This window comes from Leiobunum rupestre, chromosome 3 (assembly GCF_980474605.1).
Source record: "Leiobunum rupestre chromosome 3, qqLeiRupe1.1.hap1, whole genome shotgun sequence".
Taxonomy (NCBI): domain Eukaryota; kingdom Metazoa; phylum Arthropoda; class Arachnida; order Opiliones; family Sclerosomatidae; genus Leiobunum; species Leiobunum rupestre.
This window is the reverse complement of record NC_143386.1, coordinates 38,155,170-38,299,348: the sequence shown is the minus strand read 5'-3', so window position 1 is coordinate 38,299,348 and position 144,179 is coordinate 38,155,170. Positions and strand designations below refer to the sequence as shown.

Here is a 144,179-nt window from a genome sequence, read left to right as displayed (position 1 = left end):
GCCACACCACTTATCACCAATTAGCTGGACACTTTTGGTGGCCACACCACTTATCACCAATTAGCTGGACACTTTTGATGGCCACACCACTTATCACCATTTAGCTGGACACTTTTGATGGCCACACCACTTATCACCAATTAGCTGGACACTTTTGGTGGCTACACCACTTATCACCAATTAGCTGAACACTTTTGATGGCCACACCACTTATCACCAATTAGCTGGACACTTTTGGTGGCCACACCACTTATCACCAATTAGCTGGACACTTTTGATGGCCACACCACTTATCCCCAATTAGCTGGACACTTTTGGTGGCCACACCACTTATCACCAATTAGCTGGACACTTTTGATGGCCACACCACTTATCACCATTTAGCTGGACACTTTTGATGGCCACACCACTTATCACCAATTAGCTGGACACTTTTGGTGGCTACACCACTTATCACCAATTAGCTGAACACTTTTGATGGCCACACCACTTATCACCAATTAGCTGGACACTTTTGGTGGCCACACCACTTATCACCAATTAGCTGAACACTTTTGATGGCCACACCACTTATCACCAATTAGCTGGACACTTTTGGTGGCCACACCACTTATCACCAATTAGCTGGACACTTTTGATGGCCACACCACTTATCACCATTTAGCTGGACACTTTTGATGGCCACACCACTTATCACCAATTAGCTGGACACTTTTGGTGGCTACACCACTTATCACCAATTAGCTGAACACTTTTGATGGCCACACCACTTATCACCAATTAGCTGGACACTTTTGGTGGCCACACCACTTATCACCAATTAGCTGAACACTTTTGATGGCCACACCACTTATCACCAATTAGCTGGACACTTTTGGTGGCCACACCACTTATCACCAATTAGCTGGACACTTTTGATGGCCACACCACTTATCACCAATTAGCTGGACACTTTTGGTGGCTACACCACTTATCACCAATTAGCTGAACACTTTTGATGGCCACACCACTTATCACCAATTAGCTGGACACTTTTGGTGGCCACACCACTTATCACCAATTAGCTGGACACTTTTGATGGCCACACCACTTATCACCAATTAGCTGGACACCTTTGGTGGCCACACCACTTATCACCAATTAGCTGGACACTTTTGATGGCCACACCACTTATCACCATTTAGCTGGACACTTTTGGTGGCCACACCACTTATCACCAATTAGCTGGACACTTTTGAGGGCCACCCCACTTATCACCAATTAGCTGGACACTTTTGATGGCCACACCACTTATCACCAATTAGCTGGACACTTTTAGTGGCCACACCACTTATCACCAATTAGCTGGACACTTTTGATGGCCACACCACTTATCACCAATTAGCTGGACACTTTTGGTGGCCACTCCACTTATCACCAATTAGCTGGACACTTTTGAGGGCCACCCCACTTATCACCAATTAGCTTAACACTTTTGATGGCCACACCACTTATCACCAATTAGCTGGACACTTTTGATGGCCACACCACTTATCACCAATTAGCTAGATACTTTTGATGGCCACACCACTTATCACCATTTAGCTGGACACTTTTGGTGGCCACACCACTTATCACCAATTAGCTGGACACTTTTGGTGGTCACACCACTTATCACCAATTAGCTGGACACTTTTGGTGGCTACACCACTTATCACCAATTAGCTGAACACTTTTGATGGCCACACCACTTATCACCAATTAGCTGGACACTTTTGGTGGTCACACCACTTATCACCAATTAGCTGGACACTTTTGATGGCCACACCACTTATCACCAATTAGCTAGATACTTTTGATGGCCACACCACTTATCACCATTTAGCTGGACACTTTTGGTGGCCACACCACTTATCACCAATTAGCTGGACACTTTTGATGGCCACACCACTTATCACCATTTAGCTGGACACTTTTGGTGGCCACACCACTTATCACCAATTAGCTGGACACTTTTGATGGCCACACCACTTATCACCAATTAGCTGGACACTTTTGGTGGCTACACCACTTATCACCAATTAGCTGAACACTTTTGATGGCCACACCACTTATCACCAATTAGCTGGACACTTTTGGTGGCCACACCACTTATCACCAATTAGCTGGACACTTTTGATGGCCACACCACTTATCACCAATTAGCTGGACACTTTTGGTGGCCACACCACTTATCACCAATTAGCTGGACACTTTTGATGGCCACACCACTTATCACCATTTAGCTGGACACTTTTGGTGGCCACACCACTTATCACCAATTAGCTGGACACTTTTGAGGGCCACCCCACTTATCACCAATTAGCTGGACACTTTTGATGGCCACACCACTTATCACCAATTAGCTGGACACTTTTGATGGCCACACCACTTATCACCAATTAGCTGGACACTTTTGATGGCCACACCACTTACCACCAATTAGCTGGACACTTTTGATGGCCACACCACTTATCACCAATTAGCTGGACACTTTTAGTGGCCACACCACTTATCACCAATTAGCTGGACACTTTTGATGGCCACACCACTTATCACCATTTAGCTGGACACTTTTGGTGGCCACACCACTTATCACCAATTAGCTGGACACTTTTGAGGGCCACCCCACTTATCACCAATTAGCTGGACACTTTTGATGGCCACACCACTTATCACCAATTAGCTGGACACTTTTGATGGCCACACCACTTATCACCAATTAGCTAGATACTTTTGATGGCCACACCACTTATCACCATTTAGCTGGACACTTTTGGTGGCCACACCACTTATCACCAATTAGCTGGACACTTTTGATGGCCACACCACTTATCACCAATTAGCTAGATACTTTTGATGGCCACACCACTTATCACCATTTAGCTGGACACTTTTGGTGGCCACACCACTTATCACCAATTAGCTGGACACTTTTGATGGCCACACCACTTATCACCAATTAGCTGGACACTTTTGGTGGCCACACCACTTATCACCAATTAGCTGGACACTTTTGATGGCCACACCACTTATCACCATTTAGCTGGACACTTTTGATGGCCACACCACTTATCACCAATTAGCTGGACACTTTTGGTGGCTACACCACTTATCACCAATTAGCTGAACACTTTTGATGGCCACACCACTTATCACCAATTAGCTGGACACTTTTGGTGGCCACACCACTTATCACCAATTAGCTGGACACTTTTGATGGCCACACCACTTATCCCCAATTAGCTGGACACTTTTGGTGGCCACACCACTTATCACCAATTAGCTGGACACTTTTGATGGCCACACCACTTATCACCATTTAGCTGGACACTTTTGATGGCCACACCACTTATCACCAATTAGCTGGACACTTTTGGTGGCTACACCACTTATCACCAATTAGCTGAACACTTTTGATGGCCACACCACTTATCACCAATTAGCTGGACACTTTTGGTGGCCACACCACTTATCACCAATTAGCTGAACACTTTTGATGGCCACACCACTTATCACCAATTAGCTGGACACTTTTGGTGGCCACACCACTTATCACCAATTAGCTGGACACTTTTGATGGCCACACCACTTATCACCAATTAGCTGGACACTTTTGGTCGCTACACCACTTATCACCAATTAGCTGAACACTTTTGATGGCCACACCACTTATCACCAATTAGCTGGACACTTTTGGTGGCCACACCACTTATCACCAATTAGCTGGACACTTTTGATGGCCACACCACTTATCACCAATTAGCTGGACACCTTTGGTGGCCACACCACTTATCACCAATTAGCTGGACACTTTTGATGGCCACACCACTTATCACCATTTAGCTGGACACTTTTGGTGGCCACACCACTTATCACCAATTAGCTGGACACTTTTGAGGGCCACCCCACTTATCACCAATTAGCTGGACACTTTTGATGGCCACACCACTTATCACCAATTAGCTGGACACTTTTGATGGCCACACCACTTATCACCAATTAGCTGGACACTTTTGATGGCCACACCACTTACCACCAATTAGCTGGACACTTTTGATGGCCACACCACATATCACCAATTAGCTGGACACTTTTAGTGGCCACACCACTTATCACCAATTAGCTGGACACTTTTGATGGCCACACCACTTATCACCATTTAGCTGGACACTTTTGGTGGCCACTCCACTTATCACCAATTAGCTGGACACTTTTGAGGGCCACCCCACTTATCACCAATTAGCTGGACACTTTTGATGGCCACACCACTTATCACCAATTAGCTGGACACTTTTGATGGCCACACCACTTATCACCAATTAGCTAGATACTTTTGATGGCCACACCACTTATCACCATTTAGCTGGACACTTTTGGTGGCCACACCACTTATCACCAATTAGCTGGACACTTTTGATGGCCACACCACTTATCACCAATTAGCTGGACACTTTTGGTGGCTACACCACTTATCACCAATTAGCTGAACACTTTTGATGGCCACACCACTTATCACCAATTAGCTGGACACTTTTGGTGGCCACACCACTTATCACCAATTAGCTGGACACTTTTGATGGCCACACCACTTATCACCAATTAGCTGGACACTTTTGGTGGCCACACCACTTATCACCAATTAGCTGGACACTTTTGATGGCCACACCACTTATCACCATTTAGCTGGACACTTTTGGTGGCCACACCACTTATCACCAATTAGCTGGACACTTTTGAGGGCCACCCCACTTATCACCAATTAGCTGGACACTTTTGATGGCCACACCACTTATCACCAATTAGCTGGACACTTTTGATGGCCACACCACTTATCACCAATTAGCTGGACACTTTTGATGGCCACACCACTTACCACCAATTAGCTGGACACTTTTGATGGCCACACTACTTATCACCAATTAGCTGGACACTTTTAGTGGCCACACCACTTATCACCAATTAGCTGGACACTTTTGATGGCCACACCACTTATCACCATTTAGCTGGACACTTTTGGTGGCCACACCACTTATCACCAATTAGCTGGACACTTTTGAGGGCCACCCCACTTATCACCAATTAGCTGGACACTTTTGATGGCCACACCACTTATCACCAATTAGCTGGACACTTTTGATGGCCACACCACTTATCACCAATTAGCTGGACACTTTTGATGGCCACACCACTTACCACCAATTAGCTGGACACTTTTGATGGCCACACCACTTATCACTAATTAGCTGGACACTTTTGATGGCCACACCACTTATCACCAATTAGCTGGACACTTTTGATGGCCACACCACTTATCACCAATTAGCTGGACACTTTTGATGGCCACACCACTTATCCCCAATTAGCTGGACACTTTTGGTGGCCACACCACTTATCACCAATTAGCTGGACACTTTTGATGGCCACACCACTTATCACTAATTAGCTGGACACTTTTGATGGCCACACCACTTATCACCAATTAGCTAGATACTTTTGATGGCCACACCACTTATCACCATTTAGCTGGACACTTTTGGTGGCCACACCACTTATCACCAATTAGCTGGACACTTTTGGTGGCCACACCACTTATCACCAATTAGCTGGACACTTTTGATGGCCACACCACTTATCACCAATTAGCTGGACACTTTTGGTGGCTACACCACTTATCACCAATTATCTGGACACTTTTGATGGCCACACCACTTATCACCAATTAGCTGGACACTTTTGGTGGCCACACCACTTATCACCAATTAGCTGGACACTTTTGAGGGCCACCCCACTTATCACCAATTAGCTGGACACTTTTGATGGCCACACCACTTATCACCAATTAGCTGGACACTTTTGATGGCCACACCACTTATCACCAATTAGCTGGACACCTTTGATGGCCACACCACTTACCACCAATTAGCTGGACACTTTTGATGGCCACACCACTTATCACTAATTAGCTGGACACTTTTGATGGCCACACCACTTATCACCAATTAGCTGGACACTTTTGATGGCCACACCACTTATCACCAATTAGCTGGACACTTTTGATGGCCACACCACTTATCCCCAATTAGCTGGACACTTTTGGTGGCCACACCACTTATCCCCAATTAGCTGGACACTTTTGATGGCCACCCCACTTATCACCAATTAGCTGGACACTTTTGATGGCCACACCACTTATCACCAATTAGCTGGACACTTTTGATGGCCACACCACTTATCACCAATTAGCTGGACACTTTTGATGGCCACACCACTTATCCCCAATTAGCTGGACACTTTTGGTGGCCACACCACTTATCACCAATTAGCTGGACACTTTTGGTGGCCACACCACTTATCACCAATTAGCTGGACACTTTGATGGGCACACCACTTAGAACCAATTAGTTGGACACTTGGTGGCCAGAGGCGTAGTGAGGTTATTTAGCGCCCAGGGCCCAACTTCAAAATTGGCGCCCCCCCCCCCCCCACTTACGCCGGCCCTAATTTCCGCCATAAAATTCCTTTTTTTTAAACGAAACCTAATCATTATCAATAACAAAATAAATATTAATTTAATTGATATATTAAAAAAATTAAAGTTTCCAATATCCGCTTTAATACTTTAGGCGCCTCTTTGGCACCCCCCTGACCGTCGGCGCCCGGGGCGTATGCCCTCCCTCACTACGCCTCTGTTGGTGGCCACACTACTTATAACCAATTAAGTCCTTTTCACACGAGCCAACTTTTCTAATCAAAATGCTGAGTCAGCAAAAATGGATCAGTGATCCATTTTTTTCTCACGTACATTTTAGGTGGATCAACTCTTCGAACTTTTATTCACACGAACCAACTAGTTGACTAAACTCAAGTTGACTCATCTAGTTGGATCAAAAAGTTGGCTCGTGTGAAAAGGCCTTAAGTTGTACACTTTTGGTGGCCGCACTAATTAACTTTTAATTTTTTTTTAAATTACAGATAAATAGTTGCAAGATCTGATTTAGTATTACCAGTATATTTCTTACGACAAAAGTGTCCATCTAGGCCAATATAATTAACCTGCATGTTAGCAGGCTAGACGCCGAATTAGCAACCAAACCGCTGCGCTGATGTGTAACGTTATGTAGCGCCATCTTCAGCATAGTCGGAGTTTAAAAATCTTCCTCCTAAAAACTTTATAGTTAAAGGTTTTAATATTATTTTAGAGTAACTGCTTTTATAGCTCATTGAAATGGTTTTCCAACACTGTTCGCCGATAGTTTTCGACTATTTCTATCGGTTATCAACTTTATTTTGAATGTTATACCCCCTTTAAGCAATTTTGACAACCGTTTGCTTTTCATGTAAAAATAATTTTATCTTATTTTTTTCTCTCCCAATTTTCTCCCTATATTTCACCGATACATTTCCTATAAGTCCTTAAAAGGATTTTAAAATCTTCTGTGTTCACCCTGACTTATAAATGATTAAAAATAGACGTGTGAACCAAATTTTTTTAAAATTGTTTCAGTATTTTGTTTAAAATAGTAATTTTATTCCTAGTTTTACGATAAACTTGGTTTAAAAATAATTTTTTGACAAAATATTTGTTGCACAATAATTAACTTAAATATATCGATATTTTCTATACAATGGAACTTACGATAATGCACAATAAATTTAGCGAAAAGTATAATTTAACTGGATGAAAGTGTTACTAAAATTTATTATTTATCATAAATAGAACTTCGGTCAAGTTTAAAATTAATCGGACCAAATTCAAATTTTACGCTAATGTTTACGCGCACGATAATTTAATTTTAAATCGATATCTTAATTTTTAAGATCTGGCAACGATGCTACTAACGACTGGGATTTTTTTAAGGGCAAAGAAATATCTATTTGTTTTACAAGAAAGCAGAAACGAGGGCAAAGCTTGTATAATATTATAAATGATTAATTGTTCTTGATTGAACTGTAATGTTTCCAAAATGCTTTGATCTCTAGATAACTTTTCGTAATATTTGGTCAACCATTTTAGAATAGCTTTAAACCATTAATTTATAACTTTCAGATAGATTTTTTAATCGTAGGTTTCGTAGTACCGGTTTTTTTACCTTGAACTCCGCACGCTTTTATGAAACCCGATTTTAAGATGTCGTAATTTCAAAATACAATATAATAAAAATTCCTCGAGGTATTTTCACTATTTAATTTTTCCTCCCGTTTTGTTAGATATGACCGCTAAAGGTCCTACGATAAACCGTTAAAATGTAAGATACGATATCGATTATAAAACAACCTATCGATTAACCGATTTGTTTTTATTTTAAACGCAATAGATCGTTAATTGGATTTTTTTTTTAATTATTTCCTTTTTGAAGGTGTTAAATTTAAGTGTTGTTAAACAGCTCGGTAATACTCTTTACAGACGAGGCTTATAAACCCGGGTTTAGATCCAGTTTTTGAAACCAGAGCTTATTTAGCTATACTGAAATGTGCTATAAAAATTTAACTTTGGTTTACTGAACCCAGTTTTATTAGCCTCGTCTGAATAGGGTATTACGGGTGATAACCGATATCGCAATGGTATCGGTTAATCGATTTGTTTTATTTTAAACCCAATAGATCGTTAATTGCATATTATTTTTTTATAATTTCCTTTTCGAAGCTGTTAAATTTTAGGAGTGTAGTTCATCGGCTCGGTTATGGGTAATAAACGGTATCGTATCGCAATCGGTTAATCGATTGGTTTTTATTTTAAACGCAATAGATCATTAATTAGATATTATTTTGTTTATTATTATAAGAATGTATTTATTTATACTTATCGAGCATGACTTTGTTGAAACACAGGTATATTTATTGTTTAAACGCAATCTTTTTTTAGTTATTTATTAATTATATAAAAATACAGACTGCTGAATTTCAATATCAGTGGAGCAGGTTGTCTTCGTGGTCAGCCTATTTGCTCTTCGTTTTGGGCTTTGGTCTTCTCCTGATGGCGCTGTTGTTGTCCACCGCGAAGATTCCCGGGTAACATTTCTGGCTCTTACAGACGATTCCAACCCGATACTTCTTGCCATTGCTCGCCGTGATGATGTCGCCCACTTTGTACATGGACACGTGATCGACTTTTAGCCCTAACACTAGAACTAGGCTTAGCGTTAACGCCAGGCACACGAAATCGCGTCTAAGCGCCAACATCTTCGGCTCAAAATAAAATAATCAGCTAGGCTAATACCCTAGGCAGCACCTTAGTTATCAAGCGACTTTTAAAGCCATTAATAATAAATATTTTCGACGATGGGAAATTTTATCTTAAATTTGAGGAAAAAACGTAATATATAAAGGTAGTTTTGGTACTAAATGTGATTTTATTATATGAATTATTTTAATTTCTTAAAAGATAGCAAATTTGAATTCGTTCCCACAAGGGACTTTAGTAAAGTACTTTTTAGTGTTGACGCTTTCAACAGAGCGCATCCACTTTTAATAATTTTATTAAAATATTTAAAAACGCATCAGTGTAGTATAGTTTGAAAGCCGTTCTAATTAGCTCCACAAAACTCTTTAACAAAATTAAAGTGCTTTTTCAGGTAGCTTTAAAATCAATTAATTTAAGTATAATTATATTAATTATTTGAACATTTCATGTCTCTTTTTCTTTGGCAAAATAATTTTTAAAATGTATCGTATTGATCGGTATATTACAGGGTTGCCACACGTCAGGAAAAACAGGAAAAAGTCAGGGAATTTTAATAATTTGTAAAAAGTCAGGGAATTAAATTTTATCTTGACACTTTTTGAAGGTAATTTTACTCTAGATTTATGACAAATAGTATGATTATAATTTATTTCCTTGAAAGTTTGACTAATTTTTTCAACATTGCAATAACCTTTTTACTGAAATATAAGTCCATTAAAATTGATTAACTTCTGATAAAAGTAAAGTATAAAATGAAAATTTTGGGTTTAAAAAGTCAGGGAAAACAGGGAATAGTTGGGGAATTTTAATCTAAAAATTTTGTGGCAACCCTGTATTAAAATAAATCGGTTGTTATTCTGCGCTGTTACTCTTAAATTAAAATGAAATGAGCTGATTTTCTAGAAAGTTCCATCAGTACCTTCTTATTATATATACATGACTTGCCTTATTTCTTCAAGGATATGTAGCTCTAGATCCTATATGCTAGCAGGTGTTGAATCGCTGCCAATTTTGCGAAGAGACATTGAAAACGAAAATAACATTCTTAACCCACATTAACCTCCTTTAGATGCCAACCAACGTTCAAGCCTTGATATTGTTTCTTATCGTAAATGTTTTTCAATTGTTACAATTGCCGAAATCAATTGGTAGTTTTCTTTAGCTATCTGTCATTGAATTTTGAATATATTCAGTTAAAATTATTATTATCCCAGCCTATGCGACAAAATGGCGCATTTAGCTTACTTTCGCTCTCTACTTCGGGAGAATTACTTTTAATTATCTCATTGGTTCCCTGAAACTGACGTCTACGACACGATTGAAGCGCGCGCCTGTGACGGTTTTCCGTGCCGCCTATCGTGCATAAGTTGGCAACACTTTTAGTCTCCAGGTCTCCACTGAAAGGTTGGGTCTCCACTGAAAGGTTGGGCCTCCAGTCTCCGGACCTCCAGTTTCCAATGGCAGGTTGGGCCCCCAGTCTCCACCGCAACTAGAGGCCTCCGGTCTCTAGGTTTCCATCGTGACTAGAGGCCTCCAATCTCCAGTCTCCAGTCTCCAGTCTCCATCGTGACTAGAGGCCTCCAGTCTCCAGTCTCCATCGTTACTATAGGTCACCAGGTCTCCACTGAAAAGTTGGGCTTCCAGTCTGCGGACCTCCAGGTTTCCATCGTGACTAGAGGCATCCAGTCTCCAGTCTCCATCGTGACTAAAGGTCACCAGGTCTTTAGTTTCTCTATTGAAAAGTTGGGCTTCCAGTCTCCGGGCTTCCAGTCTCCGGACCTCCAGTTTCCAATGGAAGGTTGGCCTCCCAGTCTCCATCGTGACTAAATGACTATAGTCTCCAGGTCTCCATCGTGACTAGAGGCCTCCGGTCTCTAGGTTTCCATCGTGACTAGAGGCCTCCAATCTCCAGTCTCTAGTCTCCAGTCTCCATCGTGACTAGAAGCATCCAGTATCCAGTCTCCATCGTGTCTAGAGGTCACCAAGTCTCCACTGAAAAGTTGGCCTCCAGTCTCCGGACCTCCAGGTTACCATCGTGACTAGAGGCATCCAGTCTCCATCGTGACTAGAGGTCACCAGGTCTCTAGTTTCTCTATTGAAAAGTTGGGCTTCCAGTCTCCGGACCTCCAGTTTCCAATGGAAGGTTGGCCTCCCAGTCTCCATCGTGACTAAATGACTATAGTCTCCAGGTCTCCATCGTGACTAGAGGACTATAGTCTCCAGGTCTCCATCGTGACTAGAGGACTATAGTCTCCAGGTCTCCATCGTGACTAGAGGACTATAGTCTCCAGGTCTCCATCGTGACTAGAGGACTATAGTCTCCAGGTCTCCATCGTGACTAGAGGACTATAGTCTCCATGTCCCCATCGTGACTAGAGGACTATAGTCTCCATGTCTCCATCGTGACTAGAGGACTATAGTCTCCAGGTCTCCATCGTGACTAGAGGACTATAGTCTCCAGGTCTCCATCCCGACTAGAGGCCTCCGGTCTCCAATCTCCATCCCGATTAGAGGTCTCCAGTCTCCCATCTCCATCTCGACTAGAGGCCTCCGGTCTCCAGTCTCCAATCTCCATCCCGACTAGAGGCCTCCGGTCTCCAGTCTCCAATCTCCATCCCGACTAGAGGCCTCCGGTCTCCAGTCTCCAATCTCCATACCGACTAGAGGCCTCCGGTCTCCAGTCTCCAATCTCCATCCCGACTAGAGGCCTCCGGTCTCCAATCTCCATCCCGACTAGAGGCCTCCGGTCTCCAATCTCCATCTCGACTAGAGGCCTCTGGTCTCCAATCTCCATCCCGACTAGAGGCCTCCGGTCTCCAGTCTCCAATCTCCATCCCGACTAGAGGCCTCCGGTCTCCAATCTCCATCCCGACTAGAGGCCTCCGGTCTCCAGTCTCCAATCTCCATCCCGACTAGAGGCCTCCGGTCTCCAGTCTCCAATCTCCATCCCGACTAGAGGCCTCCGGTCTCCAATCTCCATCCCGACTAGAGGCCTCCGGTCTCCAATCTCCATCCCGACTAGAGGCCTCCGGTCTCCAGTCTCCAATCTCCATCCCGACTAGAGGCCTCCGGTCTCCAGTCTCCAATCTCCATCCCGACTAGAGGCCTCCGGTCTCCAGTCTCCAATCTCCATCCCGACTAGAGGCCTCCGGTCTCCAATCTCCATCCCGACTAGAGGCCTCCGGTCTCCAATCTCCATCCCGACTAGAGGCCTCCGGTTCGGAACGTATTGTGAATAGGGCCATCATGCCATGTTCTTCAAATGACCCTGTGAACCTGTTGGTAATACTTTCTACGAGTTATTAATTCACCGCAGCGCCAAAATGGCTTCCTGCAATGAATTTGCAGTTTTTCTGGTCACGCTAAGCCTTGTCATTCTAAGCCGGTACCTCGGATGAGAGAGTCGAGAGACAGCACGCAGAAATTAGGATCATTAACGAAATAAAGGTAAAATCATAGCTGGGAATTTTCGCCGTCGACTAAACCAGTACCAAACGCAAAAGGCCGAAGACACACAAACCCATAGAGACGAAATCGAAACAAAATTAATTGAACGAGATGGGTTCGAAAATAAACAGCTACAAAGTCCACCGAAATTTAGTTTTTATGTACCAAAAATTAATAGTCGGGACGTGACTGAATTTTTAAAGAGTTTGTTAAGCATTCAAAGTTTACATTTTTATTGAGAAATAACCAAATATATTATTACAGAGAAGAGGCTACTTTGACTGTCACGTTTTTAGGAAACACAAAACATTCGGCATGCCAATTTAATAAAGTTGTACTTTGCGGTAATTTCAGTAATCATAGTTTGAAAAATAGACATCTTTCGCTCATAGAAAATATAGAAGAGGAATCAAACTTGGTCGACTAATCTTTTCGGGCTACGTTAGGCACGGCGACGGCGTTAGGTATGTTGTTAAGAGTCAAGGTTCATCTACTGACAGGGTTACCACAATAAATTCCGATTAAATTTCCATGACGTTTCAACGACAATTTTGAAATATTTATTCCTGACTTTTTAAAGGCGAAAATTAATAAATTTTTAACATTATTAATTAGTATATTCACGTTATTTTTAACTAAAAAGCTAATTGGAAAGCTTACAAACCCTAAGTTTTTGTAGATCACTTTCATAAAAATTTCAGGAAAATTTAAATTCCCCGATTTTAAACATTTTCCGAAAATTCACCAACTTTATACCAATTCTGAAAATTCACCGATTTAATAGTATTAAGTCGGTGAATTTTCAGAATTGGTATAAAGTCTGGGAATTTTCAGAATTCGTATAAAGTCGGGGAATTTTCCGAAAATGTATTAAGTCTTGGAATTTTCAGATTTGGTATAAAGTTAATACCATATGTAACATAATTACTCATAAGTATGCCACTAGCTCTATTTCTTCACTAACAGTTTGTATCACAGATATTGCGTCATCCGTACTCTACGTAATATTTGACGTCATCGAATCTCAAATGCTGATTATGCCGTCGCTCAATTAGCTCTACTTCTGATAATCCGACGGACATTATTTTAGTAAACAAACCGGTTTGAACAACCAAGGCTTAGGAGCTAAAATGAACTACAATATACTGTCAAGTGCTGTTAATGCAATTAATGAAGTTTTCGTAGACTCACGTTCTAAAATTAATTTTCATTGTCAAATAAAAGAAGCAGGTTTATTGAAAAAATAGTTGAAATTCAGGTTGAGCTTTTGTGGGGCATCTACAAGGTTGGAGTCTTTGCAGATTCTTTTGAGCCTAGGCCTAACTCTTCTAGGCTTGGTATGGGTTTTAATAACGCTGGTGGAATATCCCACTTCGACTACTTTTGTTTCATTTTCGGAAAGCGATCTCTCAACCGAACCGTGTGGGTCATTTTCCCCAACGTTTTCTTTTTTAAACTACTCATTATTGATCTTCATCCGCACAAACCGAGCGAGTTTATGAATTTCAATATAGCTACATTGGGCTGACTAAAATTTCGACGCAATTCCTTCTCAATTTAAAGGTTTTCCATTGGCTTTACTGTGACTCAAAACATTACTAGGGTGAATAAAAAGGTTAAAATCTAACGTAGTCCACCTTTTTACTGGTTCGTGGTGAAACAAACCGTTAGTGAAGATTTTTGAATGGAATAAAGGCACAGTGGCATACTTATGAGTAATTATGTTACAAATGTTAATACCAAATCTGAAAATTCCCCAACTTTATTCCAATTCTGAAAATTCCCCGACTTTATTCCAAATCTGAAAATTCCCCGACTTTATTCCAAATCTGAAAATTCCCCGACTTTATTCCAAAACTGAAAATTCCCCTACTTTATTCCAAATCTGAAAATTCCCCGACTTTATTCCAAATCTGAAAATTCCCCGACTTTATTCCAAATCTGAAAATTCCCCGACTTTATTCCAAAACTGAAAATTCCCCTACTTTATTCCAAAACTGAAAATTCCCCGACTTTATTCCAAATCTGAAAATTCCCCGATATTATTCCAATTCTGAAAATTCCCCGCTATTATAAAGGCCCGTGCACGAGATATGTCTTCAATTCATAAATTTCCGTAATTTTAGTTTGACAATTCTGGCCACTTGGTTCACTCGTATAACTGGATCTCGTTGCCTAGGCAACGGCAAGGTTTCAACAGTACTATCAAGAGTCAAGACCTACCAAAAATATGACGTTGCATTATAACCAATTGAGGTGTAATTTACTTTTTTAGCTTCTTTAAAGAAGTTTAATTTCCAGAATTAAGGGAAAGAAAGGTGAGGACATATAGTGTATTAATTTGAATGCTTTTAATACACAATATTGTTTGGTCTCAAAGAAAATTGTTAATTTCCCGCAAGCAGCTCATTTTGGAATATGAGGATTAGAATTGAGCCAGCAGACGACATTTTAACAGGGTTTCGACCAGCCTTGGAAATAATGATTTTTTTTAAACTGGTCCTTATGACCAGTGACCCCCTAGCATATGAATTATTAAACTGGTCCTTATGACCAGTGACCCCCTAGCTTATGAATTATTAAACTGGTCTTATATAAAATGTTCCAATGTCATTTATAAGCCTAAAAAAACCTATACTAAATGTTTAGAAGTTAGATTATGTTGGTAACATTAACTTTACACGTATTCAAAATAGTTAACTTTATTTTATGAGTACCACATGAATAGTACAATATAGTACTATCTCACCTAAGACTACTACCATAGCCTAGAAGACCCTCGTAATTTACCGTATAGAGTGTTGTCGTCTGAAACCCTGCGACGTCACCGTTGTAATTTGCCTATTGATAAAAAACGGTAACTGTCATGGCGGCCACCATTAACACTACAGCTGTGACGTTACAAGTTTTCAAAATCGTATAAGACGACAACACTCTATTATCTCTCTTTCTCTAGGCCCCGTAACTCCAGAGTCCCCGGTCCGTTACCGCGTAGCCAGGTAGCCTAGCGTACTCGGGGGAAAGTGAGACTAGAGGATTGAGGCGTTTAATTTAGAGTCCATGATTGAGGGTTTGAGGCCAGAGGGGGGTTAGACAGTTCAACTCGTTCGAGGGATGCGAGCGAATGGACTCTACATAAAACCTCGACGTGTGGCCGCGGCGGTAGTAAGCGGAGTCGCTGTACATAGAAATTGATATAAACCTTGGATTAATAGGTCATCTCCCATTATTTGGAATTATTAAACTGGTCACCTTCTGTTTTTTTTGTTATTATTTCGAATTAATTAACTGGACACGGTGACCAGTGACCCCCCAAATTTTGAATAAATAAACTGGTCTGAGCAATTAATTAACTGGTCTTTGACCACCTGACCACCGTTATTTCCAAGGCTGGTTTCGACGCACTTATCTTTCTTTTACTTCAAAAGATGCTTGCAGCTTGTCAAAACTGTTCTTCAATGACTGGAAAACAGGATTGCCGTAAGTAATTGAGCAAAAAATGCATGGATACCCTGGTAAAATATCTTCTACTTCCCCTATTCTATTTATCAGCTTCCAAAATCCCCCCCTTGGAGGAAATAGGAATAACGTCTACTAGGTCGAGATCAGAGAGCCATCTTCCGTGAATCACAAGCAAAGAAACAAGCCTGCACGGGTCTTTAAAATAACGTAGGCAACGCTTGTGACAAACCCGATTTAAATATATAATAGTACCCCACGTTAAAAAGTTAACATTTTAAAGGCTTGTCAAAGCTACAGTTGGCATTCCGATAATTATATTGATATCTAATTAAAAATTACAAGTTTAATCGTTTCACGTGTCAAGACGACGTCTCCCGTCACATCGACTCGTGTCCAGACGATGTCTCACGTTGGCGTGTCTCCATTGTTTGCCGGAAATTATAACAGAATCAAACATAAAATAAAGCCTGCATCAATTTGACTTGTAGTCAACTTTTCGGGATTAACTATAAAATACATTTTCTTGTTGATTTCTGGTATTTTAGGCTGATTTCGAGATTTTGGGACTGAACATCCGATTTTCGACCAGATTTCGGGATTTTCAAGTTGATTCCAAGATTTATCGTGATAAAAAATAGGCGAAATCTGCACTGAAGACGACAGCCACGACCAGAAATGTAAGCCAGGTACCTTGGACGACAATGACTCCATCAGCGGAATACCTTGGAGTCACAAAATGACACCAAAAAGATCCCGTACCTTAAAGGGAATATAACCTCAGGTATTTGGTGTGGAACACCAACGTTTGTAGCTCTGGCCGCTCTTGCCTTTGGCTTTAGAAATGTTTGGCGCCACTGTACGGGAAATTTGAAAAATTGAAGGGGTCTTCCATAAAGATTGCTTTGCAGGTTATATTCCCTTTAAGAACTTCACGGGTCTGTATTTCAAAATATTTGGAACCAGTGGTTCAAGGTCATCCTATTTTGCAAAGTTCGAATTTCCTCACTAAAACTAGTTTGTCATGAAAATTTTGATGCCTTAGAACTAGTATTCGATTTATTAGGGTTATCATTCCCTTCTTGTGTTTGGTATAAAATTTATCAGGTTCCGAACTTCGGTTTTCATCCATTTCAAAATAAGTTGTGATGAGGAACACTTTTTTAATTGGAACCAAGTCTCTATCTTTAATGGATCTAAAAAAAACAATAAATAAATCTAAGATCAAGTTCTCATTACTTCCAAGGTCCATACTATCGATTTCGTTACTTAGTCTGTACTTCGATGGCATTAAATCTCTTGATATGGAAGTTTTACCTTTAAAATATTCCGCCTCCATAGTAATAAAAACTCCATCTTCAACAAGCAACAATATGTGGAGAGCACCTAAGAAGGCATAAAATATATAATAAAATCTGCTTTTATTGACGAAAATCCAGCATTTTATGAGTTTTGGGAAAATATAAATGAATCTAAAAGTCAGGGGAAAATAGGGAATTTAAAAATTAGTCTAAAAGTCAAGAGAAAAAATAGGGAATTTAAAAAGTAAGTCTAAAAGTCAGAGAAAAAATAGGGAATTTAAAAATTAAGTCTAAAAGTCAGAGAAAAAATAGAGAATTTAAAAATTAGTCTAAAAGTCAGAGAAAAAATAGGGAATTTAAAAATTAAATATAAAAGCCAGGGAAAAAATAGGGAATTCCAAGAACTAGCAAAATTGTCAAAAGATAAATGTGGATATTAAATTTTGGTTGTAAACGATAAATGTTTACTCAAATAATAAGTAAAAAATTGACAAATTTGGATTATACATAAGTCAGGTAAAACCTGAAGAGTCAGGAAATTTAAATGTGAAAAAGCGTGTCAACCCCGCCCTGAATAATTTCCAGAAAAAGTAACACAATACCCTAAATATGACAATTATCAAAACCATCGCCGAAGTTACGAACTGATTTTCACACATTCAAGGTTTATATCAGCCACGGCCAAATTTGATCTCGCGCTATAGCGTCCAACCCATTCGTTGAAGTTTCTATGTTAACCTACGAGGAAAAGATATCTGTAGGAGTTGAGCGCCCCTGGCGAAGTAATGTTTTTAGAATAGTTTTTGCATTGAAGCCAGTATAAAAAAACTGTATGAATTCAGGGCCAAGCTCAAGCTCGTTATATAGCGAAAAAATCCTTGCTCGCGAAATTTCGGCGAATGGGTTGGCCGTTTTAGCGAGAGATCAAAGTTGACCGTGTAGTTAAAAGTTTCGACATAAATTTCCAACTAAGCCTTGGCAATGAAAACTAAGCAAGTTTCTAAACGTTGCCCTTCGAATCACTTTTTGAGTGGCGGCGCGTGCACAAGGTCATAGTAACAAAACCGTTCCGAATGAGGGCAAACTGCGTTGTTGTTCAAAATAAAAATATTCATACTACCATAAGTAACATAATTACCTTAAGTATGTCAATTAGCAAAAATTACTCCGAACTGATATTCAGAGCTATTGGGCACTCAAGGTCAAGTTCAGCACAAGGCCCCCTAGAGATTAAATATGCCCAAGGCGAAATATACCCATGATGATAATATGCGAGTCCAACTTGGAGCTGTTCGAAAGTGTCAGTGTCTACAAAAATAAATAATATTATTTAAAATTCCTTAAAATTTCTTTCAAAAGTTCGATCGAAACAAGTATTTCGTCCATTTTAGGTTTACCCGCTTATATTAAATTATTTTGAAACAAAATGCTCTAGGGGTTATCAATTATTTGCAAATTTCGAATTTCCCCACTAAAACTAGTTTGTCATGAAAATGTTGATGCCTTAGAACTAGTAGTTTTCGATTTATTAGCCCTTAAAGGGAGTATAACCCCTCTTGTTTGGTAGGGTGCGCTTAGACTACACTGACTATCTTCCACAAGCCTTCCTACTTCTTCCTTGCTCCCCCCCCGCTAGGAAGGCTTGTGGAAGCTAGTCGGTGTAGTCTAAGAGCACCCTACCAAACAAGACGGGTCATGTGTCACCTATTGATAATTATTCTCCTTACGACTTTCTTGTTTCTATGTCTAATGGTTCTCGCGATACATTTTGAATGACATTGAAGACACGGTTCAAGGTCATTGAAATTTTCATGGTTGAATGACCCTCAACACGTTTTAAAATTTCAAATTCGTACCTAAAACACATTTGGGATATTAGCTCTGTACCGTTTTTTAGTTAACACACTGTATAGGAAGTATCATACTTATAGTTATTATGTTACTTATGTTTCCAGCTTTAGTTGAATCAGTTTTTAATTGATAATGAAAACAGGTGAATGTTTTGGTTACTTAGAAACGTACGTCCTTGTAGTTTTAATTCGTGTTTAGTGGTCTGTCAAATTGGCCAGATAACTGACACTTTCTTCGTTGGAAATTTACGATTTTCAATTCCGAAGAATGTAGTGGCTTTTCTCAAGGTTGATTTCCGAATTAATAAATGCCATTTTCATTGAACTGTTTTCGATATCGCTCTGTTTTTTTAATGCATTTCCTTATCTTTTACCCAATTTTAAATGATGTAGATAGTTATTTTCTAGATTATCCGTTTAATGGGAAACCTTTCGAACTTGACTTAAATCAGGCCCGTAACCAGCCGCCAAATCTCGGGGGCGCTCAAATTTTGTAGGGGGGGGGGTGTCAATGCCTTGATGCTAAAAATCGTAATTTTTAACTCCCACTTCTGAAATTAGTAAATAAACCGAAATTGGTTTTTTTTTGTTATTTTTTAAATTATGAATTTCGACTTCGTTGAAAAACGGATATTTTATTAAAAATACAGGTAACCGATTTTATATTATATTAGTTGGTAGTTGAGCAATTGATTTTTTTAGGGTTGGTCGGGTTGGGGATGCTCAAGTATTCATTTGGGGGCCCCCATATACGGGCCTGTCTTAAATAATTAAATTTCTAATAATTTAAATTATTTTAATAAGCGAGTTTCGATAACCCCACCGCCATCTATCAGCTTTAAAAATAACTATCTGGATGGTACTTTTCACCACAAAAGGAACCTCAATCTGACGTCATACGTCACGGAAGTCTAACTGTCCGGGCTAGTGGCGAAGTCCTGTAATCCCACGCGTCAGACCACCAATCCCCCAACGGGTGGTTGTTATACTTCCGCCACGGGTGTCTCGTCCCTGTCCACAAGTACCCCTCGTTGGCGTGGCCTCGACACAGATCTCACCCCTGATTCCTGATTAATGAGATGGACGAGCGTACTGAATAGGCGAAACTATAAAGTAAATTTGGTCTTAACCAGCTTGTTAAAATGGGAAAACAAAATCACGTGGCTACCATATCACAGCCAACTTCGATTCGGTAACTCGTGTTCATAGTTGGCCGTGCGATGGTAAATAAAAATATATTCCTTCCAGATACTGCAAACAGTATATTAACTGACACCTTTCTATTACAAAATGTTTCAATGAATAATAATAATTAGATAATTTATATGAATCGATCGAAATTTAAACCGCCATTAGCAAAATTAAATAAATAATAGTTCTTATTTCTTAGGATAGATGGCGCTGCAGTCCTCCACAAAGTCACGTGCCTACCATCTTTTCAGTCCCGCCGGAATCTATAGTTTCGCCTATTGTTCCACAGGCTCTAATCTTTAAAAATAAAACGGTCTAGCTCTCAGATAGTATTGAAACTCGCTCATTAAAATTTCACGTATAAACGCCCATATTAAAAAGTCGATACAAATGTCGAAATTTGAACCGGAAATTCGTGTATCTTTCCGCCAAATTCGGGGATAAATTTCCAACACCTAGCTTACAAAAAAAATCTAATTTCGCAATATTTGGAGCTAATATTTGTCGAAATTGGGCTTAGATCAAACAGAAAATTTAATCAATCAATCAATGAATGGGGGTAGGTACATTTGTTCGAATTTCAATCGTCCGAACGGTGGAACAAATGTTCGAATTTCATTCGTCCGAACCGCCGAAATAACAAATGTTTCATTTGTTCAAATTGGTCAACTTGTTTGTTTCATTCGTCCAAATCGGTAGCATCACTTGTCCGAATTCTGTCGCTAAATTAGTATTTCTTATTGCTGTTTTTTTGGTCCGGATTTATTTTTAGTGCAAGAATTAAAAATAAAAACTACATTGTAAATATCGTTGTTTGTTCAAGTTGTTTTTTCTTAATTGCTGCTAAATCTATATATTGTATATTTTACTTCATATTCGTGTTAACTTTAAATTTGTGGGAATTGCGTTGAATGTTGTGGATATATTAGGTTAGGTTAGGTTCACGTTAATGTTACTATTTTCTTATATTAACAATATTAGAAAAAAAAACAACCAATTCCTAATGTTCGAAAAAACGGACAAACGATTATTCGAACATATGAAATTCGCCAGTAAAGTTAACATAAATTGAACGACTAAATCACCAACAAAAGTTGTGATAAATTTTTCGGGCAAATGAAATACGTTTTCGGACATACGATCCTGTTTTCTGGCATTCGGACAAATGTACCCAAATCAATGAATGAAGCCTTCCACTATAAAAAAAAATCGTGCCAAATTCGTACGTATTGACGTCATGGATAACGTAATTATCCCCATGACAACCCATTTAGGACTGTTGATTTTCCAAATTCCGTTAAAACTGCCCAGATGAATACTTTCGCAAATAAAGCCCCAAATAGAAAATACACAATCTTTTGCACTGCAACTCCGGTACGTTTATTTTTAACCACTTCTAAACACGCTATTTACTTCGACGTTATGGATTTTAACGTAACGTCTAGACGTGGGGATATTGAAGAGGCGAAAAGGTGCGCTTTTACGAGTCGAGTGTGTTGCTTCAAGGCAAGACCCTCAAGGCTGGCTTCAAATAAACAATGAGACGCAGTTGATGCATTTGTGATCATAAATTTAACCCCTTTAAGGTTGTCTGGCTTTAGGCTTAATAGAAACGGCGAATTTGATGACACTCGTAAACGGGTCGAAAATTATTTTTTCAATGATATTGGAGTCGACGAGAAGCCAGGCTATTTAATTTTACTTTTGAGATTGAAAGTGTTAGCTTTACCATATTTGGCTGGCTAGAGTTGATTGCGGGATTTAGATTTCATTGTGTTGGAAATTATTCATTCGCTGATATTATATACAATAATATTATATTATATTATATTATTATAGTATATTATCAGGAAACTATATTGGTATATACTTGGAATGTCTAAGGAAGATTTTTACGGCCGTGATGAAACGGGCGTGTCTTAAAGCGGGAAAACTCACGAGAAAACCTCTCGCGCCTCGCTACCCTAATTCGACGAAAACTCGTCATTAAGCCTAGTCATGGTTATTATATTATTAGCTTACCTGATTATCTCTTTTATAACCATAAAAATACCTGAAATTATGTATCACAGACTACACTTCTTTCGCGAAGAACATTATAATTACTTCAAAATATTAAGTACGATAACAAATTGAGGTTTTTAAATCCATTGTTTTATAAGCCTTTTTTGCGCGGGAAGATCGCCTATTTGTTACCATGACGACGCATTCTTTTCGCGTCAAACCTCGAGCCAATGAATTTGAAATGTCGCGTTACGTCTTACAATTGACGTAGTTAAGCCCCGCCTTTTTCTCGACGCGCTTTCGTATCACCGTCCCAATGGAACCTTAGACATTCCAAGTGTATACCTCTATAGTTTCCTGATATTATATATCATCCGAAATATATAATGTTATCTCTTACGAGATGAGCGTCCATTTCCCTATCCTGCTAATGTTATTCGCTTGAAACATTTCGCAGGTTTCCGCAGATTTTTCAAAATATACGTTTGGAAAGAGAAAATTGTGTTTCGAAAATTTTTACATCCTAAAAATGTGGTTCATAAATTTAATTTTTACATTTTACGTGCGGCTTAAATTTAAATCACTTTTGTACACGCATTATTTTGCGTGTTTCCATACGTTCACGATAACACCACCAGCAGAAAAATATTTAATCGTTAAGAACACTTCTGTCTTAGTCATAACGTTGTGTTTACCCTCTTCACGGGGAACCTAAGTTTCCCTCTTAACCTCCCTCCCTCCCGTTGCCACGCCTTCGCTGACGTCATAGTCTCGCCGTACACATTAGCCTACTTTCGAGGAGCCTCTACTCCGTGAGTTCGCAGTTTGAAATTCGTAAAAATAAACAACCCGTTGGAAGTGCGGGCAACAGAGTTGTCGCGAATTCGGTGACGCCTTTGTCGCCGGCAAACTCGGGTGCTCTTGCACGTGCCCTTTGGTCACGCCAGCAGCTATTTAATAATCGAATCGATAATGTATTATTATACGAGATTGATTTATCTGAATTGGTTATCGGCTGATTTTTTAGCCGCTTGTGTACTGTCACTCCAAAATATTTCGTCTTGATAAGCCTTTGCCTATAAGTTTTTTTAGTGACGTAATCTTCTTTACTTTCCATTGACTGAAATAGGGAAAATCAATATGGTCGCGGAAATAAAATCAATTATTTTCTGGTAGCACTGCATTAGGCAAGAAACCTGACGCGATAAAATGGGCCTTTGTTTTAACGAACGCCTCTCGGTAATTCTATGGTATTAGTATTCCATTATATGATGATTGGGGGACCTTGAAAACTTCTACTTTACGTTCGGTGATGATTGGGTTTTGCCTGTCACGGTTACCTAGGAAACCATTGACATACACAAATAAGTATTTAGAGAAGTATTAACTCAGGGTTTTTTTTATTATTTTCCCCGAGTACACTACACACTCTTTTGTTCAGTTGGCCGTAAATATAGTTAATTAATTAGTTATTTTGAAATTTAGGATTATGTAATTTGGTTTCCTTTTACAAATGGTTCTAAACTTTTCTTTATCGTGTCCATTGTTATGTGAAGTTAAGTTTTTATGCTATTTTATTTTGAAATTCATAATCCGAGAACAATAATATCGTAATTCTAACTTTATCTTTACTCTAGTTTTAAGAAATATCATCATATGTAACATAATCACTCATAAGTATGAAATAAAAGCATTTTCGTAAATGAAACCTTGTTCACGGGATATGACGTAAATTACCTCACTTACAACTCCGTGACGAAATACTCGTCATCAACTTTATTGATGGGAAAAGGAAGTTAGTGAGAATTCCTCACGCTTTGCCCATGTCAAGTTTAGCTCGTGCCTCGCGATCACATGATTTCATTTCCATGGTAATTCAATAGCGCAAGGATTATAAGCATTTTTGCATTTTTGGGTCCGCTCAATGTATGTTCCGCGTGAAACAAGGTCTCATTGAATTTTTTTCTATTTAAATATTATACAGAGGCATACTTATGAGTAATTATGTTACATATGATATCATGAAGGAAGTAATGGTAATATAACACAATAGAATTTGCTAACACGTGCTACGATTTGTTTTTCCACCTAACTAGCGCCAATATCAGAATTGTTAAATTAGGTGATCAACTATAAATATGAATCCATACTTCTTAGGTTGCAACTGAGTATAATAATTATAATAATAATCAAATTAACCAGGAAAAACCAGTTTTGATATCGTTTAACTTCAAAATAAATGACTAAAATTTAGTCCTAGAATAGTCCCCACCTTTGGTTCCAATATTGTCCGCTGCCTCCCACGGCTTATCACACCTGCGGCGCTGATAATCGCTGATTGTGAAGGGAATAAAGGCAATTGATGGGGTCTTCCATAAAGAACGCGCTGGAGGTTTTATTCCCTTTAAACTAATGCAAATTTGGATGCAGGGTCACTTTTTGGTGGCCTCGTAAATACCTAAACCAAATTCAAATTGCATCCTCGAGAAGTATATTTGTTTTCTACAATATCAACTATTTCGACTTTGTAATGATTCAAAACTTAATTTAAAACCGGATTTTCTAACCTCGAAAACCCTGACAATATTTAACACTTCAATTTATTTAATTAATTAATACAGTTAAAATTGTGGGATATATTGTTTTGAAATTTAAGATTTTGGGCGTTATTTTTGAAATTGAATACTTTTGTGGGGATTATTTTTAAATGGATGATTTTTGTGGGGATTATTTGTAAATTGTTGGTTTTTGTGGGGGTTATTTTTCAAATTGAATACTTTGGTGTTGGTTATTTTTAAATTCATGATTTTTGTTGAAGTTATTTTTTTAAATCTAAGATTTTCTTGGGGATTATTTTTAAATTGTTTATTTTTATGGGAGATATTTTTTAAATTGAATACTTTGGTGGGGATTATTTATAAATTGAATATTTTTGTGGGGGTATTTTTTAAATTTAATTCGTTGGTGGGGACTGTTTAGAAATGAAATATTTTTTGTGTTTTTTAAATTTAATATTTTTGTGGTTTTTGTTAAATTGAAACATTTTGTGGGGGTTATTTTTTGAAATGGAAGATTTTGGTGCGGAATATTTTTGAAATTAAAGTTTTTTGTGGGGAATATTTTTTTAAATAAAGATTTTGTGTGCATTATTTTTTAATTGAATACTTTTGTGGGGGTTATATTTGAGAAAGAAACTGTTGCTGCTATTTTATGGAATAATTTGAAAAAAAAAATTTCCGGTAAAATTTGAACTAGCTATACCGATTGAAACATATATATCCGTGTTGATAATTGAGATAAGCAATAGAATAATAATCTTAAAATAAATCCGTTTCACTTTCAAAACAGAAATATAAATGACCTGCAATTAAAATATTATTTATATCTCGTAATATTTTATTATATCAATAAATCAATATCTGTATTATCTTTATCTTTCCAAAACCCCTTTTTACAACGACATGCTTATCATTGCGATAACAAGATGGGCGCTTGAAAATTATCGAAACGTAGAACGTGATTCAAACAGCCGTATTTGTGGTACTTTTTTCAGCTTATGTCCTTGGCCCTTGGATAAAAAATAGACAGACTAGAATCCCATCAGCGATTTTAAAGGACATTATATCGCTTCTCCACTTGCGTCATAAATTTAAACCCATCGCTATCAAATTCTCGTTTGGTCCTAGTATACTGTTAAAGGATGTTGAAATACCTTTAAAGTGAGTGATTACGACCTTCGAAACAAATTACTGCGCCTTTTTTCTTGCCAGTCTTCAATCAACTGTCAGCCTGTTAGAAGTTCCTCTACCTGGTTTTATCAATTTCATAATCTGGTTTTCGGTTGATTTTTAACGCCGTTAATTTAAAAATGAGTATTATACACCTTATCTTTTAATTTGGTTCTGTGTTTTAAATTTAAATTTTTATTAAAGTTTCACAGGAATAACACCATTACAGGCCGATTTTGAACAGATGGCGGCCGTAGTCTAAAATGTAGTTTAAAATTATCTAAATAGCATTAAGATTGTAATTGTTTTTGGCGTTCTTTTCTGGAGCCATTTTCTCGTGTTGAACCGGAATGTTTGCCGCTAGCTGTTTTCTAATTGTACCATTGGGTAATAAGGAACCGGAATGTTTGCCGCTAGCTGTTTTCTAATTGTACCATTGGGTAATAAGGAAAAGTTCGTTTTGTACTTTTACTGTAAAAAACAGGGCGCCATCTATTTCTGTATATTTTTAGTATGAACAAGTTTCAATAGATGGCGCTTAAGTTTATTTTATCGCAGAATTGTTTCACTTTTAAAATTGAAATATGGAACAAACATAATTTGGTAACATTGAGCTTATGAGTTATGAGTCTCTAACGCAAAAAATTTCAAATTATTGGAAATCTAGCCTGGTCAGGAGCGAGGGGCTGATCACTCCCCGTAATCGGTGTACAGGCCTGTAGCTTTGACTGCACTAAAATGATTACGTAAGTGAGTACAGATTTAGCACTACCAAAGGCTGTACTCATTTTCATATTTATGTAATCGGTGTACAGAGAGTGGTTAGCCCCTCGGTCAGGAGCTTCTCACAAGTCGTTTTTTTTTCACAATTTTATGGTTTTGGAAGAACCACCAAAAAGAAAACTTCCCAAATCTTAAAATCATACCAAAATGTCTACAATAAAACCAAAAATATACTTTTGTTCCTAGAATTTGAGATTGTAACGAAAAAAGTACAATCGTACCAATTATGGCAACGGTATTGTTTATAGTTTTTCCGGCCTAAAAGGTGAAATTGACGCCATCTAGTATAAACATGGACAGTAAATTAAGAGGACAGGTTTTCGATACCCTTCCACAGTGCATTTTATTTCTCCCCGCTTATCAATCAGCTCGAGAGACTCCGAGGGAGTCTTGCAAGGTCGTTTGTACCACGTGATCTTAAAATTTCAAAATGGCAATCTAACGCGGTTGATATTGTTACGTAATTTTTGCGCTTTATATTTTAGTAATTTTTAATTTTGGTTTTTTAATTCAATAAAAACTATCAACTGATATTTAGTATATCATATTTAATCTATAAAAACATGAAAAAATACCTTTTGGCGTAAAAATGTACTTCGTGTTTATCTTTTTTCTTTTTTCGAACAGTATCGTCCACTCTTAGCGATACTTGTTTTTTTTTTTTCAAATAACCTTGGACGACTCCCTTAGTGTGATTGGTTTACGGGGGTTAAAAACCAGGCTTTTTACCGATCCTCTAAAATCTACTATCCATGGTATAAATAAGGGATGCACTCTAAATCCATTAGCATTTCGGAATCTAAAACCAATTATTTAGTCTAAATTTGATTGCCGCTTTGAGGGCGTAATTGTTTAGGAGATAAAGATGACATTTCATACTGAAATAATGACGTAAATTAAGATAATTCATTTACTAATCTCTAAAATGTTAGTTTGAGTCGTACCCTTCATGGGTCTATAAATGTTTAGCTCAGTAGGAACATAATCAAAACTGTTATTACTCTTTCTCGCAGTGTTGCCAATGTTTGACGAGCGAAAATCCCACAATCCAGTTCCAAAATTTCAAGCCAAACCCCGTACACGTTTTTAGCCACGCCCCCTCCCAAAACTCAGCGGAAAACATGCCAAATATTTTCAAAATTACTAATAATTTTTATAAAAAAAATCTATAGGAAATGTTTTGTTAAGTCATTTTACCATCTTCTTTGGTTGAAACGTACGCTTAAATGAGCAGTATTTTTAAAATTGCAAGAGATTTAATATTATGGTTATTGTGATTAAATAAGTCTGATATTTTCGGTTTATGAATTTCTGGAAATAGTGCTTTTTCAAAAATTCAGGCCAAAAATCCCACCAAATCAATGATTTTCGCTTAAAAATCCCTTTATCCCACACAGCCCAAAAATCGCCAAAAATACCACAATGTGGGATTTATCCCACACATTGGCAACACTGTTTTCTCGTCGTACCATAAAGAATCTTTGTTCCTACAAAACGTCCGTTTCTGATTTGTTTTGGGCGGTAGAGAGACCGTCGCCATCTGTCGTTGTATTTGTAATTTATAATTTTATTATTAATGTTTTATTACATTTCAATTAATTACTTCCAAAATGTTTTTCACTATTAATTGACTTAAAAACGTTTTGATTTAAAAGTGATCATTAAGCATAATTTATTTTTATCTTTCATCTACGCCACTTCATAGGTGGCGACACTTTCGGTAAATTTCTATTATAGAAAGCCAAGCGAGGTCAAAAATATTTTGATTTATCCTCCAATAAATTTAATTATAAAATAAAATTAAAAAAAGTTTAAATATAAAAGCGTGGTTGCGATTACGTCACAAGAAAGATCTTAATTAGTATAGTCTTCGCACGCGCTCGTAGAATCGTAGAATTGTAAACGTAAGATACAGTGACGTAAGAGCTAACATTGAAACAAGTGGGCCATGTTAAAACGAAATGGCCAAACTTTAACTAGTAGCATAACGATAACTAAATTTTATGTCAAAATTGTTTATTTAGTGCTTGTTGAAATAATGGAAACTTTTCACTTGTACGGTATAGGCTTCGATCAGCTTAGAAAAGATAGCGCCATCTACATTAATACCTGTCAACTTAATGTGTGAAGAAATGGCAGACGACTTTTGATTATGAATGTTCTTTAACTGAAACGTTCAGTTTTTTTATCGAGATAATTTTGAATGAGCAGACATCTTTCACACATTTGATTACAAACTCAGTCGGTAGGCGGCGATACTTCTGACCAAAGTTTAAACTACGCACGAAGCTTATACAACAATTATTTCCTTTTTACCAGGTAGCTGTTTTTGACATATTAAGGCTTAGATAAAACACGACATTCTATTTGCAGGTGAAAACCTTCCTTTATTTCCACAAGCACAATGGCCGCGTTCAGTGACGCTCAACGGAGGGGAAATTGTGAATTAACCGTTGAACTCCGTTTGCAATGGTGACGCCACGTCTGTTGAACGCTTTTTTACGATTGTAGTAAATTTTATAAAATATCGTCTGTCGTGTCGTCCGCAACTAGCCTTCCCGCGTGCTGTGACGTCAAGATTGCGTTTATCAACAAAATAACCGGCTCTTTCAGCCGCTTATTTCGTTGACTCTCCGTTTGCAAACGTGACGTCAATCCCGGAAGTGAAAAAAGTCGTACAGTAGCGAATGCGCATTCAACGGTCCAACGGTTTGCTGTTACTGAACGCGGCCTATATAAACAGATATTTGCCAGTCCTGGCTCTCGAAAATATTTCTTCTTGGAAATATTCTTGAAGATGTTTTATTGAAGCGCCTATTACGTTTCACAACAGATTTCAGCATATTTTCTACGCTAAGGCTGTTAATTTCGTCATCTAAAGGAACCCTACGGCTCCACAGCTAACCCTTTGCTTTCTGCGAGAGATGAACTCCAGAGGAATCACATAAAAGAACTTCAGTGGCCTTAGGGATATATACTCAGGCCCGTACACGCAGGGGCGCCAGGGGATGCTCAGCGCCCCCAAATGAGTACTTGAGCATCCCCAATCCGACTGAACCAAAAAAAATCGATTGCTCAATTACCGAAAGATATGATCTAAAATATTTGTATATTAATCAAAAAGGAAAATTACTTTTACTAGAGAGCTAGTATCAGTCAATATTTGAAACCATTTTACAAAAGTTTTTGAAAATTGCTTTCGCGCGTCTCACTGCACCAGAAAAACTTTTCATTTGTAGAAATATTGAACCAGCTTATCAAAAATGTTTTGACGGATATTTTAGGGCTACAACCGGATTATTATATTTACTAATTTCATAGGTGGGGAGATAAAAATTACTCAAGGTATTGGCACCCCCAAAAAGAATTTGAGCGCCCCCTAGTTTTGGCGGCTGTGTACGGGCCTGTATATACTGTCTATGATGTCATCCCCCTCATCATGTGAAGGCCGACTTCCTCAACGTCACAACATCGTCTACTCTGCTACTCTCCTCAGTAGCGTAGCGAGGAATTTGGTTCGGGGTGGAGGGGGAAAGGCACGTAATTGAAAAAACTATTGTACAGACGGAATTTTCGATTTAGTCCATACTCTCTTTAAGGAAAGACGACAGATTAGACGACGTTATGATGTAAGGGAAGTGGTTCTTCACAAGAAATGGCGAAATAAATATTCATCCACTGGATTTCGGAAATCGGAATCGACCTATTCCGTAACTTAATCGAGAGGGCCTTCCGACCGCCCAATGGCTGTTGGTCACATGATTGATACGTCATTGATGGCCCTCTGTGACATCACAGCGAAAACCTCACCAGGTAAGTAGCATGTTTTTGTGAATAATTGACCTGCTTTCTAAGTTCTATTCTTGTGGAAAAATCCACGTCCTTTTCTGGAAGACGCGAAAATGTCGGTTTAATTTTTACATTGGGAAATCCTACACGTTAATTCGGCAGTACACTACGCGGGGGCGCCACCTACTCTAGCTCGGCGACAATGCGTCTGCGAGCCGTGGCCGCGAGTGGTACTTTTCTTTTGCAACTTTTCCTGGCGTAACATCTCCAGCTCGGGGGGATATCCTGCTCTCGTTCACCATATCACCACGCAGCCATAAAAAGGAATGGTTTCCCCGTTATTCGCGTTACAGACTGGCGTTCGACCCTTTTTTCCCATTAAAATACGTGCGCCAGGACCCGTGACCAAATATTCACAACTTTTCCTCCGAATTTAAACACTTATATTAGACGAATTCCCGCGCAAGTCGCGCGGCGTAAACGGTCAATCATTTGTCCTAGCGCGACGCAAAAATTCGTCGGCAAAATAATCGAACGCGACTTTCAAAACGAAAGTGGATACCAAAATAACGAAATGCAATATTTCGATAGATAACTTGAATTTTGGTGCGCGTTTGCTTTAAAATGGATAATTCCTGATACTTATTGTATTCTGTTACTTTTATAAATTCCAACCTTTGGTAAGTTATTATTTCTTTATTACTTATTTACGTTTCTTAGTAGTTTGCCAGTCTTCTTTTTAAACGGTAAATTTATAGAAGGTAAAATTTATGTGCCTAAAGGGGTATAAGTCAAATCGTGAATTTTAATTGTTAAAAAAAGATTTTCTTAAAAAGGGGGGAGGGCGTTTATGAGGGGGGAGGGCGAATGGTTTCCCAAATTTAGGTCTCGGGAACATCTTCACCACGAAAATGTACGCGACGCTGATATAGGTTGGAGATTATATCGGGCTTAAAGAGCTCTTTATTTTTTGAAGAATTGATTTGGCGAAGAAGACCCACGGTTTTTTTTTGATTGAAAATGGGAACAGCGGTTTTTGTGATCTACTTTTTTAGGGAAAGGGTTCAAACTGAGGTTCAATTGAATTGTTTCCAATTCTCTACACTCGGGAATGTTAACTATTCTATAATTTAACACAGGATTTTGTTTTGAAATATATTCCGAAATTTTGAACTATTTTCCATCTCGGTCTTTAGATTTCGCACTGTTTTCATTATGTATCTCTATTTTAGATCTGCACCGACATTTTTTTAATACTATTTTCAATCTCCACTATGATATTGTGAAGTATTTTTTTATCGCAAAGCAAGATTTTTGAACTAATATTAATAATGGAAGAGATTTTGAACTAAGTTTTATATTTGGACGAGATTTTGAACTGATTTTAATAATGGACAACGGGACTGAACTAATTTGAATAATGGACAACGGGACTGAACTAATTTGAATAATGGACAATGAGATTGAACTAATTTGAATAATGGACAATGAGATTGAACTAATTTTAATAATAGGCAGAGAGATTTTGAACTAATTTTAACAATAGACAGTGGGAATTTGAACTAATTTTAATAACAGACAGTGAGATTTTGAACCAATTTTAATAGAAGGCAGAGAGATTTTGAACTAATTTTAATATTAGGCAGTGAGATTTTGAACCAATTTTTATAGACAGTGAGATTTTGAACTAATTTTTATAATAAACAGTGAGTGTGTGTAGTCTGCGTCGGAACGCGTTAGTGGGTATAGTCTGCGTCGGAATGTGTTAGTGCGTATAGTCTTCGTCGGAATATGTTATTCTGTGTAGTCTGCGTCAGAATGTAATAGTGCGTATAGTATTCGTTGGAATGTGTTGGTGCGCTTAGTCTGCGTCGGAATGCGTTAGTGCGAATAGTCTGCGTTGGAATATGTTATTCTGTGTAGTCTGCGTCGGAATGTGATAGTGCGAATAGTCTGCGTTGGAATGTGTTAGTGCGTATAGTCTGCGTTGGAATGTGTTAGTGAGAATAGTCTGCGTCGGAATGTGTTAGTGCGAATAGTCAGCGTCGGAATGTGTTGTGCATATAGTATGCGTTGGAATGTGTTGGTGCGATTAGTCTTCGTCGGAATGTGTTGATGCGCTTAGTCTGCGTCGGAATGTGTTAGTGCGTATAGTATGCATTTGAATGTGTTAGTGAGAATAGTCTGCGTCGGAATGTGTTAGTGCGAATAGTCTGCGTTGGAATGTGTTAGTGCGTATAGTCTGCGTTGGAATGTGTTAGTGAGAATAGTCTGCGTCGGAATGTGTTAGTGCGAATAGTCAGCGTCGGAATGTGTTTGTGCGAATAGTCAGCGTCGGAATGTGTTTGTGCATATAGTATGCGTTGGAATGTGTTGGTGCGATTAGTCTGCGTCGGAATGTGTTAGTGCGAATAGTCTGCGTTGGAATGTGTTGGTGCGATTAGTCTGCGTCGGAATGCGTTTGTTGGTGAGATATTGGGCGCCCCTGATGAGCAGTCAGCGGGAACGCGGAAGATAAATAATCATTGTTAATTCCGACGTTCGTAACCCTAAAACGGATTCGACGAAGCAGGCGCGCGCTTTGAATATAGAATTGATCGCCGAGGCCATTGGCAGACGCGTTACTCGCCCGTCGAATTCAGTAACTATTCTCGGATTACAAAAGACATGGAGGAAAAGTAGGACACTTGAGTACGATTAATTTTATCCAAAGATGTATGTTGCTTTTGTATCGAATTCAACGTTAGGTTTGCAACGATGTTTTATTTTAAGGTATCAGTAAACAAGGATGTTGGATTTCAAACCATTTGAATTACGTCGTGATTGAAATTAAATGATTTTTAAACTTATTGATTTAAATCGTGATTTAAAACATGATATTTTAAACTTATTGATTTAAATCGTGATTTTAAACATGATTTTTAAAAATAATTGATTTAAATGAAAGGATATTTCAATATTATTAATGTAAATAAAGTATATTTCAATATTATTAATTTAAATAAAGTATATTTAAATATTATTAATTTAAATAAAGTATATTTAAATATTATTAATGTAAATAAAGTATATTTCAATATTATTCATTTAAATAAAGTATATTTAAATATTGATTTAAATGAAAGTATATTTAAAAATATTGATTTAAATGAAAGTATATTTAAAAATATTGATTTAAATGAAAGTATATTTAAAAATATTGATTTAAATGAAAGTATATTTAAATATTATTGATTTAAATGAAAGTATATTTCAATATTATTAATTTAAATGAAAGTATATTTAAATATTGATTTAAATGAAAGTATATTTAAATATTGATTTAAATGAAAGTATATTTAAATATTGATTTAAATGAAAGTATATTTAAATATTATTGATTTAAATGAAAGTATATTTAAATATTATTGATTTAAATGAAAGTATATTTAAATAGTATTGATTTAAATGAAAGTATATTTAAATATTATTGATTTAAATGAAAGTTTTTTTAAAAATGATTGATTTAAATGAAAGGTTTTTTAAATATTATTGATTTAAATGAAAGGTTTTTTTAAATATTATTGATTTAAATGAAAGGTTTTTTTAAATATTATTGATTTAAATGAAAGGTTTTTTTTAAATATTATTGATTTAAATGAAAGATTTTTTAAAAATATTATTGATTTAAATGAAAGGTTTTTTTAAAATATTATTGATTTAAATGAAAGGTTTTTTTTAAATATTATTGATTTAAATGAAAGGTTTTTTTTAAATATTATTGATTTAAATGAAAGGTTTTTTTAAATATTATTGATTTAAATGAAAGGTTTTTTTTTAAATATTATTGATTTAAATGAAAGTTTTTTTTAATATGGATTTAAATCAAATGTTTTTAAATATGGATTTAAAGCAAATGTTTTTTAAATATTCATTTTAATCAAATGATGTTTTAAAATTTAAATAAATTATTAAAATCGGCAATTTGACTTCAATTTATTTATGAAAATGCACAAACTTTGTAAGCAAACTCAATTGCTAATAGTCATTAATTTAAATTTTATTTTATATTACTGATGCATGTAAATTATATTCAGTTTGTTAAGGAAAAGAGGCACAAATTGTTTAAAAATCAAGAAATCAATTAAAATCAAAACCTTTTTATTTTTATAAAATTAAGTCTTGTAGGTGAATAGTTTCGAAATGAAGGCCAATACAAGGTGTTTTTGTAAATAAAAATATTTCATTTCATTCGTTTTTAAGATAAATTTATTAATAGGATTGTTTTGAATTGGTTTTTTGGATAATTATAAAAATTCCATACTCCCTTAATAATAAATTAAATATAAAATTAATGAAATTAGTTACGTAAAAATAGTTTTAAAAAACTTTTAATTTATAAGATTTATAATATTTTTATGTATTTAATTGATAAAAGTTAGTTTTAATTGAGTTTTTGTTTAGGTATAAATAAACTTTAATTAAACTGCCAAATAGATATACAATAGAAATATTTTCCTTTTAATATAATTCTATAATAATTTAACGAAATTAATAAGAAAAAATGTTTTATGGACGTCATCAAAACAACATATTTCCGGGCTCAGTTCTTTATGATGAGAGAAGATCCAGTTTAAAATTAGCATGAACCGGAAAACTGCGCGTAAAACAATATAATAGCCCTTTGAATTAACTTTTGTTCCTATTTACAAATTCGGCCCGTTTAAGACCAGTTTGGCGATAATTCTTTTTTGAAAAGGGTCAAACGAAGATGGTACCATCACCCTCCGAAGCCAATTAGCTTCGAAAATACCCAATTTCCTTTTGATAATTTACCCCCTTTTCTGCATTCAAATAAAACTTGGCTGATATTAAAATGATACGCGTCGAGATGTGAACCCGGCTTTAAAGCAAGAATGCATTCGGGTTAGCAGAGAATGTTTATAAGCAACTATATCAGGAAGATATTCTCCGCCTACATTGAGAGAAAGCCTGTAGGTAGGCGTGGATTTTCATCCGGGAATCAAGAGACGGGCACATTCTCTGTCCCCCCGAGTACATTCTTGGTGTGGTCTGCTTTCAGGTAATAAACAAGAATATTTAGCCTTATACACGGTACTTTAAGTACTGGTAACTTGAAAGTGCTGTCGACGCTGTCCCTAAAGGGGCGTTCGCACTTTACAACTTTCGTTAGTCAACTTTTCGTTAGTTAATTTTTCGTTGGTCATGTTTCGTAAGTTGGTCAATATTTCGAAAACCTTTCGTCGATCAATATTTTGTTGGTCAACTTTTCATTCGTCAATTTTTCGTTACATATAAATAATTTTTCGTTGGTCAATATTTCTTAAGCTGGTCAACATTTCAAATTTTTATTTTTGTCAACTTTTCGTCGGTCAATATTTCGTTGGTTAACTTTTCGTTCACCAATTTTTCGTTACGTTTAAATAATTTTTCGTGGGTCAATATTTCTTAAGCTGGTCAACATTTAAAATTTTTCGGTGCTTAACTTTTCGTTCATCAATTTTTCGTTAGATAATTTTTCAATAATTAATTTTTCCCTGGTCAATATTACGTAAGTTGGTCAATACTTCGTAAGTTGGTCAATACTTCGTAAGTTGGTCAATATTTCGTAAGTTGGTCAATACTTCGTAAGTTGGTCAATACTTCGTAAGTTGGTCAATACTTCGTAAGTTGGTCAATACTTCGTAAGTTGATCAATACTTCGTAAGTTGGTCAATACTTCGTAAGTTGGTCAATGTTTCGTAAGTTGGTCAATGTTTCGTAAGTTGGTCAATACTTCGTAAGTTGGTCAATACTTCGTAAGTTGGTCAATACTTCGTAAGTTGGTCAATATTACGTAAGTTGGTCAATACTTCGTAAGTTGGTCAATATTTCGTAAGTTGATCAATACTTCGTAAGTTGGTCAATATTTCGTAAGTTGGTCAATACTTCGTAAGTTGGTCAATACTTCGTAAGTTGGTCAATACTTCGTAAGTTGGTCAATACTTCGTAAGTTGGTCAATACTTCGTAAGTTGATCAATACTTCGTAAGTTGGTCAATACTTCGTAAGTTGGTCAATATTTCGTAAGTTGGTCAATACTTCGTAAGTTGGTCAATACTTCGTAAGTTGGTCAATACTTCGTAAGTTGGTCAATACTTCGTAAGTTGGTCAATACTTCGTAAGTTGATCAATACTTCGTAAGTTGGTCAATACTTCGTAAGTTGGTCAATATTTCGTAAGTTGGTCAATACTTCGTAAGTTGGTCAATACTTCGTAAGTTGGTCAATACTTCGTAAGTTGGTCAACCTTTCATCAATCAACTTTTCGTTGATCAACTGTTCACGACCTTAAATTGCCTATTCAACTAACAATTGTTCGAACACAAATATTTCAGTTATAGCAACAAACGTTATTCAATACACTGTGCGATTAGTTGGTCGGATAAAAGTAGTTAAAGAAGCTGGCCAACAAAAATTGTTTAATGCGAACGAAGCCCCACGCTATAAAATTTCTCAATTAAATTCGCGACGTACTTGTTTTTTTTTAAAGAAGTGATTAGGTAAAGGTCGGAGGTCAGCGGGGTTGGTAGTTCATAACATTATTGATTCGTCGTTATTTGGGTCGCTAGAAACGTGGCTGATACTGTGATTTACCCTACTTTTGAGGAGAACCGACCGAAGGTTTTATTGCGGAGGTTAATCCAAGTACCGTAATACCATAAGTCAATAATTATTTTCCATAAGTGTGCCAGTTATTGAAAATAATTACGGCTAGCTATGCGACATAGAATTGACGACGAAAATATAGAGCGACTTAAATACAAATATTTCAGACTCTGGTCTTACGTGTAGGTCATGTAATCACTTAAGTAGCGTTGTTCATTTTCCGGAAAAATGAAATGCGGAAAAATTTTCTGAAAATTTTCCGGAAAAATAAAAATTTAAACATTATTAATTTTTAAGGGTTTTAAATGTTTTTAACTATTTATCGATATAAAATGTCTAATAACAGTAAACATACTACAATTGCATAAATAGTGTTACATTGTTAATAAGTTTAAACTAGTCTAGAGGTTCGAAACCATTAGGCGAAAATTCCACTTTATTTAAATTTGCAAACAATATATTAGACTAATCATGGAATGAAAACTTTTTTTATATTTTTCAGAAAAATACGGAAAATTTTCCGGAAAAAAGGCCTCGGTCATTTTCCGGAAACTTTTCCGACTTACAACGCTACTGTGACTTAAGCCTCTTCTATATTTAACCGGATGTATCTCGTTACCTTTAGAACCTCGAGATACATTTTAAAACCTTGTTGCAGGCTGCAATCTATCGCATGTAGTTGCTATTTCTCGGTACGTATCTCTTACGTAACGGAAATCCATACCTCTACTTGGAATGCTCATCCTGCCCTACAGCGTATGGTAAGATCACTCTGACGGCTTTGGCCCCGCCTACGAGAGAATAAATCCCCTCTGCGCGCGTTCCCCTCTCACGTTGTGGTTTGTTAAGTTGACATAGTGACGTCAAAAAAACCGTCAGCCACATCGAGACGAAAATCTGCCGCGATAAGCTATCCAAGTAGAGGTATGTACGTAATCACTGTGAAAACTAGGCAAAGAGATCGTATTAGGCCTAAGGATTTGGTCTGAAGTCCACCAAAAATGTGAGGTCATAGGGAATTGACACACTTATGTGAAACGTGATAACAAACTTTCGATAAAAAGTTTCGAAATTTTCGAAATAATTCACATGGTTTTAATATGAAATTTATTTATTTAGTTAGGTAGGTAAAGACGATTTTTAGCGTTGCTTCCAAATCTACTCATGGTTTAACAGTAAACTCCGCCCCCTTAAACATTTTTGGTTGGGTCATTTTATATAGTAAACAGCCTAGTATAGGGAAATTTGATTTGCTGCACGATTTTTATCACAAAAAATTTCCCCTTTTTTAAAATAATTGCCTAATAAACAACCCATTTGATTTAAATTGCTATTTAAATCCAACGATTTTTTATAAATAATAAATATTTATAAAAAAAATGTGAAAATTCAGTATTAATTAAATTTAATTGAAATTCATTATATTTTGATATTTAGTAATGCATGCAATTTATCAATAAATTTACCAAGGGAAAGGGGGCTAAATATATTTAAATGTCAATTCATATTAATAGAAGTCCATTCAAATTTAAAATATTTTTTAAATACAAATAATACAGATCTGTAGATTTTTGAAATAAAAATAAAAATCAAGAAGAATAATAATTTTAATATTTTTTCTTTGAAATCTTAGCTTAAAGGAAACGTGAAGAATATTTTAAAATATTTTTTAAATATTAATAATGCAATTTGTTTGGTATTTAAAATAAAAATAAAAATTCTAGAAGAATAATAATTTTAATATTTTTTCTGGGAAATCTTAGCTTAAAAGGAACATGAACCATATTTTTCAATATTTTTAAATATAAGTAATGCAAATTTTTGATTATTAAAATAAAATAAAAAATCAAGAATAATAATAATTTTAATATTATTTCTTTGAAAGCTTAGCTTAAAGGGAATATGAATCATATTTTTAATGGATCGAAGAATTTAAAATTTCTTCCATCAGGTGTAACAGAGGTTAGTTACGTTAAATATAAGTCGTAAAGACGATTTATCTATTCAGATCTTACTCTCTTTATGAAAATGGCTGTCTGTCATATTTAGGTTTGAGCATAGATAAATACCATAAATATTTGTTATTTGTTATAATTGAATATTTGGCCCAACAGAAGACTTGGACATTGTTTCGGAAGTTGGTATAAAAGATTACAGGCTGAAGAAACGTCGCGAAATGTTTTGCGCAACTCGAATTGAGACGGCACGGTCGGCCAGCGAAGCATTGCATTTCCGCTAATTGGCGACCCCACTTTCGCTTTCCCGACAGAATTCCCGACCCCGTTTCTGCCCAAATAGTAGACGACCAAAACAAAGCGCGTTCGCATTGACTCCCCCTTTCGGTTATTACGCTTGGTTGCGGCCGCGTGAACGACGCGGCTGAAAGGGAGAAATTACGGCGTTTTTACTTTAAAGGTTTTTTCATTCATTTAATTTTAATTAAAATAAACGTTGAAAACCAACGCAAACCAGTTTTATGATTTTCAAATATTTCAAATATTTGCATTTTTACATCTCCACGATATTTCTCAACATTTACTGATAAGTCTTTCGATATCTCACAATGCTTTCCAATACGTCTAAAAATATTCCGATATTTCTAAACATTAAATGATAATTTTTCCGATAGTTCTCAATATTTTCCCGAAATTCTTCCTAGATCTATCAATATTTCTCAAAATAACTAAATGTTTTCAATATGTTTGATAATTCTAGGATCTTATTTCTCGGGATTTTCAATATTTGTTCGCATTTTCTCTAGATTTCTAGTTTATTTTCGGATTTCCCCCAGATATCTAATATTTCTTCACATTTCCCCTAGATCTCTAATATTTTTAGGATATCCCTAGATTTCTAATCGTTCTTCGAATTTCCATAGATTTCGAAACTTTCTTTGCATTTCCCCTAGATTTAAAATATATCTTCGGATTTCCTTAGATTTTTAATATATCTTCGGATTTCTCTAGATTTAAAATACATGTTCGGATTTCTCTAGATTTAAAATATATCTTCGGATTCCCCTAGATTTAAAATATATCTTCGGATTTCTCTAGATTTCTTATATATCTTTAAATTTATCTAGATTTCTTATATATCTTTAAATTTCCCTAGATTTCTTATATATCTTCGAATTTCCCTAGATGTCTTATATATCTTGGAGTTTCCCTAGATTTCTTATATATCTTTAAATTTCCCTAGATTTCTTATATATCTTCGAGTTTCCCTAGATTTCTTATATATCTTTAAATTTCCCTAGATTTCTTATATATCTTAGAGTTTCCCTAGATTTCTTATATATCTTTGAGTTTCCCAGATTTCTTATATATCTTCGAGTTTCCCTAGATTTCTTATATATCTTCGAGTTTCCCTAGATTTCTTATATATCTTCGGATTTCCCTAGATTTCGCACATTTTTATGAATTTCCCTAGATTTCGGACATTTTTATGAATTTCCCTAGATTTCTAATATATCTTTGAATTTCTCAAATTTCCTATATTTCTTGTGGATTTCTACTTGTACACCAAATTTCTGAAGTTCTCTCACAAATATTAGAGAAGACATCACTATAGCCAACACTTTAAAATATTGAAATCAATATAATTTGAAAATACTGTCTAAAAAGTTACTTGGTTCTTGCAGGCGGTGGCGACCTCCAACGGCGTCATTTGAAACAGTCTCACTTGTTTCATTTCAAGCGAGGGCGGTTAGATGATTCTGGGGCTCTTCGTTGTTGAAAAGTTGTCCGTTTCGTTCAAGAGACAGCGCCCTATCACGATTTCAAAACGCTATTTTACATTTATATAAATTGCACTATAACCAGAAGTACATAATGTACCGCTTAATCGAGATGTATTCATGTGGACCCTATAAATGTAATATGATAGAATAATTAATCCGGACGTGAAATATATCATTATCCTTATTGAAAATTACAATAGCCACGGTCACACTAGAGCTTAAAATCCAGTTTAGGTTAATAATACTTGGTTCACACGCGCGAAATCGTTTCAGCCCGGCTCGCTTATAGCCAAGGCTTAACGTCATTTCAAATTCTGACCAGAATATTGAAAATACTAAAATGTATCCCAAAAACAATTAATTAATCATGTTTACTATACATACAGTAATATTATTTGACATAATTTAGAATTTTCTTCCCATTATTTTGGAAAATACGAGCAAATTTACTTCCCCGACTTGTCGTTTTGAAGGCGGAGTGGTTAGCACTTTCGCCTCGCAGCAAGAGGAGCCGGGTTCGATCCCAACTTGTGGCACTGGGTGAAAACTCGGAACAACTCCCCAAGTTCTCTCTCTTGTAGAGGTTAACGGTAATAGTTAGTGTAGGGAGCGGTTGGCTCGCGTGGCACGCAGGGCTTGCCACCACCCACCTACGCATTGTAACCCGGCCACCTGAATTAATGGCTTTAAAAGTCGCTTGTTGACTTAGGCCTATGGTGGTGCCTTGGGTATTAGCATAGCTGATTATTATTATTATTATTATTATTATTAAAGCGATTCTAAGCGAACCGACTTGGACGAGTTGCTTCCCGAACCAACACGTTGGTTTTGAAAACTAGTTATCTAAAACGAAGCGATTTTAGGGGTGTGTGTGAACCTGGCTTTAGTTGAGACGATAGGGGGTTCATGTTAGCACTATACAAATATATATACTTCTTTAATAAAATTTTTATATACTTCTGGTAAAACGTAGTTGCCACGTTCAAACATAGGCGTTAAACATTTAATTAAAAGTGTAACGCTGTCCATTATAAAGTTAATACGAAACTAGTCTGTCACGTCAAGATGCAAATTCTAATTTAAAAGAATTTTAAATTGAAAAGACTCTTTTAACGTAATCGTTACGAAAAACATAATAATATTTTCTGTTTAAATTTTTTAATTTGTTTATAATATAAGCCTTAAAGTTTAATAATAATTTACTTGGGACAACCTCACTGGACACAACACCTGCCGCTTTGAAGCGCCTCAAGAATTCTGTTCAACTATCACTACGCGATAAAGTTAGGTTAGGCTTAGTTCATTAAATTCTTTAGGTTTGGAAGCGAAATGTAATCCAGTGAATTTGATCTAAAAACCTCAGCCATACGCGGCTTACTGGTTATTTTTACTTAACACAATGGTTAAATACCATTACATAAACTTTTAAAGGCCCAACTTCAAAAATAAAAGGTCTAAAACTTACTAAGCCTAATCATTTAACCGACAACAACGGCGCCATTTTATCAAAATTGAACGTGAACGCTCCAGCTTCTCTACGAAACTACGTCCGAAATCGACTTCAGCGACGCCAAGTTTGTCCACATTGAACTAAAATTACCCGTGATTTTCCTATTCCCAGTATTCACGCGGTCTTTTTAAGCCTGGACAGCGAGTCCCCTTAGATCCTTGGTCCATGAAGGAACCAATGAAGTGGCAGGCTGATTTGATTTTGTTGAGGGGGAGGAGCTTCCTGTCCGAACCTGACCATGGACCAAGAATCTAAGGGGACTCACTGTTCAGGCTTTCAAAAGCTAGGCTAGGCTAATACCCAAGGCACCAAATTAGGCCTAAGTCCTCACGCGTTAATACTGGGTTTAAGTCATTACAAGTCGCTCGATGACTTGGGCCTAAGGTGGTGACTTGGGTATTAGCCTAGCTGATTATTATTATTCTAGTTAACACCCGAAGTAAATAAATTAGAGAAGTATTTCCTCCCCTTTTGTACGCCTTGGAACAGGGAAGACGAAGTTTGCTATCGTAAACACGGCCTTTTTGAATTGTACTAATCTCGGTAATACGAACAAAAAATTCAGATTTCTGAAAACAATTACAAATGCAACTGGTCAATTGTATAATATTTTTATTATATTGAAACGAATACAAAATGAAATGTCGAACTGGCACGGTGGGTGCAGGCACAGGGGATATCGATTCATATTGTTCGTTCACAAATTGATTTAGGAACTTTTCTTTGTCCTAGAGATAGTATGTTTTGCACTATAGCAACAATTTATAGAATTTGTTTTCGTAAATCGTGTTAAAATCGCTATACGCTTCTCTGTTTTATATCAACTTAAAAGTAATTTGAATGATTTACAAGTACAGTAATCGGTGCATTTTTTTTAAGAACTGGGGAGACGAATTACTTTTAGTTAATTTAGATTTGTCGATTATGGCAGTTTCCCTTACTCTGGATTGGTTTGGTCGTCGACACCCTCTGCTTGATAGGTCGTGTCGTAATCATTAGATTGGTCATCGAAGTGCTCTTCTTGATTGGATTGGTCAAAGTCACGATCTTCCGCATTGCTGTCATCATGGACGCCATCTTCTGATTGATAGTTTTGATCATAATCACAATCTGCCGGGTAGATTTGATCATAGTCACAATCTTCCGAATTACTGTCGTCATCGATCTCCTCTTCTAGATTAGTTTCATCACGGACGCCTTCTCGCGATTGATAGGTTTGATCGTAGTCACAGTCTTCCGGATAGGTTTGGTCGTCGCACTCAACTTTAGTTTCTCGATTTGCCAGATCAAGTTCCTGGTCAGTTGTTTCGTAGAAAGTACCTCCATTTTTGCACAGTTTCCTAATTTTAATAACGCAAGGCTGGAAGTTGGATCTTTCGCGGGTGTCTTTCGAGTTTCGACTGGATCTTCTCAAAGTGACGCCAGGTGGCGTTTCGCCGCTTTCAGAATCGTCCCGAGAGCTTTGGCTTCTGGCTCTTTTCTTCGCCGTGGTGGGTTCGACGAGCGTGTCCTGAGAAACGGGATCCGATTCTTCCTCGCTTTCCAAAGGTTCTTTCTTAATGTTCCGCGAATTCTTCAATTTCCGAGGTCGTCCCCGTTTCTTGGCGGCACTGGCGCAATCTGACAGTTCCGCCGGGTCGTCTATTCTCGCTGTGATTTCCTCTTCCGATTCCGGATCGAAAGGCTCGACTTTAATCGTGATTTCTTCCGGTTGCGGCGTCTGTTTCTTCTTAGCAGGACGACCACGACGCTTACCCGTGTCAGCGGACATTTGATTTTCAGGTTGTACTGGGTCAAACTCGGGGTCGCGTTGGGCCAGCAGATCGGCTCGCGTAGTTCTCCATTTATTGCGTTGTCCTCGTCCGTATTCGGAAGGTACGACGTCGAACGATTGGCGTCGCCTTCTACGAGGGTCGTCACTGGTCCCGTCGAAATCGTCGACGAGCAACCGTACCTCGCCTTCCTCCAACGGTTCGTCGATCGATTTCGACAAGCGTCCTACGCGTTTCGGCGTCGTGACGATGGCCTCAACCGGAACGTATTCCGGCTCCAAGGACTGAGGCGACGCCTCTTGGGGGAATTCGTATATTATTTCCGGTTCCAATACCATCTCGACGGCCTTTGGAGGCCTACCTCGCCGTTTGGGTATTAACTTTTCAGCCAACTGCGGGGCGTGCACCAGGACGTGGGAGGTGGGGCTCTCCAGCACCATGGCTTTCTTAGGACGCCCTCTCTTTTTCACCTCCCTCTTCTTGACGTTGAAACGGCCCCGGGCGTAAGTGGGTACTACCGGAGTGATTTCGATTTCCGGGTTCTCTAGCATCCTGCATTCCGGGGGTGGACTGACACCCGACGCCTCCGCCAGGTCCACCTCGTGTTCCCACTCGTGCAGACCCATTTCGTACTCGGAGTCGCAGACTTTGCGACAAGTGCGACACGTTATCTGCTTTTCCAAATGTTTGTAGATGTGGACGTTCAAGAACATTTCTTTCGTGAATTCGGCCGAGCACCAGTGGCAGGCGAAGGGCGTCTCGCCTTCGTGTTGCAAGGACACGTGCAATTGGTACGGTTTGGGGAAACTGAACGAACAACCGCAGTTGTCACAATGATATCGTTTGACCATTTTCGTTTGTAGTAATTCCTTGTGATAACTACTTAGTATGGCTTCTAGACTCGGCGTTTCCGGTTCCGCGTAGGATTTTGGCGTTTTGGTGGTCTCTCTTCGCGGACGCGACGGGCCGGCGGCGTTGGGACTGGGTTGCGGAGACGCTTTCTCCTTATCCTTGGTATAGACCACGGTTATGCTTAATTCTTCGTTAGCTAAGATGGGTAGAGAGACTTCGGGAGGTTCGGCTTGAGTCACTTCGGTTATGGTAATGTCACCGTTGTTGAACGTGCTGGGGACTGTAGGTTGCACCGTCGTGTTGAGTTTGTCCAACACCACGTGGTGCCATTCGTGCAGACCCATTTCGTATTCGGACGCGCACACCGTGTTGCACTTGGTGCAGGTAGTTTGCTTCGCGACGTGTTTGTAAAGGTGGACGTTGAGGAATTTCTCTTGGGTGAAAGTGGCCTTGCAGTAGCGACAACCGTAAGGGGCCACGCCTTCGTGTTGCAACGTCTTGTGTAGTAGGAACGGGTTGGGAGTCGGGAAGGAACAACCGCAGTTGGAGCAATGGTAGCGGAGTTGCTCCACAACTTCGTGGCATTCGTGAATACCCAGTTCGTATTCGGAGCTGCAGCTGATTTTGCACCGGGGACAAGTGACCTTCTTCTCCAGGTGTTTATAAATGTGCACTTTTAGGAAATTTTCTTCGGTGAAGGCCGCCGAGCACCAATGACATTCGAACGGGGTTTCGCCCTCGTGCTGCAACTTTTTATGCAGTTGCAGAGGCTTTAGCAGGTTGAACAAGCAGCCGCAATGTTCGCAGTTGTATCGTTTCTGCTCGGCCGCTTTGTACGGTTCAGGGTCCGTGGTTGGGACGCTGGAAGAGCTCTCGTTTCCGTCTTTCTGGTAGACGTCACCGTCAGCCGATCGGGACTCGTCGGCGTTTTCGCTGTGACCAGCGACGCCATTTTCCATGGCCGCCGCTACGGCTTCGCGTTGGTCGACGACGTGCTGCCATTCGTGGACCCCCATTTCGTACTCTGACTTGCAATAGGTTTTGCATCGGTCACAGAATATCTTCTTCTCGACGTGTTTCAACGTGTGCACCGTTAAGTACATGTCCTGCGTGAACGCCGCGGTGCAGAATTGGCATTGATAGGGAGTTTCGCCCTCGTGTTGCAAAGATTTGTGCAGTTGGTACGGATTGTTGGTGCTGAAGGAACAGCCGCATTGGTAGCAGTGGTATTTCTTCTCTTCTAAGTTGTTTGGGGCGTGGGAAGCTTTCGGAGTGGAAGGGGATCGTTCCGGATGAATCTTGACGTGAGCGTGAAGCTGTTTCGAGGTGGGAAAGTTCTCTTCGCAAATATGGCAAACGAAGGATTTTGATTTGTCTCTGCTGTGCAAACGAATATGGCCTACCAAAGCTCTTTTCTCTTTGAAAATAGCACCGCACTGATTGCAAGTAAAACGGTCTGTAGTATGAGTTTTCTTATGCTTAGTTAGGTACGCTAGTTTCTTAAAATCTGACCCGCATATGTCGCAGTGGAATGGCTTCTCTTCGGTATGTGTGGAACGATGCACTTTCATGTCGTAAGAGCGCTTGAAGGCCGAGTGGCAAATGTCACAAACATACGGACGATCATCAGTGTGAGATTTCATATGACTCATTAAATGGGTCTTCTGTTCGTATCGGTAACCGCATTTTTCACACACGAATGGACGGTCAGCGTTATGTTTACGCGTGTGCACATCCAAATGTTCTTGCAGTCGAAAGCGACTAGGGCAGTCTTTACATTTGAACGGTTTTAACTCTTCGGAATGACTTAAAACGTGTCTATTTAGCTGTCTTTCGAGGGCAAAACGCGTCCCGCATTCTTGGCATTGGTAACCCAATGTTAATTTTTCTTCCGTATGCATTTCTTGGTGTATTAGTAGCTCCCAACTGTTCGGATAGCTGCTACCGCAAATACTACAGTTGAAGTCTTCAGAATTTTCTGAAGAATTTTGATTATTCTCCATTGTACTTGCCATTTCATTCATAATCATTTAATAAAAATTTGTTGATCACGTAACGATTCGAAAAACCAGAGATGATTTACTAGTTTTGACTTCATACTACGGTCTCCGACGATGTTTATTTACGTTGCTGGCGCTAAGCCTAAGACATTGCTGGCGTCTGGTGGGTAGAAAAAAGAACTTAGAACGGTTTGAAACCCTCAAAAATATGTCGAAATTAAAGTGTAAGGACTCTGGAAACTAATTACCTTGTATTTACCGGTTTAAAATTAAGTTAATTATCATTTTTATACTTATTTAGACGAGAGTAGCGAAACGACAGAGATTTTAGCCTAGCAGACGAACTAACGCCGTGGGGAGACCGCAGCGCCAAAACGGCCGTCATATATATTTCGAGATATTAGTATAATTTTGATTTCATAGATAGCAGCAGCTGCTCCATAAGTAGGTCGCTATTATCGGAAAAGTGATAAGGCGGTAGATTCGAACTCGGCGAGTTTGTCAAGTTCTTTATTTTATCTTTTTTTATTTAAAATCAAATGCTATCGATAAGTAAAATTTTGGGAAAGTTTATAAGAAATATTTCAAAGTGATATATAATAATATATTTTTACTACCGTTATAAATATATTGTTATTGCTGTAAATTTATAAAATTGGTTAAAAATATTTACTAAATAAAATCAATGCTTCAAACATTAATTAAAGATTATAAAAAAAAACATATTTATAGTGTATTCAATAATTTCACGCTTCAACCACCAGGTTTATCAATCACTGGCGATAGTTACGTTGTGTTTCCAATCTTTTATTTGTGCATTAATTTTAGTTTTATTTCATTTATAACGACTTTTCTAGCACTTAATAAACTAAATTTAAAATCAAAAGTAGTAATATACAAAATACTGCCTTTAAATATATAAATATATAAACATCTCTATATCAGTTCTGCCACCAGGTGAGATATGGGGTAACTGGCGCTAGTAACCTTAAAATTTTTCAAATTTAGAAAAATCTCAATAAAATACATAAAAATCTCATCGAAATACACAAAAATCTCATTGAAATACACAAAAATCTCATTAAAATTTATGAAAACATCGATAAAATATATAAAAATATCGTTAAAATATATAAAAATCTCATATACGTTAAAATGTTTTGTTACCATGGTTGAATTTTCAATTATAAGGAGTATTAAAAGCACGACTGATCCTTCAAGGTATTTTTATTAAAATCTTTAAAAATTTAAAATTTTTACAATTTATACATATTACCGGAGCTTTCGGGTTCGAGACCCCTCGTCAAGCGGTGTTCTTCTTGTATGATTTAAACAAACTTTTTTCAGTCAGTTTGTTTAAATCATACAAGAAGAACACCGCTTGACGAGGGGTCTCGAAACCGAAAGCTCCGGTAATATGTAAAAATTGTAAAAATTTTAAATTTTTAAAGATTTTAATAAAAATACCTTGAAGGATCAGTCGTGCTTTTAATACTCCTTATAATTGAAAATTCAACCATGGTCGTGCTTTTAATACTCATTATAATTATATATAAAAATATCATTGAAATATATAAAAATATCATTGAAATATATAAAAATATCATTGAAATATATAAAAATATCATTGAAATATATAAAAATATCATTGAATTATATAAAAATATCATTTAAATATGTAAAAATCTCATTGAATTATATTAAAATCTCATTGAATTATATAAATATATCATTTAAATATATAAAAACCTCATTGAAATATATAAAAATCTCATTGAAATATATAAAAATATCATTGAAATATATAAAAATCTCATTGAAATATATAAAAATCTCATTGAAATATATAAAAATATCATTGGAATATATAAAAATCTTATTGAAATATATAAAAATCTCATTGAATTATATAAAAATCTCATTGAATTATATAAAAATATCATTTAAATAATAAAAAATTATCATTGAAATATATAAATATATCATTTAAATAATTAAAAAATTATCATTGAAATATATAAAAATGTCATTGAAATATATAAAAATCTCATTGAAATATATAAAAACCTCATTGAAATATATAAAAACCTCATTGAAATATATAAAAACCTCATTAAACTATATAAAAATAACATACAAATATAAAAAAATCTCTATAAGGAATTTATCAGCTGTTAAAGTATTGTTTCATTTCTGGTAATATTCTAATGAGATGAAATTCCATAAGTAGGCTAGGTTGGAAAACGGGTTAAGATTTCCTTTCCTTATCGCGGCAAAAAAATCATCATTTTGTTTACGGAAGTGTGCCAGCATAATCAACTAACTGGTTCCCGATAAAAAGCGATAGCCGTTCGTCAGCAGGAATGCTTTATCACGGTACTTTGAAAAAGGTTTTTTTTTACAGTCAAGCAAAATCTTCCGTTAGCCGCTGGCGAAATGCTACCTTCCTATGTAGAACAAGGTCGTCTTAGACTTGACCCTTTTGTTGTTATGGTCAATTTAGCGCGCCGTTGAGCTCATTCTCAGTACGCTATCACTTTGTGTAATTTGGATTTAGTTTTAAAACATTCGCTAACTTTCTCCGCGAAATTTCTCCGCCGAATTAGCGTTCAATGAAACGTGAAAAACACGCTTTTTAAAAAGTGACTTAAAAATACAGTGGTTTTTGGTAGAGGTTTTGTTTAAAGGGAGTATAAAGTAGGACGTTCCAATGGTGGTTCAACGAATTTAAAATTTTTGACACTAGGAGCGTTGTTGATTGACAATTAATACCACCCTTATGCGTTGAAATAACATTTTGCTAAAAAACTCACTGTTTAAACTTGGGTGGAGTTGTTATAGTAATATAAAGGTATTCAGACATTTTTCTAAATGGGCGGGGAAATATTCATACTTTTATTAGTCCTCCCCTAATTTAATTTATTACGTTAATTTAAAGGCAATATAACCTCAGGTATTTGTTGTGGAACACCAACGTTTGCAGCTACTGTCTTTGACTTTAGAAATGTTTGGCGTCACTGTACAGGGAAATTTGAAAAATTTAAGGGGTCTTCCATAAAGAATGCTTTGCAGGTTATATTCCCTATAATTTAATTTAATTTAATTTAATTTACTTTACTTTACTTAACGTTATTCTACTTTCATTTAATTTACTATAATTTACTTTACTTTAATTTATTTAACTTTAATTTAATTTACTTTACTCTACTTTACTTGACTTTTTGTAATTTACTTTACTTTAATTTAATTGAATTTACTTTAAGAACATTACTTTAACTCTAATTAACTTTAATTTAATTTACTTTAATTTAATTTACATTAATTTACATTACTTTACTTTACTTTAATTAACTTTAATTTCATTTACTTTACTTTACATTACTTTACTTTACTTTACTTTAATTTAATTTACTTTAATTTACAATACTTTACTCTAATTAACTTTAATTTAATTTCTAAAGCCAATTAGCCAAACACTTCGTTTGGAAACTTTAAGCTGGTTTAAATTCAAGTAACGTTAAGATTTGACGAGAACTTTGTTTAATAAGATGGCGACCGTGATGTAGGGGGGATAGGGCGATGACGTAACGTGCAAAGTACTTGTGGAAGGAGAGGGGTGGTTTGGGATAATGAATGGTTGCCAAGCAAAGGTGGTTTGGTTGACATGATAACTCACGGGGGAGGGAGACGTCGAATTTGGTTGGAATGCGGCGCCCCACTTTCAAATGTCCATATGGCTCCTGCCGGTTCCTTGGCTAATAAATTATACGCTTGCGACGCCAAATGATTACCAGATAGGTACAGAGTGCTTGTTTTTGATGCTACGCTTTTTTTACTCTAGACAGGGTTGTAGAGAGATGGTTCGATCACTGAGCAATTCTACCATAGGAGAGTTTGACTAAATAAAAAGTGGCAAATAGATGGCGCGCCCGACACTGTGTAGCCCCTTCAGATACTTATGGGCATTCCCCCAATGCATAGAAGTACTGAGGTGCAGCCTAATTTATAGGAGGCAGCGGGAAATTTAAATATAACAAGCTAACTGGGATCGCTTTAATTTCCGTTTCGTTTTTACACGTGTGAATTTTAAGGAAATTTATTTTTTTAATATTTATAATTAGTGAACATTAAATTTCAGTTTCTCAGATATTTATTTGAACTGAAATACAAATTTTGTACTAGAATTAAATAAGGAATAACACTGACCGTAGTTTTTCCCTTTTGGCTCTTAATTCGCTTCGGTTTGCTTAGATTGTTCGCAATTTCAAAAATTAAATTGTTAATGAATTTATAACAAAGCGAAAATAAACTAATTTAGAGATCGTAAAGAACCAAGCTAGATCGACACGAAAACTTGGTAGTGTTCCCTTTCCATAGGTACTCCAGTGCATGAGGTAAAACCCAAAAAATATCTGTAGGGGCAACTTAGCGTCACTAGCGCCATCCGTGGTAGAAAAATATTTCGCCAAATAAAAAATCTAAGTGATCGAACCATCTCTCTATAACCCTGCTCTAGATTAAATAATAATTTCAATTATTCATACAAATTTCGGATAACTGTTTATTTATGGATATTATTCGCGGCAGGAACCCATACCTCTACTTGGAATGCTTATCGCCGCAGATTTTCGTCTCGATGTGGCTGACGGTATTTTTGACGTCACTATGTTAACTGGAGCGCGAGCAAAGGCGATTTTTTATCTCGTAGGCTGGGCCAAAGCCGTCAGAGTGATCTTACCAAACGCGATACGGCAGGATAAGCATTCCAAGTAGAGGTATGGATTCCTGTTCGCGGTAATAAAACGAATTATTATATAAAAAAATAAGTTTTTATCCGGATAATTTTCGGCTTTGGATAAAAACAATTAAATTTGATATTTCTTATCCAAACGCCGAGCTCTAGGATTAAATAACGTCCTTAAGAAGATACATAAACGTAGTTTTTCTAGATAATTTAAATAATTAAATATAACAATAAACGGGTTAAGCCAGTCCTCGAAAACGTGAACGTGTCGATTGCGCGCGATGAAACCATTGAGTTGGGAATATTAATCTAGAGATCCAATCCAATCTGCTCCCCACGAAACAAGTTTTTGGAAATTACAAATGTGTCGTCTCTTCTAAAATGACGAGAAAACGTTATCATATGACCTGTGGCGCCATCCATTATGTTTGAAAAAAAATCTTTTTGCTGGAAAACGCGTCTTATTTGAACGAACCATTGAGAGATAGACGGCGCCACGGGTAGAATGTTAAAGTTTTCTCGTCATTTGGGAGCAGACGGCAGTATTCTTATTTTTTAAAAACTTGTTTCGCGAAATACTGAAATCCGACGTTTTGATTGGATCTCTAGATTAATATTCCAAACTCAATGGATGAAACTACGGATACACTCAGCTACAAGTTTCACCTTCAAGTTTTTTAGGGGTGGCTAAAACCTCTCCACTGTTTTTCTTCATGATAATACTCTAAAATAGCATTTGAAATGATCGGTCTGATAATGATATTTTGTATCCCTCCACCAGCATTAGCGTTCACTACGTATTCACACTACACCCAACGTCTACCATTTTTCTGAAAATTAGCATGCGCATCCCTTCAAAATGATTCTACCTAAAATAAAACGTGAGGTCAAACTTCACGAAGAAGCAAAGAATCAGTGGCTCGATCGAGTGGGTGCGATTCTAATTCATATCCTCCATGATTCGAATTTGATAACCTGTAAGATTCCATGATTAAAATTTGATACCCTGTAAGGTTCCATGATTCGAATTTGATACCCTTTAGGGTTCCATGATTCGAATTTGATTCCCTATAAGGTTCCATGATTCGAATTTCATACCCTGTAGGGTTCCATGATTCGAATTTGATACCCTGTAAGGTTCCATGATTCGAATTTGATACCCTTTAGGGTTCCATGATTCGAATTTGATTCCCTGTAAGGTTCCATGATTCGAATTTAATACCCTGTAGGGTTCCATAATTCGAATTTGATACCCTGTAAGATTCCATGATTCGAATTTGATACCCTGTAAGGTTCCGTGATTCGAATTTGATACCCTTTAGGGTTCCATGATTCGAATTTGATTCCCTGTAAGGTTCCATGATTCGAATTTCATACCCTGTAGGGTTCCATGATTCGAATTTGATACCCTGTAAGATTCCATGATTCAAATTTGATACCCTGTAAGGTTCCATGATTCCAATTTGATACCCTGTAAGGTTCCATGATTTGAATTTGATACCCTTTAGGGTTCCATGATTCGAATTTGATACCCTGTAAGATTCCATGATTCGAATTTGATACCCTGTAAGATTCCATGATTTGAATTTGATACCCTGTAAGGTTCCATGATTCAAATTTGATACCCTGTAAGATTCCATGATTTGAATTTGATACCCTGTAAGGTTCCATGATTCAAATTTGATACCCTGTAAGGTTCCATGATTCGAATTTGATACCCTTTAGGGTTCCATGATTCGAATTTGATTCCCTGTAAGGTTCCATGATTCAAATTTCATACCCTGTAGGGTTCCATGATTCGAATTTGATACCCTGTAAGATTCCATGATTCGAATTTGATACCCTGTAAGATTCCATGATTCAAATTTGATACCCTGTAAGGTTCCATGATTCGAATTTGATACCCTTTAGGGTTCCATGATTCGAATTTGATTCCCTGTAAGGTTCCATGATTCGAATTTCATACCCTGTAGGGTTCCATGATTCGAATTTGATACCCTGTAAGATTCCATGATTCGAATTTGATACCCTGTAAGATTCCATGATTAAAATTTGATACCCTGTAAGGTTCCATGATTCGAATTTGATACCCTTTAGGGTTCCATGATTTGAATTTGATTCCCTGTAAGGTTCCATGATTCGAATTTCATACCCTGTAGGGTTCCATGATTCGAATTTGATACCCTGTAAGATTCCATGATTTGAATTTGATACCCTGTAAGGTTCCATGATTCAAATTTGATACCCTGTAAGGTTCCATGATTCGAATTTGATACCCTGTAAGGTTCCATGATTCGAATTTGTTACCCTGTAAGGTGCCATGATTTGAATTTGATACCCTGTAAGGTTCCATGATTCGAATTTGATTCCCTGTAAGGTTCCATGATTCGAATTTCATACCCTGTAGGGTTCCATGATTCGAATTTGATACCCTGTAAGATTCCATGATTCGAATTTGATACCCTGTAAGATTCCATGATTAAAATTTGATACCCTGTAAGGTTCCATGATTCGAATTTGATACCCTTTAGGGTTCCATGATTCGAATTTGATTCCCTGTAAGGTTCCATGATTCGAATTTCATACCCTGTAGGGTTCCATGATTCGAATTTGATACCCTGTAAGATTCCATGATTCGAATTTGATACCCTGTAAGATTCCATGATTAAAATTTGATACCCTGTAAGGTTCCATGATTCGAATTTGATACCCTTTAGGGTTCCATGATTCGAATTTGATTCCCTGTAAGGTTCCATGATTCGAATTTCATACCCTGTAGGGTTCCATGATTCGAATTTGATACCCTGTAAGATTCCATGATTCGAATTTGATACCCTGTAAGATTCCATGATTTGAATTTGATACCCTGTAAGGTTCCATGATTCAAATTTGATACCCTGTAAGGTTCCATGATTCGAATTTGATACCCTTTAGGGTTCCATGATTCGAATTTGATACCCTGTAAGATTCCATGATTCGAATTTGATACCCTGTAAGATTCCATGATTTGAATTTGATACCCTGTAAGGTTCCATGATTCAAATTTGATACCCTGTAAGATTCCATGATTTGAATTTGATACCCTGTAAGGTTCCATGATTCAAATTTGATACCCTGTAAGGTTCCATGATTCGAATTTGATACCCTTTAGGGTTCCATGATTCGAATTTGATTCCCTGTAAGGTTCCATGATTCGAATTTCATACCCTGTAGGGTTCCATGATTCGAATTTGATACCCTGTAAGATTCCATGATTCGAATTTGATACCCTGTAAGATTCCATGATTCAAATTTGATACCCTGTAAGGTTCCATGATTCGAATTTGATACCCTTTAGGGTTCCATGATTCGAATTTGATTCCCTGTAAGGTTCCATGATTCGAATTTCATACCCTGTAGGGTTCCATGATTCGAATTTGATACCCTGTAAGATTCCATGATTCGAATTTGATACCCTGTAAGATTCCATGATTAAAATTTGATACCCTGTAAGGTTCCATGATTCGAATTTGATTCCCTGTAAGGTTCCATGATTCGAATTTCATACCCTGTAGGGTTCCATGATTCGAATTTGATACCCTGTAAGATTCCATGATTTGAATTTGATACCCTGTAAGGTTCCATGATTCAAATTTGATACCCTGTAAGGTTCCATGATTCGAATTAGATACCCTGTAAGGTTCCATGATTCGAATTTGTTACCCTGTAAGGTGCCATGATTTGAATTTGATACCCTGTAAGGTTCCATGATTCGAATTTGATACCCTGTAAGATGCCATTAATCGAATTTGATACCCTGTAAGGTTCCGTGATTCGAATTTGATACCCTGTAAGGTTCCATGATTCGAATTTGATACCCTGTAAGGTTCCATGATTCGAATTTGATACCCTGTAAGGTTCCATGATTCGAATTTGATACCCTGTAAGGTTCCATGATTCGAATTTGATACCCTGTAAGGTTCCATGATTCGAATTTGATACCCTGTAAGGTTCCATGATTCGAATTTGATACCCTGTAAGGTTCCAGGATTCGAATTTGATACCCTGTAAGGTTCCATGATTCGAATTTGATACCCTGTAAGATTCCATGATTAAAATTTGATACCCTGTAAGGTTCCATGATTCGAATTTGATACCCTTTAGGGTTCCATGATTCGAATTTGATTCCCTGTAAGGTTCCATGATTCGAATTTCATACCCTGTAGGGTTCCATGATTCGAATTTGATACCCTGTAAGATTCCATGATTCGAATTTGATACCCTGTAAGATTCCATGATTAAAATTTGATACCCTGTAAGGTTCCATGATTCGAATTTGATACCCTTTAGGGTTCCATGATTCGAATTTGATTCCCTGTAAGGTTCCATGATTCGAATTTCATACCCTGTAGGGTTCCATGATTCGAATTTGATACCCTGTAAGATTCCATGATTCGAATTTGATACCCTGTAAGATTCCATGATTCAAATTTGATACCCTGTAAGGTTCCATGATTCGAATTTGATACCCTGTAAGGTTCCATGATTCGAATTTGATACCCTGTAAGGTTCCATGATTCGAATTTGTTACCCTGTAAGGTGCCATGATTTGAATTTGATACCCTGTAAGGTTCCATGATTCGAATTTGATTCCCTGTAAGGTTCCATGATTCGAATTTCATACCCTGTAGGGTTCCATGATTCGAATTTGATACCCTGTAAGATTCCATGATTCGAATTTGATACCCTGTAAGATTCCATGATTAAAATTTGATACCCTGTAAGGTTCCATGATTCGAATTTGATACCCTGTAAGATTCCATGATTCAAATTTGATACCCTGTAAGGTTCCATGATTCAAATTTGATACCCTGTAAGGTTCCATGATTCGAATTTGATACCCTTTAGGGTTCCATGATTCGAATTTGATACCCTGTAAGATTCCATGATTCGAATTTGATACCCTGTAAGATTCCATGATTTGAATTTGATACCCTGTAAGGTTCCATGATTCAAATTTGATACCCTGTAAGATTCCATGATTTGAATTTGATACCCTGTAAGGTTCCATGATTCAAATTTGATACCCTGTAAGGTTCCATGATTCGAATTTGATACCCTTTAGGGTTCCATGATTCGAATTTGATTCCCTGTAAGGTTCCATGATTCGAATTTCATACCCTGTAGGGTTCCATGATTCGAATTTGATACCCTGTAAGATTTCATGATTCGAATTTGATACCCTGTAAGATTCCATGATTCAAATTTGATACCCTGTAAGGTTCCATGATTCGAATTTGATACCCTTTAGGGTTCCATGATTCGAATTTGATTCCCTGTAAGGTTCCATGATTCGAATTTCATACCCTGTAGGGTTCCATGATTCGAATTTGATACCCTGTAAGATTCCATGATTCGAATTTGATACCCTGTAAGATTCCATGATTAAAATTTGATACCCTGTAAGGTTCCATGATTCGAATTTGATACCCTTTAGGGTTCCATGATTCGAATTTGATTCCCTGTAAGGTTCCATGATTCGAATTTCATACCCTGTAGGGTTCCATGATTCGAATTTGATACCCTGTAAGATTCCATGATTTGAATTTGATACCCTGTAAGGTTCCATGATTCAAATTTGATACCCTGTAAGGTTCCATGATTCGAATTTGATACCCTGTAAGGTTCCATGATTCGAATTTGTTACCCTGTAAGGTGCCATTATTTGAATTTGATACCCTGTAAGGTTCCATGATTCGAATTTGATTCCCTGTAAGGTTCCATGATTCGAATTTCATACCCTGTAGGGTTCCATGATTCGAATTTGATACCCTGTAAGATTCCATGATTCGAATTTGATACCCTGTAAGATTCCATGATTAAAATTTGATACCCTGTAAGGTTCCATGATTCGAATTTGATACCCTTTAGGGTTCCATGATTCGAATTTGATTCCCTGTAAGGTTCCATGATTCGAATTTCATACCCTGTTGGGTTCCATGATTCGAATTTGGTACCCTGTAAGATTCCATGATTCGAATTTGATACCCTGTAAGATTCCATGATTAAAATTTGATACCCTGTAAGGTTCCATGATTCGAATTTGATACCCTTTAGGGTTCCATGATTCGAATTTGATTCCCTGTAAGGTTCCATGATTCGAATTTCATACCCTGTAGGGTTCCATGATTCGAATTTGATACCCTGTAAGATTCCATGATTCGAATTTGATACCCTGTAAGATTCCATGATTAAAATTTGATACCCTGTAAGGTTCCATGATTCGAATTTGATACCCTTTAGGGTTCCATGATTTGAATTTGATTCCCTGTAAGGTTCCATGATTCGAATTTCATACCCTGTAGGGTTCCATGATTCGAATTTGATACCCTGTAAGATTCCATGATTTGAATTTGATACCCTGTAAGGTTCCATGATTCAAATTTGATACCCTGTAAGGTTCCATGATTCGAATTTGATACCCTGTAAGGTTCCATGATTCGAATTTGTTACCCTGTAAGGTGCCATGATTTGAATTTGATACCCTGTAAGGTTCCATGATTCGAATTTGATTCCCTGTAAGGTTCCATGATTCGAATTTCATACCCTGTAGGGTTCCATGATTCGAATTTGATACCCTGTAAGATTCCATGATTCGAATTTGATACCCTGTAAGATTCCATGATTAAAATTTGATACCCTGTAAGGTTCCATGATTCGAATTTGATACCCTTTAGGGTTCCATGATTCGAATTTGATTCCCTGTAAGGTTCCATGATTCGAATTTCATACCCTGTAGGGTTCCATGATTCGAATTTGATACCCTGTAAGATTCCATGATTCGAATTTGATACCCTGTAAGATTCCATGATTAAAATTTGATACCCTGTAAGGTTCCATGATTCGAATTTGATACCCTTTAGGGTTCCATGATTCGATTTTGATTCCCTGTAAGGTTCCATGATTCGAATTTCATACCCTGTAGGGTTCCATGATTCGAATTTGATACCCTGTAAGATTCCATGATTTGAATTTGATACCCTGTAAGGTTCCATGATTCAAATTTGATACCCTGTAAGGTTCCATGATTCGAATTTGATACCCTGTAAGGTTCCATGATTCGAATTTGTTACCCTGTAAGGTGCCATGATTTGAATTTGATACCCTGTAAGGTTCCATGATTCGAATTTGATACCCTGTAAGATGCCATTATTCGAATTTGATACCCTGTAAGGTTCCGTGATTTGAATTTGATACCCTGTAAGGTTCCATGATTCGAATTTGATACCCTGTAAGGTTCCATGATTCGAATTTGATACCCTGTAAGGTTCCATGATTCGAATTTGATACCCTGTAAGGTTCCATGATTCGAATTTGATACCCTGTAAGGTTCCAGGATTCGAATTTGATACCCTGTAAGGTTCCATGATTCGAATTTGATACCCTGTAAGATTCCATGATTCGAATTTGATACCCTGTAAGATTCCATGATTCGAATTTGATACCCTGTAAGGTCCCATGATTCGAATTTGATACCCTGTAAGATTCCATGATTCGAATTTGATACCCTGTAAGATTCCATGATTCGAATTTGATACCCTGTAAGATTCCATGATTCGAATTTGATACCCTGTAAGATTCCATGATTCGAATTTGATACCCTGTAAGATTCCATGATTCGAATTTGATACCCTGTAAGATTCCATGATTCGAATTTGATACCCTGTAAGGTTCCATGATTCGAATTTGATACCCTGTAAAGTTCCATGATTCGAATTTGATACCCTGTAAGGTTCCATGATTCGAATTTGATACCCTGTAAGGTTCCATGATTCGAATTTGATACCCTGTAAGGTTCCATGATTCGAATTTGATACCCTGTAAGATTCCATGATTCGAATTTGATACCCTGTAAGATTCCATGATTCGAATTTGATACCCTGTAAGGTTCCGTGATTCGAATTTGATACCCTGTAAGGTTCCATGATTCGAATTTGATACCCTGTAAGGTTCCATGATTCGAATTTGATACCCTGTAAGGTTCCATGATTCGAATTTGATACCCTGTAAGGTTCCATGATTCGAATTTGATACCCTGTAAGGTTCCATGATTCGAATTTGATACCCTGTAAGGTTCCATGATTCGAATTTGATACCCTGTAAGGTTCCATGATTCGAATTTGATACCCTGTAAGATTCCATGATTCGAATTTGATACCCTGTAAGATTCCATGATTCGAATTTGATACCCTGTAAGGTTCCGTGATTCGAATTTGATACCCTGTAAGGTTCCATGATTCGAATTTGATACCCTGTAAGGTTCCATGATTCGAATTTGATACCCTGTAAGGTTCCATGATTCGAATTTGATACCCTGTAAGGTTCCATGATTCGAATTTGATACCCTGTAAGGTTCCGTGATTCGAATTTGATACCCTGTAAGGTTCCATGATTCGAATTTGATACCCTGTAAGATTCCATGATTCGAATTTGATACCCTGTAAGATTCCATGATTCGAATTTGATACCCTGTAAGATTCCATGATTCGAATTTGATACCCTGTAAGGTCCCATGATTCGAATTTGATACCCTGTAAGATTCCATGATTCGAATTTGATACCCTGTAAGATTCCATGATTCGAATTTGATACCCTGTAAGATTCCATGATTCGAATTTGTTACCCTGTAAGATTCCATGATTCGAATTTGATACCCTGTAAGATTCCATGATTCGAATTTGATACCCTGTAAGGTTCCATGATTCGAATTTGATACCCTGTAAGGTTCCATGATTCGAATTTGATACCCTGTAAAGTTCCATGATTCGAATTTGATACCCTGTAAGGTTCCATGATTTGAATTTGATACCCTGTAAGGTTCCATGATTCGAATTTGATACCCTGTAAGGTTCCATGATTCGAATTTGATACCCTGTAAGGTTCCATGATTCGAATTTGATACCCTGTAAGATTCCATGATTCGAATTTGATACCCTGTAAGATTCCATGATTCGAATTTGATACCCTGTAAGGTTCCATGATTCAAATTTGATACCCTGTAAGGTTCCATGATTCAAATTTGATACCCTGTAAGGTTCCATGATTCGAATTTGATACCCTGTAAGGTTCCATGATTCGAATTTGATACCCTGTAAGGTTCCATGATTTGAATTTGATACCCTGTAAGGTTCCGTGATTCGAATTTGATACCCTGTAAGGTTCCATGATTCGAATTTGATACCCTGTAAGGTTCCATGATTCGAATTTGATACCCTGTAAGGTTCCATGATTCGAATTTGATACCCTGTAAGATTCCATGATTCGAATTTGATACCCTGTAAGATTCCATGATTCGAATTTGATACCCTGTAAGGTTCCATGATTCAAATTTGATACCCTGTAAGGTTCCATGATTCGAATTTGATACCCTGTAAGGTTCCATGATTCGAATTTGATACCCTGTAAGGTGCCATGATTTGAATTTGATACCCTGTAAGGTTCCGTGATTCGAATTTGATACCCTGTAGGGTTCCATGATTCGAATTTGATACCCTGTAGGGTTCCATGATTCGAATTTGATACCCTGTAGGGTTCCATGATTCGAATTTGATACCCTGTAGGGTTCCATGATTCGAATTTGATACCCTGTAGGGTTCCATGATTCGAATTTGATACCCTGTAGGGTTCCATGATTCGAATTTGATACCCTGTAGGGTTCCATGATTCGAATTTGATACCCTGTAGGGTTCCATGATTCGGATTTGATACCCTGTAAGAAGATGATTCTTTGGTTCCGGAAAAATTTAAGATTATTCCTTGAAGTATCAGTCCCTCGTAAAATTGCGGATCTATAATATTTCCTATATCTATGGCTCTCCCGCTTATATTTATACCAAAGTATTGTGTTCAGCGTAATAATATATTACCTTCACAAATACCTTTTATTTTAGTTTTATTCCCAATCAGAAGTTTTCCTTTGTTATAATATACCAATAAAAATACAAGGAATATAAGTGTTTGAACCTTTGTATGTTTCGTGTTGAACAGGATCCTGAGTGTTTACGTTACATATCTCTTAAGTACAAGTACATTTCGTGCAGTTATTATTATTTCTAATTCCTTGTTTCCACTGCAGGAGCGGGGCTCCCGGTATCCGACAGGGTGGCGTTCGGGAAGGGGTGAGACAGGCCTACGTTTGGTTTCACTTAAGAGCCCACATAAATCTTTGCAAAATTTAATTTTTTAACTCACAATTGAGGAACAGGGGCCCATATCTGAGGAACAGGGGTCCGCAATTGAGGAACAGGGGCCCATATTTGAGGAACAGGGGTCCGCAATTGAGGAACAGGGACCATATCTGAGGAACAGGGGTCCGCAATTGAGGAACAGGGGCCCATATTTGAGGAACAGGGGCCGCAATTGAAGAACAGGGGCCCATATTTGAGGAACAGGGGTCCGCAATTGAGGAACAGGGGCCCATATTTAAGGAACAGGGGTCCGCAATTGAGGAACAGGGGCCCATATTTGAGGAACAGGGGTCCGCAATTGAGGAACAGGGGCCCATATTTGAGGGACAGGGGTCCGCAATTGAGGAACAGGGGCCCATATTTGAGGAACAGGGGCCCATATTTAAGGAACAGGGGTCCGCAATTGAGGAACAGGGGCCCATATTTGAGGAACAGGGGTCCGCAATTGAGGAACAGGGGCCCATATTTGAGGAACAGGGGTCCGCAATTGAGGAACAGGGGCCCATATTTGAGGAACAGGGGTCCGCAATTGAGGAACAGGGGCCCATATTTGAGGAACAGGGGTCCGCAATTGAGGAACAGGGGCCCATATTTGAGGAACAGGGGTCCGCAATTGAGGAACTGGGGGCCCGAAATTGAGGTACAAGGGGCCCCGCATTTGAGGAACCTGGGGCCCACAATTGAGGTACAAGGGGCCCGCATTTGAGAAACAGGTGCTCACAATTGAGGAACAGGGGGCCCTAATTGAGATAAATCTCCTGGCGCCGCCCCCGGAACCCGGTTCCTTTCCAGAACGCATAGAATTACAAATAATTAATTACATTCCCCTTTAGTCATACTTACAGTTAATTATATTACTTACGCTGCTATCATTGTCGATTTCAGTATGTCTAAATACCTGAAATCGTTTTGTTCGAGATTTTCGGTTAAATATGAACCGGTCAAATCCAGAGCGTTGATCCGAATCTCGAAAAAAAAAATTCCGTCAAACAATATCGATTTTTTTCTGGTTTCGTAAAAATCTTTAATTGTAATGTATTCGTGATAGATGAAAGATCAACATATTAATGACAGCATTTTCCAACTTTTTTTAAAGAGGTGTTTGTTCATTCAAACAGGAAAGTATTTATTTATATTCAGAGAGAATGATTAGATTTTGAGGCGATACGTGGCCATCGTGGTCGAATTTTCCCCCTTGGAACTAGTTAAGTTCTTGGTAAGAGGGGAGAAAATGTATTGAACCAAAATCAGATAACAGCGAAAGGGGATAAAAATGAGGAAAGGTAAGGTGGCGCCGCCTCTCGCCGTTTGTTTGCACTAGAAGCGTCGGTGTTGAAAAGGCATTATAGTCCACAAAGAAGATTTTATTGATAAATAGCCGCCAAAGAATCACGATTTCACGCCCTGCCAGATACCCGCAATCCGCAATCTGCTCGATAAAATATATTACTCCCAAAAAAAAATACCCGTTTTCGTAACCAACCCCTATCCGATTAAAATCTTCCATTTTTAAAGTTTAAATTTGATAAAATCTAAGGAATATTTTAGATTTAGGGTTTTTGCAACAGTTAGCGATGAGTTTCGATGAATTTAGCTCTACTCAGTTTACAAATTTAAGAAGAATTATTAAGAATGTTATTGAAATAAAATTATAACAAATTAAAATTGAAATAAAATTATAACAAATTAAAATTGAAATAAAATTATAACAAATTAAAATTGAAATAAAATTATAACAAATTAAAATTGAAATAAAATTATAACAAATTAAAATTGAAATAAAATTATAACAAATTAAAATTGAAATAAAATTATAACAAATTAAAATTGAAATAAAATTATAACAAATTAAAATTGAAATAAAATTATAACAAATTAAAATTGAAATAAAATTATAACAAATTAAAATTGAAATAAATTTGTAAAATATCAAAATTGAAATAATTTTTGTAAAATATCAAAATTGAAATAAATTTGTAAAATATCAAAATTGAAATAAATTTGTAAAATATCAAAATTGAAATAATTTTTGTAAAATATCAAAATTGAAATAAATTTGTAAAATATCAAAATTGAAATAAATTTGTAAAATATCAAAACTGAAATACATTTATAACATTAAAATGGAAATAAATTTATAATATATTAAAATTAAAGTAAATTTAAAACATTAAAATTAAAATTAATTTATAAGATACTAAAATTGAAGTAAACTAATAAGATACTAAAATTGAAGTAAATTTATGTCATTAAAATTGAAATAAATTTGTCATATTAAAATTGAAATAAATTTGTCATATTAAAATTGAAATAAATTTATGTCATATTAAAATTGAAATAAATTTATGTCATATTAAAATGGAAATAAATTTATAAGATATTAAATTTGAAATAAATTTATAACATATTAAAATGGAAATAAATTTATAAGATATTAATATTGAAGTAAATTTATAACATATTAAAATGGAAATAAATTTATAAGATATTAATATTGAAGTAAATTTATAACATATTAAAATTTAAGTAAGTTTTTAACTATGGATAATTCATGATATATTTGCAGTTATTTAAAAAAAATATAAATGCGCATTTTAAATGTTTTAAAATAAATGAAAATATACCAAGATTATTTTTGATTATTAGATTGAATTTTTAATTTTGGAACTGAAAAATATACTTCTAAGTTAATATTATGAGGAATGAAAAGTTGTCGATATATATACACCAAAATCTATCTATCCCGAACATAGCATCGACACGTTACACTAAAGGAAGCTGGCATTCGAAACCGGAAACGTCAAACCGGAAAGGGTTCCTCCCTGTTTTCCCGCCAAATGTCTCTCAGGACGCATGCCGAATAGGGGCGGAGATATTTGCCTCGGACAAATTCTATTTTTTGTCTAAGATCTGACCCCATTTCATCACTTTCGTTATTGTTAAGTTGGAAAAATATATCTTTTCACATAGTGGAATGTCGTCCAGCACGCTCTGAGAACAGCTGATAAGTCCTTCTGAATGATTAATGCCGTTTGGAGAGGTCCCTGACTTCGGATGGACTCCACCCATACCAGCCAAACATAGTCCCATCTCTACCACGCTCCCTGAACCCTATGGCCCCGGGATCTCGACCCTTAAATTGAGGTTATTTAACCGTAGTGATAAGGGTTAATTCTGAAACAGATTGCAATAACCATTTAAAAAAGTATTTTTTGAAGCTTCTCATTCGCGTTAAAAGGAGCTTCCAATTTAGCTTTGGTTCGCGTGTCGGCCGCCGATCGATATTTCTGAGAATATTTATACACTCCTTGGTCAAGTGCTATTGAGATTAGAATACGTCACAGTTTTGACGTCATTTCGTACGTGCTCTTCTGGATAAAATATCATTTTGTCAGGTATTAACATAAGTTTATAATTATGTGTCGCGTAAGTGTGTATGTTTAGAATTCTATCCTCGTGGGATTGAAAATCATTTCTTGGGGTGGCGGAGTGGTTAGCACTTTCGCCCCGTAGTAAGAGGAGCCCGGATCGAACCCAGCTTGTGGCATTGGGTGAAAACTCGGAACATCTTCCGCGTAGAGTTTACAAGTTCTCTCCCCACTGGTTTAAGGGGTTTTCCCGCGAGATTTCGGTTTATTCTTTCCATAAAAACTTGTAGAGGTTAACGGTAATAGTGAGTGTAGGGAGCTGTTGGCTCGCGTGGCATGAAGGGCTTGCTACCACCCTCCTACGCATTATAACCCGGCCATCTGTTTAAAGGCATTAAAAGTCACTCGATGACTTGGGCCTAAGGTGGTGCCTTCTGTATTAGCCTAGCTGATTATTATTATTATTATGATCAGGCCAGACTTACAAGTTGTTAGTCTTTACTCTTCGTCCTCGTAGTGAGAATTTACCAAGACACAAAATAATTGGTTTTTAAGTTATTTTAGAACATATTGGTATCGGTAATTATTTCGTCTAACTGACACACTTACGGAATTTATTTAAAACTTATGGTAAGACGATATTTGGTTTCTCCGTTATTCTACGTCTTCCAATCAGTGAATTAATTCTAATTTATTAAAAAAGTAGATAATAACATTGATTATAATTGTTACTTTGAAAAGTCCAATGATTTTGGTCAAACTTTACAATCAGTGTTATCAGAAGTATATAATATACTTATGGCCGCCGAGACCGGGCCCGGGCCCCGATAAAATATTAATATTTTGCCCCAAGTGAGTCGTGATTAACAAAGATAGCTACAATTTTTAGGAAAGGTATACCTCAAAGCCGGGCCCCTAGGCTGCAAGGGCTCCGCTAATTTGTACCGGCTTCTCCTCTCTAGACGGGTCTGAATATACTTATCGGCGGAACAGATAAATTAACCGCCAAAATTTGATTATTCATAAACATTTCGGTTAACTGTATATGGATATTATTCGCTGTTATAAAACGATTTAATATGCAAAAAATAACTTTTAATTCGGATAATTTTCGGTTATGGATAAAAACTAATAAAACGGTTATTTCTTATCCGAACCCCGAGCTCTAGCTGTATCCATCCATAGGTGATTTTTTTTCGCCTGTTCTCGGACTAAAAGTGTTCTCTTTTTACCCTAAAAAGTTTTATTCGTCTGTTCCGGGGATGATAATTACTCCGCCCCATAAACTATTCGCTGAGGGCTACTCTTTTTACTCCTTCTGGAAAGGTGTAAAGGAGTAAATCGGATTTGGTCGTCTGCTAGCCAGAATTTATCTGCTAAAAAGGCCCCAGGCAGCCATTTTGGAAAAACGTTTTTACTCCGACTCGAACTATTCGCCACCGCAGAATCGGAGTAAAATGACGTCATAGCCTTACTCTTCTTACCCTACTCCGAATTCGCGAACATGCGAAAAGAAACCCCCTTTGACGTAAAAAAGAAGGATCGAAATTATTTATAAACCATTTTTTCGATGAAATAGTTTTAGAAAATTACAATAATAATGAATTCCTTACGCGCTATATTTTCTTCCAAAATGTTTTTTTTTTCAAAATTCAGCGGGATCGAAGGTACATATTTTTAGCGTGTAATGTTAGCGGTACAGGACTTCTGATACTTCTTTCTAAGATAGATATTATATACTTCGGATGTTACGTATTACCAGAAGTTCAAATTTTTCAAATCTGCGTCAAGAATGTTTAATTGTTATGACCTCTGGTGTTTTCTGTAAGGTTAGGGATATCACCATTATACAGGTCGATTTTTGAATCCCCGAAATCTTACCAGATGACAGTCTGAATAGTAGAAATTTAAAATTATGAAAAATATTCGGTTTTTGTTCCTGTGTTGATCTTTCTTTTATAATCTTTGTTTAAACAACAGAAGTTACTTTTGGTAATGAATAACACAATGCATTGTACCAGCTACGGCCCAAGTCATCTAGCCACTTTTAATGCCAGTAATTCAAATGGCCCTTCAAGCCACGTGAGCCAACAACTCCCTACACTCAGTATTAATTAATTAATTAATTAACTTCCCTAAAAAACTGGAAATTGGCGCCATCTAGTAAAAATAACAGCATTAAAACCAAACCCCTGAATTTATGAATCGGTCTATTTATTAACTTCCTGTTAAAAGGTTTAAATTGGCGCCATCTAGTAGAAATAAAAGCATTAATACCCAAAAAACTGAATTTGTGAATCGGTCTATTTATTTATATTGGCGCCATCTAGTAGAAATAACAGCATTATTACCCAAAAAAACTGAATTTGTGAATCGGTCTATTTATTTATATTGGCGCCATCTAGTAGAAATAACAGCATTATTACCCAAAAAAACTGAATTTGTGAATCGGTCTATTTATTTATATTGGCGCCATCTATTAGAAATAAAAGCAATAAAATCGAACCTCGAATGGCGCCGCTCTAAATGTGTGTTTGCGTGTAAGCAATTCGTGAATTCGCTTCCGGTTCAAAAGTCGTTTAATTAAGTGTCAATAAAATCGTTAAAATCAAACCTCTAATGGCGCCGCGTGTTTCCGCGTAAGCAATTGGCTTAAGGTACTAGGCATACTTTTTGCGGCATAACATTTTTTCTTTGGAACTTTTATCGAGTGGCTGCGCTTATGGAAGAAGGCGTAATGTTGACCCACCCACTTTCTCCAGAGAAACAATTCTCGAGGGACCTACAGTCCATTTCCATACGGCCATAATCGATATTAAAAGCGCGCTGTACGGACGAATAAGGTACGGTTCCGAGCCAAAATGGAGCGAGGCTAACCACGTGTCCACCCTTTACATCGCGGGCAAACATTTTCCAATGTTGACGCTTTGATTTTTGGTCCATTTTATTTAGGGGACGGCTCGCCCTTGATCCGCCTAAATCAGCTGGCGTCGGAATTCCCGACCACTTTCAATAACACTATACGTCTTGTAAAACACTTTATTTATAACTGTGGCCTAGTTAGAAATACAGTTTTTAACTAAACCAAGGTTGTAACAGTACTTTCAATAAATACCACTGTTCTTATGTTGAAAAGTGGGAAATATTTTAACAGACTTCAAACGTCAAACTACGCTTCATTCATTTAGTCTATTTTCATAAATTTATTTTTAAACTTTTTTGGAATTTTTAAAATAAATTAAATAATTTTTTCAAATAAATTAAAATAATAATTTTAATTAATTTTTTAAATAAATTAATATAATTAATTATTTTATATTATATTATATTAAATTAAATTAATGAATATATTAACCAAATAAATTAATAAATAAATAGATGATAGAAATACAATTAATAAATGAAAAAATTCAATTAATAAATGAAAGAGATGCAATTAATAGATGATAGAAATGCGATTTATAAATATATAAATGCAATTTATAAATATATAAATGCAATTTATAAATATATAAATGCAATTTATAAATATATAAATGCAATTTATAAATATATAAATGCAATTTATAAATATATAAATGCAATTTATAAATATATAAATGCAATTTATAAATATATAAATGCAATTTATAAATATATAAATGCAATTTATAAATATATAAATGCAATTTATAAATATATAAATGCAATTTATAAATATATAAATGCAATTTATAAATGCAATTTATAAATATATAAATGCAATTTATAAATATATAAATGCAATTTATAAATATATAAATGCAATTTATAAATATATAAATGCAATTTATAAATATATAAATGCAATTTATAAATATATAAATGCAATTTATAAATATATAAATGCAATTTATAAATATATAAATGCAATTTATAAATATATAAATGCAATTTATAAATATATAAATGCAATTTATAAATATATAAATGCAATTTATAAATATATAAATGCAATTTATAAATATATAAATGCAATTTATAAATATATAAATGCAATTTATAAATATATAAATGCAATTTATAAATATATAAATGCAATTTATAAATATATAAATGCAATTTATAAATGCTATTAATAAATAAAGTAATGAATGCGAAAAAGGTTTAAAATCGTTGGCCCTTTTTCTGTTTTGATGAGAAACCCAATCGATTTTAAAACAGCCCGGGCCGGATAAACATTCTGTATCGAACCTAACTGATCAGTGTTAAAGGTTTACACCGAGATTAACTACGATCGAGGCTGTTTACGAAGATGAACCGATTATTTCGAAGGAGAAGAACTGCCTTTTCGTTGTAACTTCCCCCCGTAAAAGATAACTTCTCAGATAGCGAAACTAAACTAACCCCGGAAATTGTACCCCATGCATTCTCGATCGATTTCTGAAAAAGACGAAAACAAAATATAGTCCCATGAATTTATTAAAATGGGGAACTGTGTGAAGTTCATACATTGTGTATGAAGAAATAATTTAATTCCAAAGTTTGTAATCCTCGCCTTTAGTGCAATTGTTTATTAGGTCATTTTTGTATGATTAGATCATGATTAATCCATGATTAAAATTAAATCTGTAGCTTTGACTTTATAAAGACTTTATAATGATTAAATCATTCCGAAATTTAAATTAGTTGTATCATCATAAGTGTGTAATTACGTTTAACATAAGTGTGCCTGTTCTCTATCATTGTTTTTTTACATTTTGACCGATAGCCATTTGTGGAATGACCACATATTTGTTATGACACTTTAGACTAATAACTTGTAAGTAATTACGCATCGTCGTCGAGGCCTTTTTAATTCTGTTGGCTCGCGTGGCATGGAGGTCTTGCCACCACCCTCCTACGCATTGTAACCCGACCACCTGAATTAATCTGCCTGTCACCCTTTAAATCTACTTTCCTTCCAAACAAATACCCTGGTGGTAGGCCAACGTGTTCTGCTGTTGGCCTACCACCATGGTATCTGTTTGGCGGGAAGTAAACTTAAATTGTGACAGGCAGAAGAAAACCTAGGCCTTTAAAAGTCGCTTGATGACCTGGGCCTTACGTGGTGCCTTGGGTTTAAGCTTATCTGATTATTACACCGCAAATGCTGGTGAAATATAAAAATTGCACGAAATTTAAACTTTTAAGCCATATTTTCCTCTTTAATGGTTTAAAAAAGTTAGCCTTGCTGATTAGTATTATTATTTGGACTCACTAATATACTATAAATAATATTAATCTAATGGTATCACCGAAAACCTGATATTGAAGCTAATAAAATGGTTTTTAATCTATATGTTTTGTATTAAATAGTGAATGTTTATGATTATGGTAATTTTCTATGAAAGCTGCGTTTGAGTTAGGACTTCCATTTTGAACAAACCTTTTTTACATAAATATTAAAATGTTTATTGCCCATTGAACCCCAATTTTATGGCCAATAAATATCGATTGGAAGATTTTGTATATCTTCGTTATTAATCTTGGATACGTCTTAGGACACTATTGAGTATTATAGGTAGCTTTTGCGTGACGTCATTATAACGTCACGTCCCTTTGAGTCCATCGCGAGTGCACAAATCCATCAATACTAGATAAAGAAGGTGAACAGAAATGTCTTTTTTGTTCTGGGCCATTGTATTCTTTCATTCTGGCGTGGGCCCATTACGCAGTTTTCCGTCTTTGTTATTTTGGAGTCCCCGTTGGGAGAGTTCCCACTGTTTCCGACCTTGGCAGAGAACGTCAATCGATGGCTGAAATGACGGGTCCTCAATTGGAATTAAAACGGTTTGTTAACACAAAAATAGTTTATTTATTTCGTTCAGTCAAAACGCCAAAATATTAAGTTATTTAGTTTAAAACTTACAGAAAATATATGCCGAGTATCAATGCTTCAGGTTTCCCTACCATGTATTTTAATACTTTATATTTTATATTATTATATTTATATTACATTGCATTGCATTGCATTACATTGCATTGCATTACATTACATTACATTATATTGCATTGCATTGCATTACATTGCATTGCATTGCATTACATTGCATTGCATTGCGTTGTATTGCATTACATTATATTGCATTGCATCGCATTATGTGTGGGGTGGCGGAGTGGTTAGCACATTCGTCTTATAGCAAGAAGAGACGGGTTCGATCCAAGTTTGTGTCACTGGGTGAAAATTCGGAACAACTTCTTCTGCGTTGAGTTTGCAAGTTCCACCTGAATTAATGGCTTTAAAAGTCGCTTTATAACAAGGTGGTGCCCTGGGCATCAGCCTAGCTGATTGAATTACATTGCATCGCATTATTATATAATTTATTATACTTTAAATTAAAAATCAGTAAAACAAAATAATAATTTTTTAAAATCAAAATTCTAGATTTTATATGACAAATCCGTAAAAAAGGAATAATTTTTAAATCAAAATCTTAGCCTTTAAATGGCCGATCTTTAAAAGATAATATCTTGTTTAAATTAGAAATCTAATAGAGTTTTCCATTTGATTGCTCGACATTCGCTCGTAATCTGTCTCTGACGCCATAGATCTCGCCCCAATCGACTTGAGCAAAATCGCAAATGGAACAGCCATTAGCATATTCCCGGGCTTTGTTGTTTTTCGTCTGCTAGTAACTTGAATTTTCGCGTCTTGGTCTGCCATTTAGCGAGAAAATTTAAAAGGAACGCTCAAATATTTACTACGATCTCGATCCGTTGATCTGTCGAAATCGGTTTTGGAACACGCGAAACTTGATGGGAGCAGATCCGAGCACGCAAATGGAAATTAAAATGTTGATCAGAGCGATCTAGAGCGCTCGAGAGCAGTCAAATGGAAAACTACTATATTTTCCGTCCAATAAACTTTATAAGACCAATCAGTAAAATAAAATATATTTATTTAAACTCAAAATTCAAGATTTACCCTCCCATAGACTTTATATGACAAGTACTTAAAAATCATAGCTTTTGGTTAAAATCCTATATTTTCCTTTCCTATTAACTTTATAAGACAAAATCTGGAAATGCAGTATTTTTAATATCCAAGATTTTCCCTTTCAGGAAGACAGTACATGAAAATCTTTAAAAGAAAATATATTTCTAAGATATACAAATAGTAGATTTTCGACGCCAAAGAAACAAATCCTGAAACAATGCAGGATTTTTATAAAAATTTAAAAGTGTCTCTAGGGTTTTACCGAAATAAACAAAATAATAATAATTGTAAGACTATATATTTTTTTTAAATGGACAAGCAACTCTTATCTTTAAGATTTTGTTTTATTACGAGAACATTTTCAAATTTTCTAAAACAATAGCCTTTTGATACGTACACTGAAAGCTCAGATAATTAGATACAATCCTTCTTTCATTCGTTTTACGAGAAAATGCAAAACTGTTTCGAGGCTAATTTTCGTCCTAAATTCCAAACTGGCCCTTCTTTCGTGTTTACTTTCTTTCTCATTTTGCCTCGCAGCGGGAGGTTCAATTCCGATATGGCCACTTTGCCAAAACGGCCATTGTTGCTCGGAATAATAGCGTGTTTGTGTACGAAAAATCAAAAGAATTCTTCACACTTTTATAGAGAGTTTGAGCCACAAGTTTTCTGGTTTTTAACGTAACTTGCCTTACCAGAGATTTTCTAAAGAAAATTTTGTACATTACACGGTGTCCAGGACATATTACTTAAAAATCTATTCATTTGCAATTATCAGAAGTTCATAAAATATCTCTTACGAGAGAAGTATTTATCTATGTCGTTAAAATCAAAATAAATGATTGGAGTTACGATATTTTGGTGGTTTAATCACCGACCACCTAACCCGAGAAGGTCTCGCATTAACCTAATAAAAAAGTTTCTCAAAAGTGATGCGGTTTTTTTACGGCAAACCAAAAGTAGCACGTGAAAATGTTTTATTATACAAAATAAAAATTAAAAAGTTTTACCTTCAAAAGTGCCTCTACTAGCCGTGAGATGGCGCGCTCTTAAAAAAGCCGCATTGCATTCGAGATATAAAAAAATTTATATTACAACCAGGGATACATGTCCCCCTTGGGGTAGGTGGTTTGGTATGTTCCCATTTATTCCAATTTTACCTTCTCCCAAAGTTATCAGTTCTCCCAAAAACATGGTGTCCCATTTGTCCCAATTCCATTTCTCCGAACCGGAGTTCATTTAACCCAAAAATATGTATTCCCATTTTTCTCAACGATCAAGTTTCCCAAAAAATTGATTCCCATTTCTCCCAACGATCAATATTCCCAAAAATATGGATTCCCCTTTCTCCCAATCATTATTTTCCAAATATATGGTAATTGCGCGGTTTAAGATCTAATAATAATTATAATAATAATAATAATAATAATCAGCTAGGCTAATACCCAAGGCACCACCTTAGGCCTAAGTCATCAAGCGACTTTTGAAGCCATTAATTCAGGGGGCCGGGTACGAGTCGATATGTCGAAAAAAATACAGCGTAACATTTTGACGGCATTATATTTTTTTACGACATTGTCTAATATAATAGGAAGGGACCCATATGTGAATTGACATGGCGTTAGTTTAGGTTAGGTTAGGTTAGGTTAGGTTTACCGTATTCATATGGGCAAAATTCGATGTACTTGCATATTAAAATAAAACTTAGATTCATGTTTATACCAAGTGTAATTTTGGGTAAATTGGGATTTGGGATAACTATTTTGGGACAAATGGGATTTGGGATAACTATTTTGGGACAAATGGGATTTGGGATAACTATTTTGGGACAAATGGGATTGGTACGAATAGGATTGGGGTAAATGGGAATTGGGAGAAATGGGATTGGGATAAATTGGAATTGGGAGAACTATTTTGGGCGAAATGGGGGTAAACCGGTGGTTTAATTATTTAATATCATTAAATTGTAAATTTGAGGGAAAATTTTGAAGTATAATATATGCATGATTTTAGTTTTTTGACGGTAAGAAGGTTGATTTACTCAGAAATATTGCTTTCAACATCAACTGACCACGTATTTCAGATATGTGATAAGTAATCAGTTAGTTAGATCAGGTTAGTCTTTTAGCAATCTGATCTCAAATCGAATCTGATTTATTTTCTAAAATAATCGATCTGATCTGATCTACTATAATTAATCTCATCAGATTCAACTAACTGAACAGTTATCTGTCGTCTACATTTATTATTTATATAATCTTCTGGAAAACCAATAAAAATAAACCGGTATAATAAAATAAAATAAAAATGTATTATATAAATGAAAACCAAATATTGAAAATTCAACAATGTGAAAATGCTTAAGTTACTAATTTTCCATCATAATTTTAGCTTTAAATTATTATTAATAGTTATAACTAATAATTAATTATTATTAATAGTTATAACTAATAATCAATTATTATAAATAGTTATAACTAATAATTAATTATTATTAATAGTTATAACTAATAATCAATTATTATAAATAGTTATAACTTTTAATTAATTATTATAAATAGTTATAACTAAGAATTAATTATTATAAATAGTTATAACTAATAATTAATTATTATAAATAGTTATAACTAAGAATTAATTATTATAAATAGTTATAACTAATAATTAATTATTATAAATAGTTATAACTAAGAATTAATTATTATAAATAGTTATAACTAATAATTAATTATTATAAATAGTTTTAACTAAGAATTAATTATTATTAATAGCTTTAACTAAGAATTAATTATTATAAATAGTTATAACTAATAATTAATTATTATTAATAGTTTTAACTAATAATTAATTATTATTAATAGTTATAACTAATAATTAATTATTATTAATAGTTATAACTAATAATTAATTATTATAAATAGTTATAACTAATAATTAATTATTATAAATAGTTATAACTAATAATTAATTATTATTAATAGTTATAACTAATAATTAATTATTATAAATAGTTATAACTAATAATTAATTATTATAAATAGTTATAACTAAGAATTAATTATTATAAATAGTTAGAACTAATAATTAATTATTATAAATAGTTAGAACTAATAATTAATTATTATAAATAGTTTTAACTAATAATTAATTATTATTAATAGTTATAACTAAGAATTAATTATTATTAATAGTTTTAACTAATAATTAATTATTATTAATAGTTATAACTAATAATTAATTATTATTAATAGTTATAACTAATAATTATTTATTATAAATAGTTATAACTAATAATGAATTATTATTAATAGTTATAACTAATAATTAATTATTATTAATAGTTATAACTAATAATTATGTATTATTAATAGTTATAACTAATAATTATTTATTATTAATAGTTATAACTAATAATTAATTATTATGAATAGTTATAACTAATTATTAATTATTATTAATAGTTATAACTAATAAATAATTATTATTTATAGTTATAAATAATAATTAATTATTATAAATAGTTATAACTAATAATTAATTATTATAAATAGTTATAACTAATAATGAATTATTATTAATAGTTATAACTAATAATTAATTATTATTAATAGTTATAACTAATAATTAATTATTATTAATAGTTATAACTAATAATTAATTATTATTAATAGTTATAACTAATAATTAATTATTATAAATAGTTATAACTAATAATTAATTATTATAAATAGTTATAACTAATAATTAATTATTATAAATAGTTATAACTAATAATTAATTATTATAAATAGTTATAACTAATAATTAATTATTATAAATAGTTATAACTAATAATTAATTATTATTAATAGTTATAACTAATAATTAATTATTATTAATAGTTATAACTAATAATTAATTATTATTAATAGTTATAACTAATAATTAATTATTATAAATAGTTATAACTAATAATTAATTATTATTAATAGTTATAACTAATAATTAATTATTATTAATAGTTATAACTAATAATTAAGTATTATTAATAGTTATAACTAATAATTAATTATTATTAATAGTTATAACTAATAATCAATTATTATTAATAGTTTTAACTAATACTTAATAATTATTAATAGTTATAACTAATAATTAATTATTATTAATAGTAATAACTAATAATTAATAATTATTAATAGTAATAACTAATAATTAATAATTATTAATAGTTATTACTAATAATTAATTATTATTAATAGTTATAACTAATAATTAATAATTATTAATAGTTATAGATAATAATTAATTATTATTAATAGTTATAACTAATAATTAATAATTATTAATAGTTATAGATAATAATTAATAATTATTAATAGTTATAGATAATAATTAATTATTATTAATAGTTATAACTAATAATTAATTATTATTAATAGTTATAACTAATAATTAATTATTATTAATAGTTATAACTAATAATTAATTATTATTAATAGTTATAACTGATAATTAATTATTATTAATAGTTATAACTAATAATTAATAATTATTAATAGTTATAGATAATAATTAATAATTATTAATAGTTATAGATAATAATTAATTATTATTAATAGTTATAACTAATAATTAATTATTATTAATAGTTATAACTAATAATTAATTATTATTAATAGTTATAACTAATAATTAATTATTATAAATAGTTATAACTAATAATTAATTATTATTAATAGTTATAACTAATAATTAATTATTATGAATAGTTATAACTAATAATTAATTTTTATTAATAGTTATAACTAATAAATAATTATTATTAATAGTTATAACTAATAATTAATTATTATAAATAGTTTTTACTTATAATTAATTATTATTAATAGTTATAACTAATAAATAATTATTATTAATAGTTATAACTTATAATTAATTATTATTAATAGTTATAACTAATAAATAATTATTATTAATAGTTATAACTAATAATTAATTATTATTAATAGTTATAACTAATAATTAATTATTATTAATAGTTATAACTTATAATTAATTATTATTAATAGTTATAACTAATAATTAATTATTATTAATAGTTATAACTAATAATTAATTATTATTAATAGTTATAACTAATAATTAATTATTATTAAATTCAATTCAATTGTCTTTTTATTTCCTGAAAAATAACGTGCTTAGAGAAGCATTTTTTACAATTTTACAGGGTTTTATATTACTTTATTATTAATAGCTATAACTAATAATTAATTATTATTAATAATCCACCTCACACTCTACTAGTACGCCCTAACTCTTAGCAGTTAATCAGATAGTTTAGATAGTTTAAACTTAGTCATTGTCCCTTCATATAAATAAATACATTGGTGCAAATAGCGACGGTCTGTTGAAAATCGCCAGCTTTTTTCAAACGCCTTGAAAACCTGGCTTAAGAAAAGTAATTTTTGAATCGAAGTGCCTATTGCATGGACGTCGTATTAGCGTGGGGTTTTGGCTAATCATTAGAGTATTAAGATAAAGATCGTTAGTTGTATGTCCATTTCTTTACGCGTCGTAAATTTTTGACAAGAGTATAATCGTATCTGACCGTTGATTAAAGCGCTTGTCTTTCTTTCTCGTTTACGAGTAAGTCCGTGAAGTTGTCCGCCCAATCGATTAAATCAAAGACCACCTACCCTAAGAAGGACTCGCATCAACATAGAAAAAAAGGTGTCTCAAAAGTGACGCTGTTTTGTTTTTACAGCAATCAGAAAATCGCCCTCGAAATTTTTTTATTTTACGAAATAAAAATAGAAAAGTCGTGCAATACATTTTTTATAATAATAATAATAATAATAATAATAATAATAATAATAATAATAATAATAATAATAATAATAATAATAATAATAACCACCCAATTCATCTAGCGGCGTATAATGCCTTTAAACAGGTGGCCGGGTTACAATGCGTAGGAGGGTGGTGGCAAGCGTTCTCGTCTATGCACCTTCAAAACTGCCTCTACTTGCCGCGAGATGGCGCACTTTTAAAAAAGGCGCATCGTATTCGAGATTTAAAAGATTATCATTTCTACCAGCGATACATGTCCCTCTTGGGGTAGATGGTCTGCGCTGAAATGAAGCCTCCCCACCAAAGCTGGATCATTTCAACTATCCGGTAACCTTGGAATATTTTGTACAGGTAGCTACCTGGTTCGCGTTGGGATTACCGGATAGTGGGGCTTGTAGGGTTGAACTAAGAATGTAATCAGGTGAGAGGAGAATATGTTTGAATAATTTTTTCCCGGCAGAGAAACCACGCCCCTACGCCTTTTTTGGGTGTAATATACCTCCATTCTGCGTCTAGGGCAGTGGTTGATATAGGAATTCCCGACCACTTTCAATAACACTATACGTCTTGTTAAACACTTTATTTATAACTGTGTCCTAGTTTGAAATACAGTTTTTAACTAAACCAAGGTTGTAACCGTACTTTCAATAAATACCATTATACTTACGATAAAGTTAATAAAAACCACCAATAGAGTGCATTCGTTTGATACGATTTTGAAAACTTGTAACGTCACAGCTGTAGTGTTAATAGTGGCCGCCACGACAGTTACCGTTTTTTATCAATAGGCAAATTACATTGGTGACGTCATTAATTTCGAATTGAAAGCACTCTCTAGTCCATAGGTAGTTTTTATTATCTTACATAAGTCTACAATATTGTTCTATAAGTTTGTCATTTTGGGGAATATTTTACGGAGTGACGTCATCACAAGAAGAAAATCTCCCCCTAGCGAGGGGCTGTCAAAGGCTACGTGTGACCAGGGAGCACTAAACCCCTGGAGAAGTCCTGTTGGGTAGAAGCTACCGGCCGGGATAGTTCTATAATTTCCCCTAAATTCTTTTCCCCCTCCTTGTTTTCAGGGACGTAGGTGGAAACTGCGCATGTGCCGCAGAATATTAAAGACGAGCGAGGTTTAAAAATGGTTTTTCATAGAAAATGCTGTTTTAAGGAATGTGATTCTAGATACGTTTCATGAGTGGTATTAAATTTGTGCCTTTTCCTAATCCGAAAAGATATCAAGAAACGTGTCAAAAATGGATTAACCCTTTACCCTTTTAACGGAACTACAATGACGACGTTACAAGCATGCGCATTTAGGATTTCCGTCCCTATACCAGGAAAATGGGGGAAGAGAATTTGGGGATGCAAGAGGTAACTTCCTATCGCCGGCTTCACAGCAATTCTACCCAACAGGACCTCTCCAGGGGTTTAGTGCTCCCTGGTGTGACGCGGAAGCGAGCGGACGCAAAACGGTGACGAAGCCCGTAATGAAATCTGTCTTGTGAATAGCTTTTGCATGTGAAGAATTGGAAATGTCAAACTTATGTAACAATATTATACACTTATGCTTTAACTTATCTTACATTTCATTCTCCACCAAAAAATTTACAGTCCGTGCACCAATATCCCACTTTTTGGCTTTCCGTTGCTACTCAACGCGTTTTGAAATTTTTAATGTTTAGGGTTAGCTTCGTAAGTTTTATCATTACTATAAATATGTTAGTGTTTACCTTTTTCCCCTTTTTTATTATGGACTTTTCTACCTTTTCGCGTAGTTTATCTACTTACGTTTATCCATGGGAAATATTTCAACAATCTTCACGTCAAACTACACTTCAATAATTTGGTCTTTTTTTTAAAGTGAGCATGGTAACATGAACACAAGTAATAGTTTGGGCTACATGTATATTCTCAGTTAACAGCCAGAGTTTTTCTGTTAATCTTTACTGACAATTGGAATTATTTTTCTTTTCGCGTTGACCCCAAAAAATCGTGAAATTCTTTAAATTCAGTCGGGCCTCTTTTGGCACCCTTTTAATAACTGCAAAACAAACTTACTATCGATAACCCCTGTTACGCACCGATTCCAAAATTCATTTTGCTCGTGAAAATGTACAATTAACTTTACTATTTCAGCTCTACATTTAAAAAAATTGGGGTGTAGTTTAACACCGGCTTAAGAACTTTTTTAGGTCCAAATTTCTTCCCTTAGGTTCCATTGAGTGTATTTTCCTATTACAATATTACAACATTAGCACAATAAATATTAATTAGGCTACTTGAAATGTAATCTTAAACACCTTTTTCACCTTTATCTCACTGGAACCGAAAATAACACTGTTTAACACATTTTAAGGTATAGGAACCGTAGAGTTAAATACTTCATGGTTTTTTAAAAATTAAATTTTACTAAAATCTTTATTTAACATATATGATTGGAAAGGTGTTTTTACACCTTTTGTTTTTTAAATTTATAATTCTGCACTCCCAAAGGCGTAAAACAAGAGCGATGTTACAACTTCAAAGGTGTAAAACAATACTTTCCGTTACCTTTAAAGGTGTACACCTTTCTTTTTGATTTAATGTTGTAAATTTAAAGTAAAAGTTAAAAAAAATATCTTATAAATATAGTCGATTCCATTTTTGATTACGTAAAATTTAAATATTTTACAACCTGTAGATATTTATTTAGTTATAATTATATTTCAATCTTTAATAGTCCTAGAAAGCTAGGAGTAACAAACACAGCACCCCACAACAAGGAGAACGCAACCCGTCAAAAGTCGCGCATTTTCTTGCGTACAGTTTTCATTGGTTAGACGCTTTAGCGCCTGCTGCGGTCGGAAGGGGAAAATTCTCAAATTGTCTTCCCCCTTTCCTTAAAACGTTCAGCGAAAAGGCTTGTCCAATGAAATTTGTACACAACCGTGCGCTAGCGTGTTTAAAGGCTAGCTGCGTTCTCCTTGGGTTTGTTGCTCCTAGTAGAAAGTTATATGATATTTTATTACAATTAAAATTATTTCTTCTTCACTGCGTGTAATAAATGTTTTAATATAATGGTTTTCTAGTATTGCATTTAACATTTTATTACCATGCAATTGTCTTTTAAGACTAAACTTTTGATATTAGGTTTCCTTATTTAAAATGAAATTGAACTATCTAAAAATTAAACAAAAAAACTAAAATGACATACAGCGAAATAAATTGTAAATTGACCTTAATAACTAGATGCTTAATCAACCGTGAACAATATCCCCACGTGACCAATCGAACCTTCTACTCACGCCTCGCAACAAAGAACCTTTTCGTCACTGTCGTGTGACGCCGAAATCCTTCTCTCAAAGGGGGGTAGCTGTGTGAAGCCATAAGTAACGTAACCACATTAAGTGTGACACTGACCGATTCAAAGGTAAAGCGTTATTTGGCCCAAATGAACGTTATTTTTACTATTGTAAAGCGTATTAATTATCAATAAGCCATGACTGTCTCTTTAAATAGGCTGTTGGTGTTGATTTCTAAATTCTAGGGCACCATTACCCGACAATCCCCAAGACTAGCAACCGCTCGGGGAGAGTGTTTAGTCCTTAGACCCGTATTTATTGTTGTGACTAACGGTAATAGTAAGTGTTGGGAGCTGTTGGATCGCGTGGCTTGAAGAGCTTGCCACCACCCTCCTACGCATTGCAACCCGGCCACCTAAATTAATGGCTTTAAAAGTCGCTTGATGACTAGGGCCTAAGGTGGTGCCAAGGGTATTAGCTTAGCCGATTATTATTATTATGGTCATTGGCATAACAGAGTATCATTAAAAATATAGCAGGGCCCCAGAGGTCCTATAATTCCTATAAAATCCTATATTTTCAAAAATGTCCTATAACAGCCTATATTTTTAGCAAAATACCCCAAAAGTCCTATAAAATCCTATAATTTTGATATTTTGCCCATTTCAAACCCAGACACTCAGTTAAATTGCTAGATTTAGCTAGAGGATAAATTCCTATACCAAGTCATTCTAGTCTATAAAAATAGTCCTATAAAGTTATATATTTTTAAAAAATAATTATATTTTTCCTATTAAAAAATTGAAGATTTGAGTGTGGGCCCTGATATAGAGATAACAGAAAATAATAAACTCAACGGCCTGTAAGTTTAAAGTATTTTCTTCAAATCACCAATCATTGTCCCTTTAAAGGTCACGAACCATAAATTTATCAAAATAAGATAATTTTTACCTTTCGAATACACGTTTTATAATTGACTAAACAGACTATCGTTAAAAAAATTAGCATCGGGAAAATGGTAAGTGTCGTACTTATTTTTGTGAAATGACTTATGGTGAAGCTTATATCTCTTTCGCGGTTCGAAATCCGGCCTGAGGTGCGAAGAATCAGCCTTTCGCCAATGAAATGAATCTTCTCGGGTCGCTGTCGGGGATTGAAAGGATATATTCGAATGTCATGTCTCGCGGATAATTAATCAGGCAACGACCTACATTTGCCGATTCGACTTTCTTCAAATTATACTTATTTCATTTTTAAAGGCGCCTACGTGAACGATAGAGGCGAAATGGAGCTCTGCTTCGGCCCTCCCTCCCCCTTTTAACGCGATTTCTCGAGCTGGGGTGGTCCAAGGAGCTTCTACCTAAGAGGAGCCGAAACACTCAAAAAGAAAATTCACCCGTTTCTTAAGCTTTTAAAATTAGAAAATACGACTATTTATCGTCTACGCTTTACAAAATTATTGAAGTAGAATTTATTTAAAATGTGATTGGAATTCTATAGAATTGGGATTAGAATTCTATAGAAGTGTCATTAAAGTTCTATAGAATTGGGATTGGAATTCTATAGAATTGGAATTGGGATTCTATAGAATTGGAATTTTAATTCTATAGAATTGGGATTGGAATTCTATAGAATTGGGATTGGAATGTTATAGAATTGGGATTGGAATTCTATAGAATTGGAATTGGAATTCTATAGAATTGGGATTGGAATAGGAATTCTATAGAATTGGGATTAGAATTCTATAGAAGTGTGATTAAAGTTCTATAGAATTGGGATCGGAATTCTATAGAATTGGGATTGGAATTCTATAGAATTGGAATTGGGATTCTATAGAATTGGAATTTGAATTCTATAGAATTGGGATTGGAATTTTATAGAATTGGGATTGGAATTCTATAGAATTGGAATTGGAATTCTATAGAATTGGGATTGGAATTCTATAGAATTGTTATTGCAATTCTATAGAATTCTTATTGCAATTCTTTAAAATTTTGTTAATTTTTTTAAGAACTGGAAAACGCGACTATGTGTTTTATATCCTATACAAATATTTTTTATAGTAATTACCACGAATTATATTTAAACAATAGAAATTTGGTCGAGGTTTCTCAAACTATAAAACGCAACTATTTGTTTTCTTCCCTTTACAAAGATTTTTTATAGAAATTTTATAGAATTGTTAACTTGACCACGATTTCTAAATTTATAGAATTATAAAACGCGACTATTTGTTTTCTATAACTTACAAAGATTTTTGTAGAAATTCTTTAGAAAAATGAGCCATATTTCTATAGAATCTATAGATATTTTGTTTAACTTTCTATAGTCATTGAAAAAAACCTAGAAATGTAAACGTTTTTTTCAACAGAAATTTTTTATAGATATAATATTAATAGATATAGAAAGCCTAGACTTTCTATAGACTTAGAAAACCTTAAAATTTCTATAAACTTCACTAATATTTTAACTATTTAACGATAATAGTTAGAGTAGGAAGCTGTCGGCTCGGCCGCGTGACATGCAGGGCTTGCCACCACCCTCCTACGCATTGTAACCCGGCCACCTGAACTAATGGCTTCAAAAGTCGCTTGTTGACTTAGGCCTAAGGTGGTGCCAAGGGTATTAGCCTAGCTGATTATTATTATTATTATTATTGTTATTATTATTATTATTATTAGAAAACACACCTTCCTCTCTTCATTTCAAAATTACTGGGAGGCTATTAAAATATTAGTGTCATAATTACTCTAAAATAATGTTAGCTACATCAATACAAATAAAAAAATAAAAATAACTTTTATTTGCCATTTCTTCGTATAATAATCACTCAACATGGTCCTTTAAAGGTTACGAACCGCGTAATCCTCAAAATAAGATAAATACGAAAAATTCCCAAGAAGGGCTAGTAGAGTATTCAATCTGGAAAACACGTTTTTTGTAACGAACGTGTTTTGCCGAGATTCCGAGATCGCAAAGAAATCATAGTGTTTTTAATTTGAATAAGTTGAATTCCATCGTCCCGGGTTTTCCCCGGCGCGTCAGTGACGTCTCGCTTCGTAACGCGCGACCAAGAATCACTACCATTCTCGACTTCTCGTCAAAGGTCATCGCTAATGGCGCTGGGATAAACCGGCAAAATTCCCCAATTGTTTCTTCCACTTGAACTTGAACAGAGGCTGGCTCGAGGGGGAAGTTACGAGTTTGCTTTTCATTAGATACGCGTGAGTGTATTTAATAAGCCTTAATACAAGTATTACCCAAATTATATTTCTTACGAAGTAAGAATTCATCTTCCCATATTGGTAATGTTATTCGCTCGAAACGAATTTTCAGGCCCTCTCAATATTTTCATTATTGCTTCTGAAATATTACAGACAGTAATAATAATAATAATCAGCTAGGATAACACCCAAGACACCACCATAGGCCTAAGTCATCGAGCGACTTTTAAAGCCATTAGTTCAGGTGGCCGGGTTACAATGCGTAGGAGTGTGGTGGCAAGCCCTGCAAGACACGTGAGCCAACAGCTCCCTATACACTCACTATTTTCGTTAACCTCAACAAGATTTTATGGAAGGGGAAACGTAAGAGCTCGGGGAAAAACCCCTTAAACCAGTGGGGAGAGAACTTGCAAACTCAACGCGGAAGGATTGGTTCCGAGTTTTCTAAGATCTAATGCCCGAGAAACTCTTGCGAAGGTTTTAGTTATATTATTAGAGTTTAGTATTCGTGGCTCTTCAATATTCCGTAAATGATGACTTAGGCCTAAGGTGGTGCCTTGATGGGTATTAGCCTAGCTGATTATTATTTTTTTATTTATTTATACTTCTGTCATGATAGGTATAATATATACTTCTGGTATTAGGCATCTCACCAAGAATTTTGGTGAATATTTTATTCAAGGAAGAGGTGACGTAATTTGAGATGAGATTATTAGTATAGAGATCGTAGCATTTTAGGGGAGAGCCAACCAGTAGATTAATTTGCTTCTGGTGCGTCATCATATCCGTTCATTACAATTCTGTAAAAAGCACTTAGCGGGAAAACCCTAAACAGAATCTAACATTTTAGAAAATTAATTTTTACTCATAGTTTTATTCCGATAAAGTTCGTTTGCTATTTAATGGTGTGTGTGGGCCATAGAAATCTCATAGGTAACTAGAATGCTGCCGTGTAACTGGCAAATGGGCCAAACGCCGTGGCAGACGATAGCCAGATCTCAGCCAATCAGAGCTCAAAGAGTGGTTCTGCCAAGAATTTAATGTCACCAGAGAGAATGACGTCACCTATCTCCCGCTATAGTAGCGGATCCAAGGAGGATTATTATCCTCCTTGGCGGAACCACTCTACGGCCTCTCATTGGCTGAAGGTTCAAGGCGAACTGGCATCAAGCTCGGCCGTAGACGGCAGCATTCTAGTTACCTATGAGATTTCTATGGTGTGGGGTCCTAATTGGATTGCAATTTACATTTTTATCACATAAATAAATCCAACGGTTACAGGAGTGATTTCATTGTTATAAATAGATTATTGACTATTCATCATGATCTTTTATTTGCCATTCTTATAGTTAGGGCTTTATTAAAACTTACCTTATGAATTTTTTTAACTTTCGACTATTCCCAAATATTTAAACTTTCAACTATTAATACCAATTTATACTTTTAACTATCCCTAAACATTTTTACTTTCAACTATTCCTAAAAATTAAAACATTCAACTATTCCTTAAGATTTAAACTTTTAACTATTCCTAAGAATTTATATTTTCAACTATTCCTAAAAATTTATACTTTCAGCTATTCCTAAAGATTTAAACTTTCAACTATTCCTAAGAATTTATACTTTCAGCTATTCCTAAAGATTTAAACTTTCAACTATTCCTAAGAATTTAAACTTTCAACTATTGCCAAAGATTTAAACTTTCAACTATTCCTAAAAAATTTATACTTTTAACTATTCCTAAAGTCTTAAGGTTTCAACTATTCCTAAATGTTTTAACTTTCAACTATTTCTAAAGATTTAAACCAAAAGTTTGTCTGTATGTTTCTTGAACAGTTCTAAAATGAATACTAAACTGAATGTTTTCCAAATTAAAAAATTGGGTTTTTAATTTAATATAGGCACTGAATTTTAGTTATTTTTTAAATCAAATTAAGTTTTTTGGTTTATAGCGAAATACAGCTAAAGGAAATTAACAGAATCGGCCAATTATTTTAAATTAGTATTTGAAATAAAATCAGGTTTAAATTAAAAACCTGCAAAAATTCCTGAAGAATTAAACAACTCCTTAAGATTTTAACCTACAAACATTGTTAAAGATTGAAACCTACAAACATTATTGAAGATTGAAACCTACAAACATTATTGAAGATTGAAACATACAAATATTATTAAAGATATTATTAAAGATTGAAAACTACAAACATTATTAAAAATTTAAACCTACAAAAATTATTAAAGATTGAAACCTAAAAACATTATTAATGATTGAAACCTACAAACATTAATAAAGATTGAAACCTTCAAACATGATTAAAGATTGAAACCTACAAACATTATTAAAGATTTATCTTTAGACCAACGATAGTTCACTGGTTCTCGTTTTCTTGCATTATTAAAGATTTAAACCTACAAAGATTCCTTAAGATTCAAACCTACAAAGATTCCTTAAGATTTAAATCAACAAGCATTCCTAAAGAATGAAACCTACTGCACTTTCCTCGACAAAACGCGGATCATTAAACTCTCTTTATTCGTGAACAGATTCGACCCTGGACCCCGGAGTTCAACGTAACTAGCGCTGCCAGGAGCGGATATCCGGTCATTTGCGTCCAAAGCGGAGCCCAATCAGCCACCAAATCCCCGGAGTAGCTGACTTTTAATAAGCCCAAGACTATCCCGGTTCAACTACGGACGCAAAATAATTAAAAAAAATCCAGGTAAGGATCGTTCTTACTATTTTCGCTTTAACTTCTATCAAATTATTTTTCCTCGAAAAGCGGCGAGAGTAAAACTGAGTGGCCTAAAATTTACCCAACTTCGGGGGTTGGGGGGGGGGGGGATTTCTTTACCCGGTGAAATATTCTTTTCGCGTTTCCATGGAAACGGATCCTGGCGTCGCTCAGGTGTCTCTCTCGTGTGTAACTTCGAACCGCGCCTGCGCCGGATTTGCGAAGGGGTTTTTCGGACGTTACTTCTTTGGTCGGCGCTTCCCATCGGACGCTTTTGCGAAGATTCTCTCGTGTTGATCCAATCTTCGGGATTGTAACCGCGTTGCCGATCGCCGCTTTTAACGTGTTCGCCGAGTTTCATTTTAAGTTGTTAGCGAATTTTCAAAGTTTTCTGAAAAACCGATGACATTTTGGTGGTAACGTTGTGAGTCTTATTTTCACGGATTGTGCTTGGAACGCTGATTTTGTAAGTTGGAAACTTTTTGTTATTTTTTCGGGGGCTGTTGGTTTTAAAGTTGTTATTGTTTTTCTGTTTCTGGAGCCGTTGGTTGTAATGTTGTTATTGTTTTTCTGTTTTTGGGACCCGGTTGTTGTTATGTTGTTATTGTTTTTCTGTTTTGGGACCCGGTTGCTTTAAGGTTGTAATTGGATTTATCCTCTTGGTGCCGATGGTTGTAAGCTTGCAATTGGTTTTCTGTATTTGGGGCTAGTGTTTGGAAGGTTGTAAATGGTTTTCTGTATTTGGGGCTAGTGTTAGTAAGGTTGTAAATGTTTTTCGGTTTTTGGGGCCGATGGTTGTAAGGTGGGTTTGTAATGTTGTATTTCACCATTCTGTCGATCGCCAGGTTTAACAGACGCTTGGGTTGCTTGGCGCTAGTTAGGTTTAAATCAAGTCGTGCACCTTAATTGTTAGCAGCCGATTTTTCAATTTCGAATAATTTTCCTTCTAATAGCAGTGGCGTAGCCAGGATTTTATTTCGGGGGGGGGGGGGGGGCACGCAATTGAAAAAAAAAAGTAAAAAAAATAAAAATATTTGTACGTACGACCATACGTTTCGGGGGGGGGGCATGTGCCCCCTGGGCCCCCCTGGCTACGCCACTGTCTAATAGACTAGTGTTAAAACTTAGCTCCATCAAAGGCATGGCAAATATTTAAGCCATTAATAGCGTGGTTATATTAGCATAAGCTAATGACAGTGGGCTTTGTCAATTTCATTCGTCAACTGAAAGCCACTTAATTAGTGAACCTGAAAGGCTACCATGGATTATAAGTTCTAATGCCAATCAATTTAAATTTAACGTATGTAAAAGATTACCAGCTGGCTAAAAAATAACAGTGTCCCCAGAAACACTTTTTTGTTTTGGTTTTCCCTTCACATGTGGAAGCAGGAAACAAATATTTTGGGACTTATACATCGACTATTAATGATAGCGTAATATTTTAACTACTTGACAAAAGTTTGATTTCTTCATAGAAACGCATTCTGTTATTTCAAATTTAAAGTAACACACACACTTAACAATGTCGACCACCGTCCTTCATAATTGTTTGGATTGTTAAGGTCATCATCAAGGAATCAAAACTATAGTAGGACTAATTTTGATAATTTTATTTTATTTTTATTTTAAAAATCATTTGTTTTATATTTTTAAAATGACTTTTAATGTGCCACAATGTAGTTAATGTTAAATGTTTTTAGTATTCACGAATAACATTTCTTAGAGTATAGTCTGAATAAATTTAATATTCCTTCTTACGAAATCAACTGTACTTCATATTTCCTTTCAACGCGTACTGAATAGAGAGCCTTTTAGCGAACATGTACTTTCGTGAATAGTGCAGCGGGAACGGCGACGAGGTATTTGCGTTATTGAACAATTGAACATAACTCTACACTCGCAAATTCGTGCGGGACCTTTTTTAATCGTAACCGCGCGTTTGGGGCGGCAGCAGTTGGCCTACGTGTCTTTGTGGACCCGCGTCCTTGCGTTTCTTAGCATGCGAGCCAAGACTTTCAATCGACTTTTTTTAACCCCTACTTTCGTAAACAGACGCTTTCATGCTACGTTCATTTGGAGTGCGACTATATAAAGGATAATTGAAATTCTGGCGGGGTTGTATTAATAGGCGCTTTTAATTAATACCTTAACTATTTCTAGATCCAAACTTTCAGCTATTTCCATTTTTGAGAAGAAAAATATTAAGATTTTTTTAAAATGGTCTATTTTCGAATATAAGTCTTTTGATGAGTTGTAGCATTAGTAGGGTTGTTTAAAATGCTTTTTTTTTTCAAAATTCTAAATTCAAAAAACCTTTTCCATAACTTAAAATGCAAAATGTAAAATGCAAAATCCTTCTCCATAACTCAAAATGCAAAATGTAAAATGCAAAAAACCTTCTCCATAACTCAAAATGCAAAATGTAAAATGCAAAAAAACCTTCTCCATAACTCAAAATGTAAAATACATTCTCCATAACTTGAAATGCAAAATACATTCTCCATAACTCAAAATGCAAAATACATTCTCCATAACTCAAAATGCAAAATACATTCTCCATAACTCAAAATGCAAAATGCAAAATACTTTGTCCATAATTCAATATGCAAAACGTAAAATTCTAAATACTTTTTCTAACTACAAATGCAAAACACTTTTTCTAACTCCAAATGCAAAATACTTTTTCTAACTCAAAATGCAAAATGTAAAATACAAAATACTTTTTCTAACTCCAAATGCAAAATGTAAAATGCAAAATACTTTTTCTAACTAAAAATGCATTTTGAACAAGCCTGATCATTAGTGTCATAAGTGTGATAGTTAGTTGAAATAATAACGGATAGTTAAATGTGGAGTGGAGTAGAATTAACGACATACCCAAAACGATAAATGCCTCTAGCGAGAAAATAAGCAACTTAAAAAAAAACAAATTAATTGATACGACTCCCTTCACGCGCACTAGTTAAGGACTTAGCCTGAAGTTAAACAAAAATGTGTGGTCCTTGTACAAAAGGCTCTCGGTAAATATTAAACACGTCAAAAAAAATGGCGCACTTACAGTAAATATACACTTATGATAATACTACAAAAAGATAAAGCAAAGAGTGCGTTAAGAAAATTAAGTTGGGGTTGGCAAGTTTTAAACAAAATGTTTAAAACAAGTGTTTAAAACACGTTTAAAACAAATATTTTAAACAAACACCAATTTGTTTTAAACGTTTTAAACTATTTTAAACATGTTTTTTATAAGGTAAATTTTCATTGTTTTTTTTTGTAAGATTTTGGTTATTCAATAGAAAAAACCATTCCAAGGCTCTAAGAAAGGTAAATTGTATTGATAACGGGTAGTTTGATTTTAAGATTCTCTGAAAAGAGCGACTGAAAGGGCTCGATATGATTTCATAAATTTCCTACCAGTGCAAAAATCCTACGAACACATTGAATTTTGTCTTTTTGTTTCAATAGAATGTATATAGCTGCCAATATACATTTATTTGGGATCCTTCCTAAAAGTAGGGTTGCCGTTTAGTCGGGCTGTGCCGGTACAAGAAACACGGCCGGTCTGGACAGATCGGGTTAAAACCGACTAGGCGGCACTCCTAGATAATAATTAAGGGATTTCGGTCGATTTTTTTGAAATTTTATTATGTGATTGAAGTTTTAAAATTATAGAGGTATCTAAGTTCTTATTTTTTATAACATTGTTTATTTGTGATGATTTATGACTGCAGACGTGCACATTTTAATAAACCAAAACTAAAAACATTGTGTGGATAACTAGCTATTTTCCCTTTTCTTAGTACTATGCGACCGAAAATTCCAGGATTATAGCTATTAAAAACCCTACTACAGGTTAGGTAGTATTTGCATGGGGCACCAAAAACCCTAAGGCCGTCAATGGTTGGTCAACAACGCTTAGCGAAATTCGTGGCTCGTTTAAATAAGCGTGTACTCTTTGGTTCTTCTCCCTGTGAGTTTATTTATAATACCATAAGTGGCATAATTACCCTAAGTGTGCCAATTTGAGCCTTTCCCACAGAAAATCTTCAATTACAGCTTGTTCTAAACAGACCAAAGAAACGTAGGACTCGCGAATTCCGTTCAAGTACACTATATGGTATTTTTAATGCTCGCGCCGCAGACGCCGCTTCGCAAACACATGACGTAAATTTCGTCACTGGAAAAAATGACGTCATTTACGTCACTTTCGTTAAACAAGGTATCATTGAAAAATTCATCTTATTGACAAACTTAGGGTAATTATGCCTCTTATGATGATACGTTTAATGATACGTAATATTTCTTTAAATGAGTTTACTCGTGAGTCTGATTCATAAGTATAATGAATAGTTTAAAACGTGTTTTAAACATAGTTTTTTATTGTTTATTATGTGTTTTTTATTCTTTGATTTAAAAACAGTTAAAAACAATGAATCTTGTTTAAAACAATAAAAAACATTGATTTTGTCAACCCTGAAATTAACGTTATGTAAACTAAGCTTTAGGTCTAATACAATTTTGTTTGCATCAACGGTGTTTTTTTCCCTAGCTAATAGCCTTGTGTTTGAAGTACACCAAAAACGTGTACTCATTCTAGAAATTACTCACAGCGAAATTTTAACACGTGCAAGATATTGAACCGTCGCACTTATATGAAAGTATAATTATAAACTTGTGGTTGCAGTTTTTAAGAAAAATCATTTTCTGAGGTCAGCCTATTTTTGGACAACGATAGCTGATATGTTTATCTGACTAGACAATGGCGACTTTATATTCCTTTAGTAAATACAGAGTACGCGCTTGAACAATCCTCCGTCGTCAAAGTAACTTGCCAGTTCCGCCGTTGAAGCATTCTAAAGTCTGGAAGGTTGCGCTGAGCCTCTCGAAAGGGCCCTTAAATCCGCGCCGGCTTTTGCGAATCTGGTTCTGGCGATTATAATCCCACGACGGGCCATTGTTCGCGGAATTCTTATACGACTTGAACTTGATAAAAATTCGAGATAGGGAGAAAATAAAAAATGAAATGAAAACTCAACACTCTTTTTTCGCGTGGCCAAAACATGGAAAGTGGGTGCCCCGAAGAATTCAGTTCGTATTCCGTTTTCAACCTTATTAGGTTTTATCTGAAAAAGCCATTTATTTCTTTCGAAATATTCAAATATTTTTATTTTCGAAAGATACTTTTTTAAATAAAATGAATGAAGTGGAAACTAAGCCAATAGTTGAGCCACCTTAAACCAGACGTTCTAAATCTCCAAATGGTATCGCTTTTACCAAACAATGAAAAATCGACCGGTAATTAACGATACGAAAAGTTATTTAAAAATTAGTTAACGAAAAGTTATTTAAAAATTAGTTAACGAAAAGTTATTTAAAAATTAGTTAACGAAAAGTTATTTAAAAATTAGTTAACGAAAAGTTATTTAAAAATTAGTTAACGAAAAGTTATTTAAAAATTAGTTAGCGAAAAGTTATTTAAAAATTAGTTAGCGAAAAGTTATTTAAAAATTAGTTAGCGAAAAGTTATTTAAAAATTAGTTAGCGAAAATTTACTTAAAATTTAGATAGCAAAATTTTTTATTTAGTAAAAATTTAATTATCAAAAATATAGTTTAAAGAAAATTTATTTAACGAAAATTCAGTTTTAAAGTAAAAATTTGTTTTAAAATGAAAATTTAGTTATTTAGTGAAAAGTTTGTTATTAAGCCTAAATTTTGTTATTAAGTAAAATTTTTGATATTTAACGAAAACATTGCTATTTAGTGAAAATTTAGTAATTTAGCGAAAATTTTGATATTTCGTCGCTAAAATTAACCTTTTTAATGCACACAGATTGACCATAACTCATTAAGTGCTGAATTTTCGACTGTTAAGCAGACAATAGGTTTTTATAAAACAAAATTTATTCAAGTATGGAAAAGACTGATACTGCCACAGTATCAAATATTTGCAAGCAAACTATTTGTCCACGTTTTTCAAAACTTGAAGACTCTCGCAAAAGTTAGATAAATTGCTAAATAAATTTTAAACCCATCTTTGGTCACTTAGTTTTGGCACTGCCTTGGCTATAATGACGCAAATTATTTAAAAATAATTAAATTGTGTGAACTTAAAGTGTCTCTAAAACTATCTATAAAAACTTGCAGAGGCTTTAACGGTCATGGAATTTTACCAATGATTATCTGGACCTTTAAAGTTAAACCTAGCTGTATCGCTCTTAAATCTGAACGAAAAAATTTAAATGAGCGCCATCTAGTATAAATAAAAACGTTAAAATCAAAACTGTGATGGCTTCGTTTAAAATTTTAGTTTTACTGTAAGCTAATTGTTAAGCGGTTTACTATAACAATACCCTAATTTATTCTTTAAAATATGTGCATTTATTTATCAAAAAAGCTTCATAAATGTTTTCAATAGTCAAGATTCAATTATGGCTTTGTTCTAAATTTTAGTTTAACTTTATTCTCAAAAATATGTGTATTTTCTTATCCAAACACTTGTGTTTGCAGTAGTCAAATTTCAATTTGATTCCGTCTTATTATTTGAGGCTATTTCCACGTTAGCTAGAAAGGTCGTTTAATTCTGGTTGCGGTTGGATTTGTCCAAAATTGACTTATAGCGAGCGAGCTTAAGGGGTTTTGAAGCACCCTTTGGAACCTTAAATCTTTGAAGGCTTCGACGTCGGAGTCGAGCCCCGCCCAGGACACACCTTGTGTGTCACATATTTCTGCCCCTCTACTTTCATTTTTTCCTCAGCCATATTTCTTATACGCGCCGAGAAGGTAATTCCAAAGGTTAAAGGTCACGGTGTTTTTAAGCCGTAATTATTTGATAAATTATGTATCATCCATCACGTTGGCACGTCTTCGCTATTTTTGGGACGTTTTTGAATATTTTTTGGCCCATTTATTGAGAAATTAGAATATAGTCTTATTGGAATTGTTAACAACATTTAATCGCCCCATATAGCATTTACTACTAATCCTGGTAGTTGACTTTACATTGTACTCCGGTGTAGTCCGAATGGAACCCCTCTACAGGCGTTTCGTTTGTTTTCAAGTTGATGTGGCTTTTAAATACGTAATAAAATTATTAAATTATTAAAGTTGATGTGGCTTTTAAATACGTAACAAAATTATTAAATTATTAAAGTTGATGTGGCTTTTAAATACGTAACAAAATTATTAAATTACTTTAAATTGAATGCCTTATTTTTAAAATTGAACTTATCTGTTATAGACTTATTAATTAACTTTATAAATTTAAACGAGATTCAACTTCATCCTGTAAATAAAATTAAATGAAATATAATATAATATTTCTATTGATTTTCTATAAATTCTAATAGAGGTCTAAAAATAGTCTAGGAGTTTCGATATCATATAGTGCTATATAAATATTTCTTTAGAAAATACGTATAAAATCCGAGGTTTTTTTCAATAGCTATAGATAACTGAACAAAATTTCTTTAGATTCTGTAGAATGTAGGTAATATTTCTATAGGATTACGATCAGTATTCCATATAATTTCTATAGAATTGTTTGGTTAGAGAATGCATTTTCGTTCGAAATTTTGGTAAAAAATGTGGTAAATCATAAAATAATTTCTACACAATCGAAAATTAAACCAATCAAAAACAAAATAATATTTTCATTATTTTAATATCAACCGTAATAAAAAAGAACCGATTAAAGTTACTACTATACACCAACTAAATCGAATTTACAATGCCCCCAATTCCCGATTTTAATACGCACCTAACACGAAAATATCCAAAAACGCAGGTGCAAATGAATGTCGTTAATTTGTGAAAAGAAAAACAAGTGAAAATTTTCTCTGGAGAACAGAGTTAATTTTGTAGTTGGGCGTGCCGTCAACGAATGGATGAAAAATACAATTAATTAGAAAGCATCCGAGCATGGTGGCGCGGACATCCTGGCTGATAAATAGGACTGCGGACGAGATCACCTTTGCCTTTGGTCGGGGTCGCTTAAATCTAATTCAACTAATGGGGTGTCGTACGTCTTTACGAGCCCAGCGTCTCTTTTAGTACCGGACTTTTTTTTGGTCAGTCCCAGGGGTCCCCTAACAGTTGATTTCCCGTGTTTCGTATATCCACTAACCCAGTGGTCATTTTCGCCTAGTTGCATCGAGAGGACGACGCCCTAGCTAGCTCTCTCCCGTCGTGAAGCGAATCTCTTCATTACTCTTTCCCGGGCTGCTAATTTATGACTCTCGGATTGCATTTAGTTAGGGACTGACTGAGTTACGGAGTGATTGTTTTACTTCTTGGCTAGTCTCGCTGATCGCGACGGACGAAATGACTCGTACATAAGGTCAACAGCGCAAAGTTTTTTTGTAGGGCTCCCATTTTCTATATCTTATTTTCTATATTTCCATTTACTATATTTTCCTATAATTCGGAAATGTTATAATGTATAATTCTATAATTAAATTTTTATCCTATATTTTACTATAATTCTGAAATTGGTATATTGTATAATTCCATAATAGATTTTTACCGTATGTTTTCCTATAATTCTGAAATTGTGTAATATATTATTCTATAATTATATTTTTATCCTAAATTTATATAATTCTACAAATAATTTTTTATCCTGTATTTTCCAATAATTCTGAAAAGGTATATTGTAGAATTCTAAAATTGCATTTTATCCTAAATTTTCCTATAATTCTGAAAAGGTATATTGTAGAATTCTAAAATTGCATTTTATCCTAAATTTTCCAATAATTCTGAAAAGGTATAATGTAGAATTCTAAAATGGCACTTTTATTCTATGTTTTCTATATCTTAGGTTAAATCCATCCCTAGTCAATATATTTATTTAGTAAGCGTGGTTATTTACAGAATTTTGACCATGGCGTTCCAAATTTTTTGCCACAAACGCGGACGATTTTAAGTTCCCCAAATAGATCCCAGAAAATTCGTATATTTTGATAATTTAACCCAAAAAAATAATATTAGACCTTCAATTTTAGCTCTATATATATATATATATATATATATATATATATATATATATATATATATATATATATATATATATATATATATATATATCGACTGGTAGCCCTGTAGACAGTGGCGTAGCTAGGGTCGGAGGTAGATGGGTTTTTTCCAACGGTAACCTATGAACTCGCATGTTTATGGTGTTTCAACCAAGTTAACATTTATGGCACTAGGTAGTTACGCGGAAAACCAGTTGTACCCTGTGTTTCGATTTAGTTTAACCCCCTTTAAGATTAGTCGAAAACAGTCGAAAATCGCAGGTACTCGAGTTCGTAATACAGACGGGGCTATTTTTTCAATCCTATTTGAAATTACATTTAATTTAACTATTTAATATTGAAACTCTTTCGCTTTTGAAAGACATTTTCAAATAATGTGTTTAACTCTCGGGAACAGAGTTCACAAACTCAGAAGTAAACTACACTTGATTTATTAAACGGACGCTTTTCCAAAATCAACTAATCTAAATTTCTGCGAACGAAGAAAATATTCCTTACAAGATTTTTCTCTAGACTGTTTATAAAATCTTATTGAAGTCTATAGATTATCTAAAGTTTTCTATATCCCATAGAGCTCCCTATAACTATTTATTTAGAAAAAACCGTGAAATTTCTGCAAATAATGTCAATGTCTTTTGACCAAATATCTAAAGAAATGTGGGTAATTATAGTTTTTCGATGAAAGATCTGTAGAATGTATATATAAATTTGTTTGGTATGACTGAAATTTCTGTTATAGAAAACAACTCGATAACTTCAAATTTCTAGGTTACCCAATGGGTTTAGAAAACCTACCGAAATTTGTATAGATTCTTTAGAAATGTGGATAATTAGTCTATAGAATTTGGATAGCATTTCTATTACATGCATTTAGAAAAATTTAGGGGATGACTAAAATTCCTTTTATAGAAAATAACTAATTTCTAGGTTATAAAATGGCTGCAGAAAAATTTCCGAAATTTGCATAGAAATATTTTCTATAGAATTCTGATTAAATATCTCTAAAATTTATATAGAAAAGATTTGTTGAAATTAATCAAATAGAAAACCTTCGAAATTTTCAGGTTATCCAATGTTTTTAAAACCACCTAAATGTCTATAGATTCTGTAGAAATGTGGGTAATGTTTCTATAGAAATGTGTTAATTTTTCAATAGAAATGTGTTAATTTTTCAATAGAAATGTGTTAATTTTTCAATAGAAATGTGTTAATTTTTCAATAGAAATGTGGGAAATTTTCATATAGAAATGTGGGTAATGTTTCTATAGAAATGTGTTAATTTTTCAATAGAAATGTGGGAAATTTTCATATAGAAATGTGGGTAATGTTTCTATAGAAATGTTTGTAATTTCCATATATAAATGTAGGTAATTTTCAATAGAAATGTTTGTAATTTCCATATGTAAATGAGGGTAATTTTTCTATAGAAATGTGGGATAATTTTCATATAGAAATGTAGGTTATTTTTCGTATAGAAATGTGGGTAATATTTCTTTAAGCTTCGAACAATTTAATTGTTTTTCTTCCAATACACCTTTTGTAATATTTCATGTTTATCGAACACGGCAAATTCATTTTAGATTGTTTCATTGGCACGATGATATCGGGGTTTAGGAAAATTGATACCTATGGAACTCGATAAATAACGTTTCTATATGAGTTCTATCGATTGGCATGTCTTTCTGACATTTACCCGAAATATCTAATACAAGATAGAGGTATAATGTACTCCCGCTAAAAACGAAAGACTTTATTCATCGCCTTGGCGCTGTACGCTCGTTCTCAAAAAACCGATAATTTCAGAACTATAATCAGGATTGGATTCGGTTTAACAGATCTGGACGCAAAAATAGCATCTGTTTTCAAGAGATTAGCATATTCTTGTTATAGACTAACTCTAGGTAATAAACAGGAACATCTAGCCTTACACGGTACTTTAAGTACTGGTAACTTGACAGTGCTGTCGAAGCTGTCTCTAAAGGGGCGTTCAGACTTTACAACTTTCTTTGGTCAACTTTACCCAACCTTAAACTGCCCCTTGAACTAATATCCTAGTTTAAAAACAAATATTTGTGTTGCAGCAACAAACGTTGGTCAATACAATGTGCAATTAGTTGGTCGGATAAAAGTATAGTTAAACAAATTGACAAACAAAAGTTTTATAATGTGAACAGAGCCCCATACAAGGCTGCCTTAGATGTTCTCAGCTCGCTTGAATACGTTCTTGGTATAATTTAAAAGGATATAATTTCGAGGGCTACCTCGATACAGAAAAAGTTAAATAGCGTACTTTTAGACCCGTTTGGTGATGGTTATCTTTTCTAAGAATTGTTTGGCTCAAGCGCAGCGACTGACGCGCCACCTACTATCAGAAAAGAGAAATGCTTATAATGTAATTTCTTTTACTCAACTTTCTACAAAACTGCCGTACATGGCGCCAAATAAATACGTCACTTGAAATGACAATAGTTTTGCCCCGACTTTGCTTCTACCTTTTTATTTTCAGTATAATACCTCGTTATTGAATAAAACCATCAATTTATTATTTAAAGGGAATATAACCTCAGGTATTTGGTGTTGGACACCCGAGGGGCAGAACACTTCCTTGATTAACGACGCACCCCTCGAAAGATTAAATCCGATTGAATTATTTTTATTAAATTCAATTTAATCACGATTATGTTGATTAAATCACGTTTAATCATGATTAGAATGTTTAAATCTGATTTAATCATGATTAAATTATAAAATCTGATTAAAATGATTAAAACCTGATTGAAACGATTAAATCGTGGTTAGTATGATTAAATCACGGTTAGAAATTAGAACGAGAATCAAACACAATTGCGATAGAACCATCATTATTAATAATTAATATTAAATCATCGTACTTTAGTTTGGATTTTAATTATGAAATCTCAATTTGACCGATTATATTGATTAAATCTGATTAAAGTGATTAAATCTGATTAAAGTGGTTAAATCTGATTAAAATGATTAAATCTGATTAAAGTGATTAAATCTGATTAAAGTGATTAAATCTGATTAAAGTGATTAAATCTGATTAAAGCGATTAAATCTGATTAAAGCGATTAAATCTGATTAAAGTGATTAAATCTGATTAAAGTGATTAAATCTGATTAAAGTGATTAAATCTGATTAAAGTGATTAAATCTGATTAAAATGATTAGATCATGATTAAAATGATTAGATCATGATTAGAATGATAAAAAATCGTTTAAATCGTGATTAGATTGATTAAATCGTGATTAGATTGATTAAATCGTGATTAGATTGATTAAATCGTGATTAGATTGATTAAATTGTGATTAGATTGATTAAATCGTGATTATATTGATTAAATCGTGATTAGATTGATAAAATCGTGATTAGATTGATTAAATCGTGATTAGATTGATTAAAATATTGCTCTTTCGCGTTATTTGGTTTTAAAAAAGGCACAAGAAGCCATGGTTCGAAAGGATACCCGCTATCACCAAAAATTCGGGCATTTTTGTCAATCTCACCAGTTTGTAGACCGTTTCTAACACCACAATTACGCCACACTGTTAAAAATAAAGGTCTTATTTTAGACCTTTAAAGTGCTTAAAACATTTTCCAATATTTAAGACCATTGAGGGTTTTATCATAGAACATATTTAAACCTTCTGCTCCCCAAATTCAGTCCTTTTGTGGAGTGTTTAAGTACTTATTTTACACTCTTTTATCCATTTTACTTCATAAACAGTAAGAAGTTAATCCTTTTTAACTTTATTTTCAGTCCTTTATAGGCCCTTATTTAATACTTTTTATTATTATTATTCAATACGACTCAATAGATTAACCATTCACATGGCCAGATTAAGCTGGTTTCCGCTAGGGGGAAATAGTCGTTGAACGAAGGGAGTTGATCACGTTAAGTATCATTTATTACTTTCAGTTTTTGATATACACGTAACACGAATTCTGTGGTTTCGATATTTGGGTTATAATAGTTTGACGCCATAATCAATATCCCCTATATTTAAATCTGTTATAAATTTTTTAAAAACTTAACCTTCGTTAAATATTCCAGGTGATTGGAATTTCTTCGCATTAAGTTATTTTAAAGAAAATATTAAAAAAATAAATAACGTAGTATTCAAATACTAGTCTCGAAATTGGTCCATATCATTTTTTTCTTCGTTTAAGGGAATTAAATGGGTATTCAAAAGGACTAAATGTTAGAACATAACATTTTTATACCTTTACCACCAGGACTGGAAAAGGTTTATTCTTAGGGCTCGTTCCTTTTCAATACCCCAAAAGGTATTGCATTCAACATGAAAGAGTAAAATCGGTCTAAAATAATTGATTAGACCATTTTCAGTAACCAAATGGTTTGAAATAAAATAAAAGTCCAATTTTGGTCGTTTTATAAACCTTTATTTTTAACAGTGTACTACTGAACTTCCTTGACTTTTGGAAATACCATATTTTTTCTAAAATTCCTGTTTATTTTTCTAATTGTTTAACCAATGAAATTGGACAAAAATACTAGATTTTTCAGACCGAATGAAAATATTTTTATTTATATATTATCAGAAGTAAATGAACCGAAGTTATCGAAATAGGGTTTAGAATCGGAGGGCGTTTTCCTTATGCAAATGATGAGAAAAAAAGCTAATTTCCATCCCCGTCTTTTGACGCGATAAATTGCACTCGGAGATTGTGGGTATAGCTATTTCTATGTATAAAAAATGGTTTCATAAAAACAAAACCGTTTTATTTTCGGCCTAGGAGCGCGCAAAAGTTCAAATTCGAGGTCAAAATGTAACTTCATAAAGAAAACGCCTCCAAAATGGGGAGTATAGCAGTCTGATAACTTCGGTTCATTTACTTTTGATATTATCTTAAACCATTTAAAAATTTCAATTCGAATTTCAGCAAGTTCCCTTTCTTTGCCCCTTGATAGCAGATGCGACCATGAAAACTTTTTCATGTTTTCAGGCCCTTTTAAATTTTCCCGTTTTTGTGTCAATTAGTTTTTGAGAATTCACAAAATTCGGAGAAATAGCTCGTTGAATTTCAAATCAAATAAAGTTTCACTGATGCCAAGTTTATGTAAAAAAAAGTGTGTAAAGTTTCAGTTCTAATGATAATAATTCAAATTGTTTTCTGATATTTTTTCAAAGAATTCTTAAAATTGAGTGCTCTGAATTTGGCGGGAAAACGTGTTGGAATAGTACTAAGAAGCGAATCCGGCTTTTGTTCAACATTTTGGGGGAGATCGTAACATCACGCACAGCCCCGCTGAGGGTCAGCCAACCACCTATTTTCTCAAATTATATTCAGCAGGCCTTCTTTTCGTATGTTTACCCTACGCCACTGCATAAGAACACGAGAGATAAATAATTCGCAAATCGTGATTCTCAAAGTCCACTAAATCGTATCATAAGTTACACAATAAACATAAGTATGACACTCAACTGCGTAATCGGAAGATTAGGAGCAGGAAATTTAGACCCCGACGCCGCGAAATTTTGACCGGCGGCGGCGATCCGGTGTTTTTCTATCGGCGGCGTGACCGGCATGCGCCGAAGTTTTGTCGGCAGCGGCTTTGAACGAAAATTTAAAGGCGGCGGCGGCGTGGCGCGGCGTTTATATGCAATTTCGTTTTAATTGTAGGACGTTTTAGCAATCCCTTTAAATAAAGTGGCATTTTCGCCTCATTTTTTCGAATCTGAAAGTAAAACTAAACCTCTAGCCTAGTTTAAACTGATTAACAATGTAACACTATTAATGTTTTGTAGTATGTTTACTGTTATTAGACATTTTTTATCGATAAAAAGTTAAAAAAAAATTTCCGGAAAATTAACAACTCTATGATAAAGAAAGAATTACATTTTTGTTAAAGCTGAAAAGAGAGAGATATCAACGGAAAATCTGGTAGCCCTGTTAAAAACGCGTTTAGGGCTGAAAATCTAAAATAACAAACTACAGAAATCGAAGCGAGCGTTTAAAAGGTCGATTTTATGATTCTAGTCAATATTTTTTCATTATTTTGTCAAAATAAAAGTTATTTTTACTGTTGAAAGTTTTTTTACTTTAAATAAGTCTTAGCTGCCCCTATAAGTAGGCAGTCGACGGCTAATTCTCTGACCCTTCCAAAAACTAGTAGGTGCTAGTCCTTAGACACGTAATGTTTTATACGTTCATTGGCGAAAAAGACAATTAGTAAATATATTAACGTCATACTTATGTTATTTATGTTACTCATGGTCGTAGGTGAAAATAAAAGGATAAATAAAATTCGTTCGTCCACGCTTGGTAATTCTTAATCTAGATCGTTAAGTCCATTACGAATTACGGGGTAACTTTTTTCTTTCCAGACGAGTATTTTTGCGTCATGTTGGCGCTTTCCAACAGATATAAAATAATCTAACCAATTTGTGACGCTGTTTGCTGGGAGGAACTCGAAATTCCTCAGATTGAAATCCCATTTTTTGTTAAGTGCAATGAAAATTAAAGTTTAAGATCATTTCGTGCAAAAATGTGCAAATAATTAAATCTTCTGAGAACGGGCGAGGATTTAGTGATCATTGTTGACAGAACTAAGAAATTTACTTGATAGTAATAATAATAATAGTAATAATCAGTTATGTTAATACCCGAGGCACCACCTTAGGTCCAAGTCATCTAGCGACTTTTAATGCCTTAAACAGGTGGCCTGGTTACAATGCGTAGGACGGTAATTACCGTCAGAATAAAATAAATTAGAATCCAAAAGCTCAAAGGTCTGCAATTAGCAGTTACCAGAATCTCATAAACTGCTGAATTTTCGTCTGCTAAGCAGACGTATTGTCCTGTGTAATAGTAAATCGTCTGCTTATAGTGGACGAAAATTCAGCAGTTTATGAGATTCTGGCGTTGGCCACTACGGGACGCTATGTCAAATGAAAAGGCTAATTAACAAGTGTTTATAGTAAATAATTTTTAACTTATGATGAGCTCCAACTACTGTGAAACCAGTCTACCGCTGGAAATTCTGGCAATTTTATTTCCATTTTAAATAGTTTTTGACTCGAAGATTTATTTGGTCCGAGTTTCGCGTTTTAATTTTATTCTCGAAGACCTATTGGTCCGAGTATTTCGAAAGTTTTTTCATTATTTTAAATTTGTTAGTGTTTAACTTTTTTGGCCCCTTTTTATTATGGACTTTTCTACCTTTTCGGTCATTTTATTGCTTTATAGTCCATTGGTGGTTTTTATTAACTATTAATTTTAATAAGATAACTCGTTTACTAAAATAACCATTAATTTACACGATGAAAATTGAATTAGGAGTGCCGTTTTTGCGCGCAACACTTCCAGTACATGTCTTGGGCAAACATCCTCATTTGCCTGCCTTTTCTGTTCATAAATTTTCAGAGTCGTTAATATATGTATCGGTAAAAGAATTTTTAATAAAAAAATAAATTTTCAAAGTTTTTACGCCACAAAAGGCCCAACTTTGTTAAGATTTGTTTCACGTGTTAACTGGCAAAGAAATTTACTAATAATTCTTAAAAAAGTAAATTTATTTTAATAAAAATATTTACTATTAATAATATTGCTTTGCTTCTTAGTTTTTCGTAATTAAAGGGAATATAGCCTCAAGTCGTTTTTTATGTTTTATATGCTTTTTTATGTAAACAATTTTGGCGGGAAGTCACTAAACAGCTCCAAAAATATCTAAAGTCATAGGAGGAAGCGGGAAATGGTCGAAGTTTGGTGTTCCATACCTAAAACCTGAGGTTATATTCCCTTTAAAACGATGTGTAGGAAAATTATTCGATTTAAAGATTTAGCGCTAAGCCTCGGTTATTGGAGCTAAGCCTTGGCCAGAAAAACCGACCGTTTTTCAAAACTTGAGCATCAAAATCGTTTGCGAACATATTTTATCCATTCACGCGAAGCCATTTGGGTTGCGTTTAGTAACGCTCGAAGGACACATTGTTTGGTAAAATTTGAGTGTGGATTCGTACTGCACATTTTTTCGCGTTTCCGGTTTTGACGTCATGTTGCCCGTCTGTTGATCAACGGTATTTTACTAAATTTACAACCAGCGTAAAAAGCGTTCAACAAGATCCTACATCACGCTAAGCAACGGCCTCAACCAAAATAATTTTTTAGATATTTCGTTGAGCGTTACCGAACGCAGCCTACTAACAATGTTTTGTAAAAATATCTGCTCGTGTAAAAAAGGTTTAATGAGACAGTGACATAGGAGCTACCTTAAATCAAAAGTCTTTTAAAAGCGCAGATTGAGACCATTAGAGACCACAGCGTGTCTCAATTTGGACACTCTATTATTATCAAGTAGATAATTCAAAATGCGCAGTCGAGGTTAATAAGAAACGTACAACAAAATTATAGGTTACTTGTTATAAAAAAAATCAGGAAAGTTAGGACTACGTTTGCATAAATTAAGTCGTTAATGCGATTTTGCCATCTGGATATTCGCAGGGCCACTCGCGTGTTTACGATTCTAGTTCTTGTTTAATATGTAAAGAAAAAGTAACGCTTGTTTATCGATTCAGAAGAAGACTGCATTAGACGAATGAACATATTGCCATTAGAAGCGTCCATTTCCATTCGCTACCAACGAACAAGCAACATCGAAATTTAACGTTTAATCGTTAACGCGTATCGGGAAGCCTCTGTTACTTTTTTTTCCCGCATTTTATAGATTTCACATTACAACCGAGTCCTAATCTAACTTGTAATTTCCAATTTAATGGATTATGGGATGTTTTACGGGCCCTGGTGAATATCACTAACTAATGTCGATTTTGGGCATGGTATACGAAGTTGAATTGAAACTCAATGTTATTTAAAGGGAATATAACCTCAGGTTTTAGGTGTGATGGAACACCAAACTTCGACCATTTCCCGTTCCCTCCTAAGACTTTAGATATTTTGGGCGCTGTTTAGTTACTTCCCGCCAAAATTGTTTACATAAAAAAGGATAAAAAATATTTTAGTTTTTTGCACCTCCACCAAGCGGCGGTTTTCGGAAGCTAGTAAGTGTACAATGGTAAAGCAGACGCTATTTTAGTTTATAATTTATTTAGCATCGAAGTAGCATGACAACCCTGTTTTCTAGTCGTTGGAAAACAGTGTTGGCATCCATTTTCGAGGTGAAATAGATGAATTAGAACGATAAACGCTGGGCAACCCTGTTTTAAAGTCGTTGCAATGTAGAAAAAATTAGCCAAACTTTCAAGGAAATAAATGATAATCATAGAATTTGTCATAGACCTAGAGTGAAATTACCATCAAAAAGTGTCCAGATAAAATTGAATTCCCTGACTTTTCCCTCAATTTTTACAAAATCTTAAAATGCTCTGACCTTTCCCTGAGTTTCCCCTGATTTCCCTGAAGTGTGGCAACCTTCGTTAGTATCATAAGTAACATAATAACAATAAGTATGATATTGCCTATGGTTTTAATGCTAATTTATTGACCATTTTTTTGACACTGACGTTCTCACCAAGCTCCGACTCAGACTTCAAATTCAAATTCAAATTCAACTGAGTAGCGAGTTATCATCCTTGCTAGCAGTAGATTTCACCTTAAGTAGGCATATTTAGACACTAGGGGGCTCTGTGCGGAAAGCTAAATCTTAATTGCCCAATAGCTCTGAAAATCATTTCGGTTATAAATTTTGATAATTGACATACTTATGAGAGTATGAATGTTTTCCTTTCAACAAGTTTCATTGCCAAGGCTTAGTTGCGAAATTTATTTCGTAACTTCTAACACGCATCTTTTCAATTTGAAAGAAAAGCGGTAAAAATATTAACAGTAAGTAAGATTATCAAGAGTTCTTTCTATAAAGCTAGGAGCAACAAACACAAGGAGAACGCAGCTAGCCTTTAAACACGCTAACGCGGTGTTGTGTACAAATTTCAATGGACGAGCCTTTACGCTGAGCGTTTTACGGAAAGGGGGAAGACAATCTCAGAATTTTCCCCTTCTGACGGCAGCAGGCGCTAAAGCGTCTAAAGCTGGTTTCACACTCGACGGAAAATATGCCGGAAAGACGATAATAAACGTCGAGCTGAAAATTGATTCCCATTCGATATACCGCTAACGTTCAACTTTACGCTGCTAATTTTCCGTCGAGTGGGAAACCAGCTTTAGGGTTGGTTTTCACTAGCGCAAAACCGTCGTGACGGCGGGCGTGAACGCAAACATTTTCTATTAGGCCTAACGAGGATTTCAAAAGTTAGCTCCCGCCGTCACGGCGGTTTTGCCTTAGGGTAAACCAGCCTTAACCCATGAAAACTGTACGCAAGAAAATCCACGACTTTTGACGGGTTGCGTTCTCTTTGTGTGGGCAGTGCTGTGTTTGTTGCTACTAGCTATAAAGTAACGTGGCCTTCTTGTTTAAATGTTGCTCTTACGTCACAGTCTTTTACTTTTTCCAGTTTACGAGCGCGCGCTACAGCGGCTACAGTCACGAAGAGAATAGCTTTTTCAAGCAAGCGTGCAAATCACTCGTGCGAAGAATTAACTAATAAAGCTGTGTCTTGTGACGTAAGAGCAACATTTTAACAAGCTGGGCAAGATCAGTTTTTATTTTATAAAATCAACTATTGATCTTGAAGAAGTATTTTTCTAAGAACTAAGAGTTCTTGGGTGGTTAAAACGCTCAATGCCGGAAACGTTTAGTGGCTCGAGTTCCCTAGAAATGCTTGAGTCTCATGATTGGTTCAAATGATTACGTTAATAGCAGAAAGGTTCCACTCATCCTAGAACAAAATGGTAAAAGGGGAAATGATTTAATTCGATATTCGTGGAAAAAATTAATACATGTACCGTGGTTTTCCATTAACGCGGACACATTTTGTTTCTGCTAATTTTCATTTTCTATACAATGATTTCTCATAATAATAATAATCAGATAGGCTAATACCCTTGGCACCACCCTAGACCCAAGTCAGCCAGCGAACTTTAAGGCCTTTATTTCGGGTGGCCGGGTTAGAAGGTGTAGGAGGGTGGTGGCAAGCCCTTCATGCCACGCGAGCCAACAGCTCCCTACACTTACTATTACCGTTTTCATCCAGTGCCACAAGTTGAAATCGAACCCGGCTAACCACTCTGCCACCCCACACCGTATCTACAATAATATCTCGCACGTGAACATTTTAGACGTTTTACTTTCTCGTGTCGAGCTCACGTGGCACGTCGTAATATATTTATAGCGTTTAAGTTAAAATACTGATAATTTTAATTTATAAGCGTATTTTTTAAAAAGAGTAAATACTTGTTTGGATTAAAATTAGACGTCGACGCCGCACACGAAGAAACAACACTCATACCTGTTTTAGTATTGTTCAAACCTAGGAGCAATAAACACAAGGAGAACGCAGCTAGCCTTTAAACACGCTAACGCAGTGTGGTGTACAAATTTCATTGGACGAGCCTTTACGCTGAACGTTTTACGGAAATGGGGAAGGCAATTTCCGAATTTTCCCCTTCCGACGGCAGCAGGCGCTAAAGCGTCTAGCCAATGAAAAATGTACGCAAGAAAATGAACGACTTTTGACGGGTTGCGTTCTCCTTGTGTCGGGTGCTGTGTTTGTTGCTCCCACCAAAATCTGAAAAAAAAAATAGGAAATAGGAACCAAATTTTTAAAATAGGAACCAAATAGGGACCCTTTTAAGAAACAAAAATAAGATCTTTATTTAAACTTTTAAAAGTAGCAAATTTTTAAAACTGACTTAGTTTTAATTTTTTTAATGTTTTATCACAAAAATGGCTTAGTTTTAATTTCTAAGAAAACTATAGACGTGAATCAATACAATTCTGGTTCAATATTTTAAGCCGATGGTACTTTTCACCAAATGTACTAGAAATAGGGTGATTTAGTGACCAAATCCCGATTTTATGGTGGTTTAGTGACCTCGAAAAAAAGTAGGGGCTTTCGTTAGCGTAACGTGTGCAATTTGTGAAAATTCAATTGCAAACGTACTTGATCGCGATTAAAAAAATGTTTCTCCTCGAACGTTGTTGTTAAAACGTCTAGAGCGCTTTGCTTAACCACTCTAATATAACCATTATCAAATGTATCGTAATAAACCTTAAGTTTAACACTTGTAGCATATTTTCTTACTAAATACTTTTATCACAAATTATAATTAGTAGAAGGATTGGCATTTAAGTTGCCCAGATATACATTTATGTCTTTTGTGAATCTTTGATCCTTTTAAAATTAAGGGAATTAAAAAACTGTATTGATAAAGTCCACACAGAATGCTTTCACATCTAAAATTTGAATAATATACCTCTAAAACAGAATCGACTGTTTTACATAATAAATTGTATATTCCGATTCAATAATTCATAATTATATTGAAAAAGCAAGCCTTAGTTTTCATTTTGAAAGCGTTTCTAATTTCCCTAAGCCTTGGACTTAAATTTCAAAAAGAAACAAGCGTAACCGATTACATTTTCGGAAGAACAGTTCAAGATTTAGATACTTGGTAGCGTTATTTCTAAATTAGATGACGTCACTGCAGAAAGGATGTAGTAAAACAATTACCAGAGTGCCATACTTTATAGTTCTTACGTTACTTACGTTATTATTTTATATGACAGTTCTCTATGCTGTACTCAAACAAAGTTATTCATACTACGGTATGTTATGCAAATTATTACGCTAATACTTTGAGACCAAATAGAGCTAAAATTTCGATATTTAATTTGATTATTTATATTCCAAAAATGATGGGAATATACAACGAAACGCGCCGTAGTCTGGGATGACGTAATAAACTTATCGTATTTTTGACAGCAAGGGCGTATACTGAAAATTAGCATTTAGTTTACGTTCCCCGGCGTGGTTCCCAATCCATCCGTAAGAGGGCCATTTCTAGTCGGTAGCGAAGGGTATTATCTCTTCTTATATTTAGGTCTCCCATAAATTTGACGTGGGCTTTACAAAATCTTGCAAATTCTCATCACAGCGGCTCAGCATGGACGGCCGTATCTGTCGCGTAACTTGGACAAAATTGCGGGCTTCTTTCGCTATTTGCCTCGAAATTGGTACGATGGCCTACTCTCTTCGCGCGGTTAATCTACGGAATCGAATCGAAATTGGCCGCTAATCACTATGGCTGCGCCCACCGTCAATCGAATGCCCTCCTTTTTAAGCGTTATTTATAATCTCGTCAGCGAGAATTTCTAATGAGTGGGTTAAAACCGCAGTTTCTAGGCGAACTTCGTCGAAATTTACGAATATTAGCGAGATTAGGCTTCGGGCGTTAGTGGACTCGCGCGTGTAGCCTTAACAAAATGCATTGCTGGCGTGTCGGTAAGCTAACTTGAGAAGTTGACGTTGTTGACAAAGCCTTTCAAGTTCGCCTTGAAAAGACTTGGTGACTTTGCTTAATCACTGTCCTGTTACTGGTTACGTTGTCTAAGCAGATACATACTTTCCGTAATTTGAACGTGTAAATAATCTCCAGTATACATCCACTAATTACAAAAATTACATTATATTACGCTTATTACAAAAATTACATTATATTACGCTTATTACAAAAACTACATAATATTACACTTTTTACAAAAATTATATTATATTACACTTATTACAAAAATTATATTATATTACACTTATTACAAAAACTACATTATATTACACTTATTACAAAAACTACGTTATATTACACTTTTTGCTAAAATTATATTATATTACACTTACTCCAAAAATTTAATTATATTACACTTACTCCAAAAATTTAATTATATTACACTAGTTACCAAAATTACAATATATTACACGCAATAAGTATCGAGATATTAGACATTCTTAAACACTTGACAGAAAGAAAAGGATTTTAGAAATCTGGAAATAAAATTAAAATTAAAATTAATATAAAATCAGCTCGAAAATCCTACTTTAAAATTTCAAAATCAGTTTGTTACACAAAGTTCTCGAATATCCTAACCCTGGATAAATGGTATCGATTGTAACAAATGACATCGATTTTATTGTATGATATCGATTCTAACAAATGACATCGATTTTATTGTATGATATCGATTCTAACAAATAACATCGATTTTACTGTATGAGAACGATTCTAACAAATAACATCGATTCTAACAAATAACGTCGATTTTAACGTATGATATCGATTCTATCAAATAACATCAATTCTAACAAATAACATCGATTTTAATGTATGTTATCAATTCTAACAAATAACATCGATTTTATTGTATGTTATCGATTCTAACAAATAACATCGATTTTATTGTATGTTATCGATTCTAACAAATAACATCGATTTTATTGTATGATATCGATTCTAACAAATAACATCGATTTTATTGTATGATATCGATTCTAACAAATAACATCGAATTTATTGTAAGATATCGATTCTAACAAATAACATCGATTTTATTGTATGTTATCGATTCTAACAAATAACATCGATTTTATTGTATGATATCGATTCTAACAAATAACATCGATTCTAACAAATAACATCGATTCTAACAAATAACATCGATTCTAACGATTAACATCGATTCTAACAAATAACATCTATTTTAACGTATGGTATGGATTCTGTATCGAGTCTGATAATATTATAGGCTCCTTTCATTTCTTTGTGTTGCTATCTCAGTACAATAAGATGGCAGCCATGACTTAATGGCGGGGCGTGATCAAGTTTGATGACGACACGTGAAAGCTCCGTCACTACTTGTAGAGTATTTATAAATATAAAAAGCTAATTTGTAGGCTTGGCTCTGAAATGCTGCCATTGTTAGCTAGAGAACGAGAATAAAGATAAAATTATAGGCAGTCATTTTCTAAGAATTCTATATTCGAGAGTAGTTATGTTTTTTTCCTCGAAGTAGACAAACTGGAAATTTTTCAATTCAACAACAACCAACGTTGCTATTAAGAAAATATTCTTTGTGCTATAAAATTCTGGTATTTCACTTTGGACTACCCGTAGCTTTCACGTGCCGTCATCAACTTTATCCCCCCCCCCATCTAAGCCATCTTTAATAAATTAAACGCTGAAACCGTCGAATTGCCTTTTTTGCATACCTTATGAATTTAAAGTTTACGAGATATATTTTTTACCCAAGTTTTTTCGCCCCACTGTCAAATTTTGTCACATTTTGGAAAAAACTACCCTAAAATACGCGACTCTAACTGAGAGGGGAATTTTGAAACCCACGCTGTTATTTGGTCCCCAATTTGGAAATATTTCATTTATTTCCTTTTAATTCAAATGCGTCTCGAGGCTTGCGTCAGATTGTCTGCTATATGGGAAACAAGAAGACTAGGAAAACCTTTCATTGTAAAGTGTCCATTTGTGAGAAAAAATAAATGAACGATAAATGATCAGAATCGGTCTCCGTTTTTCGCGTTACAATGAATGTGATTATTTTAATTAGTTTCATTTCTATTTTATTTTTTCAGTTTCGAAATATTCCAGTGTTCCTATTTTCTAAAAAAATAATTGTGAGAACGACCCTTTCGATATAAAATAAGTTTATCATAACTGGAAATGGGTTATTGTCGATGTTATCGATATTTTAATTGAATATACGATTTCAAATTAATAAGAACCGCCTATTTTACCATTTTTGAAAATCATGGGTATTAAAACTTCGAGGAAAACTTGTTCCGAATTCTTTATTTCTACTGTTATGTAGTCTGTAACTCAAAACAACTTTTGAGTTATAGATTATATTAAAAAATGACGTTGAAAATAATGACAGAAAATAACGATGTAGGAAATATCGATATCATTTATAACATTTTTGAGAATAACGATGTTGAGAATAAAGATGTAGGGAGTAGCGATGTTGAAAATAACGATGTCGAGAATAACGATGTTGGGAATAACGATGTCAAGAATAAGGATGTGGAGAATAACGATGTGGAGAATAACGATGTGGAGAATAACGATGTGGAGAATAACGATGTGGAGAATAACGATGTGGAGAATAACGATGTGGAGAATAACGATGTGGAGAATAACGATGTCGAGAATAACGATGTCGAGAATAACGATGTTGGGAATAACGATGTCAAGAATAACGATGTGGAGAATAACGATGTGGAGAATAACGATGTAGAAATGACTTCAATTTCTAACGGCTTGTATTACATTATTACTCGCCTAATGATTTGTTTTGAGGCAAGAACATATTTATCTTACGTTACAAACGAAACTAATTTAATAATTTTTTTTTAGTCTTGTTTCATATATTAAAAATAATAAACACGTGTAAATATAAACAAACCTTTTTTAATTTTGGTACTTTTATTTAAACTATTACAATTTAAATGATTGAGTCAGGCGTAGTTAATTTAGAAGCGTTTGGTTTTTAAAATATTCAAGTAATTGGAGATTCCGTTATGGGCCCCTTCTAGCGGGCCAAAATCCCTGACATTGCCTCTCTTACGCTTAAGTTGGCTGAACTTCACATTTTTTTCCTGCAAACTAAAATAAACTCTATTTGAGGGTAAATTTAGGGAATATGAAGTCAAGGTTGCGAAAGAATGAAAAAAGGACCTTGGGGTTTCGGGGCCCCTCTGAAAGAAGAGCGCTTTTCAATTGGAAATTTTGCGAGATTGCGGACTTTTTCTAAGTTGATAATTTACTTCACCAGATTCTATTATTAATTTCAAACTGCTTCGGTAAATAAGACGTTCAATATATTAAAAATAAACCAAGATTTAGATCGAATTTTTCCGGCTCTCTTGTACAGAATAAATCAAAAATTCTAAAAATTTAAAAACCACTATTGCACAATCGTTTTTTTTTTTAAATAATATAAATGATTGTGCAATAGTGGTTTTTACATTTTTCGAATTTCTGATAAACCAAGACTAAAAATATTATTTCTGTTTTACATTTGATTATATTTTAAGCGCTATTTTAAACTATCAATGTCCCAAAGTTTGATACTAATCCATACATTTATTATATTAAGTCTATTTATTAAGCGAAATTATATACAAATTTGCCATTTTTTAGTAGGCTTAATGGATTAAATGTATGCTGTAAATGTTATACACTTTCTATAGTATTTATATCTCAAAAGTTCTGATATATATACTTTATTCTTTAATAATTAAAGCCCTTATTTTCAATATTATTATTTTGCCTCAATACAAAAAGGTTTATAGACTCTTCAAAGTATTGTCCATTTTCGTCATACGTAAACTTTGTTCCTAAAAATTTTCGAAATCCAACTGTGCAATAAAATATATTTAATAGAATGGGAAATATTTCCAAATATACCCTGAGTTATCTCCCGAAACACGATAAAATTCTTTTAATTCTAATAAAGGGAAAATGCGTTGTAATTTTCCATATTTAAACAGAGTATATAGTGTGTTTATTAATATTCCAACGGCAGTTGCATTGGAACAAAAATTCACCGACTTGGAATTTCACTTAACAATATCGATTGGGCGAAAGTAAATAGAGTTTGTAATGGAAACACGCAACGCTCGTAATTTGCAAAGTCCGCTCTCGGTGACAACGGCCATTTGGATATTGTCCGACAACCTGATGATGTCCAGACCTCTGTCTGAATTCTCCTGACAAATATTATATTTCGCATTAATCCGTTGCTTCTAATATGAGTCTAGGAGCTAGCTATTTTGAAAATAATTGTAATGCGATTTCGGATTTATAAATATTTCTATTATTTCTATTGTATATCCGTAGTTCCTGATTTGTTTCGATATTTATCAGAAGAAATACTAAAAAGTTTTCAAAATATTTCCAATATTTATTCGAATATTCCGAAATTCTGATTATTTATTTGGATTTCCATAGAAAGCCATTATTTATTTATTTGGATTTCCATAGAAAGCCATTATTTATTTATTTGGATTTTCCGAGATTTCCAATATTTTCTCGGATTTCCCGAGATTTCCGATAAATCTCCAGATTTAAAGAGATTTCCTATGTATCTCCGTATTTCCAGAAATTTCTGATATTTATCCGGATTTCCCGAGATTTCCAATATATCTCCAGATTTCCCGAGATTTCCGATATATCTCCGGATTTCCAGAGATTTACAATATTCCTCCGGATTTCCAGATATTTCCGATATTCCTCCGGATTTCCAAAGATTTCCAATATTTCTCCAGATTTCCCAAGATTTCCGATTTATCTCCGGATTTCCAAAGATTTCCAATATTTATCCATATTTCCCAAGATTTCAGATTTATCTCATGATTTCAAGAGATTACCAATATTCCTCCGGATTTCCAAAGATTTCCAATATTTATCCATATTTCCCAAGATTTCCGATTTATCTCACGATTTCCAGAGATTACCAATATTCCTCCGGATTTCCAAAGATTTCCAATATTTATGCGGATTTCCCTAGATTTACGATATATCTCCGTATTTCCAGCGATTTCCAATACTTCTCCGGATTTCCAGACTTTTACAATATTTATCCAGATTTCCCTAGATTTACGACATATCTCCGGATTTCCAGCGATTTCCAATACTTCTCCGGATTTCCAGAGATTCGAAATTCTTCTCCGGATTTCCCGAGTTTTCCAATATGTATCGGTATTTCTTGAGATTTACAATATTTATCCCGATTTCCCGAGTTAATAATAGAATTACTTCATTTGTGGTTGTAGCAGTAAATGTCCTTAACAAATTTTGATATAGGAACCATTCAGGTTTAATTAATTAATTAAATATTAATTAAAATACTGTCGATATTTTGGAATAAATATTTCAAGAATGAAATATAAATACGCTAGTGCTGGTTGCTAGGTGGCGCTCAATTTCATTTTAAAATCGTTTAATAAATTGCTCTTAAATTTTTTATTTAAAGATTTTTATTCGCAATTTCAATAAGCTTGCATTAAGGACATTTTCAACTACAACCACAAAAATGTGTTAATTCTATCACTATTATTTTATAAAGTAAAGCTATTTAAAGTGAAATGTTAATAATGCCCGGCCTTAAACCAGTAAATAAAAACTTATTGTTAGACCAGCGTATTAAAAATAAATTGTACCATTTATTGTATATTTCCAAAACAATATTGGAAACTTATCATTTATATCATTTAATACCGTTCTACAAACCCTACAATTCTTCTTAAGCACCACGGGTTGCGTATGCAACGTTTCAAACCTAATAAATTAAGTAATATTCCCTTTAAGTATCTCCGTTATCACTATATCATCCCCCATAATTAGCGTTTAATATTTCAATAAAAACCTGGTAAAATCGCTAAAAAGCTAAACCCTTCTTTCAATGACGGAATTTTTAACCTTCATTTTATTTGAAGAAAAATAATTCATTCCCTTTAAAGTTTAAACGTGGCTTCTATCGTGAAAGCTTCGTTAGAAAACCGCAAGAGGGAGGGAGGCTTTGGGGGTCTCCTTGGGCCTTGGAAAGGAAAAAAAACCTCTGTCTGTCGATTATACACAGCGTTGCCGTGAAAAATCTCCGCCGAAAGCGTCGTTTGCCAGAATGAGAAAAAACACCTGAAATTATGAATCCGAAGAAAGCGGCGGCGCTAAGCCTTGCCCTTTTAAAAAAATGATTATATTTCGATTACCCTTTTCCGCCGCCAGAGTGCGCGGGTGGCGCGGCGTTGGCGACGACGCCAAAAAGAAAGAGTATTCGCTCGAACGGACTTCGGAGGAGAACGGAGTGTCCAACTCCACTGTGAGATATTTCTTCTTATTTTAGACTTTTCGAGTTGAACCGCGTTTTGACGCGATTATGACGTTGACAGTTTATACGTTGTTGGTGTTGACGGATTATGATTTATAAGTTTAGGGTTTATTGGGCGATGTTTTGGGGTTTTTTTAATTTTTGTTTGTGATTTTTGCTGTTGTAATTAATATGTTTTTCTTGATTCTTTTGGCAGAACACCGCGACCCGAGCGACTGGGTTCTGGCTGGCATTGATAACTTCAAATCATCTTCAATATAAAGGTAGGAGATTTAAAATTTTTCGTGTACGCTGTAGCGTAAAGCCTGCTCTATTTCTAACAATTTCACTAACATTTTCTCCAAACTCTTTCATGCGAATTAAGTTAATTAACTTAAATCCAGGATGAAGGGGTCGACTGGCGCTCCTGGTATAACTATTTTATTAACTATTCGTTAATTTTAATTTGCGTTTATTTGTCTTAGCACGCTTTTTTGGGTGTGATTTTAATTCAATTTCACTGCTATTATTTGATTTAGTTTTGCTTCTATTTTAAGTCTTTTTGGCTTTACTACGGCTGGTTTTTGATTTAATTTGTTTAATGTTGTGTGATTCAACTTTATTTAAGATTGGTTTTGATTTAAGATTAGTTCATTTGAGATTTGTCTTGATTTGAGATTTGTCTTGATTTAAGATCTGTTTTGATTTGAGATTGGTCTGGATTTGAGATTTGTCTTGATTTGAGATTTGTCTGGATTTGAGATTTGTCTTGATTTAAGATTGGTCTTGATTTGAGATTTGTCTTGATTATAGATGTGTCTTCATTTGAGATTTGTCTTGATTATAGATGTGTCTTCATTTGAGATTTGTCTTGATTTGAGATTTGTCTTGATTTAAGATTTGTCTTGGCTTGATTTAAGATATATCTTGATTTAAGATGTGTTTTATTTAAGATTTGTCTTGATTTAACATTTGTCGAAGGTGTGTCTTCTTTTAAGATTTGTCTTGAATTAACATTTGTCGAAGGTGTGTCTTCTTTTAAGATGTGTCTTGATTTAATATGCGTCTTGATTTAAGATTTATTTTAACTGGAAAATGATTTCGACTTAAGAACTATCTTGATTCTATACCCGGAAGTAAAGAATACGATAATTTGCGCTGCCCTTCGATACATAAACGACAAACTATACACTTTGAAAAGCTTTGCAATTTTCCTTTTGGGTGGAGAAATTGGGCTGTCTATTATTTATCACACTCTTTAGAGTTTACCTTGATCATTCACAAAATGCGCCAAATTTCTAGAAGATTTATTAAAAAAAAATTTAAATATATTTATTCATTGTCTGTAGTTTCCCGCCATCAAGGTTTTTACTTCTTAAGATTTAAGATGGCTTATTTGTTTTGAAAGTTTGTCTGTCTGTTTAAATTATAATAATTGTTATGTGGATATATTTAGGGAAAATTCTTCTTTGTAAGAAGAAACACTCCGATACTGTTTATTTAATAATTAAAGCCAATTAACGCAATTTCCCAAAGCTGTAGATTTTGTCTGGGCTCCTGTAGAACTATTTAACGGGCAGTACATTAGAATCTTTCTTACAAATGAAAATCCCCATCGATGTCCGTAATTAGAATCTTTCTTACAAATGAAAATCCCCATCGATGTCCGTAATTAGAATCTTTCTTACAAATGAAAATCCCCATCGATGTCCGTAATTAGAATCTTTCTTACAAATGAAAATCCCCATCGATGTCCGTAATTAGAATCTTTCTTACAAATGAAAATCCCCATCGATGTTCGTAATTAGAATCTTTCTTACAAATGAAAATCCCCATCGATGTTCGTAATTAGAATCTTTCTTACAAATGAAAATTCCCATCTATGTCCGTAATTGTAATCTTTCTTACAAATGAAAAAGTTTAAAAATTAATTTAGACTTAATATAATTCAATGATATAATGATTTAAATAATTTTCATAGTATAGTGTACCTTTCTTATACCTTTAATAAATAACGCGACCTTTAATTGATGACTTTCAAAATTTATTTTGCTTGTGAAATACCTTTTCAAGTTAGGGAAAAAAAGGCTGGTTAATAAGGCTATTGAACGTAATGTCGTGGTGTTCCGCATTTCGAATTTCGATCAATTGTGTCAACCTTTGCGGCACGTTAGTACAGTAAATAGTATAATAGTAACTTGGATTGACTGATTTAAATCGTTTAATATTGGTATAGAACGATAGATTTAGATAAAAAAAAACTTTATCGGTATCCCTAATAACATAAAACACAGGTTAAGCCATCCCTTATAAACGTGAACGGGGAAACTTGTAGCTGAGTCTAGACGTCGTAGCTTTATTCTGTACCATCTACACCCCTTCAAGTTCCCCGTTCACGTTTTCAAGGAGTTGGCTTAACGCGTCTAAAATCGCTTACGAAATTTCGAGAAACAAATTATGTGTAAATTTAGATGTTAGGCTTCGTTTTAATTTTATTAAATATGTGGTATTTTTAGTTTCATCAAATATAATGTCTGGTTAGTTTCATCAAATATAATGTCTGGTTAGTTTCATTTAATATAAATTCTTTTTAGTTTCATGAAATATAAATTCTTTTTAGTTTCATGAAATATAAAGTGTTTTTAGTTCAATTAAATATAATGTCTGGTTAGTTTCATTTAATATAAATTATTTTTAGTTTCATTAAATATAAATTCTTTTTAGTTTCATGAAATATAAAGTGTTTTTAGTTCAATTAAATATAATGTCTGGTTAGTTTCATTAAATATAAATTCCTTTTAGTTTCATAAAATGTAAGGTCTTTTTAGTTTAATTAAATATATTGTCTGGTTAGTTTCATGAAATATAAATTGTTTTTAGCTTCATGAAATATAAATTCTTTTTAGCTTCATGAAATATAAATTCTTTTAGTTTCATGAAATATAAATTCTTTTTAGCTTCATGAAATATAATTTTTTTTTTAATTTCATGAAATATAAATTCTTTTTAATTTCATTAAATATAAATTCCTTTTAGTTTCATAAAATGTAAGGTCTTTTTAGTTTAATTAAATATATTGTCTGGTTAGTTTCATGAAATATAAATTATTTTTAGCTTCATGAAATATAAATTCTTTTTAGCTTCATGAAATATAAATTATTTTTAATTTCATGAAATATAAATTCTTTTTAGCTTCATGAAATACAAATTCTTTTTAGCTTCATGCAATATAAATTCTTTTTAGCTTCATGAAATATAAATTCTTTTTAGCTTCATGAAATATAAATTCTTTTAGCTTCATGAAATATAAATTCTTTTTAGCTTCATGAAATATAAATTCTTTTTAGCTTCATGAAATATAAATTCTTTTTAATTTCATGAAATATAAATTCTTTTTAGCTTCATGAAATATAAATTCTTTTTAATTTCATGAAATATAAGGGGTTTTTAGTTTCATGAAATATAAATTATTTTAAACAATTTTATAAGCAAATAAGAGGAAAGAATGGAACAGCTTCATTCGTAAACAGCAATCCAGTTAATCGCCTTGAGGGAAATAACTGTACGGCGAGTGATAAGGGGAAAGAAAAGGTTCTAGTCAATTTTCAATGTCACCCTGAAGGGAACCACGTTACCCCCTCCTCCTACTGAGATGTCCTTGCCCCACTTTGCAAGCCGCAACACCTTTGAGCGGCAGAATTGAACAAAAAAAAAAGACTTTCCCGAAAGAAACAATTATTTTCGCTTTTACGATTTTACTTTGTTTCGGGCGTAACTTTTCGTATATCTGTTCCTAGTTAAATATCCCCAATACGATGATCGCATTTCTGCCATTGTGGTTGCACTTCCGGATTTTCCCTCGCTTCGGGTTTTAAATAATTGAATTGAATTTTTAATAAGGGATTATTTGCTTCGTTGTGGGTGATTTTGGAAGCCGTATTTAAATATGGTTTTAAACCTTTGCTTGGGCGTCATTTCTTAAAGAGAAGGTTTGAAGGGAATGAATAATGGTTGACAGTAACCTTCCGGTAAAAATAATGATGACGTCACCGGTATATCATTTGACACGTCATCTCATGCGTAAAAATTATTGAACATAAGAGCAATGTTAATGATACCATATTTATGACTATACGATATCCATTTATGATTATATGATATCCATTTATGATTATATGATATCCATTTATGATTATATGATATCCATTTATGATTATATGATATCGATTTATGATTATATGTTATCCATTTATGATTATATGATATCCATTAATGATTATATGATATCCATTTATGATTATATGATATCCATTTATTAATTTATGATATCCATTTATGACTCTATGATATCCATTAATGACTATATGATATCCATTTACGGCTATATGATATTCATTAATGACTATATGATATCCATTTATGGCTAAATGATATCCATTTATGGCTAAATGATATCCATTTATGGCTAAATGATATCCATTTATGACTATATGATATCCATTTATGATTATACGATATCCATTTACGACTATATGATAACCATTTATGATTATACGACATCCATTTACGACTATACGATGTCCAGTTATGACTATATGATATCCATATATGATTATATGTATCCATTTATGGCTTTATGATATTCATTTATGGCTAAATGATATCCCTATATGATATCCATTTATGGTTATATGATATCCATTTATGACTATATGATATCCATTTATGGTTATATGATATCCATTTATGACTATATGATATCCATTTATGACTATATGATATCAATTTATGATTAATGTTATCTGTTTGAGACTCGATTCCATTTTAATTTTTACGTGTGTATTAGTTTTATCAATCTACATAAAAATTTAAATTAATTGTAACTAAAAATAAATAATACTTCATACAAAATGTATCGACTTTGACAATGGTTGATGTGATATTTCGGGGGTAATGACATAATATTTTCCCGTAAAATAATTACGAATAAAAATCTACAAATTAGTAAAATTATATTCAATGAATTTAGGCTTAGCGACTCAAGCGCCATCTACTATCAAAAAAGATAAATTATGCAAAGAGTGTTATTAATTTATAAGAGTAATATAATAGACGTTTTCGCACTTAGGCGCGCGCATGCGCTGAAACGTATTTGGGGGCATAGCAGTTCGATTTCCGCCTTGGCGCTACGTTATAAAAAATGGATTCGAGCGAAAATTCTCTAAATAAATTAAATATTAAAAAACTAAAGGTCCTCTTTTTTCTGCCCGATCGTTTCTTTGACAGGCTAATTTTAATTTGGATGGAGAGTTTTTGATTTTTTTGGGGAAATTTAAAGTTGGTATCCAATCTTTATCAGAGCGTTCCCATCCAGGCCCACCAGATATAAAATGTCGATTACAAATTTTCAAATTCATACAAGCCTTGGCATTGAAATTTTTATTGTATAATTTAATAATTCTACCCCAAATCTTTCGTCGAGCGACTGGAATTCTAAAAAACTTGCAATCGGAATTCCCATTTCTACTTTTGCAACCGGTAATACAACATGAAACCATTTTATTTTTACTAAATAAGTAATTACGTACTGAAATCACGTAAGGAAATGCAGGTAAATACTACAAGCAACAGCCTGCCCCCAAACACACTACTTGACATGCGCAGCTCTTATGATTTTCACCCCCGTTCACTTCCCCGCGCTACCAGCGAAAACGTTTATATCTGCTGTCGATAAACTGCTGTAGATGACGCTACAATAAATACTTAAATAATACTAATATTAATATATATTAATATTATTAATAAATACTAAATTAATACTTAATAAAAGTCTAATTCATCAAAAATAGTAATACAAAGAGGATTAGGTAGTAAATAGATCCACAAGTAGTGTAACACGAATAAGTATGTTTAGATTTAGTTTAGCATAGAACCCCCTGGTGTCTAAATGTGGCCCAAGGAAAATAATATACTATTAACGACGTCAGTTCTGTTGAACGTATAAGTTCAGGCCAGGCATGTCGATAGAAGGTTCGGTAAGAAATTAAAACAATAGAAAATTTCAAACTTATAGCGTTTATATTACTTGTGTTAGTTAGAGCAAGTGACGGCTCCTCTCTAGTTGCATTCTCTCGCACTAGATGTCGTTAGCGTATAAATCAAAACAAACCGAATACACATCAAAATCTAGCCTAAAATTTTTGGCAAATTGGGAATTTCTCGCGTTGATTGGCTTTAGGGAATCACGTAATTATTAACTTATTAAACACGTTGTTTCGGGAAGCCAAGAGATTGCGGACAACTCGCCTTTCGCTTATAAGACCCGGAAGGTGCTGCCACCTACAAAGCGCTTTTAGAAGCTTTTTTGTAAAATTTTTAAAATTTGTTTTTATTTAAATCTCATAAATATTATAAATCTCCGAGGTATGTTTTCGAATCACGAAAATTAACGCAACCATTTCATCGCGAAAGGTAACAAAATGCAATACGATTCAATAGTTCGCCTGAAATAACAGCGCTTGAAAAATATCATGTCATACTCTAAAATTTATATCCCTGATTTGGTTTTTATTATAACCAAAAATGTATTTAATTATATTTGGGAACAACGACTAAAAAATTATAATCAGCTCACAAACTACGGAAGGAAAGTTCTGTACATGAAATTACTTCAAAATGCTGTTAAAACGTTTAACTATACAATTTTTTGGAGGAATTTTTTTAAACTCCTACTATGCTGAAAATGGCGCTATATAACATTATGGGGCAAAGAACACGTGACACAGGGGCCAAAATAAGGATTTTTTAGAACTGTCCCAAAAGAAAATAACGGCTAAACCCCCAAAACATAATTTCAATGAGCTATAGTTGGAACCTTGGAATTATTTTATTTTTTAACAATTTGTTAAATAAAACAACAATAGCTGCATACAATAGACGCATTCACATATTGCCTTCAGGGAAATATGCAAAAAGGGGCGAAATCCACCCAGGGTACCTTCCTATTTCTTAATGTTTGAGGTAGATGGCGACACTATACAGTTTATGAAAAATAAACTTTTTTAAAAGAGTTATTAATTAATTACTATATTATAGTACTTTAAATTCTTATTAAAAATATCTAATTTTTGTAATTTAAATTAACAATTAATTTTAACCGTAGTTAACATTCTCCGCCATAGATGGCACTATAATACAATTTTAAACTATCCAATCGGGGAAGAGAATTTGGTATTTTAAATCTCGAAAAATCGTTCTCCAATAAAAACTGAAAACTTTCAACCAATCGTTGAAAATCAAAATTATGACGTCATGTTGCTATCAGAGCGCCATCTACTATCAAATAACGCCATCACCACGTTACCTCGGATGAATTTTACCCCTTTAAAAATTGTAAATTGTTTTAAATTTTTCATACTTTTTGCGATAAATTAACGATAAATAGCTCTGCCCGAATCCGATTTTAGAACTACCCAAAACTGGCAGAACAGCCCACTATTTTAGGCCTTGAGTTTTGACACTGTGGTGTTAAATATAAACGGGAAAGCTTCCTAATGTTACCTAGCACCAAAAAGATTTCTTCTAGTGATGCTTCAATTTTATTTTGAAGTCGAATTAGTCGGATATCTCATTGATAGGGCTGTGTGATTAGTGGTTTTAGGCAACCGAGTCGGTTATCGAGTATCAAATTTGTTTTTCATCGAGTATTCGAGTCGAGTAATATTGAAGTCGAGTCGAGTAATCGAGTACTTGATTAAGGGGAAACTTTCTCTTATTCGAGTCGAGTAGCTAAAAAAACCTCGAGTAATATTTTTAACGAGTCGGGTTATCGAGTACTTAATTAGGAGCGGGTTTTAATCAAGTAATTAGGAAATTAAATTTAAAAGGAGTATAAAGTAACTTATTCCTTTAATTTAAATGAACCACAGTTTCCACAACTTTGAAGGTACCGTTTATTGCCCCCCAAAACGTTGTAAAAACCCCTCTTTGAACTTTGAAGCAACGAGGATAGAAAAAACAAATACTCGATGAGTTTAGAGAGCAGCTTATTCGAGTAATCGGGTACCCGACTGTGCAATATTTTGGTACTCGGTAATCGACAAGTATTCTCCAATTACTTATTCGAGGTCAAAAAAGGCCGAGTACTCGATGATGTTCTAATTGTAGTCTTCCTTCCCCCTTTAAAATTAAATTACTTTTTTAAAATTAAAATGGGTAAAGTAGGTCATGATTCCTACGGCTCGTCTTCCTTAGTATAAATAATTGCATTTTTGTTATAACTTTAAAATATTCGAAATTGAACACGAATAATAACCTTGTCCAAAAGGGGAAACCCTATATAAACGGAAATAACACAAAAAAATGTCTTTTGGCAGGAAGTTCAGACAAAACTTCAACCATCATATCTTTTGCTTTGACCCCATCTGATAAGAATACTCTACTATATTTGAAACATTTAATTTCGCCGCTCCCCGAAGACCTATTTCCCTCGCGTATTCTTAATCTCGAAATCGTAAAAACTTTATTCCCGAGAAGGCATTGAAAATCGTTCTTTTACTTGTAAAATTTCTCAAATTTAAAAGTAAACATTTTGTTTATAAAAGGTTCTACGATTTCCCATTTTCAAATCATTTTCGTTAATTTCGTGGACTAAATCAGTCGCTAGTTCGTTTTATTTCCTGATTATTAATTGTGGCGTTTTTGTCCACCGTGTTTCTAGTGCCAGTTGTGACTGCTGCGGGTGTCAACAAACCAGCGGGCAACAGAATGGTTCAAGGTCGTGCAGGTCGCGGGGTCAAATATGCCATGATCGTCGCCAATCTCATCATTTTGGTAAGTTACAATTTTTTTAATTCTGAAATAAGTTAACATTGTTGTTTCTCGATAAGGGTGTACCATTATTTTAGTGGTTATAATAATCAGCTAGGCTAATACCGAAGGCACCACCTTAGGCCCAAGTCATCTAAAATCTCATGTTCACTATATTGCTTAAAGTAGTTTCGATTTTTTTAAGTCTAATATTTAATTTGCTATAGCTTAGTTACTAGTTCAAACAATAATTTTTTTGTATTGTGGGTAAGAAATCTTCCTCTGTTATTCGATCGATGTTATAAGTAACAAGGGTTATTTGCCCTATTGACCCCTTTAAGTTTCTTTGTCCTACCAACTTGAAACTTGAAAAGATGCTAGTTCGTTGTGAAATATTTTCTTTATCACGTGAGGAAACGTTCGAAAAATACATGTAGTTCAAGATTATTCAATTTATTTTGTTCACATTAAAACCTTTCTGTGATTTCTCACAATTTTTCTAAACATAAATAATATGATACTTTCACTAAATATAAATAATACGATACTTTCACTAAATATATATAATACGATACTTTCACTAAATATAAATAATACGATACTTTCACTAAATATATATAATACGATACTTTCACTAAATATAAATAATACGATACTTTCACTAAATATATATAATACGATACTTTCACTAAATATAAATAATACGATACTTTCACTAAATATAAATAATACGATACTTTCACTAAATATAAATAATACGATACTTTCACTAAATATAAATAATACGATACTTTCACTAAATATATATAATACGATACTTTCACTAAATATAAATAATACGATACTTTAACTAAATATATATAATACGATACTTTCACTAAATATAAATAATAGGATACTTTCACTAAATATATATAATACGATACTTTCACTAAATATAAATAATACGATACTTTCACTAAATATATATAATACGATACTTTCACTAAATATAAATAATACGATACTTTCACTAAATATATATAATACGATACTTTCACTAAATATAAATAATACGATACTTTCACTAAATATATATAATACGATACTTTCACTAAATATAAATAATACGATACTTTCACTAAATATATATAATACGATACTTTCACTAAATATAATTAATACGATACTTTCACTAAATATATATAATACGATACTTTCACTAAATATAAATAATACGATACTTTCACTAAATATATATAATACGATACTTTCACTAAATATAAATAATACGATACTTTCACTAAATATATATAATACGATACTTTCACTAAATATAAATAATACGATACTTTCACTAAATATATATAATACGATACTTTCACTAAATATAAATAATACGATACTTTCACTAAATATATATAATACGATACTTTCACTAAATATAAATAATACGATACTTTCACTAAATATAAATAATACGATACTTTCACTAAATATAAATAATACGATACTTTCACTAAATATAAATAATACGATACTTTCACTAAATATAAATAATACGATACTTTCACTAAATATAAATAATACGATACTTTCACTAAATATATATAATACGATACTTTCACTAAATATAAATAATACGATACTTTCACTAAATATATATAATACGATACTTTCACTAAATATAAATAATACGATACTTTCACTAAATATATATAATACGATACTTTCACTAAATATAAATAATACGATACTTTCACTAAATATAAATAATACGATACTTTCACTAAATATAAATAATACGATACTTTCACTAAATATAAATAATACGATACTTTCACTAAATATATATAATACGATACTTTCACTAAATATAAATAATACGATACTTTAACTAAATATAAATAATACGATACTTTAACTAAATATATATAATACGATACTTTCACTAAATATAAATAATACGATACTTTCACTAAATATATATAATACGATACTTTCACTAAATATAAATAATACGATACTTTCACTAAATATATATAATACGATACTTTCACTAAATATAAATAATACGATACTTTCACTAAATATATATAATACGATACTTTCACTAAATATATATAATACGATACTTTCACTAAATATAAATAATACGATACTTTCACTAAATATATATAATACGATACTTTCACTAAATATAAATAATACGATACTTTCACTAAATATATATAATACGATACTTTCACTAAATATAAATAATACGATACTTTCACTAAATATAAATAATACGATACTTTCACTAAATATAAATAATACGATACTTTCACTAAATATAAATAATACGATACTTTCACTAAATATATATAATACGATACTTTCACTAAATATATATAATACGATACTTTCACTAAATATAAATAATACGATACTTTCACTAAATATATATAATACGATACTTTCACTAAATATAAATAATACGATACTTTCACTAAATATATATAATACGATACTTTCACTAAATATAATTAATACGATACTTTCACTAAATATATATAATACGATACTTTCACTAAATATAAATAATACGATACTTTCACTAAATATAAATAATACGATACTTTCACTAAATATATATAATACGATACTTTCACTAAATATAAATAATACGATACTTTCACTAAATATATATAATACGATACTTTCACTAAATATAAATAATACGATACTTTCACTAAATATATATAATACGATACTTTCACTAAATATAAATAATACGATACTTTCACTAAATATATATAATACGATACTTTCACTAAATATAAATAATACGATACTTTCACTAAATATAAATAATACGATACTTTCACTAAATATAAATAATACGATACTTTCACTAAATATAAATAATACGATACTTTCACTAAATATAAATAATACGATACTTTCACTAAATATAAATAATACGATACTTTCACTAAATATATATAATACGATACTTTCACTAAATATAAATAATACGATACTTTCACTAAATATATATAATACGATACTTTCACTAAATATAAATAATACGATACTTTCACTAAATATAAATAATACGATACTTTCACTAAATATAAATAATACGATACTTTCACTAAATATAAATAATACGATACTTTCACTAAATATAAATAATACGATACTTTCACTAAATATAAATAATACGATACTTTCACTAAATATAAATAATACGATACTTTCACTAAATATAAATAATACGATACTTTCACTTAATATAAATAATACGATACTTTCACTAAATATATATAATACGATACTTTCACTAAATATAAATAATACGATACTTTCACTAAATATATATAATACGATACTTTCACTAAATATAAATAATACGATACTTTCACTAAATATATATAATACGATACTTTCACTAAATATAAATAATACGATACTTTCACTAAATATAAATAATACGATACTTTCACTAAATATATATAATACGATACTTTCACTAAATATAAATAATACGATACTTTCACTAAATATAAATTTATTTATTTTGTATTTATTTATTTATTAAATTTACCAATAATTCTAATACAATTTGAAATCAATTTACAAAATAAAGTAGAACCCCACATAAGCAAAAGCTTGTAGGTAGGGATCAACAATTGTTTTTATATTATATTATTATTATTATTATATTATAATATGATACTTTCACTAAATATAAATAATGTGATGCTTTTACTTAATTTATATAAATAAAACTTTTACTAAATATAAATAATGTGATGCTTTTACTTAATTTATATAAATAAAACTTTTACTAAATATATATAAATAATACTTTTACTAAATATATATAAATAATACTTTTACTAAATATATATAAATAATACTTTTACTAAATATGTATAAATAAACTTTTACTAAATTTATATAAATAATACATTACTGGTATAATTAAAATATTATTGGTATAATAAAAACATTATGAGTATAAATAAATACATTATTGGTAGAAATAAATACATTATTGGAATAAATAAATACGTTATTGATATAAATAAATTATTTTTGTACCTGAGCGGGTATAACTTACAATTATTAGTGAGAACAATTTATGACAACTTAAAGTTTATTTTTCTCGAAACTCTGAAAAAAGCTATTTGCAGAATTAAATTTGAACGATAATCTCAGAAAGTAAATTTTTTTATCCCTTGAGAAACGTTTGGGAAAAATAGTTTGAATTGTCCAATATTTTAGATTCGTTTTCCCATTGTGTTAAATTTGAAAAACCTCATTCGAAATATGACTTTATCGGATTGAATGTTTTTGGCTACAACGAATTTTCGTCACGCTCTCCGGAACCTTAGCTCGTTCCGTGATACAACTAAGAACTATATTGTAAAAACTTTAGGACAAAGATTGAAGAAAAACAAACGGGACTTTTCGTAACGCGAACGTCCGTTTTTCGAAACGCGTCAATTTCGGGTCGAGAGAAATGGGACGTTTTGGTGGGCGTTTACCTCTTAACCCCTAGCGTTGACCCTTGACCTTTTAGCCTAGATTGCGTGAACGGGGATTTGTCATAATCGTAAGTCGGAACTCCGCGATGGAATCTCTAATGTTGGCGGGCAAAAAATCCTCTCTGAGATGAGAATTCGGATTGTTTCGCTTTGTTATTAAATTGGAATCTTCGGAGTTTCGTGCTCTTTGATGAAGAGTTAATTTTTGTTTCATTTTTCACCTTTTGTCGAGTATAATTATCGGGCTTTAATATTATTAAATACGGGCGTTTCCTTCGGCTTAAGTTTTTTGGACCTGCTGAGAATAGACCCAACCCTCCCTCGCGTCATGGCGGCTTTACGGCGACTGTTTCGGATACGTTACGACAGACGGCGCTAGAAAATGGATGACTATTTATTTATTTCTGTTAGTTAAAGGGAATATAACCTCGGGTATTTGGCGTGGAAACCAACGTTTGCAGCTCTGGTCGCTCTTGCCTTTGGCTTTAGAAATGTTTGGTGCCACTGTACACGGAAATTTGAAAAATTTAAGTGGGCTTCCACGAAGATTGCTTTGCAGGTTATATTTCCTTTAAGTTTTGCAAGGTTTGGAATTCGCTGGGATGTCAAAAACCTATCGGTTCAATTTTACCAATTCCGCATTAATAATTGTATAAGTATAACAATAAGTATGACATATAGGCCAACTATTTACTGCATCTTCTTCGGTAACGTCAAAAAATCTTGAAGTACCGCCATCCTGTGGCCATTTGGGGAACTATACTTCCCAGTATGAAATCACTTTCGCTCGCTTGTTTCAAATTGTAAATGTTGAGAAATTAAAAATTACGCCCACTTTGGCAAAATAATGACGTAATTTTGGAATAGGAACATAGAATTGTTCATTTAAAATTCTTGCTACGTTTTTAGAGGTAATATTTAGCAAATTTGTACACATCCATTTACGAGTCTTAGCAGATTGTTTGAACTGGAATGTGGGTGATCAATATTAAAATGAAACCCACAAAGACTAGTAAATTTCCGGATGATAAATTTGATTATCCATTTACAAATTTGTCAGTGTCCGATGAAAGATGGTTGTAAGAAATGATGTACATTGGACAAAGCTGCAAGTGTCATACCAAAAACCTAAAACAGTGGCGTAGCAACGGTCTCCGCCCCCCCCCGCGAAACCATTTTGGGGGCCCCCTACAATCAGTGGCGTTTATAAGGGGCGAGTGGAGATACCCTCCATTATGCGTTCTTCGACGTATACTAATGCTTAGAGTTCTTAAATTAAGGGGCCTATTAAAGTCGGGGGCCCCGCATTGCAGGGTCTGCGGAGGGCCTATATACGCCACTGCCCTAAAGACAATCAAATCAGCCGGTATCTGATTGAATTCCCAGAAACTAAACTATTTGAGGCGTGTTTCTATTCCCCCCTTTTCAAATAAAAATAAAAATCCCAGGACGGGACGAATTATTTATAAATGTTTTGCTTATGGAGAAATTTGAAATAAAATTACTTTCAAAAAAGAAAACCGAAATTTTTATTTTTTAAAATTTAGACCATTATATATTTCTAAAAAATGGTAAATTCGTTTTCAGTCCATCGTCTCAATTTTTTCATCTGTTTCTAAACGAGACTGCTCAACAAAGTCATTTTCTCTAAGTAAAACCAATACAATCTTAGTCATACTTAATGCCTATTACGTTACTTATGATTAAACACTCAATTATGATGGACGGTGTCTGTTTGCCAGCACGTACCACCGAAACATCGCGTGGTATTTTAGCCATGAAAAGCGCTTAAGGGTGCCTATGTCCGCTAACAAAACTTGGTAAATATTTGAAAAGATTTATCCCGAAATAACCTGGTCCGCAATTCGTGAGCGGTTAAATTTAACCTTTTCGTCCGGGCCGCGTAAAGGTATCAGCGGAGATTTTTATATATTTCCAATTTTTCTCTCTCTTGCTTTCGATGTGGGTCATCATTGATTACAGCCACCCGGAAGGAGAAGAGAACTTTACAGGGGGAAAGCCGGGCTGCTCCGCGAAACAGGGTGGGGTCTGCACCGGGGCCCGCTGATTATCGCCACCTTCGAAACTCGCCCACTTTGTAGCAATGCCCCGATCAAAAGAGCACGCGCTTATTCTCGGACAGCACTGACAAGTTATCTTGACGACCGTTTACCTTATCACTCATCTTTTCTCGATCCGTTACTGTCATCTTGACCATCGCGAAACTTTTTTCTATAAATACCTCACCTGAAGTATATTATATATTTTACCATAAGTAACGTAATAACAATAAGTATGTCAATTAGGAAACATTATCACCTAACTTCTTTTCAGAGGTGGGGTGACGGAGTGGTTAGCACTTTCGCCTCGCAGTAAGAGGAGCCCGGTTCGATCCCAGGTTGTGGCACTGGGTGGAAATTCGGAACAACTCCTTCCGCGTTGAGTTTGTACGTTCTCCCCCCATTATTGAAAGGTGTTGTACACCGAGTTGTTTGGTTTTCCTTTCCATAAATAATTTTTGAGGTGAACGGTAATAGTTAATGAAGGAGCTGTTGGCTCGCGTAGCATGAAGCTCTTGCCACCATCCACCTACGCATTGTAACCCGGCCACCGGAATTAATGGCTTTAAGGTGGGGCCTTGGGTATTAGCCTAGTTGATTATTTAGCTATTGCGCAGTCATGGTTTATTTCTCAGCCTAAATATTACCAAGGCTAAATACTACTTCCAAGGACTATAACACGCTACTCAATTTGATTGTAAGTCCAAGTAGAACTTGGCCAGAATCGCAGTAAGGGAAAAATGTTGGGTCAGGAAGTTTGCCCTAAAACCATAGGAAGTGTCATACTTACTTTTATTATGCTACTTATGGTCTTACCGGATTAATATAAAAATTAAGTATGTACCCTTGAAAGATCAAAGTTAACAATACACATATATGGGAAAAGAGATATTTTCATTTGGGTTACGCCATTAGAGGTTTTAATCTTAAACACACCAGTTGACGCCATCAGTCTATAACTTAAAAATTTTAAATAGCGTAAATACTTGGAAACATTTATATATTTTCATGCTTCTTTTTGTGTCCAATATTCCATGAGTGGAATGTAGGGATATTTTTCCAATGAAATAGTTTTAGAAAATGAAATAGCTTTAGAAAATGAAATGGTTTTAGAAAATGAAATAGCTTTAGAAAATGAAATAGCCTTAGAAAATGAATTAGTTTTAGAAAATGAAATAGCCTTAGAAAATGAAATAGCCTTAGAAAATGAAATAGCTTTAGAAAATGAAATGGTTTTAGAAAATGAAATAGCTTTAGAAAATGAAATAGCCTTAGAAAATGAATTAGTTTTAGAAAATGAAATAGCCTTAGAAAATGAAATAGCTTTAGAAAATGAAATAGCTTTAGAAAATGAAATAGCCTTAGAAAATGAATTAGTTTTAGAAAATGAAATAGCCTTAGTAAATGAAATAGCCTTAGAAAATGAAATAGTTTTAGAAAATGAAATACCCTTAGAAAATGAAATACCCTTAGAAAATGAATTAGTTTTAGTAAATGAAATAGCCTTAGAAAATGAAATAGTTTTAGAAAATGAAATAGCCTTAGAAAATGAAATAGCTTTAGAAAACGAAATAGCTTCAATAGAAAATCACGATGATATTGAATTTCCACTATTTTCCTTAAGACAAATATTTAGAAAAATCAGCCTGAACCTGTGAATCAGTGGCGCTCCTAAAAATCAATTTAAAAATAAATAAATAATTCAATACTATTCTTACGTTGTGCAGGGAACCCTAAGAGCGTCACTGTTTTGAACTTACATGTTTCGCGTAAATAACATTAGCAGTATATTCAGATATTATATGCTTTTGGTTTCACCAACAGGATAAAGCCCAATTTTGTAATGCTTAACAAATTCAAGCACTAATTAACTATTTTTAAATTTAAAAATTACTTAATGAATTTTTAAATAAGTTGTAGTATTAAAATAAAAACTTTATTTTAAATAAAAACATTAAGCAGTTTATGAAATATAGGTGGGTGGTCCTATATCAGCATCAAATTTAGTGAACAAATTGCAATCGTGGAAATCGATTTAAGATAAAAGCCACTAAATTATTCCAATAAAACAGATCTTTCGCACTTCACTTATACCAAGAATGGATTATCTCGAACAGAGAATATGTGGGCCTCGCACTGTTCGCCTCGTGATACCCGCAATTAAGACCACGCCCCTTCGCCTTTCATCGTGCAATCTTTCCCCACTTTCTACCGCCAAGGGGGAAGAAACTCCGGTACGATCGCCAGCTCTGTCTTCGTGTAGGTGGAGAATATCTGCAATTGGATCATTAAAATAAAGCCTATAGCTGCGGTTATATATTCTCTGTCCACACGAATAAATTCTTGGCTAGACAGATATTTAAAAAAGTCTTATCTTGAGAGTTTTAAAAAGGCACTTTTAAAATGACATAAAAACCCGAAGAGACTGATAGAACTAAAAAGCTTAATTGACGTTTTGTAATTATCTGGCTATTCTTATCGCGAAAGTGTCCGAGGCTTCGACGTCACGTTGGACAGCTTTACGTAATCCAGACTAGGATAGAGACACTCTTCTAAAGCACTTAAAATCGATTCGAACGAAACTATTTCTACATTTTATCTAACTTTAGTTTTTATTAAATCGTAGAGATAATTTCTAGTCAATTTTCTGACAGACCAAAATTCACCTTTTTTTAGTGTGAAAGCAACGTGTCGGTTTTAAAATCTAGAGTTGGAAATACTATACTCAGTGGCACCTAGGATAAACAAACGCAGCTGCACCCCACACAAGGAGAACGCAACCCGTCAAAAGTCGAGCATTTTCTTGCGAACATTTTTCATTGGTTAGACGCTTTACCGCCTGCTGCCGTCGGAAGGGGAAAATTCGTAAATTGTCTTCCCCCCGCCCGTAAAACGTTCAGCATAAAGGCTCGTCCAATGAAATTTGTACACAACACCGCGTTATCGTGTTTAAAGGATAGCTGCGTTCTCCTTGTGTTTGCTGCTCCTAGGTGGCACACATATGTATCAATTCTTGGGATGCCAATGACTATATAACCAATACAACAAAAAGTGAAGTGGGAAAGATCTGTTTGGTTGGAATATATATATTATCTTAAATCGATTTCTACGATTGTAATTTGTTCCCTAAATTCGATGCTGAGATAGGACCACTCACCTATATTTTTTAAACTACTAAATGTTTTTATTTAAAATCACGTTTCTATAATAAAATTACAATAAATTAAAAAATTAATTAAGTAATTTTAAAATTTATAATTACTTAATCAGTGCTGAATTTGTTAAGCGCTACGAAATTGGGCATTATGCTGTTGGTGAAACCAAAAGCGTATAATATCTGAGAGAAAAGTATCCACCTCCACATATTGTTAATGTTATTTACACGAAACATGTAAGTTCACAAGTGTGACGCTCTTAGGATTTCCTGCACAACGTAAGAATTTTATTGAATTATTTATTTATTTTTAAATTAATTTAGGGTGCGCCACTGTTTCACAGGTTCTGGCTGCTTTTTCTAATTACTTGTCTACAAAAAATAGAGGAAATTCAATATCATCGTGATTTTCTAAAGCGATTTCATTGGTAAAATGTGATTTATTAATAAGTAAATATCGCTACATTCCACTCATGGAATATTTGACATAAAAAGAAGCATGGAAATATATTAATATTTCCAAGTTCTTACGCTATTTAAAATTTTGAAGTTATAGACTGATTTCGAAAATGCAAGTTAAAATGTCGTAGCACTTTTATTAAAAAAGTTATCAAAAACGACTTTTTCCGTTTCCCGCGTAAATTTCCACGTTTCGCGACAAACACCTTTTGATAATAATCGAAAATCATTTAAAAATAACAATGCAATTGGTTTCATCGCTCTACCCTTTACAAATTCGAGAAAAATGAAATGAAGTGCAAAAATTGCAACGGCCGAAGACTTTTCGAACAGAGTGTACAAACCAGAATGTTGAAATTCTGCGCACGCTGACCGAAAATCTATTTTATTTTCGTAAACATATCGTAACAATTAGAAAGAAAATTCCGAAAAATACTTCTACTTCCCTTATAATAGAACTATAATCTAATACATTATTACTTTACATTCAAACGTTTTTTTTTAATGTTTGACATTTAGAAGACTAATCGTACTATTATAAATGAGAAAAACAGGTGTTAATAGCGTGCAATAAAGTAATTGGTAATTTAGATTTCGGTATATGTAACATATTTCAGTGACCCTTTCCCCTTGTAACACTTAGTAACGATTGTACGAACCCTTTTTAGGGGCCGTTCACAAATGACGTCACTCAAAACTAAATTATCATTTATTTAAAATTACAGTCGCCATTTCAAATTGGTTTTATCATTTATAATACTTTTGATTAACCTTTTATAGGCAAAACAATCAACAAAAAAGCTTAATTTTGAAATTAATTTGAGAGATGCACCGATATGGGTAGACCCGATATATCGGCTATTCGTGTACGATAATATCGGCCGATAGTAACAAAGTTATGTATCATAACAGTAGTGTACATGATAAAATCATTGTAAAAGACGGTTTAGTACACTGTCATAACATTTTATTCTCATTTTTCATTAAGATAAGTTTGCAGGAGCATATCCGAATATGTTTCTTTTCATTTTACGTGATACATATTTTCACAAATCGAATATCGTGGTTTTTTATTTGTTTACACTCTTAACCACCTGTCTAAAAAAGGTATGATCTAACTTTTGAAGTTTGGCGTACCTGGCGCGGCCAATCAAATAAAATATTATCATTAGTTAGTTAATCGAGAATGTTCCTATTTTAAATGTTTTTCTGAAAATATTTTTCTAATACCGGTATCGGCAAATATCGGCCGATACCGGTATTAGAAAAATAGGCCGCAGGGACTTTAAATACTGTTCAATTTTACTTTTTTACGCTGGTTACCTCTATTTGTTTACAAAGTCCTTTTTGACCTATCACACGAACCCAAACCTTAATGTTCGCGTTTCCCCGCTGCTTGATTTTGCGCTTGTTGCAGGGGCTAGAAGCCCACTTTTTGAAGCTCTTTGACGCTCTTTTAACTCATCGTAGGAAAATGGGACCAAAACAGGCATACTACTCAACTCACCTGTACAACTCCTTAAAATATTTGCACAACCTTTTGAAACACCCTGTATTTGAAAATGGTGGTTTTCCGTTGTTGACTTTCTTTGTTTGCAGGTGGGTGGCATCGTGGTTTTTTCCGTCGGAGTATGGACACTGGCCGAGCGGACATTTATGGAGCGGCTACTCGGGAGTGACCTCTACGTCAGCGCCGCGTCCATCCTGATCGCCACAGGGGTCATCGTGACCGTCATCTCCTTCCTCGGCTGTTTCGGTGCTTTCAAAGAAATCAAATGCATGCTTTTAACGGTACGCGCGCGATTTCTCAATCTGTCACGTGCAGTAGTCCGACTCACCTTAAACCCTCTTTTCCTTTTGACAGTTTTTTATCATACTGTTGATGATATTTGTGATTATGATGGTCGGTGGCATCCTGGGATACGTTTTCAAGAACGAGGTAGGCTTTTTTTTTAAATATTGACTTTATGAAACATTGGCAAAAAGTTTCGTGTGGTAAAACTTGAGAAACAAATATAGGTGATTTCTTTACGCTTGTTCCGGCATTTCGGAGGAGGGCAAGAAGAGTAACGCTTATGAAATCATTTTACTCCGATTCCATGGTGGCGAATAGTTCGAATCGGAGTAAAAACGTTTTTCCTAAATGGTTGCCTGTGGCCTTCTTAGGCTTTTTAACCGATAATTTCTGGATAGCAGACACCAAAATCCGATTTACTCTCTCGACACCTCCTTTTCAGAAGGAGTAAAAAGAGTAGCCATAATACTCCGCAACAAGCGAATAGTTCTTGGGCTAGAGTAATTATCATCCCTGGAACAGATGAATAAATCGTTTAAGGTTAAAAAGAGTACACTTTTAGTCCGAGAACAGGCGAAAAGAAACCACCAAGTGTTTGCAAAACATTGTTGCCTAACACGGGTCACTAACCGAGTGGTTTCGTGTGAGTTTCTACAAGGCACTTTAACAAACACCGGGGCTGCTTTTCTAAGCCTAGGTTAAAACCATGTTCTAGTCTATAATCTTTTTACCATTTTCTACTCAGAGACTTAACATCACTATCACAATAATAATCCTAAATTAAGTTTAACAAATTAATCTTTTTATCTATTAAAAAAGTAAAAACGGTAAATTTTATAACCACGTGACTATTTTTAATGGTTTCTACCGTTTAATGGCGCTCAAATGTTTCCCGAAAGAAATTTTACCCAGTATACCTCGCAATTTAGGCTATCGCCTATTGAAGTGACTGTTAATTTATTTATTAACTTGATATCTTGTCACGTCGAAAGCGACATATAATATATGGATATGTGTTTTTTCTCCAACGCAGGTTGACGATCGCATGTACAACGAAATGGTCATGAGCGTCGTCTATTACAAGAACGACACCAAAGTGACCGACGCTTGGGACGCTGTACAGAGAAAGGTCGGTGGTCTTATCGAATACTAAAAGAACGGTCAATAACGTAATGACTCTTTCCGTTTTCCAGTTCGAATGTTGCGGCATGATCGTGCAGGGTAACCAAGAAGACGCGTACGTCATCTGGGTGCAGAAGTCGCCGGCCTTCATGCAGAAAGACGGATATCGAGTGCCCCGCTCCTGTTGCGAGAGTGCCGGCAGCGAAGACGCCATCAAGTCCTGCATGTCGGTGCCCAACCGGGTCATCGGGGTCTACAAAGACGTTAGTTTGCGATCGCGACACAATCCACGATTGGAATTTCATTCTTTTCTTTTTCTTTGTAGGGTTGTTACGAAAAGATGAAACTGTTCGTTAAAGATCACGCGATGATCATTGGTGGAGTGGGCATCGGAATCTCTTGCGTGCTCGTAAGATGACGTTTTCTCTTTTGTTCCATAGGCGTTATGAATTGCATAAGTGTATGATTATATGTCATATAAGTGTGTCAGTTCATCAGACATTTTTGGTGGACTTGAAACTAACGAGGAGACTACCCGAGGTGTAACACACCGATTTTGTTCAAACTCGGGGGTTAAGTTGGCCTTAATGAATCATGAAAATTCCCAAAAGGGAAAGTGTCAACGGGCATTGGTTTTGCCATGGCAACCGACAGTGGCGTAAGTAGGAACTCCGGGGCCCCCGCGAAAAACAACTCGGGGCCCTTTTAAATAGCACCGTTTTTAATCATAAACGTTTGGGGGCCCCTAGTTCTCGGGGGCCCCCTGCGGCGGCGCTATTTACGCCACTGGCAACCGAAAATGGTTTTGACAACACAAAATGGAAAATTCCTTACCGAAAAATTTCTAAGGGGCACCCTTAGAATTTTTCAAAATCCCACGTTTTTTTCGGTAAAGAATTTTCTATTTTGTGTAGTCAAAAACATTTTTATTTGCAAAACTAATGCCCGTTGAAACTTTTCCTTTTGGGAATTTTCATGATTCATTAAGGCCTACTTAACCCCCGAGTTTGAACAAAATCGGTGTGTTACACCTCGGGTAGTCTTCTTGTAAGTGATTAAGTGTCCTAGTGACCAGGAAGCTTGAAAAAGTTATATTATGTTTTTAGGCTGCTTATTTTTTATCGCTACGGGGTTTATCTTTTTTGGACACGACGTAAAATATACATCACTATGATCATAAGTGTATAAATCTCTCCCAAAAAGAAGTATCCATCTCGCAATCCTGTTAATCTTATTCGCTTGTTCCCGTTGAATTTTCAAAATACTCTTTAGAAGAAAATATAGTTAAGTGGTTAGAGCACGCGTACTAACTTTCTAAAACTATTAAAGAAAGTTTAAATTTAGTGCAATTTTTTGTAGTAATCAGCTAAGCTAATACCCAAGGAACCACTATAGGCCTCAGTCAACTAGCGACTTGTAAAGCCAATTACCAATGGCCGGGTTAGAATACTTATTAGAGTGGTGGTAAGCCCTTCATGCCATGTTAGCGGCGTCCATTGGAAAATGAGGTGACCAAGGTGGACACTTCTCACGCCAGAGATATATTATCCACTTCCACTATGAGCAATACATCAATTAACTGACACACTTACGGAATATAGTTATAAACTTATGGATTTATCATAAGAATGGATTCTTAAACAAATTTTCACTTCTTTGCAATCAGGTGTTGGGCATGATTCTCTCTTGCGCCTTGTTCCTACTAATCAGGTAGAGGCGAGTGACCTTTTGCGGAGAATAAAGGTCAACCATCAAATATGCCAGTCGAAAAAAACAGCAACAAATATCGAACGAACGGCGACACCAACTCGAATGTCAAAAATCAAACGAACTAAACAACATACAACCGCGGCATCGGAAGTAGCTTCTCCCTGTACATAGCAACGTTCCCCCCAAAGCTACTTCGAAGCCGACGATCTGCCCCCCCCCCTTCCTCGATATGAAGAAAAGGTGTCCAAAATATAAACTCAGGAGGGGGCGAATTATTTATAAAATTCTCGTTTATCGAAAAATTTCGAAACAAAATTCCTTCCAAAAAAGACAACCAACATTTTTGTATTTCAAATTTAGGCCATTTTTTAGTTCTAAAAATGGTAAATCCGTTTTCAGTCCATCGTGTATTATTGGTATCTCAAATTTATTTATCTATTTCAAAACGAGAACGCTGTCGCCGATAGCCGCTAGGCGGCGTCAGGTTAAACTGTAACTGAAAGTAGAATGACCAGGATATTGGTTTGAACGATTGAAAATAGTTTCAAATTTTCTGAGAAAATAACTGAAAAAACAAAAATAACATTGTATTTGAATTAATTTAAAATTGAAAATGCAGTTTTTTCACCAATCAGGGTGGCCCTGTTATGTCTAAGAACGCGTCGATGTGTCGGACAAAGTTTTTAACACTGTTTGTAGTTTTCGTAATGTCATTTGTAACACAATCAAACGTAAGTTAGCCATATAGGTATTTTCCATTCCTTAATTAAACCTTGTTCAAAGGATGTATCGTAAATTTGGTAACTTCCACGTGGGACATTGCGTTGACATTTAACCTCTTTAGTTGTCTTTTACTGATTGGTTGAAATCGTTGAATAGACGTTTTCAAAAGTGTGATCATTGCAGTCCATTTAACCTTTGTTCCTTGTGGCACACTTCCGAATGATTATGTTACGCGTGATAATATACACGCTTGGGTTTTGTGACTAATTGACGCTCATCTATTTTAACAAAAACTACTTGGTTAAAACGAAAAAACACAAGATGATTTTAAAACATTAGAAAGCAACTTTACTTTATTTTTGTTTGAGAAACATTGGGTGAGAAATTTGCCGATTAAGGAACTCTTTTATTAGGGCATCGAATGTTATAATTAATTTCCAAGCCAGTAATATATGAGACACCTCACCTTTTTGAATTCTTCAAGCATTTCTTCGTGAAAAGTGACGAGTGAGGTCACCAGTGGCGTCGCTAGGGTGTTTTAGGCGGCGCTTGAGCCACCTGTCAAATTTCTGAAGCGCCACCTAAAATTTCCTAGAAGCGCCACCTAAAATTCCCAATTTTTCCAATTCACTTGTCGAAAAGTTTCTTCGAACTTAAAAATGGGCATCAAAAATTTAATTTTTTATAGTCGGCCTCAATATTTCAACTTTAAAAACGTTTTTGGGAGCTCCCCACTCCCCCATATCACTCACTATAGGACGCCCCTGACCAGTGCTAATGGCTTAAGCGCCACCAGTTTTGAAATCCTGGTGACGCCACTGGAGGTCACCGTACTTTTGAAATAGAGTTTTTAGATTTGTGATAGGAAGGACCAAGTACAAACAAAGCAATGACTGCTTCGATGCCGAAAATGAGTGTAGGCTATAAAGAATGGTGGCTTTTAAAAATTCTTTTTTTAGTCAATGTAAAAAAAGCTCCCGAAATTGTGATTTGTATTTTTTGTCGTATTGCCTTTTTAATTTGTAAAACGGTGTTTTTTATTTATTTTTAATTAAATTTAATAAATTTTTTATTGTCGTACCAAATTTAGCTCATTTTTACAAACATACGCTTTTGACATTGATTTAATTATATCAGATAACATAGAGAAGCAAAATGATACTACTGTATAAGCTGTAATAAGAAATAAGATTGGCGATAAAGAAATAGCCACTTAACTCACTTTAAAATTGGATTAACAACGGCACTTGGCGTCAGCGTGTTGTGGTCGTCACTCATATCGCAGACATTACAGCCGAAACAAACAGTATTCTTAAGCCTTGCCCCAAAGCTCTAGATTGCTTTTCCTAAATCTAAACAGTTGAATTAATGAAAACTTAGTAAACATTTATGGATAGCTTACATTTTCCGAGATTTCAATCATATAATTCAGATATCTATGTTTTTGAAAGCAATGGCTTTCTAGAAACTAAATCCTTCCAAAGAAAAATACGTAATTTTACTAACCCGTCGATGTTTTTGACATATTATCGTTAAATATGGCAATCAAGCTAATAGTTAAATAACGTTTGAATGACTTTGGAATCAGTTTATTTCAATCAGAGAACTTTGTTCCAAAGAAATGGCTTACTAGAAATTAAATCCTTCCAAAGCAAAATACGTAATATTCCCAATACCCGTCGATGTTGTTGACATATTATCGTGAAATATGGCAATCAAGCTAATAGTTAAATAACTTTTGAATGACTTTGGATTCAGTTTATTTCAATCAGAGAACTTTGTTCGAAAGCAATGGCTTACTAGAAATTAAATCCTTCCAAAGCAAAATACGTAATATTCCCAATACCCGTCGATGTTGTTGACATATTATCGTGAAATATGGCAATCGACAAGCTGGGTTAAACAAGTTTTCCTTAACATTTAATGACTTGGAACTCAGTGTCCGTGCGTTTGATACGTATAATTCGTGCCTCGTAGCACAGTGCTCTCTTCCTATGAATAGGCCTTTTTCTAAAGTAACATTGGCTTTCTTGTTTTGATGTTGCTGCTGCGTCACGAGTGATGTATCGATGACGTTTTTCAAAGAAAAGCCCTGGGCATAAGGTACGAGAAACCCTGTTTTTAAAGAATAAACTGAACTGAACTGCTACGTATTTCGTGACGAATGAGCTACATAAAAACCAGTTCGGCAAGCGTAGCTTATTTTATGAAAAGACCTATGGCTATGGTATTAATCCTTTGAAGATATTTTGAAAAATTTCGTTGAAATGTTCACACTCCAAATCGAGGAGAGGATAACTTCCTGTATGCGGTACAAAGTCCGCAGCTTTGACTGTACTGAAGTGATGACATAACTGATTTCATATTTAGAATTACCAATAGCATGTATTCCGAATAGGGTTTGAAAGTCATCTAAAAAAGAAATTTTGTTTCGTTTGATTGACGCCATAATATAAGAAACTGATTTTCCAATTTCAATTTTGTATCTCTATGTGGCAGTATTAGACCCCTATTGGTCATTGACTCCGCTGGCTAAAACTCAGTTAATAACTTATTTAATTTAAATAATATAGGAAAAATGATAAACCGTTTTATCTATAAATTCACCTTTTTCGTACTGCCCCCCCCCTGGGGCCCTCAAGGGGTCGGAGTGTGCAATAACTGGTGGCTTTACCGGGGAGTCGGGGTCCGGCTCTTGTAACCCATAAGGGCGGTGGCGCACTGGGAGATGTTAGCTCCGTCCAAAGGGTCCTATCTCCAACCTCCGACTTCGGTCAGGTGTGGGCTGGATACTGGGCTTCGGCCCAGGCTAATGGAGAGGGGCCGGGCAAACTGGCCGCCTCGGCGGATTGGGTTGCCTGCTGTGGGGCTGCGGGCCTCCGTATGAGGGCACGGCGGACCCATCTCCCGGCCTTTTGGATCACACCGGGATCTCCGGTGCCAGCTGTGCCGGATTATGCGGGCTGCTGTGTGCCTGCCGTTCCGCTTTAGGGGCTCTCTCCAAAGGGCTTGGCTCCCTGCCTCTGTAGGTGGGGTGTCGGCCAGATTTGCTAGAGCATCCGTTCTCTATCCCACTGCTGTGTGCGAAGTGGCGGGCTGGTCGTCCCATTGTTGCACCTTCTGCTGGGTTGAGCGGCTTGCGTCGAGGGTGCGACCATCAGTAGTAGGGTTCTGCTACCCATGCTGGTTTTGTCACCTGTCCGGGCTTGTGGACGCTGGCGTAGGGCATTCTGATGATAGGCCACCGGTGGTGTGGTTTTCTGTTACCGGTACACCGGGCTATAAATACTGACAACATGCCCCCCCCTGGCTAAGGGCCTGCAAGCGTAGCGTAATTAATTGTACTAAGCACAAGCATAGCGTATTCAACTGAACTAAGGACAAGCATAGCGTATTTCACTGAAGTAAGCACAAGCGTAGCGTATTTATCTGAACTAAGCACAAGCGTAGCGTATTTAACTCTACT

At 34.4% G+C, this 144,179-nt stretch overlaps 2 protein-coding genes and 1 long non-coding RNA gene across 5 annotated transcripts; 2 read left to right on the top strand and 1 right to left on the bottom strand.

Annotated features, from left to right (window-relative positions):
- The first annotated feature begins 13,033 nt into the window (after positions 1-13,033).
- On the top strand, positions 13,034-16,647 carry LOC149951699 (uncharacterized). The gene is made up of 4 exons (XR_016480036.1): positions 13,034-13,113; positions 14,776-14,967; positions 16,078-16,129; positions 16,202-16,647. It is a non-coding gene; the product is annotated as an uncharacterized LOC149951699 (long non-coding RNA).
- Positions 16,648-43,244: 26,597 nt separating this feature from the next.
- Positions 43,245-47,616, bottom strand: LOC149951698 (uncharacterized). The gene is made up of 2 exons (XM_090168126.1): positions 47,522-47,616; positions 43,245-47,433 (listed from the first exon to the last, which is right to left on the bottom strand). The coding sequence occupies exon 2, from the start codon at positions 47,301-47,303 to the stop codon at positions 43,587-43,589; it is 3,717 nt and encodes a 1,238-aa protein (XP_090024252.1). The 5' UTR covers positions 47,304-47,433; positions 47,522-47,616; the 3' UTR covers positions 43,245-43,586.
- A 40,394-nt stretch (positions 47,617-88,010) lies between these two features.
- On the top strand, positions 88,011-141,798 carry LOC149951697 (CD151 antigen-like). 3 transcript variants are annotated; one of them, XM_090168125.1, is made up of 9 exons: positions 88,011-88,086; positions 116,583-116,649; positions 125,085-125,197; positions 136,963-137,154; positions 137,228-137,302; positions 138,192-138,287; positions 138,352-138,543; positions 138,606-138,689; positions 139,947-141,798. In XM_090168125.1, exons 3-9 carry the CDS (start codon positions 125,132-125,134, stop codon positions 139,992-139,994), a joined length of 753 nt encoding a protein of 250 aa, XP_090024251.1. In that variant the 5' UTR covers positions 88,011-88,086; positions 116,583-116,649; positions 125,085-125,131; the 3' UTR covers positions 139,995-141,798. The 3 variants fall into 3 exon arrangements, with proteins under 3 accessions (XP_090024251.1, XP_090024248.1, XP_090024250.1); XM_090168122.1 differs by lacking the exon at positions 88,011-88,086 and adding an exon at positions 116,042-116,377; XM_090168124.1 differs by lacking the exons at positions 88,011-88,086; positions 116,583-116,649 and adding an exon at positions 116,708-116,795.
- The last annotated feature ends 2,381 nt before the right edge of the window (positions 141,799-144,179 follow it).

Bases quoted from the DNA above. Each gene is read 5' to 3' on its own strand.
- LOC149951697 (XM_090168122.1), top strand. From the start codon at position 116,249: ATGATTATATTTCGATTACCCTTTTCCGCCGCCAGAGTGCGCGGGTGG. The intron at 137,303-138,191 runs GTAGGCTTTTTT...TCTCCAACGCAG, and splicing joins GATACGTTTTCAAGAACGAG to GTTGACGATCGCATGTACAA. The intron at 138,288-138,351 runs GTCGGTGGTCTT...TCCGTTTTCCAG, and splicing joins GGGACGCTGTACAGAGAAAG to TTCGAATGTTGCGGCATGAT.
- LOC149951698 (XM_090168126.1), bottom strand. From the start codon at position 47,303: ATGATTATGAATGAAATGGCAAGTACAATGGAGAATAATCAAAATTCT.